This window comes from Papilio machaon, chromosome 18 (assembly GCF_912999745.1).
Source record: "Papilio machaon chromosome 18, ilPapMach1.1, whole genome shotgun sequence".
Taxonomy (NCBI): Eukaryota; Metazoa; Arthropoda; class Insecta; order Lepidoptera; family Papilionidae; genus Papilio; species Papilio machaon.
In genome coordinates this window covers 2,541,243-2,681,543 of record NC_060003.1, presented here as the reverse complement: position 1 = coordinate 2,681,543, position 140,301 = coordinate 2,541,243, and the positions used below count along the sequence as shown (strand labels likewise).

The following is a 140,301-nucleotide window of genomic DNA, read 5'->3' as shown; positions in this document are numbered from 1 at the left end:
CACCACCAACATTTAAAACTCCTATATCATTACTTGAGCCGTAAAAGTATTTATAATTTTAATAATAAGATTATTTATATTGGTATGTCATATCGTTACTTTTCATTGTGTTATCAAATAAACAATAATTAAACCTATTTACCATGTCGATTTTAATTTTACACTAGCCTCTTAATTTTAACATAAAAACGTTAACTTTATGATCTCTAGAAAATGTTATCTTTCTGATATCTTTTTAATGATCTCTAAAAGATGGCGCTAGGTGGCTCATAAGAGAGCTTTATGTTAACTTTATGTTAACTTTATGTTGATTTTTTGGTTATCATTTCTGATATCAGATCTTGAATAATGTTAACATTAAGAGAACTTTATGCTATCTTCTTGCCGAACGGGAAGGTAGGCAAAGCATCTGCAGATTGCGGATGTCTATGGGCGGTAGCTTCGTTATCTCGGTAAGTTCAGGTTGCCGGTTGCTCGTTTGCCACCGTTTGGTAAAAAAATGCTATATTGATTGGTTTAAATGCTAACCATGAGTTTCTACGACCAAAGTCCATTGACCAAAGAACAAGGATTTTGGTCTTAGAAACCAATGGTTAGTCATTTAGTCTTTTGTTGCCTAAAAAAATCTTTCAAGCATTCCGGCAGTTAAGTCCAAGGTTACAAAATCTCTAAAAGAAGGAGATAAGATATATTTTAAAGTTTGTTAGTAAATTAGTAACTTTCAAGCTGTCAACATAAAACAAAATGCAAGTTGTGATATCGCCGATGCTTTCTTCGAACACAAAGAACTGCTCTTTTACTACAAAAGGAATCCATTAAACAAACTTATGCAAAGAAACTTGAAATAGTATGCTTCATTTAGCATTTTCACAGAGTAATCTTGCGAAACAAAGAAATCCTTTTCAAAAACAAAAGCAGTCCTGTAAATAGCCTGTTTTATTATAAAGTAACTTTTCTAGCAGGTTGCAAATACTAACTATTAAGTAAAATACATTTTTGATAGTGTCGTGACGTCATCATTAAGACAATAAGGGCTTCCAGAATGTTCCATCAATGGAAAGAAACTTTGTTGAAAAATGTATGGGATTCGAATGTTCTAGAATCTACTGGAACAAAAACAAAAGAACGTCGAAAATAAGCCGTGGGAAAATAAGACAAAAGAAGATCGAATATCGTATCCTTATTACTGTAGGTCGCAATAAATCGAAGGAGAACTATTAAAGTGTTTTTAACTCTATCCCGTATCTCACGCTCGTAATAATAGGAAAGATATCTCTGTTTATTTTAAGTGGATATGAGTAATTATTATCTTACTTGAAATAACTTTCCCGATCAAGGAAATTCAATCGGTTTTTTTTATGCAAATAGAAAATTGTACTGATATGTTTTAATGGTGGACTATAACGTAAATAAAGAATATATATTTTTTCGTATTCATTAATTTCTTGCTTTATAATTTTCAATATTGTAAAGTGATGAAAATTTTTAGTCATTAAGCGAATGCACTTTCACAAGTTGATCATTATTCAGAGGCGGCCGCAACACGGCGTCGTTTGTCAACGTCAGCGTAGCTTTTATTATTTCAACAAGATACGAGAATATAAAAAGTTAGTTTTGTTATTGAAAATAATAACGATCGTTATAAATAATACATGAATTGAAACGTTATATGGCTTAATCCTAACGGTGTAGATAAAAATAACACAATACTCGTATACAATAAAATTGTTAATTTTTCTTTTTAATTTCAATCCTGATTCCCACAGTTGATGGCTCTTAAATCATACCTTTAGTTACTATTTAACGAACCCATACTAAACTATTTTTTTTATTTAAATATGTTCTATGTTGAAAATATCGAAAATAAATAATAAATAGAAAATATGTTGAATATTCGATATTCTTAACAAAGGTTGTATAAATGTTATAGTTATGGATTACCTGGATAGTTAATAACATCGCAATGCAGCTTCCGTTGGTAATTTGTTAACATGTCAATAAGTTTATACCTCAACGACGCATCCTGGGACTCATTCGTTAAATAAGCTGTGTGAAATATTGCACATATTGTACTTACAACCTTATAGCAGTCTTAAAACTATAGTAATAAGATTAGTGGAAAGATAACCCAGCCTATATACTTGTAATCTTATATGATTCACTATAGTAGTAAAAGAAAACGACTTAATTGACATCTCATTCTACAAAAAAGACGGCAGACGAGCGTGTGACCAAATCAATTCGTCGCAATAGTGGAGCGACCGCTGCCCACAGCCATCTGCGATTGCAGATGCGTTACGTAGCTTTAATCAGTGGAGGAGGGGACGCACAAAAACAGGGTATTTCCTCTTCCCATCCTGTCATCCGCCAAATTCACTTCCCTTTCCTGTCATTCCCTTATAAGAAAAGGGTGGGAAGGGAATGTGGACTAAAATTAGACCCCCGACATGCAAACTCATCAGACGGAACGTGGAATTGCGTGTTCAGTTAACGCTTGTGTGTGAAAAACATTACCCTTCTGTATGCCGGCAAGAAGAAAATAGTATTGCATCGTACCCACAAATTGGCAATCATGTGTACTTTCGTAACTTAATAACCCGCAGCGAGAGAAGAGCCGTCGATCTGTCTTGATTCGTGTGATTTGATTGAGGCAACCCTCGTTTTTCAATAAACTATTTACATCACCAATCTTCGAATGCAATTTATGACTTAATGTTCGAATTTGTCAAGAAGTTAGTACATTTTCGTGTCTTGTTTTACTTGAACCATAATACAACAAAAATTGAATTATAAAAATCATATTATTAAAAGTCAGTTGTTGTTAAGGATTTCGCCATTTAGAATGAGTGAGATTGTGATCAAGCGTTAACGAATTAGTAGAATTAATTGCGTGTAAATTTTAGCTTTTTAGCTTAAGTGTTAAAAATCGTTCAAATAGAATATAAGCATTTCCATTTATCTGTGCATATGGCAGCGTTTTTAAAACGCAACGCTTTTTTATCACACAATATTCCATTTTGTACGTTGGGCGAATGAAACAAGTGTGACTTTAAAGTATTCGTCGCTGGAGAGTCGCCAACCCTAATTTTAACGCGGCGTTAAAAAAGCGCCCGTGCTAATCAGGGCTTATGGTTAGTAAATATTGTCAATGTTGTGTTTAACTGTTATTTATAATTGTTAGTTATTTTGAATTAGATATTTTTAAAAGAGTGGTATCTAAAAATGTGTAAAACAAAATCACTGATGCGTAAAATACATTTCAAGCAACTGGCAGACCGTGAAAACGATTGCAAAAGCATAAAATACCTGAATAAATCTATTACACATGAATAAATAACACCTAAATAAAATACATTGAAAAAGCTTTTTCAAAAGTTGATCGAATCGCTATTCAGTCAGAATCAATTGAAACATTCGTTATAGACAAATTCAATTACCGTTCACGTGGGGACAAACAAGTCTACAAAAACAAATTTTGGTCAAAGCTATTATGGTTAATATAATCTGAGGGGATTACGTATTGGGTTGGTCAAGTGTGTCCCTTGTATGTATTATTACTGTTGATGCTACTCTGTGGCATGTGGTCGAACCATAGACGAAGGGGACGACGAATATCAGTTAAAACATTATGAAGTTGTTAGCCAATTTTAACAGCAACTGTCAGAAGAAAGTCTGTTATGTCCGCTACAGAAGTTAAAAGTTAAAAGTGTCAGTTAAAACTGAATTTATGTGGCGGGTATTACACACTTTCAGTTTTGACTAAATAAAGATCCTTTCTTTAATGCATACTTAAATTATTACAGCATCAGTATCGCCTTGATTCCTTAACTAGGTTCACCTGTATTTAAGAAGCCAATGACTTCCGTTTATATTGCGTAATACAAAATAGACAATGAGTATAACAAATGTAGCAATTAAAGTGGAAATTAAATTAATTTAAAGTCATTAATTAGAAGAAAGAAAAAAAAGAGGATGAAAAACAGGATGTGTAGGTATGTTCAGGCCCGCTTGTGTGAGCATGGTCTTATGTGTTGGGGGGTGGGGGTGTTTGTAAAATAGTCAAATTGTACCGTTAAATCGTAAATGTGGAAGATAAACTAAGATCTATTTTTTTTAATTTTTTACCACTGTATCGGTAATGGAAACGCACGTTTATAATAAATCCGTACATTTACAATCCTTGAATGTCAGTATTAGTAATAGTTTATTTTAAATATATTTGTATAGACTTTTAAAGAATATTCAGCGAAAGAAGAGTATCCATCCATCCAAACATTCGCGTTTATAATATTAGTAAGATGTAACAGAATTAATTTAACAATTTAAACAGTTTGCTAGCAATGTACAACTTTACTGTGTGTATTGGCAAAGCAAATATTAATTAAATCGTATGTAAGCTGTTGGCATCCATATTAATTATTTAAACAATGCCAAATAATTATCAAACACGATAACAAATTTATTTAAGGTAAATAGTCACGAAATAAAACATTTGTTTTGCCTGAACGAAAACGTTCTTAGCGGTTCTAACTGAAGTTTTATTTATGTACTAAATTTTACATAAATTGCTCTGATGTTTTAGATTAATAAAATGTTTGTTGGAGTAGTATAATCTGCTTAGACGCTGAGATGTGCACTGGCTGTTTTAGTTTTATAAGAGTGTAAGTCTGACATGTGTCAAGTATTTATATAGTCTTCCAAGAATAAATTTTCCCATGTAAACGTGTGTTCTTTATCAGGTTATGGGCCCAGAAACGCAATATTATCAGGTTATGGGCAAATAATATAAAACGTTTACATAATGACGGCTCAATCAGTGCGAATAGAGTTACTGAATAAAGAGAATTATGAAACGTGGAAAATACAAGTTCAAGCATTGTTAACGAAGACGGAAGGTTGGCAATACGTAAGTGGGAAAAATGTGAGACCGTGTTCAACACCAGGTAATGAAAAATTATTAGATGATTGGTTAGCTGCAGATGAAAAAGCGAAGGCAGATCTGATTTTGTCTATTAGTCCGAGTGAGTTAAAGCACGTAAGAGGGTGCATAACTGCACGAGAGGTGTGGTTGAAACTCGAGTCTATATATGCATCGAAAGGACCTGCACGTAAAGCAATTTTATTGAAACAGTTAACATTACATCGTATGCAAGAGGGCGAGGATGTGCGTGAACACATTTCTAAATTCATGGACGCTGTAGATAAACTGAATGATATTGGAATCGAAATACATCGAGATTTGTTATCAATATTATTGTTATATAGTTTACCAGCAAGTTATGATAACTTTAGATGCGCAATGGAATCCCGCGATGATTTACCTACGGTGGAAATATTAAAAATAAAAATTTTGGAAGAGGATAGCTCGAGGCGACAGAGTAATAATACTATGGAAATACAAGGAGGTATGTATGCTAAGAAAAATGGGACGAGAAATAAGTCATTCAAGAACGTCAATACTGCATCTAATTCCGGTGGTACATTCAAGTACAAATGTTACAAATGTCATAATTATGGTCACAAAGCTAGTGATTGCAAAATAAAGAAGAAAAGTCGTGAGATAGGATGTGTAACTGTAGAACAAAACAATTATGAAACGTTTAATTGTAATAGTTTACCAAATAATTTAATACGCAATTCTTTTATTTTAGATAGTGGGTGCACATCTCATCTCTGCAAAGATCCTGAAATTTTTGTTAAAGGGGTTTTTCCGTATACTGCAAAATTAAACTTAGCTAGTAATCTATCGACAGATGTCAAAGGTAAGGGTGATATTAATTTCGTAGCTTCAAATGATCGAGACAAACGTCAAATTCTGCTTCGCGATACTTTGTACGTTCCCAATTTGAGAAGTAATTTAATTTCAGTTGCCAAAATGACTGAAAATGGTCATAATGTTCTTTTTAAACGTGATGTTGCTTATGTCACTGACAACAAAGGCATTATTAAAATGACAGCTGATCGTGTGGGTAACTTATACAGAGTGAGAGAAGTGAAAAATAGAATGAATGACGCGTTAGTTGCTATGAATGTGGATGTACGTTTGTGGCATGAGCGTATGGGTCATTTAAATGCACGAGATCTTATGAAATTACTGAATACTTACGGATTTGATGTTAAGACAGAGGACATGAATGTATTATATGACTGTGAAACATGTACCAAGGGAAAAATGACTGCACTACCGTTCTTGAAGACGAGAGGCCCATGTAACACTAAATTAATGATTGTCCATTCGGACGTGGTTGGACCAATGAGAACCGAATCTCTAGGTGAAGCAAAGTACTTCGTTACTTTTATAGATGACAGTACACGTTGGTGTGAAGTGTACTTGCTCAGTAAGAAAAGTGAAGTATTGAACGCGTTTAAAACGTATAAAACTTTTATTGAAAAACAATCTGGTATGAAAATTAAAGCTCTTCAGTCTGACAACGGTGGCGAATACTGCAACAAAGAATTCGATGTTTTTCTAAGGACAGAAGGAATTCAACGTCGTTTGACGGTAGCACATACACCTCAAATGAATTCTGTAAGTGAGCGTATGAATCGTACTCTCACAGAGATGGCGAGATGCATGTTGTTATCTTCGGGACTGTCTAGTTGTTTTTGGGCTGAAGCTGTGGCAACTGCCTGCCATATTAGAAATCGCTGTCCGACGAATACTTTTAATGGTGACACGCCGTATAACAAGTGGTATGGAGAACCAGCTAATATTGAGTACATGCGATGTTTTGGTTCTCAATGTTTTGTTTTAGACAAGACGCCTAATAAAGATAAGTTTGTCGCACGTGCTCGAGAAGGCATAATGGTGGGATACCCACGAACTTCTAAAGGATATCGAATATGGATACCAGATGAACATAAAGTTGTTATTGCACGAGACGTGAAATTCCAAGAAAGTCATATTACTAGACTTAATGAAATTTGCGGAAGTAAAGAAAGCAATGTAGATGGAAATGAGATTATCGAAAAGGATAAGAAATCAGATAATGAATTGATTATTGACATGGTATTTGATAAAGATACGATATGTGATGATATTGAAATTGTTCATGAAAATAGTATAAATGATAACAATGATCATGGCGATGCAAGTGAAAATGCAACTGGTGGAACAAATGAGATTATATTGAAAAGAATGCCTGGAAGACCGAAAATACAAAGAGGTCAACGTGGAAGGCCTAAGAAGTTATATAATGTTAAAGAAACAGAAATCAGTAGCTACATCGTCGATGAAAGCTGAATGCATGAGGAAGCTGAATACGAGCCTGGCAGAATATATATGAAAGAGAGTATATATTTGAATAGCTTATTAGCTGAAGTAGGTTTGGATGAACTTGCTAAAGTGGTGATGCATGTTGACAATAGAGGTGCGATTTGTTTGGCTGAATTTCCTAAACGTAGTGTACGTCCTGTACGTAGTGTTATGAAGGAAAAATATATAACCTTAAGACATCTGTCAACGGATTTAATGATAGCCGACATCTTTACTAAAGCTTTGCTAATATTCAAACATTTACTTTGTGTAAAAGGTTTAGGGCTCGTAGATAATGCAGATTAAAGGGGGCGTGTTGGAGTAGTATAATCTGCTTAGACGCTGAGATGTGCACTGGCTGTTTTAGTTTTATAAGAGTGTACGTCTGACATGTGTCAAGTATTTATATAGTCTTCCAAGAATAAATTTTCCCATGTAAACGTGTGTTCTTCATCAATGTTAACATTAAATTTTTATTTTTCTAAATATAAAGTTTACTTCATTATAAAACTCTTCAAAGTAACATTTTAAATACAAGTTTCAGTAAATAAGTTAAAAACATTGAAGTGCTTTAATTGTAATCGTGAAAAAAGCTAGAAGCAAAAGTGTTTTCTTTAACTTTCTACCTCCAAAACATTTCTTTCCGATTTAAATAAAGAATCCAATTCAACTTATAGCAAAAACGGCAATATCACAACTTCTATTGGAAAATACTAAGAAAAACTTCTTGAGCTCTTCGGCGCCAATTATCGTTGTTTGTGTAGAAATATAACATATGTACATGGGGATATTGATTTTTCCCATCTACATGTGGAAATGCAGGGAATTTTAAGACGGTATGACATAAAATTTTTTGATTTTAATTAGATTTCGCGATGTACTGGCAGGAGACAGCACAGGAGAGGCGGCGTTGGCGATTTCTCATGGCCGAGGCCAAAACCTAAATTGGGTAGCAGGGTAGTAAGTAATTAGATTTTGAATCTTATAGTTCTACACTTACCAAAAGCACGCCGATTAAGAAATTTAATCCTAATAATAACTAACAGTCGTATCTTTACATTTTTCTTAATGGAAAAAGAAGCAAAACAAGAATAAAATTCATGCAACGCTAGTGTAGAATATTTTTACTTTGTTAAAGTGCTGCTTTTTGCAATTAGCTTAAATGTAGAACTTTAAAAGTAAGAACGCCGCGCTTGACAAACTAAGGTAGCGAAAATAATTCAGTTTCTCTTGGCTCTGCAGTTGCTTCAAATGTATTTAGTATTCGTTAACGTAGTTAAAAACATATTTTAATTTTTCGTTCACTAAAATCAACTTGCTTTAATTTATTTATTTTACAAAAAAATTGGAACTCGTTGAGAATTGTTGACAGAAGTAAAAACGTTTTTTGAGATACTCAGATAAATTGTACGTTAAAAATATAATACTGATCTTAAATTAAATAAGAACGGCTTAGCTCACGTGTGATCATCCGTGGACGATTTTCGTACTCGTCGGGGATCCATCTTCAGGGCGAGTGTTTATTTTACGGGTGCGAAACTAGTCGGTGCCGTCACCGGTCGATCACACGTGAGTTAAGCCGTTCTTAATTAATTTATTATTATGTCTCACAAAAGTTTAAACAATTTAAATACTGAACTTGTTCTTTGGAAGCTTCTTTTTGTGTTGTGTCGCATGTTTTGCGCTTCGTTGGGTTTCGCGATTGATTGGGTTCATATTAATGTCCCATTTCATTTATTTATATATTAACTGTTAATTATTGTTGAACGTAAAGCATTAAAGATTCAGGATAAAGACTATCAATATAAGTAATTTCTATAAGTTAACAAACACCAAGAAATATATTTATAGCTGCCATGTTATCGAACAATGGAAAAATATGTCAGGCATTCGCTAATAAAATACACAATATTATGCATGACATAATATTGATATTAAGTACATCTTTTCCGTGTATGGTAACATGGCAAGTGACATGGTATCGGGAAAATGTCTCCCGCGCTCCACTCTGAGGTATTGACAACATAAGTCTCTTCATCCGATACGCTTATCTCAAGACTAGTGGATATAGCAATTTGATATCAAAAAGGGTTTGCGCGAATAAAAAATGGAAGTAATTTCGATTTAAACAGAACTCGTAAAGGACTCAGTTTTTACTGTCGCCATTTCTTTTCGATTAAATTATGTACTTTCTCACCGTTAAAGTCGAATGCAATCTAATATATAAAATTCTCGTGTCACAGTTTTCGTCACCGTACTCCTCCGAAAAGGCTTGACCGAATCTCATGAAATTTTGTGAGCATATTCAGTAGGTCTGAGAATCGGCCAACATCTATTTTTCATTATTTTTTTTTTAAATGCGCGCGGACGGACTCGCGGGCGACAGCTAGTTATTAATAACAATCAAAATCACATGAGTCAAAGAGACAAAACTTTAAGTAAACAATTGCTGTTAAATTATACGCAGGCGCTTTCTTAAACATGACGTATATTTTATGGAGTATAGAAGATAAAGTAGAAATGTTAAGCCCTGACAATACTTATCAGAAGTTAGAAAATAATATTTGACTTTTATGGTCACGTAGTAAAACTATTGTTAAACTACACTTAGATAAAAGGCCTGTCAGGATGTGACGAAGGTTTGGAATACACTATGAATGATATATTTTATGGTATTTCATACAAATGATGTAATATAATGTTTGTTTCATTTCCGCTTACCATCCATCGCTTTTATTTGTTACAAAAGCCAAATTACATTGTGTGTATTAATTTTTTTTTGGATGAATTTTGAATATTACTTTTACAATATATATTATTGGAACGAAGTTCCTTATCGCGCGTTGTGAAAGGGGGCTAGACGGAAAAAAATCTTACGAAAAGTTGTCATGACACTTTTTGCTATAGACGAATGAGCGCTACTTCACCATGGCAACGACGTGACAATATATAACGAAAATTCATAGAAATAAAATGTACTTCTTGTGAAGACTTAAGTTGTTTATTCATAGAATAAACATTGATTCCTTCTCTAATTAATTGAAAAGAACTTCGTTCCATCCGGGCGTCCCTTGACACCTCTCAAGTTTTTTTTTGCTTATTACTTTGTGGGGTAAATAAGAGCTTATTAATTAATCATTTTAACTTCAAATCTAGAAATTTCTGTTCGCTTCTTAAACAGAAGCTTGGTATTGGAACTGGAAAACGAACCCATGAACATCCTTTTCAGAATCGGTCGTTGAGTTCGCTAAGCCATCAACGATACCTTCTTATAATAACGATATTATTCAGTACAAATATACAACGCCAGAGAGAACGGGTCTCGATTTTGCATCCTTCTGAATATTTATGAGCAGTAAGTCATGAATAAAATTTGCTCCTTGCATCTTTAATTATTCGCACTGCTTTTCTTGTATTTATAATTATAATAAGAATACTAAATAGACGGTTCAATGTTTTTGTTTTGAAGATAATAATTTGTTGTATATTTTTCCAGAGAAAGCAGCACTGCAGTTAGTTTTGTATTGACATATATTGTTGTCCCTTTTTTCAAAAAGAGCGTTAGGGATGACAATATGTGACAATTGCGTCACATTGTTTTAAAGAAGGGAATTAAAAATGATAGGAAATTGACACGAAAATGAAAGCGCCATCTGAGATTTAAATGTAGGACAAGTGAATTAGTCTTCAATCTAACTTAAAATTGAGTTTACAGTAAGTTTCCACTACAGAAACACTTGTATCCCTCTTATTCCCCTACAAGAATTTTATGCTATATATGTAATTGGTTGTAGAATTGTCCATTTATTATTGTAGTTTTTAATTAATCATAATGTTATTGTAAAAATTTAAAATTCTGTAAAATATGAAATTTCCTTTCAATTCGCATTGAAAATTCACTAACGTCGTTGAAAGCGTACGGCGGTCGCTATAAAACTTTCATCACAACTTTTTTCGTTTCCCTTTACCAACGTTTATTGCATTTTAACAGCCACAAGATTAAAAAGTCCAAACGGACCGCAGTTTCCATTAAATACCTTTTTATATTCTGAATCTCTGAATATCGCACACTTGTATCGTTTAGCACAAAGTTAAATACCGGAAAAATTAACTCTAACGACCTTTCTTAACATTATAAGCGATGTTTAACCTTTTAACACCTTAATTTCTCTTACACAAAGGCCTGCATCGCATTCTAACACCGCTTGCACTTTTTTCTAATTCTTTTATAAAATAGTTCGGAAATTATTTAGAAACCACTGAACTGATTTTAAAACTTGACTAATATTAGATTAACTGAGATTAGATTTATTTGCTTATTTATCTCCCCCGGACTGCTTTAAGTCTCAACAAGAAACAAGTAATTAAATCCAAATAAACAATTATAAGAAGCTTGTTATTAAACAAACATTAATATTATAAATAAAGTAACCACCATAATTTACATGAATTTCATGTAAATTATGCTGGATCAAAAGATATAGAACTTAGTGGGGAGTTAGATGGTCGGTCGTTACGATGGCGAAGAAACCTTGTTATCCCGCACCTGCGCCCTCTTACGGCGTGTTTGTCTTTCTTATGGACTTTGAATTGATTTGTTGAAGTTACAGGAAATGTTGATGGAAATTTTTATCGTCGTCTTGAAATATTATGCGGAATATATATAATCTTACTAATATTATATATGCGAAAGTTTAAAAGGAATGATGTATGGATGGATTGATGTTTGTTTGAACGTATCTCCGTAACGGCTGAACGGATCATGATGAAATTTTGCATTGATGTAGAATATAGTGGGGAAGAACATATAGTCTACTTATAATGTTTTTCTTTTAAATTCCGCGCGAAGAGAGTTGCGGGCAAAAGCTAGTAGAGTATAAAGAACAAAATTTAACGCCCTCTACGTTAAGTTTTTTTCTAATTTGGCAAAAATATAAACTTCGATTCAATGTAATCCTAGAACACCTATCTTCCACCTACGAATGAATACATTGGTTTTAGATAAGTTTTTTTTATCTTTTTAGAAAAATAAAACAAAAATCCGTCTGACCTCTATGACACTCAGGAGAAAAATACGGAAATCATTCACTAATCCAAATCGGTTCAAATATTTATGCTACTGGTGGTCACAATGGAACCTACATACATAAGACAAACATTCAAGTATAAATTATCTTACTAATATTATACGAGTAAATGCGAATGTTTAGATGGATAGATAGATGTTTGTTACAACGCCATGGCCGGCGACGCTTCTGCGGTTCCTCTGATATTGCAGATCCATGGGCGTGGATGAACACCTCCCTGTTCCCGTAAAATGGATTTCGATGAAATTTGTTATATATGTAGAACACAGTCTGCAAGAACACATAGACAACTAAGTTTTTTATTTTGATTAGTCCTAAATATTGCTACACTACATTATATTAGATGTAACCACAATTGAAGTACATTAAATATTGTCTAGTTCAGAGTATGTTTGAGGTAATCGATACTCGAGTCGACCTAGATTGCAGTGTTAATATTGAACTAAGTGCATTCATAACGTCGAGCCGAATTTGCAAGATGGAATAGCAAATTGACTCTTGCCTTATGAACCATCAGTGCCCTAGTACGTGTTTACACATAGTTTACTAGTTACAATACATATGTAAATTATATTAGTAGAAATTATTTATCTTTCTTATTTATTTTTATCTCTCTTTCTCATTTATCTTTATCTCAAATAATTTTGCTCTATAAAGCATCAAAAATATATCATTATCAGTACTTAGATAAATATAAAAGTTTTAATATAATTTATTTTAACAGAGTCAAGATTAAGAATTAATATTCAAGTTAAATAAAATATATACATTCTATTTTTTTGTTTTTACTTATAAAAAAAATATTTTAAACTAATTATCAATATTTTACGGGTAAAATTTAAATAAGTTATTGGATATGCATTCTTAACTTACATTTTATGAAGATTTTTTTTTGTTCAAGTTATAGAAAAATAATTCAAGTTAAATGAAAAATTGGCAAATTAATTAAATGTTTTAAAACCAATATTTTCTTTCGAAATCTATTTCCCAACTTCCTGTTTTCTGTTTTTGAAAGAAAGTTAAAATATTGAAACATTTTGTCATTTATAAATTCAGGGAACTTATTAAACAACGTTAAAGGTAAAAAATTCCCTAATGAATTTAACTAATAAGGAAAAAGAATAAAGTAATCTGAATTTTTTACGTAAACAAAGTAAAAATGTTGTTTCCTTTTTTGTATAATACTAATTAAAATCCCGTTTTGTTATTTTGTTTTTCTTTGAACTTTTCATAATTGTAATATCGCTTTTGTTTGATTTTTTCGTTGACTAAGCAAATAAAGAAGCCCCGTGTCGGATCCCTTTTAAGCTTTAAGAAAGATATTTGTATACATTAAAATTATTTTACTGGTTGAAAAACTACATCAACAATCGAGTATTATTTTATATTCAATTTTGTTTTCCCAGATATATATTTAAAATCTTTATATGTATATAGTTTTTTTTAAAACAGTTTTCTCTGTCCTTCGATCGTTCAGAGATTTTTTTATTAGACCGCTATTACGAACACCATAAAGCTTTTAACACGACATGTTTACTTCGGAACTTGACAGCTAGCGTTTTTTAATATTAGAAGGTGGAAAACGCTCTGAGTGTGGTGAGATTCAGAAATTCTCCTACCTATACGTTTATTTTTAAAAATCAAGTAGTATCAGGCACTATGATATTGATTTTTGCCATTAGTATAGTTTTTAGATTCTGACTTCCATATGATGGAATATCGATTAGGAACTTTTATTGTAATTTGTTTATTGTATCTAAAGGAATTTCGTATTCGATCGTGCTCGATTAAACTGACTTAAGTGACGACAAAAAATGACTATACACATTTTAAACTTCAATAAAAACATTAATTTAGCATAGTTATAAAGAACGAATCCCATCATTCGTATGTTTTGATAAAAATAATAACATTAAAAAAATGTTCGCAGATAACAAAAAACGTAAAATTAGTTATTACTCGTATTCTGAGTACTTTACATGGTTTAATAAATCTTTATATTTGTAAATCAATTATGTGTTAAAACGAGACATAGTCATACAGCCGCACTCAGACACGTTAAGTGTAAGATTAGGATTGCCCTAGTACCCAATTCATGGCCTTAAGTAGGATAGATAATGACGTAACGTGTATTACCAACATTTAAAACAAGGTTTATATTCAGCGCTGGTTGTAATTCCGTTCCGAAAAGTTGGTAGCAAACGCTCGCTTATCGAAATAATTAGTGTCCTAAAAGTTTCATGACTCCGCTTGACTTAGTTTATTTTTGATTCGTTGTGGAACATGTGTTGGAGTAGTTGAACTGAACTGCATTTAAATTTTTTATGTGTTTTAGATTGTCCATTAAGAATTAGTTGTAGTTTATGAGGTTATACGAAAGTAGACAAGTTCTTTTCAACTTTTGTTACTATTACTACATTACCTGTTAAATTGTTTAAACTTTCGTGAGATATAATATTTAATTAATTAAGAACAGCTTAACTCACGTATGATCGTCCAGTGACGGCACCGACTAGTTTCGGTGTAGTGTTTTACACTCGCTCTGAAGATGTCCAAAACTAGTCGGTGCCGTCACCGGACGATCACACGTGAGTTAAGCTGTTCTTAATTAATTACATTATCTGTGGGTAATATACAAGGATAAAATGATTGCACGTGAATTTATCTTACCGAAACTTTTCAAGGAAAATCTTTTTTCAAGGAAAATACTAAAAATGACGATTTCTTTTTATACGAATGTTTCAGCAGTGAAAACAGTAAAGTACAAATTGTGTAGAATTTGTACAACATCGTAGACAAGACAAATGTTTATTGAAAATCTATATTTTGAATCATAATAAAGCATAGCAGATCGTATGTACTTCAATCAAGCGTCGCGCCAACTGCAAGTTGCTTCAGGCTTTATTTGATTTGCTTCCCACGCCTCGAGTAATGACGACTTTCTTTATCGTACACATATCATTCTTAAAAGATAATATATATCTATACTTTATTTAAAGTAGATATATTGAAATATATCTGGTTACATTTCGACATTTTAGTACTGTTCTGCTACTGTGGTTTTCGCGCAAAATACGAGCTACTCTCAGAGGTGCGAAAACTATAGCCCCTAATACTTCTAATACTCTATGAATTATGAGATTATTTTTGATAATTAACATAGGCTAATCCTGGTGTCCAATTTTCCGGTGGCGGCGCCGTGCGAGACGCGACGAGACCGCGAAGAAAGCAAAATAAACACGCGCCCTGAAGATAGATATTTTACGGGTATGGAACAAGGTGGTGCGGCCACCGGAAAATTAGACGTAAGTTTTACTCATATATTAATTACTTCATAATAATTTCTCACAAAAGTTTAAACATTTTAAGAGATTATTTTTATGATTTAATAAAACATGACAGATCGAAAATAATAAAACTTAAAACACAAAAGATATCGAAGACTTAATCATTTACTCTTTGTTTACTTATATAAAAAATATCAAACATATCAACGCAACGAAATTATATTACATCCAATTACGGGCAACAGAAGAAAGGCAGGTTAAATAAAAGTGAAATATCAAATGTACTCGACTTAAATAAAAAACGAGCTCAAACAGGCAAAAGAGGTTTAATAAATGATGTAAAGGTGTGGCCCTCGTTTATTTGACTGCCCCTGTTTGTATACAAAGTTCGTTACCAACTTACAAACGCGTGTTTGTTTTTTGGGGGCCTGTTTACGAAACAAATGAATTTGGAATCTTATTTAAAAGTTTCATTTTTGGAACAATGAAAAGACTCGTATTTCATTATTTATTAAAAAAAATATAATTGGCTGTAACTTTTAATAAAGGAGACGGATTACACAGCTATTTTATACTAGTATGTCGGCAGTGGAATTCCACTCTAAATCAAGTGGCAACATTGCAAAATGTATCGTTGTAGACTGATCTCGGCGGTCACTGTTCATACGTTCTTAATATTTTACCGATGTTGTCTTTTAATATTTGTATTCTTGTGAAATCACATGTGTTCCTAATCCAGAAAAGAGGAAAAGAGTTCGAAAGTAAAGGGAAAACAAGTAAATGGAGCTTGAGTTTTTCTTCATAGCACCAATGGGAAGCTTAAAATGATTAAATAAGTAAAAATATATGAAGGGGCAGGAGGGCCTTCATCAGAAATTATATTGTGCGAGTATAAAAGCGGGTATGTCGGCAGGTGGGCGTGAACAGATTACGAGTCCTTGTTGCAATCGCAGTTGTTTAATAAGGGTTAAGTAACCAAAAATACACAGTGGAATGAACACTGTAGTGTCTAACCAACGCGACATCAACTTAATTAAGCGGTAGATTTAATTTGTTAATTAGATGCTAAGCGATTCGTCGCAAGCGTGGTGCGCGGGCGCCGTCTCGAACAACACTGTTCAATGACCGCCCTCACAACCATCGACAGTGACGCTTCGCTTGGCTGAAAAAGTCAACCAGTCATTTGACTTTGGCGGATACGCCGACACGGCCGGACTGACATTCGACCGTCCTCGGGCGATTCTCTGAAACAATGAACTGCAGTTGTACCTATTCCGTTCGGCATCCTGACGGACGACTCATTACAATCATCACAATGCGCTATGATACTTAAGACTGAAGGCGAGCGTCTCGCAACAATTAAGTCGGATGACACCGCCTTGTCACTAAACAGCATGTAGGTTAACTGTTCACAATCGGTACTATTGGACAGGTCAACCCTTTGGTGGATGTGACCCGGACGACAATATTCGTCTTAACACAATCTGCAAGGCATCCTGAACAAGTCGACCAACTTAAAGGGCTCTAACTCGGACGACAATAATCGTCTTACCACAATCCGCAAGGCATCCAGAACAAGTCGACCAACTTAAAGGGCTCTAACTCGGACGACAATAATCGTCTTACCACAATCCGCAAGGCATCCAGAACAAGTCGACCAACTTAAAGGGCTCTAACTCGGACGACAATATTCGTCTTACCACAATCTGCAAGGCATCCAGGACAAGTCATCCAACATAAATGGCTCTGACTCGGATAACGTTTTCGACTATGCACCGAAGATCGTTCACTAATCACTATCACTATCACTAGACGTAGACGTATTCCTATTACGACCGGCACAACGCCTCCTCATGCGAGACTCGTTTGTTCGCAGAGGTGGAGTACCTTTCGACCTGTTACGTGATCTAAACCGGTTACGCATCCCGAGCAAATTTTAATTAAAAACGCAAGAGATTTGATTAACAGCCGTTTGTTTTTTTCTTTTCACCCTCTTATAAAGTAATTTGGAAAGCAGATAGTGGGCTGAAAGGCCTATCCCACTTCTGATGAAGGGGCAGGAGGGCCTTCATCAGAAATTATATTGTGCGAGTATAAAAGCGGGTATGTCGGCAGGTGGGCGTGAACAGATTACGAGTCCTTGTTGCAATCGCAGTTGTTTAATAAGGGTTAAGTAACCAAAAATACACAGTGGAATGAACACTGTAGTGTCTAACCAACGCGACATCAACTTAATTAAGCGGTAGATTTAATTTGTTAATTAGATGCTAAGCGATTCGTCGCAAGCGTGGTGCGCGGGCGCCGTCTCGAACAACACTGTTCAATGGCCGCCCTCACAACCATCGACAGTGACGCTTCGCTTGGCTGAAAAAGTCAACCAGTCATTTGACTTTGGCGGATACGCCGACATATATTTTAAAATATTGTTAAACTTTTGCAATTATTGTGAAATATTTTCTGTTCATGTTATAAAATAATATCCACATTGCGGTTGCTTTGTCATAGTGTTAGCCTTGTAATGGAATTTCTGTACCGTCGTCGGTTTAAAATATTTTTTGAATAAGTACTTACTGAGATAAGCGAATGGTAAAGTAAGTTTCTTCACTAATATCTCATCGTTTTACAAGTTCGTTCATTTTTGGAGTAACAGTGATTTTATCATTAAAAGTAGGTTTAATATGCATATACTAAGTTAGCGCGGACTAACAAAAAAAATGTTTTTATTCTAGTGATTTACTAAATTAAAGAAAACTTTCACGAAAATTAAGAACAATAGAATGTTTGCTAGTCGTAATGTTTGCGAAGCGAATGTCGGAATCTCCATTATTGACGTAAATTTTTGTCGCAACTTAACGAAACAATGTTAAGCTTTAATATTTCATTTTAAAGTAGCTTTTTAAGTATGCTTATATTCTTTGCTAAAACATCGAGTGACTAAGAGTAAGATATATTAAAAACGTCAACATCGTTAATTAGTAACTCGAAAGTACTAGATCTGTGGGCCTAGCACCAATGTATGTAACAATCATCTTCGTACTATCAATGTCAAAATTAGTGTGAGATATACTTTACGCCCGGATAGGGAAGGATAGGGGGAGTCAAATTTTAATACAAATTTTAGCCTAAAGTGGGCCTACCACTGATAAGAAGAAAAAACCAATGATGTTATTTAATATTGCTAAATATTCCAAACAGCCTTGCTTAAACTTGATTAAACCGTTATTGGTGTTAACATCGTGTGAATTATTTAGTATAAACTTCATTTTCAAGTTATTGGCAAGCCCGCCGATCCGATATTTGGACACCAGATGGTTAATGCTTTGCACTGCGACCTCAATTTACTTAGACCCCTGTAACATATTGTTTATACTTTGATCCCTTACAGAGTTAATCTAGCAACTAATATTTAATTGAACAAATTTAATAACAATTTTTACATTACCCACTAAAGGTAAATCAGCACCTAAACATAAATGATAGTCTAAAAGTTGAACTGTAAATATAAAAAAGTTTGTTTCTCTAAAAATTAAATCACATAACTCTTACAACTTTGTCTTTGATTAAAAATAAATTTTAGTATGTAGTAAATATGTTCTTACGGTACAACCTGCAACCTGAAGTAATTCAATGATATGTGTGAAGTCAACAAACCCGCACTGGGCCAGCGTGGTTGACTATGGTCTAGTCACCCCTAAATTGGGGTAGCCGAACACCTCAATGAGGACGTATAGTAAGCTGATGATGATGTAGTTAATATGTAACGGAATATCGTTTTATTTGATTAAATATTTAACGGAATATGTAGTCGAAAATGTTTTGAAGCACCGTTGAAACTGTTAATTCGATGGAAAATGAAAAGTTAAACGTAAATCGCAAAAGCTTTTATTCCTTTGTTAAAATTATTTATTCGTTACTACACTGAGTAAATGATAAAGTCGAATACCGTGCAAAGGATTTCTTGATTGAACGTTACATTATTGTAGAATTTGCCTGTCATGATACTTGTCATTGTCACGGTTTGTTGTCAATGTTTTTTTCAAAGAGGACCATATGTGTCAAACCAAATATCACAGCAAACGAAACCCATAATAAGCTAATGATTTTAGTCATTGTTATCAATGTTCTTGCCGTGATTTACTTTCTCAAAAATTATTTATTTTTGAAATATACAGTAAGAAGATCTTTATTTTAAATGTCTAATAAGCCGTGTAAATTTTCCTCGTGTACTTGAACTTTTAAGGCGTCCTATTCGGAACGTTAATATTAAATTACCTGACATCAAAGGGTTCATCAAAGTTATGAAGGTAAATATTTATTTTTAGCTGCCGCACTCTGAATCTTCATATTATTTCCCTTGGTCTAGATTACTATGAGAAATATGACTATAAGAAAATTATTGTTGAAAATAAAATGAATTTGCGGGTAAAATGGTTACAAATAACATAAAGATCCTCGAAGAAATTGGTTAGTTTTTCTAAGGGAAGAAACTCTGAAGTCAGCCGTAGGAAATTTATCACCATTCCCTTTATGGCAACATAAGTGCCTTTCAATAGAACTGGACCGGGTTTGAATTCGATACGATTCGAGGATTTGATGGCACACGATTTCTACGAACCCTTCTTTTGGAACATTTCCTTATCCAAATGACTGTTCGGTTTCTCGTTACTAATATTTCTGGCTTTGTAAGTTGAATCAGCCTTGGTCATATACATACTTTTTTTATAACTAAAATATACACAATACAAAAAGAAGTATTTACTTTTTTGGAGATTACCGATAGAATTAGAACTACTCAACTCTTTCGAAAGTTATTTTACCAATAGAAGCTCAGCTGCTATCTTTTAACTAGATACACGTAAACAGTAGTTTATATTTTTATTCGTCGTTATTTCATTCTAAATTTTGACAAAATAACTAAAATTCAATCAAAAGTAGCTTAAGGTATTATTATTTTCTAGAAAATAAATTAATAACGATATTCGGTTCCAGATAAATTATGAAAAACGAGAACAATGAACGAGATTCAAAGCAACAATTTTAGAATAATACTACGAAAAAAAAAATGTTACGAAAGGTAAGCCTTTTTATATCAAACTTTTAAAAATAATTGTTCACTTGACCTTACTTGCGTCGAGCTTTTTCTTGTCTTAATTGTAACAAAAATCCGTGAAGAATTACAAAGAATCTTCAGACAAGTAACTTCGTTTTGAAGCCAACAGAAATAGAATAAGGCTTGTTATAAAAATAAATAAAAACTTGCAAATACGATGTCTTCTTTAGAGAAGGACACAGAATCTGGCATATTTATTTAATTATCGGATCTACTATCGGATAAATGAGAAAATAATATTAAACATGAAAATGCATCTTGGGGACAGATTTTTTTGTGACTGAATAGTCACTGTTTACCTTGAAGAGACATTTACAGCTTCACCGGGCTTGAGGTGGCCGGGCGCAGATGGCGCTTAGTCTAAACCTCGATGGGGATACAGAGCTAGATTTTCTTTTGTTTGTAATGCGAAGGAAAGGAATAGTGGTGAGCATAATAAAAAGAATAGGGAACTCAATGGAAGCTAAGCGGTTATAAAATGTGTTAGTTTTTTTTATAAGCTTTTATTTAGTTGCACCTGTCCTGATATTTGCCATCAAATTTTGCAAATTTAATATGATCCACTTTCCAGTAACTGATTGTGCTGATTTTGGAACGAAGTTCCTTATCGCGCGTTGTGAAAGGGAGCTAGACGGAAAAAATTCTTACGAAAAGTTGTCACACTTTTTGCTATAGTAAGTATGTTAACGACGAATGAGCGCTACTTCACCATGGCAACGACGTGACAATATATAACGAAAATTCATAGAAATAAAATGTACTTCTTGTGATGACTTAAGTTTTTTATTCATAGAATAAACATTGGTTCCTTCACTAATTAATCGAAAGGAACTTCGTTCCATCCGGGTGTCTCTTGACACCTCTCAAGTTTTTTTTTAAATATAATATCATAAGGTAGCAAAAGAGCAAGTGGCACGGTCATGGTATTGCACTGAACGAGTCGGCCCATTCGTGCAACTGATGATGCTGTTGCTGGCGTCTTCCTCTGTTGAATTGTATTCGTTTGCATACATGTGTAAATCGTGTGACAATGCAATATTATAATGACATGGTACTGATCTGATGATGGAGCTGGAAGATGGCCACACACACACAACCTCATGGAGTTTTTGCTCGTTTGAATTGTTTTAACGAATAGTGTGTCTTTTTATTTATACTTTTAACTAACAAGAACCTTATAAAAAATAGTTGTTATTAAAAAGTTTTTTTCTTATAATTTTTATAACACAATTTTTCCCAACAAGTAATAAAAATGTCGTAAACAACATTACAAGACTTGAAGCATAGATTGATAAATTATTCATCGAGTTAGCCGACGTAACAGCCGAGTCAAAACAAGTAAAAGAAGTTGAGTAATAAATGAGTTGCAGGTGGTGGCAATTCATTTCACTCTTGATATACCAAATAACTCCCCTGTTCCAAGTTTACAACTCTTATTTGTTAGTTTTGTGTTTTTACTGAGCATAGTATGTAGTTAGTAGTAAAAGAATTCTAGGAAACAAATTCAAGTTTATTATAGGAACAATATAAAGATGATCTAATGAAGTGTTTAAATCTGCTTTTGAAATTAAAAGCTAAAATTGTAACTGCAGTTTAGTAGATCTTTTTAGCATCTTTTAAGTATGAATAAATTTCTAAGAAATAAATGTTTTGAAATCTCCACTGGATTTGTTGTGGTAATACGAGTACTTCAATTGACGTCGAGTTAAATAAGTAAATTACATTTCAATAGATAGCAATGGACTGACACAGGTATTGTATTGTGGGTTATCGCAATCATTTTCACGGCCCGTCAATTCTTTGGAAAATATTTTTCACATCAGTGAATCAAATCACTATCGTGTCAGAAACGTATTTTTATCTATATTATCTGAGAGTAATATAAAAATTGTTTATTTGTAAGGAATAAATTCTATAAGCTTTATGTGGTAAATTTTTATACGCATTTGAAAATTTGTACAAACATTTTTTGTCATCCCCTTCCTTCGATTTGAAAGAACACAGATAATATGTTTTTGCACCGATGAAGAACCATGTTTGCACTGATTGATATCGGGGCAAATAAAGTATTTGCACTATATTTTTCATTTCAGGTGGCGAAGAAAAGTAATATTTACTTTTTTTAACTTTATTAATTTTCACCACTCCGTAGTATGTACGGAAAAAAGGAGACTTTATATTGTGGCAATACTATAAATGCAAAACTTAGATTTATGGATGCATGGATGTTTGTTAGAAGGTATGTCCAGAACGCCTCAACGGATCTCGATGAAATTTGGCACAGACGTAGAACACAGTGTTGAAGAACACCCATGCTACCAATTTTTTTTTTACGGCCGGACGGTGTTTAGATAGATGGATGGAAAACAGCTAAACAGAAATGTTTGGATGAAAATTAACACAGAGGTAGATAACTGTCTGGAATAGCGCGTAGGCTACCAAGTTTTTTGTAATTCCGAGCGGGTGAAGTCGCGGGCAAAAGGTATATAGGTGAAACTATTTTGTAGACATATTTCCAGTTCGTATATCAAAGTGGGTGATTGCAGAGAGGCAACATTAATATTGATATTGCTCACGGCCGCAGAAACTAGATTCAAACCGCAACAACATTTTATTTATATTTCGTTTTTTGATAGTAAAGCTAAAAACGAGAATAACCAAGGCATGTCTGTACTATATATTGTTGAAATTGTTGTGTTTGTGCACAAAATGGCACATTTTAAACATATTTAATTGCGGCATTTAAATTTTATTTTACTTATAGATTTCAATTAATCATGTTTATATAATAAACTATGTACAGAAATGGTTGAAGAGTATAAATATGATAATTGAAAAGAAGCATTTTAAGTACCTAGGTTTATCTATAAACATACTGTATACTTTTGCCAGTTAAAAACACCAAGTTTCTTTTATACTTACATTAAATTAAAATATTAGAAGTCTGTTTACATTATACAATGAATTTGTATAACAAATATTTGCAAAGCAATTAATTAAATTACTTTATGTCAAATGTATTTTACAATGAACGAGTTTATTGGATTGGAAATGTAAATTGATTTAATTATAAATAAAACTATTTTGCTTGATTTAAATATGTAAACACTACAAGTGATTTATTTCGGACGAGTAATCCTTTTACAATTATTTAAAAAAGAGATTTTTCGTAACAATTTTAAGGCAATAGAAATATTACTCAAAACGTTTTTTTATACTTTTTTATCATCCAAATATAATTCATAAGTATTTATGAACTCCATAATAAAATAATACAGTGAAAAAACATACATTTTTTTCCAATTTAAAATTCAACTAAAGTTTAAATTAACATAAAATGACGTAAACATAGATTAAAGTTTAAATATTACGAGTAGAATGTAATGGCGCATACTTCGTTTATGAGGAAATTACTTCGTTGATTTTGTACCACAAACCGCTCAGGGCGCTAACTCGGGATTACAATGTGAAACATTCAACACCAAGCCAATTAGGAGATTAATCTATTTTAATTTTAATTACCATCCTTTAATCATTACAAAGCATATTAAGGACAATAAATTGTTTATAACTTTAAAAGTATGTTAACATTTTGCACAGCTGTTTAAATTTTATGTGAACAGAAACTTTAAAATTCAGAGACACGTCATTAATCAAAAATGTATAATTCAGAATATCTATCACCAAAACATCTGCATAAAAATTTAACGGTTTGTTTTTTCAAATAAAATGAAAGGAGTGACGATATGATGCCGTGAATGTGTTTTGGTAGAAGTCTTAAAGAACTTTATAAAATGCAACATCGCCTCTGTTTTCTTATCCAATTCTTTGCAGGGTCGACGTATCTTTCTTTACATATATTATTCATTATTTCAGTCGTCACTTCCTAATCATTTCACCTTTTTTAAATGAAATGTAAAGTAATAAAGAATACCATCTAATTTAATTTTACGAATATTGAACCGTAAAAGCACTTAATCATAAATTCAAGTACAACCATGATCCCATCAAACATCCATCAGAGTGAAGCGCGTCTTCTTGCTACACTTAACTTTAAAGTGATCGATATCTGACCTCGATTTCGTTATGTTAATATTGAACTAGATGCAGTCACGAGATCTCGTTCAAAGATTTAGGCACGTGTTGGCTTATATGTCACGTGATACGGTTGAAATTATTAATTTTCGGTACTGATCATGGACAGCAGTCATAGTTAATCAGGTGATTTTATATTTAAAGGGGGAAATTAAATATGTATACTTAAAGTTTTGTTTGTGACTTTTTCCTAACAATCAAAGCTGTTATTTAAGTAATGAGAAGTGACGTTGAGCTGACCTTCGTCACGAAAACGAGGGAGGATCTTTGACGATAGAAAAACGGACTAGGAAAACAGCCGCCGTTGTACTAAATCAATTCTTCCACTTTTCGCGGGGGTCGACGTAAAGATGACAATCATATATGCTTACATATACATCTTCATAAACTTATTTTTATTAAAAAAATGCACAAAACGAGTACACAAGTAGAAACTTTAGAACATATTGATAAAATAAGTATATTTAAAGGAGGAGATGTGTGAGCTTGACAGTTCCTGTCATTTAAAAGTCAAATATGTTGCCCAACATTTACACGGGGAAATGTACCACTTCGAGTTTACTTACAAAAGCAATAATATATTCTCTCAGTAAAGAATGTCCGGAAAGGTTTCATTCAAATTGTCGACCTCCTAAAATATTTAATGGAAATAGTAGGTTTTCTTGTTAGGATATTTCGTAATATGCGTATTATCTTAGACTGTCGTTATTTTGAACAATATAACATTTGCAAGCTTTAAATCAAATAACATAAAGCTAAATAATAAACGCAAAAAACATTTGTCCGATGCTTCTTTATGTTATAAAGTGGCAAACGAGCAAGCGTCCTCCTGAATTCGCCGAAATAGCGAAGCGACCGCCGCCCACATCATGTCTATCAAAGTATCCTTCACAAACTTTCAGAGAACTTAGATTCAATTTTTAATACTTTTTAATAAAAGTTCCTTGCATTTTAAATTTCTGAATATATAAAATGTGAAATGAGACCAAGTCCACACTTGAAAGTTTTAAATCTTTGCTTTTAGACTTCTTTTCTGAAGTAGGTGAATTATTTTACATTTAATTCAAAGCTGCTCGAGTTTTTAAACATTTTTAAGATATGTAAGATGATTATACGATCCTTCTTTTCCATGGAATAAACATAAAATAAATAATAATGCGAAAACCGGTAAAATAATCATGTAATATATATTTTATCTGTTTTAATGTAAAAATACTTAATATTCAGTCTTTGACCACAGTAAAATAGAACGAACAAATGGTCTTATTTTTCTAAATCAAATAACGGAAGTACGTTTTAATAACTACTGAGAGCAAATCTTAAAAATAACAATTCAAATACCTATCACTCCATCTTAAAGTAAATTAAACTCAGTCAACTTTTTTTACACGTACAAACACAATGTCGTCATAGCACTAGAAATCCACATTAATAAGTCTCGAGCAGCTCTGGAATAATATCGTTAATTCCTCTTGCTAATTAATATTTAATTAGAGTATTCGTAAGGTAGCAATTAGTCTTGATAATAGACACTAACGATAGGTATAAATGTAGAGCACTCTCAATTCCCCGTTGCTGAACTTGCAAACTAAATAGTCTGAGAACACGAACAGTCAGACGGAGAGCTTTTACTATACTTAATGTTGCTAAACTTTAAATGATTCCAATCGTGTACTAACATTTGTGAATCTCTGTTGCTTAAGATTTAAAGTGCATTAAATAATTAATTCCACAAGTTTAGTCTCCGATTTCAAAAATTTACTTCGATGAATTAAATATGCACTTTCTGTCTTGTCTACAGTTTCTACTAACAGTCAGTAGATCCGAACAATCAATTCTCAATAAAACATAAGCACAAAACTAAATCAAAGAGATGTCCCGCGGACAATTTGATTAAATTCCCGAATCCAACTGAAGCGTATTAAGTAGGATTCCGATTTGATTGGAAATTATTTAAAGATTCAAAAGAGATAAGGCCAGAGATCAAACAGTTTTTATCAGAAATAAAATAAACTGTTTCTTCTGTTACAAAATATACGGGTAGTTATTAAAAAAATAACTGATTCGGGAGACGTTGTCCTATTTTAACTATGAATATTAAATTCAAATGTTCCCCAATTTTTAATGATTAACATTAAAAATTATTTATAAAACAACAACATTGATTTAAATTTTCGATGTTTTCTTTAAGTTAATAGAAGAAGTAAATTTTAAGAACCTCCTCCTTACATAATAAAGCCGACAAAAAATTAAGTAGCGAAATTGTTCTATCTGTTTACGCGATGATCCAGGGAAATAGAGATTCACTCTTACATATATAGATAAAAAAAGCTTCTTCGATATCCAAATCAACAAACTTATTGAACTAATCAAAGCGAGTTCAATATTACTGAAACTTTATAGAATCCATTATAATTGCAGAGAGTTTTAATGAACAAGGTTCAGTTGGTTTAAACTTGCACTGCTGTTACTTGGATAGTTCAAGAACAATTAAAACAACAACATTCAACTGTAAACAAGTTCTCGATACTAGAGTTAAACAACATCCACGATCAGGGGAATCTAAAACAGCACGGCGCTGGGAATTGAGCTTTTAGAATAATTTATTTAGATTTAATTAATAGCCCAATTTCTGAATTCATCCTTGTAATATATCTATTATTATGTATGTGTTATTTGTACATAGGTATATGTGTATATATATATATTTTATTGTACAATAACTAGGCAAGGTATCCTAAAATTACCTTTAAATCATTTAACACTTTACTTTTCCATCTTTCTAGTAAATAACCTACAATTTTGTTTTCATATTTCGCTGGCTAGGTATTATTTAAAAATCTTAGCATATGTTTAAAAGTCTTTTTAGACGTAAAACACCTATGATTTTGCTACGCCGCGTCCGTAGCAGTGACGCTACGAAGTATTTTCTATTTTTTTTTAAATTAATCGTCGTACATAACACACTTTGAACTTAAATTGAACCAATATTTAGATTGCTTTAGCGGTTAGTTTCCGATAATAGTTGGACTGGTGCCCGACCAAACGAATCATGTATAGCTTTCATAATAGAAATGTAGCTTGGAATCTATCCAAAAATACATTTCGTAATTTGTTACGGGTCACTTGGGACAAAGACAATTTCAATTATCGATAATTACAAAGAAAATTAAGATCAATCGTATAAAAAAATATATTTAGTGTTTATTGATACAAGCTGGTCAGATTTAATAAATATTTAGAATGAAATAATATAGTGACGGTAGAACTCCTTGTGAAGAAATCTTTTTTACTATTTGTTAATTATTTTAGAATTCCGTTCCAAATTCCTAATGATTGTTTTTTTATTTTATTTTACAGATGTTAGTTAAATATAAAATGTTACCAAAAATCTTTGATGTATAAAAATATTATAAAAGGCTTAATAAACCGGATGCAATGGCAATAACAAAATTACGTAGCCGGTAGAAAAGTCCCCTCTTTCCCGAACACAATTTAAAGTAGCAAACAAAAGTTAAAAACATTGTTAACTTTGTTTTTATTCAAGTTAAAGTAAGCATATTACATTCCGTTTCCATTGACGCCTTTAAAATAATTTAGTAATAACCAAATAAGAAGAAATAAATACGTGAACATGACTTGATATAAAAAAGGTGAATTGTATGCATTTTTTTAGGGTGCAATTTATTGAAACTCTTCAGTCAAGATAGATGATTCCAATTATCCCAACGTCCGGTTCCGTTGAAAAGATTGATCGCATCTGCATGTTGATAGATTGCAGTGGGACCCGCTACCGATCAAACTCGCTGCAAAATATAAGTTATACGAGAAGTCAAAGTTGATTCTAGGTAAAAAGGTTTAAAATCCGTTGAAGCATTTGTATTTTTATTAAACTATTAGAAACCGTTCTCTTGTTCGATCTTCCATTTGTTTCGAATATAATTAAGAACAAATATTATTTTTTCTGTAAATAATGCGTGTTACTAAGTTTTACTGTAAGTATTTTTATTTTTTCTATTTTTAATCACGGGGATAGCTAATGTTTAAATAAATAAAATGATATGAAAAAAAACAATATTTTTATTTATAAATTAAAGTAAGCTGAACTAATTTAATAAATGATAGATTCTAGTACATGAAAGTAGTCGAATGTTAGATTTGCTGTATGCTATATTTAAAAGTTGCTATTATTAACCTCACTTATAAATTATATACAATTATAAAGGGGAAAAATTTGATTGTTTGTTTGCACTGAATATACGTTGATTAGACAGGCAGGATTTTTTAAAATTCCACACTGATAACATAGGCTATTATTACTAGATTTTTCTTTATTTCCGAACGGACTAAGTCGCGGGTAACTGCTTGTTTTTAAATGTACAATCATGTTATTTTATATAAAATAAATTTTGTTAACGTTTGCGTATTTTTCATAATATTTATTTAGGTCATGTCCTCGCCTCTAGTAGATATGCTCCAAATAACATTGATTTTATTCATTGTTTAAGAAGGCGAACGTTTTAATATTCCTCCCGTATTAGTACGTCAAGTTGACGTCATTTAAAATACCAAAAATACTTCTCCCTAAAGTTCTACGCAACCATACACTATTTTATAGAAAAAATCGGAGAAATCAAATTTATGGTCGTATAATTTTGGTAATGAGAAAATCCTCCCCAGCCTAGGTTACAAATAACTTAAGTTAAAAATAAGTTAACAAAAATATAAACATAAATTGTAACAAAACAAATAAAAGTTGAGATTAATAAAGTTTGGCTAAAATAACGTTATAAACCGCAAATGTTTTGAAGTTTTTCTCACTCAACCAAGTTATGTCAAGGCTTTATTGAATTTTGTTTTAGTTTATGTTGTAAACGAAAAACTTGTAAAGAAATTACTAAACTTATAAATGTTGTAATATTTGTAGAGCGTAGAATGTTACCATAATCATAAAAGATAAGTCAAGTAAATTTAAAACAATACGAAATGCTTTCAAATATTTCTAAGGAATAGATATTCAATATGAATTCAAAGTAAAGGTCAAGAAAATGAAACTACGTTTAGACAAACTTTAACTTGGCTGTCATGTTAAGAACAGTTAAATAACTTTGAGTTCAAGGAATACGTTATAAATAGTTTAGTATTTGAGTTTAATGAAATTTACTTCTCATATCTAAAAGTAATTTATTAAAATATTATCAACAAAAAACTGGTATAGACTAGTTAATTTTATAATTTCCATTGATTACAAGTATTTATATTTTCTTAAAAATAAACTCTATAAATAATGTAGAGTTTAATAGTATCACACATTTCAATGCGCATCATGAACGGAACGGAAAAATAGGAAAATAAGTCATATTTACATTGAAAGCTCGTGCGTCTAGACGCCTAATGGTAGAAAGGGGAGAGCTAATACAATTATACGATCTCAATGCACGTCTATATTAATATTGTAAAATAATATAATTCGTTTGTTTGTCACGGTGCTAGTAGTCTAATGATCAAGGTTTGTGAAACATAAATGTTTCTGAACTATGTTCTTCGATAGTGAATACTTTATCTTAAGTTTTTTACGAAAGTGTTAAAAAAAAAGTGCCACACTCATAATCGTTTATTGGTCAATAAGTGTGTCATTTAGCGTAGCTTTACCGTGGATTTCTGAGATAAAATCGCAGTTTAAAACTTGTTTTTATGTTTGTATTTTCAAAGACATAAATTTTAGCCTCGGAAACCCACGGTTAGTGTGAGAAATTTACGATAAAGCCCTTAGTCATCATTTCATTCTTCTAGCATTACTCCGTCTATTCGATTTATTACATTGTTTCAAAAAATACAATTTACGAAGCTATTTAATGAGGTGAAGTTTCCTAAGAACAATGTTCTTACGAAGTGAAAATTTCGTAATTGTGTCAAGTTACACTCTAACCGCACAAGAGTTGCTGAAACAAGGCATCTTCGAAGCCTTTGTCTCGCGCCACCGACACTTTACAACCTTTAAAGTGGTTGTATAGAAGCAACTAAACATATTGCTAACAAATTAAATTTATGTCAAACTAAACAATTATCACACCACGTATACTTCCGAAACACCTGTACCTGCCATCCTTCTCATTTCCAATGAAAAATAAAGATAGTGATATATTATTATACAATTATTTGTGGATTACTTGTTAAACTTTAAGTCCAATAAGAATAAAAAATCGAATGTAATGCCACTGTTTTACCAGATAGTAAATAATACGATTAGACAGACGCTCGTAAATCAGTGCCTCAATACTCGATAACATCGGATAGAACCTCGATGCAAATTACGCAAGATTTGCGCAGTGAACAAATTCCATACCAATTCAACTAACAATGGGAACTAAGATATGTTTATTAGATAATTTACTCTAACTTTATTATATAAATGTAACGATCGCTAAAATATAACGAAAAAATTAAAACACAAATACCTAACCAAATAAACTTAAACAGTTTTTCAATTACATTTTAGCTTAAACATATGTTAACCCTTTTATCGCACGCTTATATTAGACATAACCAGAAATCATGATGATTGAAATATGATTATACGTAGGATTCTATAATGCGATCTTGACGTATAAATACTTATACCGAAAGCAGTTTTAGTGATATGTTACAACGACAACGTCCATAATCTCAATCGCCAGCGGGCAAAGGGTTAAAACACGCACGTTTAACAAAGCAGTGTCTAAATGTATTTTTGGAGTAATACAAAACCTTTACCCAAGATTAAAAATAAAGAACTTTTATCGCGTTACAAAATCGAGTTCATTCTAAATGTTCTCTTACGTCTGTTCGTTAAAAAGGGGGAAAAACCCAAATAAAATAAGCTAACAGCCAGCAGTAAAATGAAGCACTGCCGCGCAATAAAGATGAGCAATTTTACAGTTGTTATGTCCGTAAGCTTTTTCTTGACGATAAAATTCAAAATCGAAAGCAAAATAGAGACAAAATGAGTTTATGTCGCGTGTTTTATTCGCGGATACACATTGTAATAATCGTAGAATACGTTTTATGTGCTTTTTATGTACATAAATATGAACATAGTCTTCATTTATATAATGAAATATGCATAATAGCTTGTGCTAGTAAGAGTAGATATGTACTACTACAATAAATGCTACAGGCAAAAAAGTGATTTATACACTTCCAAATTCTGAGATATTTAATATGTTCATCAATATACGTGTACGTTATCCTTTAATGGTCAAGCCCTATAATCGATCTTGGATCATTTTTGCTTATCTTAGTTATTTTAACTACAATAATATTGAAACTCAGTACTTTAAATTAACGATCTATATGATCGCAAAAAGAAATGAAAATCAGATCTATTAATTAAATTTAACTTAGAACAAAGTAATAATCGTTGGATTCATCTTAAGGATCGCTTATTGGGATTGAAGGTAGAACGATCGAATTTAACAATATTTGCACATTTTATATAAAAAGCTAGTAAGTTCAAGTTACAAATAATACTTCTAAATAAACTTATAAATTATTTACTTATTCAAATTAAAAAAAATTCAAGGAAAATTAAACATCAAAGTTTTCTCTGAATATGAATAAATTTATTTCTATGTTTTTATAATACAGCTACGTTTTAAAAGAACAAGTAAAAATATTAAATGAAAATTATTTTTTGTTAAATTCGATTCGGCGATAAAGACTACGGTACGAGAATATTATGATCAATCGACGCGGGATAGCAACATTTTTGCTTTATTTTATCCTTTACTTCTTCTCTTTCTCTTGACATTTCATTCTCTGTTTATAAAGTGTGTCAAAGTTTTGAATAAAGAATAAAACCATACAATAAGACTTGCAGAATCAAAAAAATGTCTTCCTTATCATATTTTATTAATAAGTCTAGATAAATGTAACGAATATTTTCGTTTAATCAATGATCAAATTTATTTAATTATCTGTAGAAGTAGTGAGATAAATCTAAACAGGCTGTACGGTGCATGATCTACAAAAATGTTGTAGTTTTTAATTGATTAAAATGCCTAACTAAGTTCTTTATCATTTAATATTCATTAAATCGTTTTTACGAGTAGTCTATTAAATTTAAAGCGGTACAAAGAAATGCATTCATTTTGTTCCCATTTCTTTTTTTTTTACAAGGACACCTACAAATGGATATAAAATTTTATTAAATAAGAAATTATCCATTTTATAGTGAGAAAATGTTTCTAAATTTTTATTGTATTTACAATCTAGAGTAAAGTAAGTAGAGGTATAATAAATAATATGTTTTGAACTACTTTGGAAGCTTTGTTTTCTTCGGCTGGTAGAAAAGAACTTGGTGCGGCGGGAGCAGAGACTGTATTTTTGGGAGTTTTTGTATCATCATAGTTCCCACTTCCTTCTGTTTCATCTTCATCATCATCAGGGGGTACAGTCGCTTCGTGCTTCAATGGTTCAGCATGAGGAAGATCAATTTCATTTGACTGATTCGTATTTATAATCAACACATCATTTAATTTTGTAACAGTCGATATCGTTGTATAACTAGCCGTGGTCTTTACTTCTTCATTATTGGTTACCGCTTTGTAAGCATCAGTTGCATTCTCTAGTTTGAAATATTTGTAAAACGCTTTTGTTACATCACTACTGTTGCCTACAGTATTGGATTTTGCGAATTCCTGTAATCGGGTTTGAGTGGTTTTTGTGAAAGGTGCATTGCACAATACACCTGAACAAGCGCATGATAATTCGAGTATCGAATTCGATGTAAGTTTCATTGAGCACGAACTCTTGAATTTGGGCAAACATTTGAGCAACGAATCGAAACCTGTAATAATTTTTTTATTAATATAAAATTCCTTAGTTACATAGTCAACAAAGAAAAACTCTAAATTGAATTTTATTTTTTAATTAACTATGTTAATATACTATGTATTAGGGTGTTTCAATAATAAGACTTTTTTTTTTTTTTTAATGGTGTCGAAAAGTTGAAAGTACACATAAAAACAAAAATTTTAGCGCCTAGTAAAGCCCTTAATATTAATATTAAGGTTTGCCTCTATTCATTCGTAATTTTTCTATTTAAATAACACGGGAAAACCTTTTTTTTATTTTAAAATTTTAATTACTTTGGATTGGCTTGTTTGCGCTACATCTCAAAGCAAGGGTCTATAGGAAATTTCACGCTCTACAAAAAACGTCTGATGGTCAAAGTTCCTCAGATCAACCGTTTCAAAGATATCTGCGATCAAAAATAACACTAATCAAAAATTTCAAATATTTTCCAATAAAACTGCAAAAAAATATCATACCCTATATTTATCTTATTTTTTTCTGTAAAATCACTTGAATTTTGTTTGCTTGAGACGGTTAATTTTTTTTTTTTGCTTATTTACTCAATACGTAACTCACAAAAAGCACAAATACATATAAATATAAAGGTTAAAAATATCAAATAAATGATTTTTGGGTTTATTTTATGACAAATTTATTTAATTTTCCACCGAATACTAATAAATTTTATTGAACAATCAATTTTTTATAACAAAAAACAATATTCAACAACAAGTAATAAAATTTATATCTAATATATTTACGCAAATTAAATTAATAATATAACGGATTTAAAAAACAATCAGTATCAATGAAGAAAGACAATGACGAGAAGATATAATAAAGCGTTAAAAGCAGAGCAACAAAGTGAAGTTGGTACCGAACGGCCAGTCTTACCAACACAGAGCTTATTAGCTACACTACTCAGATCAAACGATTATACTACTTTTGTCGACAGAGCTAAATAAAGCTCTGTCGAATTTTTTGAATGGAAAAATTGATCAAATTTTATAGTTGATTCAATTGATTTAAAATATTTACATAAGTTTTTTATTATTTTGAATAAAATGCAATGATGAGTGCTTGGTTAGTTAATGTAATGAGGAACTTTACATTTTCTTCTTACAAAAATTTATGAAGTTTATGACACATAAAATAAATTTGCTATAAAATAAACACAAAAATCATTTATTTGATATTTTTAACCTTTATATTTATGTATTTGTGCTTTTTGTGAGTTACGTATTGAGTAAATGAGCAAAAAAAAAAATTACCATCTCAGGCAAACAAAATTCAAGTGATTTTACAGAAAAAAATAAGATAAATATAGGGTATGATATTTTTTTGCAGTTTTATTGGAAAATATTTGAAATTTTTGATTAGTGTTATTTTTGATCGCAGATATCTTTGAAACGATTGATCTGAGGAACTTTGACCATCAGACGTTTTTTGTAGAGCGTGAAATTTCCTATAGACCCTTGCTTTGAGATGTAGCGCAAACAAGCCAATCCAAAGTAATTAAAATTTTAAATTAAAAAAAAGGTTTTCCCGTGTTATTTAAATAGAAAAATTACGAATGAATAGAGGCAAACCTTAATATTAATATTAAGGGCTCTACTAGGAGCTAAAATTTTTGTTTTTATGTGTACTTTCAACTTTTCGACACCATTAAAAAAAAGAAAAAAAAGTTTTTTTATTGAAACACCCTACTATGTATATACAGCAATCGCTCATACCACAAATATCTGATAAACGAATTGTTTAGAAGGAAAAATCTAAGACAGGTAATAATAGTTTCTCTGAAAATAGTAGAACCTATTCTATATTGGCATTTATTATAATACAAATTAAAAACCAATACCGAACATTTCGGAGCAGTGAACTTACGAGGTCCAACAGCCACGGTGCCGCAGTATGGTTGTTCAGGAGGACACGAAACAGCGACTTTCTGTTGAAAGCACGCTGTAGTGTTTGCAATCGGACACTGATAGCATTGTCGGCCCTCGATTTCTATTGGACATAGATATTCATAAAATAAATTAAAATGTAAATAACAGTTAAAAAGTGTATTTTGTATTATCAGAAGTGTTAAACATATTACAACATGTGCGCTATATCAATACAATTGTAACAGTGGAATGGAACATATTGGACCACATATGGAACATGTGGGAACGCTGCCAGTATCTTCGGAACCTTGCCTAAAGGGACTCCCTTTAATGGTATGTTTTACTTTTAATATTATATTTTTTAAGGTTCTAGCGTAATTTATATTTGAGATTTCCAGATAATACTATTGTTGGAAATATATTTTAGTAAATATAGCGGAATTTTATGTTATTTGTTAAAACTTTAAAGCAAAAGATTCTGAAAGAATACAATTATATATTAGCAAGCATGTAATCCTCTTTTCTTAATAGTTTTACGAAGATTTTGCTACAAAATTAACATGAAATAGAATTTAACGTTGATTGTGTTAGCTTGCTCAATAAACGGAGAACCTTTGGAATATTTATTTTTAAATCATTATTTTTAGGTTTAAGATTAATTTAATGAGTAAATTATAATTTAAATTAATGAGTTACAAAAATACTTTACTGTTACGACTAAAAATGTAAGTAGGACATAATAATAATAAATATGGACTAAAAAATATGATGAAATGATTGAAATACTAGGTATAAAACATCTTGGAATGTTGTATGTTTTCCTATGTTTTTGCAATGGAAACCTACGGTTTACTTTTAATAATTATAGGTATATTAAAATTCAAAGAAAATAAGATCTTACCACAAACCGATCTAAATAATTTTAACTCTACAAGGCTATAATAATCACAGACTTATTAGACATAGACATTTTTATATCATCAAACACTTGAACGTTACGAAATAAATCTATAGACAATAAATTATATTATCAGCCAGTAAAATGAGTATATTTTTAATTTCTAATTTCCATTGAATTCGACTATACATTCGTGTATGTTGATTTATAAATAAACTATTACTTATTATCATTTTTACTCATAGAACACAAATAATAAGAAGAACATAAAAGTAGGAAAAAGCAAATACATTTATTATTAATCTAGGAACGTAATAAAAGATAGCAGCTTTCCATTTGTGTTTAGCTTGCTTCAGTAAACATTACGGGCACCCAATTACTGGTAACGACACACTGTATTAAGACAGTCTAAGTACTTCACGGATACAGCCTCTTGTTTTCTTATCGGGGATAAATATAGACACATAGACCCACCCAAGGATGTCTTTTCTGATAATGTAATTTACGTATTGACTTTACCTCTCTGCGTTGCCTTTAAATTTAGACTTAAAGTAATTAATAATAACGTATATTACTTAATAACTAAAAATAAATATAAGTTCTAATTGGTGAATGATAATTTTATTAGGTTTGATACCTCACCTTTGTTTTGAATAGCGCCAGTTCTTATATCAGCGACCAAGATTGCGAGGACACTGGTAAACCACATCGACGTCCACATCCTAAAAATAAATATTTCATTTAATTGTACAAGTTATTTCAAGTAAGTTGTTGTATTCATTGGTACAAGTTAATGGAATTATTTTTCAATGTAGACATTTTTCACGTGTACTGATTTGTCATATTTTGCATACATCAGAACGTTGAACTGCAGTATTCAACAAAGAACCTTATAAGAAACAAAATTAAACACTGAAGTAAGAGTACTTAAGCGTGGTGACTAAGCGCCCCCCTTCTATCCCTTCTCTTCTTCAGCATCCTAATAAACTCAATCGTTAATATCAATGAATACATTTTAAACTACTTCTAGTCGTTAAATCCCTACGTAACATATATGTATTGGTTTATTATTTGTTCAAAAACTTTACTAACAATCTTTAATGTACAAGCTTATATTAGTTATTTTTAATTTCTTTTTCTTAGAGAATAACTATTTACTATAGACACAATTTAATTTTTAAAAATAACTTTATAATATAGTCTATGGTTTACAATAATTATAATAAGTATAGAATAATCATTAAGTCTAACTAACACGCTTTAATAATATATTTTCAATGTACATACTAAACGAATATCATATAAGAAGATAATCTATAACTTTATAATACAATGTCACTGATATAAATATGCGTTAGAAGTTCAGTAATATTGGCCCTATCCAAACATAATGTCGGATTAAATATAAACAGTTCTTGTGATACGAGAGTTTGGAAGAGCCTTCTCCCCGGTCTGTTGTTATCGTTTTATTGCATTACTGAAACAATTTGTTACTTTAACACTGTCATTAGACGTGGTACTTTTAATACAGAACATTTCGGCGCTAAATAATTTAAAGTAAAAATTTATTAGTTCAAAAAATAGTAATTTAAAATTCTTAACGTCAATTGTCGTGTTCTTCTAAAGGAATTCTAAATTAAATTGTATTTAAGCAAAAATTATGATATAAAATATTTATATTTAGTATTTGCACTGTATTTTATAATTAAATTTTGATAATCACTTTGTATTCCGTAGTACACGTGCTTTTCTACGAGGACGAGCCGTAGCACGCGCGTAGCGACGCTGCTACGCTCCGTAGACGACTGCCGCAGCTCAGTGGATGCGGCCCTGTATCCCAGGCCACTTCACCATGTATCATTTGCTATTCAATGCCTACTAACTGACGAATATTGTTACGAGTACATTACTTCTTAAGTTAGATAATGGAAAGGTAAAAGTGGGTTAAAAGCAGCAATGGAAATTACACTCACCTAATATATCTATCTTTATTATAATATCTCGATAGTCTGAATTATGTATGTGTCCCAAAAGTACGTGCATGAACCGACTGTCACTTCGTGGATTACCTTTAAATTGAGTGGATTATTGTTTTATTGCATAAGTAAATGAATTATCAATTTAATGAATACAAATGATTTCTTTACATTAAATTCATTACATCCTCCGGAAACTTCTATTTACTTACCTTAATGTTTATTTTCCTTGCTTTACAGTATAGATTATTTTAATAAGGGCACTCAGGATCTAACTATAACAAAATTAACAGTGTTTAAATTACATTTTAGTTTAACATATGTCAACCATTTTATCGCACATTTTTAAATATGACTGCGTAAGCTTCTGTAATGCGATTTTGACAAATCTTTTGTTCTTCAGTTCAGTTTCAGTTTTGTAGTGGTAGTATATATTTAAGGGTAAAAATATTATTTAAAACCATGTTCACGTCCATAATATCAAAGGATCGGAAATCATCGGCTGTCAAAGGATTAAAAAACGTGTATAACTAAACAGTGTCTAGCTATATTTTTGGAGTAATACAGTTATAGTTTTCATCGCATTTTGTCAACTTAAAACGTTTGTATCAATGAAACAAATTATTATGATAGCTTAATCACATTCAGTTTATTACTTTCATTGAAAATAATATGTATACATTTTATTATTGCAAAAAAAAGTATGAAGCAATATAAAAGTAAATATTACTCCATCAATAACGAGGAAGAATTAATCTTCAAAGCGAGGCCATAGGAATATATTGAGGATAGATGAATTTTTATGGGAGTGAGGGAGATAGGGTATATGTATATTAATTGGCCATTTCCGGAAGTACCTCCCCCACACGGGAACGTTACTCAACTGTAAAGATATTTAGGGTTCATTAAAGTTATTTAGACTACATACAAAGGGATAATATTTTTTTATTATACACAATTGTATAGATATTCCGGGATTAAAAGTTACCTGCGCAATTTTTTTTCATTTAAAACAATGAAAAGTGATCGAAATTGTCTGCATATATGTAATATATAAATGCAATTAAATTATATCGATTATGATTCAAACGAGGGGTGTGCGAATAATTCGAACTTACTAATTATTAGTAAAGTCGAATTCAGAAGCTCCCGTGTAATTCAAAGAAAAAATCGAATAATTCGAAAAACTAGATTCGATTTTTGAATCCAATGTTATCATTATTCGAACAATATTCGCACACCCCTAATTAAAACGTTGTACATATTTATTTATGCTTAACTGGCATTTCGCAAACAATCACGCAGACCAGGTATTTGCTAATTTAAACTTGTTCAAAACTCGAGTCAACTCACCGCCACTCACCGTTGGGAAATAATTGCATGTGTCACTCCATAGACACTTTGTTTTGAAACAAATTAAAAAGCTAACGCCAAAATTTTTACCACTGGAAAATAATAAAGAAATCATATCAGTATTAACAAAATTTATGTTCGATTTTTTACAATCTATGTAATCTTTTGTTTAATATCAATTATGTAAATTCGTCGCCTGTAAATCGCGGATAATTATACGAGTAGTACAATTCGTATACATATACATTTTCGTAACAACAAATTTAATTATGATAGGTACACGTAACTCGGAACTTTCTCAGAAATGAAAAGGTAGATAATTGTGTTTATTAGAGCGATAATTTGATTCCATACTCTGTTTCCTAATTGTACCTTTGTTAATAATGTGTCGAATATATTATATTTCACGTCTTTTTGCACACAGTGGAAGGGATGTTGATACTCGTTTATTAAATTTTAATGTTTTCTCTACATAAATAAACACAGTTCTAATGTTAAGATCGATAAAGTATTAATGTTATGTTTATATGTAAACCTTTAACTAATATTACTGTATAATTTGTTTACGCTTAAACATACTTTTCAACGATAAATGTTCTCTCTTTCCCTAATTTGATTAAATGTGCACTTAGTGTAATTTTCTACGAAATAAATCACTATATTCGTTGATGCATTTAGTGAACGAGAGTTAAAAGGTTTATGGATAGAAAAATACAGAGTACGCTAGCAGTTTAACCGCGAACTTTGAAACAAAGGGCTTTGTGTTAAAGCTATAAATCGCACTTTATCACCTCTGACTTGAAACCGTTTTATGAAGCGCTAAAACAACACGTTACTATCAGCCATAAACAACTGTTTGCTATTTTTAAAGCGGGAAACGGATGAAAAACGTGAACTGGTTTTTAGATAACTTTTCATCATATGAGGTTGCAAATGGTTTTTAAGTTAGTCATAAAATAAATGAGATTCTTAGTCTACTCTATGTCTAATCTACTTCTTAGGTTGCCATTAATTGTCTTAGACTTCGATAGTAAAAGTAATTCATTAAAAGTGTGCCTTTGAAATATTGGTATGAAGATATTGGAATACAAAGGTAAATTGAAACAAATTTCTTGGAGCGTAAACTTCGGTCATCTTGTCACTTGGGATTGACTATCAGTAGCTTCGTTAGTATGGGAGTTTATTTACAGCATTACGTTGAATGCACGGTACATATAAAATAATAATATAGTATATAATAAAAATATATTCGTATATGAAAAGAACATTTCGACATTCTATTACTCATAAAATAGCGAGTGAAATGGAAAGAAGGACGATCGTACATATATGAGCATATATCTTCAAATATATGTTTGAGTGGAGTTGAGTATATAAATAGCCCCTTATCTTCTGGATTTCACGCTGCAATAAACCCGAAAAAAATGTGTTCGAAGGTTTCAAACGAGTGAATTCTCTTACATTACGATAGAACAAAAAGTGTAACGCCTGAGCACTTGTTAAAACTAGGTTTTATCACAAGTACTGTAAGAAAAACAATTGAAAGAACTTTTTAATTCTATTTTTACGTCAAACATTGAGTCTGTGTTAAATAGAGTATGAAATTTATTTAAACCAATACATTGAATTTATTTTTCTGACTGTCTACGGTTGAGTTTTTTAACATTTTCCGAAATACTGTAAAAACAAGAAAAAAGAACATACTTTTTTTTAAAAAAGAATGAAACAGATGAAAATAAATTTTTATATCAATATATCGTTAAAGAAAACAGTAATCAGAAATCAATCAATAAAAGACATTTTATGTAACTTGAATAATAAAGTTATATAAAACAAACATTTACTTTATCGAAAGAGCCAATCGACTGTTGCAGCTATAAACTGAAAAAGTGGCAATAATTTCCACTGCCTTATATTAACCCATTAACATACATTGCGAAGACTTTGTGCAAGCTTTTTCTTAATGAATACTTTCTACTGTATATCAAAGCTTTCAGACGATACCCTTTTTTCCTTCTCCATTCCCATTAACAGTATATATGTCAGCGTATGAAATAAAAATGTTTCCACTAATGATCATACTACGACGCGAGATGAATCCAAATAATAAATCATAACAACTTTGTCTATTTTTTTTTAAATAACATTAGTAATCTGATTTAAGAATATTTTTCGATTAACTTTAGCCTTGTTTGTAAAAAATCAACAGGAAAATTTGTATGTTGATATCAATTCATTTGAGAAACCCTGTAGGAACCGTATTCAGTTGTTGACAGCGCCATCTATGTATGTATAAAAAACTTTTTACTTGTGTCAATGAATAATAGCGATGAATATATAATTGTAATGTGGACTCTATACAGTTTACGTTGGCGCGGTGACATTTACATAAAAGCTTAAAAGAAGTGCAAACGCTCGTAAATATTTTATACTCACACAGAGCTCAACGAAATGTAGAAAGATAAAATGCGCATGAAAATTACAAAGTTACAAAAATACAAAGAGTTACACTTTTAAAACACCAATGGTTCAATGAATAAAGTGTATTGTACGCGACAAGTAAGATATTTTAATCGAATGTAATTTTTAAATTTATTACTTCTATATATATAAAAGAAAGTCGTGTTAGTTATACTATTTATACCTCAAGATCGGTCGATTGATTTAGCTGAAAATTGATGGGAAGGTAGCTTAGAACTAGGACACGGACATAGGAACTTTTTTATCTTGTGTGCATTTTTTTATTCCGCGCGGACGAAGTCGCGGGTAAAAGCTAGTTATTAGTAAAGGTGTGTGTTGTAAGTATAAATAGTTTACGTAATTTTTTAATAAAAAATTGTGTAAAAATCATTACAGAGTTAGCATCTTCTAAATACATAGTAAACAAGGTGTACAAAATTGAATTTGGAAATTGTAGCAAAAGGAAATTTTGAAATTGGTCCAGTTTTTTTGAGTTTATTCATTACAAACAATAATACTAATCTTTCCTGTTTATTTAATTGGCAAATAAAATACAATGTTATTAAAAATAAACACGTAAATCTTTCTTACATACATAGATATACATACACCAGTTTTAACCGTGGAAAGAGGTAAAATAACGAATGTATTTTAACGGAACAATATTATAAAATGTTCTGTTAAACAATAAATAATGCTAACCATTGCATTGTAAATCATTGAAATTCTCTAAAGCTTCCAAATGTATCGTATCCTTGCGTATTAATCACAGTACAAGATAACACGGTCATATATTTAAAAAAGATTTAGAAGCTTTGTATGAAATATATTGATAAAAAAGATTAACGATTCGAACTTTAAACGGCTTGAGCGTGGATTGTATCAAATTGAAAAACACGAATTGTGAATTTGTTTTGTAAAACCCGACTAGAAATATAAAAACCTTCGACATTTTGCATAAAAATTGGAACTAATTGCATTGCGCGCATAAAAATTAATGTATTGTAGTAGGTGATTGAAAGGCCCCCAGGACAGGATTTTTATATTCTTAATGAGGCTATTGTTATGTCTATCGCGTATTTTAACGTTAGAAATCCTTTAAAAACAATCACTAATTAACATAAAAGTAAAAAAGTCAACTTATTGTATCCATATGACATTCCATTTTTATTTCTGAAAGGAAACGAATACATTATTCCAAGAACTTTGTAAGTTATAATTGTAAAATTGTCTGTTAGATATAGTCCGGTAAACTCATCCCAGCGGAATGGAAACTCATCCCGGCTTTAATTAATACAATGGCTGTCCATTGTCGTTACTTATTCATGAAATTTCTACTACTGCTTGTACTTCTATATTTTGCACCTTTAATTATAGTTTATTTGAGTCATAACGAGCAGTCACTAAAAATAACATAATTTAAAGAATATTAAGTTAAAATGTACGGATCTATATTATATTAAATAAACATTTTATTTTCTTCACATCGCTAAGTAAAAAAAATTAAAAAACAATGCAACACCAACATTTTGAATTACTAAAAGTAACTAGTAGTTAATTTAACAAACCTAGTCTAGGTTTGATAAATTAAGTACTACTGATTTTGCACCAATAATACGAGTGTTCTTGGGAATAACATACAATAGGATCTAATGCTACCGCTTTGTCACAAAGGGAGGCTTTTTACAGTTCATATCTGTCCGACTACACATACATATATATAACTTTTAATACGGATATAAATTCGAAATTGCTGGCAACTGATTGATGAGATTAAAATGGATACCCAAGTTATTGCCAACCATAAAAGATTTAACGGCTACTAGTCCAGGAAATAAGAGAAATTGCAAGTCAGCCTTTTGATGAAATAGTGAAACTATTATACGTCCATTATACTGCGTTTATAAAAAAATTTACGATATTAAACCGACTATCTTAAGACCTTTACGGAATAAAGGAAAGAATAGAATGTTGTAATTTGGAAGGGATTAAATGTTTCTAGACATTGTGGTCCCACACTGTATGACGTATTGCAGTAAAATAGACAGATCTTAATAATTTCAGACAGTTTACTAATAAAAATTATGGGTAGGTATAGATCAAATCTTAATACTTTGATAGATTTGCTTAAAATTCAGTTATGAAAAATTTAGAGTTTAATTGTAGCAATGCCGAAATAAAAAAAAGATTTTTATTGTTCATAACCTACAATAATAAGATACATCTCAATAGTATGAGTAATAACTAACAGGATACACATGTTCAAACGGCTTTTCAATATATAATGCGAAATCCTTTCTAAGCCTACGTATAACCAGACCATGTTTAATAATCTACAGGTACCTACATATGTACAGATGTACATTCCACGTATAATGTGCCAGTAACCGTAACTTGTATATAGAATTTAACACGTAACCTACTTACATAATACATATTATGTGTAAATACACCTTGTTATATATATTTATATCGTTCATTTCTTCGAATAAATTTGTAGTAGATGAAAAACGCAATGTTTCACTTAAAATATTTAAGCACTAGCTTTCGCCCGCGACTCCGTCTGCGTGGAATAAAGAAAAACATAATAAATAGCCTATGTTTTCTTCCAGATTATGTTCTACATTGGTGCCAAATTTCATGCCGTTCCGGAGATACCTACTAACAAACATCCATCCATTCATCTAAACTTTTAAACATTTATAACATTAGTAAGATGGCAACTAACTATCTATCACATAAATTATACGTTATTAATTTTGCTTCTACAAGTCGTATACAAGCTTGTTGTATTAAATTATTCAAAAGTTCTCGTTAAGCTTTCTAAAGTTAAACCTACGATAGATGTCAGCTTCATACACGTTTGTAAATCAGTTTTGACACATCATTTCTCTCTAATCTCATAGCTTAGAGTGTTACAACATTCTGAAATAGATAAAATACATTAAGACTATATTGGGTTCAATAAAACAACGCCTGCCTTGAAACACAATATGCTATTGTTTACCTTTCGTATCCAACAATTCGCATAAGGTCCATCTAAATCTATATTCCACCGTTTATTCTTTCAAAACAGCTAGAAAAATATCTCAAATAAACATTTTATTAGTCATCATCATCTCCTTGACCTTGTCCCACCTACGTAGGGTCGGTGCGCCAGGTTTCCGTCCTCCAAATCAATCTGTCCCCCCCTTCTTAATCATATCACCTTTCACGCAATCGATCCATCTCTTCCTAGGCCTACCTCTACCGGTGTACCTCCACACTCATACTTAACGTTCTCTTTGCCACATGCGATTCTTCCCTCCTCATAACATGCCCATACCACGCTAACCTTTTACTTCTCAATTTTTCAACTACCGGTGCTACTTTCAGACTTCCTCTAATATACCTATACTCATTTCGTATCCTATCCACTCTTTTTACCACACATCCATCTTAAAGTTCGCATTTCCGCCTCATGTACTCTCTTTTCATCCATCCCTTTAACAGCCCAACATTCGGATCCATACATCATGACAGGTTGTTTTGTAAATTTTCCCCTTTATTTTGAGGAAAATTTGTTAGTGAACATTTTATTAATGTAAAATAAATATGAAAAAGAATACTAAAATCACGAATAATTTCACCAACCAACCGATATTGTGTTCGTAATAAAAACGACAATTATTAATGACTGTAATAAACTTGATCATTAATATATCTCAAAAATACTTTGTATTCGTTCAAATAACGTATCAATAAACAAGACGAATGATATATATTTCTACGAGCTTATACCGGCGTAGTAAGGGATAATAAATTCACATACATCAATCGTATTTAGTATTGACATTCCAGACACTCCATTTTGTATCAATTTGTTTTGTGTAATAACATATGCGGTCTCAATTTTTTCGGAACTAAGGAAAGGATGGCAATATGTTTTCTTAGTATTAATTATATTAGTGTTTAGCATAGATACAGAGTAATTTAAGGAAATTTTAAGGAAACCAAGGTTGCTGCAGAACTGATAGCAGCAGGGATAAGGGAAAAAAAATAAAAAATATATGTTTTCTTACGAATGGAAATCCATTTTATTGTTCTGTAACATAATTGGTGTAGATATGAAACTTTGTATTGTAAGGCAGTACAACATTTAGTATTTTTAAAACATTATAATAGTAAATAATTCTGAGTTAAAGGAAATCAAATATTAAGGTAATTATTGCAATAGATAACATATATAAAAATATTAGAAAAAAACTGAACATATTAAAAAAATCATGGCTTAGCGAGTAGCGGCCGACCTGTATGGCAGCGTTCCAACTCGGTCACATATCGGCAAATATTTTATAACCAACCATTTCTGAATTTAATTTTGATATGAATTGAACATAAATTGATATTTATATGTTTTCTTGAAATACATTTTAAATTTGCAGATCATTTGTTAAATTGCATCATTGTTTGGTGTCTTTTATTCGTCCACATTACGTTATGACTCCGCTATCTTGATTTCTTATTGAATGAAATTTGTTATTATTGTAGTCTTTTGATGAATAAAATATTCTCAAGTCAATAGTATTCAGGGATTTTTTTGATAGAGTTAACATCAATCTTAAATTTCAGCTATATGCAAATTTATCGATTCATTTACATTATCCGTTCGAACATGTAAAGCATGTAAGCCAATATTTACAATTTTACATTAATTACTGTAAGAGTTTAAAGGAGTAAAATTATATCTAGATATATTTGAATGCAGTAAAGATTATCTTACAAAGGCATACAAGCAGTTGGCAAACGAATATAAACGGCTTGCCAATTTTCTGTATTTGTAAAAACTTTTCAATGACGTAATTCGCTTCTTCATCTTGTTACCTTTTCGTCTGTAGAGTAGCCTACTTATATTTAGTTAGTTTCCCTTGCCGGAACCTTTGTTGAAAGGCATATTTTCATCTCTATCGTTGTGTATGAGAAAATAGAGACAACCATATGTTTATTCGTTAAGATACAGAAACTCAAGTTATAAATATATAGGAGGTTAACATGGTATCAAAGACGCAAGCCGACTGAAAGTGCCGCCTTGTTTTTTTCTTTATAACAATTCAAAGTACGGCAGATAGTAGAGTTAACATTTCACATGAATCTAATTATTTGGGAATTATATCCGGTGAAAAAAACATTTGTATGAGCTGTCAAAGCTCCAGATAACATATTCTATCCCTTATCGTGAAGCGACAAATAGGGGTCCGGGTTGTAGAGTGTTGCTATAAATCGTCCGAAACGATAACACGTATATTACAGAATGCTCAACACTGGCGTGCGAAAAGAACCATTTCGATAAACTTTATATACTAGTACTTAGGCCTTCTCATGAATTTTATACACCAACACTTACGAACAAGTACCTACGAGTATAAATCAACTTTATGATGTTTTAATAATAAAAATAAGTATATTTTAAACGAAAAACAATTTCATCTTTAATTTTTTTTTGTATCACTAACCTTCTCTGTGATGCTTTGAATATCAAAGTTTTATCAAATTATGAACAGTTGTTTAGAATTGGAACAACAAGAAACAAAAATAAAAACGTTCATTTTTAATTTAATTTCCTTGCATTCAAAAGGAAATTACTGCCAAAAACAAATATTAACTCGGAACTCGGTTAGTAAAGATTCAGTTTCGGTGTGCCAAACACGTGCCGAAACTAGTTATTTGTGCAAAAACAAATATTATTCCGAGTACATTTCCTGTATATGTAGTTGTGTAAACGGTAAACAAGCAATTCTAATTTGTGAACACTTTATATACAATACGACACATGTTAACGTTTAGACATATTTCAAATTTTCCTTTAATCTTATCACATCTAAGTATTTCCATTTTTTTTCTAAATAATAAGAACCACGGGGTATGTAAAAATGTGTATATCCGTTATATTGTGGCTTCTTCTAGGGTAATCGTTTTGACCGAGGGAGAGTTGTCATTTGTCAGGTACTATTACCCTTAATGTTATTAGGGTACATTCAATAGGATTTTTTAAAAATTTTGCTTGTCTTTTTGATTTTGATTTACTTTTTTAAGGTAGTTTTCTACAATTTTCAAATATTTTCAAACAATGCTACTCTCCACTACGACACGAATAAAAGGTATGGAAACGCATTCTATACGTAGTTAAGTAAACGGCGACGTGTAAAAATTACTACAATAAAATTACCAGAATAAAAAAATATATTGTATTAACCAATAAGGAATAATTTAATAGCAAAATATTTATTAGCGTGTACGTACATATAAAGTGACGTGGGTTTCCACATGGCAGACAAGTTTCCAACTCATTGGGCCATTGATAATTGCACATAAATAACATCTCATTCTGTTTGATAAAGGCCACGCCACACAATACAACGTATGTTTTCATCAAATTATTTTTAATTATCTAAAGGAAAATTAAAGGGAATTATTATAATTCACTGGAAATAATATCTCAAAAATTTAGGTATACAAATTGACAATTTTATAATGTGACATTTAAAAAATGTTTTTTATTATACATTTATAAATATTTATAAAATTTAGTACTTATATTAACACTTTAAAAATAATGAAGTTTAAAATTAAATTGGATTCCATTCGGAATGAAATTTAACACCGCCTATTACCAAAGTTGACGTCCAAAATGTAATTTTCTAGTCGCGAAAACAGATTATCGCGTTTCAAATCAGTTACTGAGTGGATTGCGACGCGGTTGGGGTTGTAAAGGGGGGGAGGAGGTTTGAAACCTAATGCAATTTCAAATACGTCAATATTAGATAACAAGGATTGACTGGGTACTTAAAAGCATCGATTTTGTGTCAAACAACACTGAACATGAATGATATAATCTTACAATGCTCTTGTTTCATAATTGAAGATATTTACAACAAGGCAACGGTACATATTCTATTCATAAATTATTTTCTTCTGTCTATGGCAGAAGAATCGTTAATTACTCTCAAAGGAAAACTTAACATAGAAACCTGTAAATACTTACTAATTGTAGAATTATGTAGCAGTTTGAGATCTTACTCAGTGCACTAATATTTTCATGAAAGGAATTCTAGCGAGCGAACCTAACGTGATGAATGTAATATGTTCAATTCCCTTGAGAACTAAGAGTACTTGCTTTGCGTAATTCAATATGTTAGTAATACATCTTTCCAGTAGCTAACACGTTTAAGTACAGAGCGAAAAATTGTTGGTAATTTTTCACACAAAACTAGAATATTTGTAGTTCATGTATAATGTAATTATTTTAAAAGGTATATCCTTTAGTTGTTGTAGATTTAATATAACGGAACTTTGTTGTTTTATAAAAAAAAAATCAAAAGCTGTCGTTTTCTCGCACAAAGGATGAAGCGACGTTTCAACTAAATTCTGCTTGTAACATGTAAATGAGCGAAGCACAATAGGGAAAGAATATTAGCACCAGCACGAAATTATGTATGCTAAAGACTGGCATACTATTCTTACATTCTATATTGGATACAAAAAGTATTATGGAAAGTTACGCAATCATAATGCATTTAAAATACAACATTCCTTCGAATTATAACAAACGCGATATTCGAGTTCAAGCTAGAAATATTAAAAAAATGTATAATCACAGAAATGTTGGCAATGGTACATGTTTTCTTTCTAAATGCTTTCATACCGTTCATTTTGATACTAGTATTCCAGTTGCTTCGCCATCTATGTTCAGTATAGTAAAAATAATATCATACATTTTCCATAAAAACACAAGTCTGTTAGTGTGTACTTAAATCTAGCTTACATGAAGTTAAAAAATTATTTAAATTTGGCTATGTAATTCTCTTTATCAAATAAATATATTTTCTTACGTTTATGTTATGTCTAACGAAAACGTATGAGCATATGTGACGTTATACACGACTGCTGGGTGCAGAACAACAGGAAGTTTGCATTATTTGTAATGGATGTGTAATTTCAAGAGAAAGGAAGTAAATCATACGAGCTTTCCTCGTACTAGCATAACGCTTCGCATTACTCACCATTAAGGACTATTATGGAGAAATCTCTTGTAACATTGCCGTAATGTTCAGTAAACTACCATATAGAAAAAAAAAAAAGGAAAATTATAGGCCGTTTAAAAAAAAGATTAAATGCTTAATATAAATATTATACGATGATTTATTAAAGGAAAAATCTACCGACAATGTTCGCCAAGAGCGATCATGTCGTCTAGGCAAAATAATGAAAGGACTTACATACATAAACACATAGACTTATTCCTCCGGCCTGAGGCCTTCTGAGGCCTTTTTCTTTTGTGTTCCGACCGCTCTGTCTAAAGGCATAAATCTATGACCTATGCATAACTGTATTCCTGTAAAACGTTATCTTCCTGTCATTCAGACAAAATATGTAACGATTGTCATTTTCAAATCATAATGAATAGTAGGAAAACAAATGTACACCTATTAAATTTAAACGAAACACCTTTTTATTGGATAGAAGGGTATAAAGCGTGCAATCCAATCTGCCGTGCTGCCTAATAGCCTGTCATTGTTAGTAATTAGGTGGTTGAATGAGCCCCGGTTGCCGTTCCGTCGCCTGATTAAACCTATTCCATTTTATTCCAACAAGAGTCATTACGATTTCATTTACAAAAAAAAACGAATTAAAACAAAAAAGATTATGTTGAAAACGAATTGTTGAAGAAAAAGGTTGAGGTTTTGTATTGTTCTTATCTACTTATTTATTTGTGAAAGATTACAAAATTCCATTGACAAGTGTCGGGAATAATAAACTGTGTGGAATTGTTTCTTTCATAGAACAGCTTACGTTTTTGCGCCAATGAAACAAGTATCATCCAACCTTTACCTTCTTTAAACAAACGCATGAGATAAAATAGTCCTAAGAGATGAATTGCTAGCCATTCTATATGACCTAAAGAAGTGATACAAGAAGGGGATTAAAACTATATTTCGCAGCAAGTCACTGATCAGATGAAACGAAGAAATTTAATATCTCTACATTTTTCTTGTGCATTATGACGTCATCGTATGTTGTCGGGGCAGCCTAGTACGTTTGTATAATTATCGCTGTTCATTATCAATGTTACATTAATCTTATTCCTTAATACATAATTTATATCTCATGTGCCGAACAACACAGGATCGGCGTCCGGTCAAAGTTGGTTGACAGTGCTGCAAAAGTTCACTTACCACTTGATGCTCCTTCTAGCTTTCACAGGATCGACAATTTTCAATATTTAAATAGATGTGATGGCAGATAAAATTCGTAATGACATTCACGATGTTACAACTCCGTATTATCACAAATTCTCACTACCAGCACTAACAAAGATAACAACACCAAAACTTTCCGAAAGTTATTATTTTTTATATTAAAATTGAACGTCGGAACTTAACCACGCAAACCTGAAATACACGGCTCTGTTTGATATTATTCGCTCATGCCCGCGCGACAGATTTGAAAAGATTTTAAAATACCCTCATATACGAAAAAATTAAAATTATTGTCACATATAAATCCAATGAATTAATCATACCGATGACAGTAAATCAATATTTACGTACATCCCATCACATAGTATTTTAGTACATTAATTTTATACTCGATTTTTTTTAATAAAATTATCAATACAGTTAAGATAATTGTCTATTCACAAAACAAATATAAGCAATCAGCAAATAGTTAAGCTGTATTCAAAATACTGTTACGAGCTAAAATAATGGCACGACGTATCTCGCGCAATTTACTTTCATTGTGAAACTCCCCAAAGACCCAATTTCAGCTCACAGATAAACAATAGTGTCGTTTTCGTTTTAACCTCTTTTAATATATTTTCGTCCACCTCATTGTCTTTGAAAAAATAGAGACAGTTAGTTTTCGTACAACTGTTTCGGCAGTAAAAAGTCAAGTAAATATGCATAATTAAATTAATTTCTCTAATTATTTCACGATTATTAACATTCGTTACTAAAATTTGTACTCTGATTCAAATCTGTGAAAAAAGGCAAGCGGTTCATTGTTAGGACGATCACTTTTAATTTTACTTATTTTATAGTGCTCTGACTTTCCGTACCTGGTACCGCTTTAAGGAGCTATTAAAATGGCAGAATTTACTCTTTTTACTGATTACAAAGACTCAAAGTAGTTAGCGAAGGAGTCTCATTATCGAATTATAGTCTTATGGAAAATATCATAATTGCTTTGTCTTACAATTAAAAAAAAATATTTAAGCAACTTACTGTTCATTCAGATAAGAATACGAAATATATACATTTATAATTAAAACAAACGTACATAGTCATTATTATAATAGTCGACAGTACACTCGGAAACGTAATAAACGTTAATGTTGGGTCCGAGGGTCGCCTATCGTTGGAATATATTACTGTTATCATCCAAACAACTTTAGTGTTTAGTATTACTATGGTGCTATGATAGAGCAACTTTAATATAAACTCTCTTGCCTAGCTTGTATCCCTTATTGTGTTGGGGTCTGGTATCCTAATTAGTCTCTTTCACTTAGCTCTGTCAACTATTTTTAACTAGCTTTTACCCGCGACTCCGTCCGCGCGGAATAAAAAATAGAAAACGGAGTAAAAATTATCCTATGGCCGTTTCCTGGTTCTAACCTGCCCACCAATTTTCAGTCAAATCGATTCAGCCGTTCTTGAGTTATAAATAGTGTAACTAACACGACATTCTTTTATATCTATATCTATCTATATATATAAAAGAAAGTCGTGTTAGTTACACTATTTATAACTCAAGAACGGCTGAATCGATTTGACTGAAAATTGGTGGGCAGGTAGCTTAGAACCAGGAAACGGACATAGGACCCCGTTTTCTATTTTTTATTCCGCGCGGACGGAGTCGCGGGTAAAAGCTAGTATATAGATAATATAGATTATGTTTATTTAGCAAAAGTCTGACAACTGATACTCATACTTTCGAAATTAGAAGCATATCAGTTATCATAAAAACTAGCTGTCGTCCGCGACTCCGTCTGCGCGGAATTAATAAAAAACATATTAGGTAGCATATGTGTTCTTCTAGACTATGTTCTACATCTGTGCCAAATTTCAACAGGATCCATTGAGCCGCTCCATACCTTCAAACAAACATCCATCCATCTAAACTTTCACAATTATAATGTTAGTAAGTTAAATAAAATATAAATACAAGGTAGAGATTACAAACCTACCCTAATATACCTGACCTGACAATTTTTTCCTCACAAATTATTTATGTGTAAATGTGGGTTGTATCTTTAATGTTACCTTCTTTAATTTATCATTTATTCCAGTGATACTATGTTTTGCAAAGCATGTGTTATGTAAACCTAAATATTTAGTAGGAAATTCAGACTTACTGAAGTTCAATAATTATATAGGGCATAAATGAGATAAAAAAAAAGACAAAAAAAAATAAAAATTATTTTATTAATAAATATCTTTAGGTGGTGGTCTACCAAATAATAGTTTCCAAGAAACAGGTTGTTTTAATTGTGAAGAGAAATCTTTGTCTTGACTAAACAATGGCAATATTTTATTTAAATGATAAACCATATCATATGCGTCTGGGCTATTATCACCTTCAGAACAAAACTTATAAAGTATGAAACATGGCAGTGATTTATTTTTGCATATTTCAAAAAACATTGATGCAAAACCACCACCAAAAATCTTCAGTCTACCTTCTTCTTGATCGTGTTTAGTCCATTTCAGTTCATTCACTTCATTGTCATAAGGAGTAGATTCTGTGCATATGTATCGAAATGGCGAAGTACTAATATGTTTTTTTTCATGGGCATAGCTACTTGTCAAAAGTACGACATTCTGTACATTTTTCTCTTTAAATATTTGCACTATATTCTCTAGAAATGACTGTGCGAATTTGTAAACCAAAGGTGCCCTTATCTGTAAGACAACAATTTTTCTTGAATCACAGATGTAGACTTCACAAGAACTTGACAAGCTCTTCGATTTTAAATCATATGGATCATATCCTAAAACTGGTATAAACGCCGGACTGTACACTGTAGCGATTTTCTTCATCTTCAAAGACGAAATAAGCAAATCACATGCAAGTTGGCCAACATTACCCACGGCCACGCTAGGGATTATTAAACTATATCCCGATAAGTCGCTTTCATCGATAAACTTCCAGTAGTGACTTGGACTCATTTTTGGATGATTTTGAACTTGGTTTATTTTATAATATTTACAACAAAAACAAACCACAATGAGATGCCGTTTTGATAATTACAATTGACATTGACAGATGACAGACAGATTGATAGGCATTTTTTAGTAGAAATTTAAGCCAACAGATAGACAAATGATGAAAGGGTTGACAGATTTACACAAGTATAGAAGGGATCGAAGTCGTTTCTCTTTATAAAATCAAGTGAATTCATTTTGTTTGTCTTAATTTTTCCGCCGTATATGAAAAATAAAAATCATTTTGATAAAAAAGTGTGTATTACGTCCGTGAAATTAATTAGGTGGTTTAATTTTTAATGTACATAGATGGCGCTCGATGATTGTCAAAGTCAAACTGTCTTTTCTTGTTCTTGTTGGCTTTTGTAATATGGTTTGGTGTTAATTTTTTGTAAAAAAAATCTGTGAAATTGTTAATTATACTTCGATAATAATACGAAGAAGTTACTTTATTGAAGTTCTTCTGATTATGACCGAAAAAGAAACTGTTGACCCACAACTTGAAGACTTCATTTTAGCTGAAACGCAGAAACAACGTTTCCAGGTTATTATCATTTATTAAGTTTTAAAAAAACATAAAGATTGATAAACTAGTGTTATTCTACCGCTTAGAACTTTCGAGTACAGCCATCGCTCGATAAATCTTTCTGTTAGTTCGTTTTGATACTCTTTGACCTTTGCCCATTTTGAAGCTTGTTAGTATGCTTTGCGTGTTAATAACCGACTTAAATAGCAATATAAATTTGTGTAATGGCTAATTATATAATTAGCATATGGTAATTTTTATAAAACTTCTCATGCTGCTTTTTTAAACAACATAAAACTAGCAGTGTTATTAAAATATACGTCCTAGACGGAATTTTACCGTTCAAATCGCCCCCGAAACCGGCCTGAATTTATACATAGATGTATTAAAGAAGAAGAAGCGAGAGAGGTATCATATCTCTTGTTTTGTGGTCTCTGTCTACCCCTCTGGGTTACTGGCTTGAGTTATAATATCAAAGTTGGTAAATTATTGTCATAGGTAATGTAAATTTGTACAATTTCTTTTAGTTTCCGAATTTTCAATTCACAATATTTACTTTGTACTGTAATGTGACGTGTATAGTTGACCTATAGTATTCCAGCCCCCCTTGTTATCCAACATTTCCATGCTTTAAAAATTGATAGATTCAATTTTAAGGGTATAATGGTTTAGTTTTAAAATTTAAGGGTTATTTGATATTTGAAATTTAAGGGACATTTGTTTGTACACAATTGTTTCCTAATGAAAAGTTACTATTTTTTGTAAGTATTTTTATAAGAAATAATAACATTAATTTTAGTAAAGTATGAATTGTACTTAAGAAAATAACATATTCTTATTGAATCTGTAGCTTGTCAGATATTGAGGTACTATTTGATAAAAAAAAAAAAAACAAACTGTAGTGGGGAGTAAGCAATGCTCTATAATCCAACTAATTAAATGGTTCATCACTGCCCTGCGAAAAGTTTGTCGGACTACCATGGGTCTACTGTAATAGTAACTCAGTATTAATGGAAGATGATTTCCTTAAATACAATAAATGAAAGAATGTGGAAATAAATTAATAAATGCTTCATCAATTTAAATTTTTAATCAAATTTAAAAAAGTAATGCTTTAAAAAAAGCCTAAATACAGTAGAATCCCTTTATTATGACTCCACCTATAAATACTCTCAATATGAATGTTGAAACTCATTTAAGTTAATAGAACAAGAGGAAAATATAAGACAAGATATATTTTCCTTGACATTATTACAACACTACAATGAAGTTTATAAAATTGTCTGAAATAATTTATAGTTTTTATAATTAATAAAAAACTCAACTTTATAAATGTAAAAAATATAATCAAGGTCATTTTTAACTTTCCAGGTGCTGGTGCATGGTTTGACAGACACTTGCTGGGAGACATGTATGGGACGGCCGTCCAACCGTCTCGATTCAAAAACTGAAACATGCATCATGAACTGTGTTGAACGGTTTATCGATGCAACTACTTTCATAACAAGACGTCTCATGAACACTACCAAGTATCGTTCTGAAGCACCTCTTGAATTCCAGTAATAAACAAATTAAAATTAATATAATACATAATGTTTTCTACTGTCAGAAACTTCTTGCACCGTCACAGACGGAAGTTCTTTGTAACAGGTGCTGTTTTTGGTACAGTGTACTTACTAATGAGCTATGCCCAAAAGAAGCTGAGAGAATGGCAGGAGAAAGAAGCCAAAAAATTCTTTGAAATGACACGGAAGAAACAACACTTTGAAAGTACTGAACGTACATGCAATCAGACTATTCTATCTCTATCAAAGATTGTGTCTGAAAGTATTTTGGGTATATTAAATACTGAAGAAATTGTACAAAAATTGAAGGATAATCCAGAAAATAAACTATTGTTATGGGAGCAGATGAAAGTTATGATATTCACAAGGATTTGTGTTTTGGTATACGCTTTATCTATACTTCAAGTCACTTTGAGAGTTCAATTGAACATTGTTGGTGGATATTTGTACCGTGATTCAGTAGATGAGCAAGGACCTCAAATTAGCAGTGAGTTACAAGCTAAGTACCTGTCTCTATGCCACCATTTCGTAGGGCAAGGAGTAGAAGACTTAGTGAAACAAATAGAAAAGGCTGTTAAAAGAGTTGTGGAGCCAATTTCATTGAAAAAGAAAATAACATTACAAGAAGTTGAGCAAATGTTCTGGTCGATACAAACTATATTATGTACGGATACAACCGACGGGGATCCTGTGAAAAAAATGGTTCACTATTTAGTTCAACATACGGAAATAACGGATGCCAAGTTGGACACGCTTGTGAAAGAAACGATGGACGTTTTAGAAAGTGATGAAGTGACATCGGTAACAATGTCTTCAGTTACGAGATGCTTTTCAACTGTTGTAGATGAAGTTGCCAATTTATTTGTAGAAAAATTTGTGCCAACGAATAAAAACCATTTAGAAGTGGCAGAGGATCATGTGATAACTAACGGAGCGTTGAAACTAGGTGCTGGGAGAGACTTTGTTGATGTTAACAAAGTTGAAATTCACTTTGTAAAATTACTACCAGCTATAAATGAGCTCATTACAAAGAACACGAGTAAGGGTCAATCTAACATTCCAGATATTTTAACCCAACAGTTGACCTTGAATGACAAGATGAAACTGTTAGGTGCCAACATATATGAAGTGTTTAGCAACGAATAAATATGTATGATTTATTTTTAAAAAAACTAGTTGGGTAACTTTAAAATTTTTTCAACAAAAACTCGGAGTGATACTGCGTCTCTAAAAAATCCAAAATTATTTATCTTCACAAATATTAAAAAACTTTTATACAATATTTATTTATGTACTTAGCGGTTGACCTCGACTTCCTCAGCACCGAATTAAAAAGACCAGATTAAACGCGGATTTGTGGACAGACTGATAGATAAATTAAAAAAACAGTTTTTCTTTATACGTAACTCAAATACCTCATGTCCGCAAAATACAATTTGTTTGTTTTTTGTCAACAAAACTCCAAATACATATGTATAGATATGTCAGTCAAAATACATAAAATACATATTAGAAGATGTATAAATCACAAAATTTGAAGAATTTTCATTTAAAGTTACCTAATATGACTGTATTTTCTAGAATATAATTTAAATTTGGGAACTATGGCTTAGTTTTAAGTTTATTACAAAAATATATCGGATGTAAATCATCATCAGATGGAGCTCCACTATGTTATATATTATGTTCACAATAATTGAATAAACACTTGCGAGTGTATATTTAATATGGTATATAAATTATTTTGTGTGTCTTATTTCAGGGAAAGAAATAAATAGCATTGGTTAATTATGTATTTATTTTATTTCAAATGTTACACAACAAACCTTGTTAAAAGATTAATAGAAGATAAGTCCGTTGATTAAGAAATAAGACTATCTAAGATTACAGAATTAAGAAATTTTGATAAATGCACATACCTTGCTACGTAATTCATAAAAACTAGCAGTCACCTTTTTTCAGCGTATAGTTTAAAAAAAAAAGTAGCCTAAAATATGTCTTCGTGCATCAGCTACCTTCCCGTCCCGTCCCGTTGGTCCAGCCGTTCCGGAGATTACCCGGAATAAACGGGGCCTTTCGGCCAGGCAAAGATTAAAGAAACTAGTTTTTCGTTAATGGTCAGTTAACAGTGGTAGACGCCAGCAACAACATCAGTTGCACGAATTGGTCGGCTCTCCCGGTGAAATTCCACGACCACACAGAAGACAGACGCAGTAATTCCGCATTTCGTCTTATGAGTGTGGTGCCGGAGGCCTAATTTTAGTCCTCTTTCCCTTCCCACCCTTTTCTTATAAGGAAAGGAAGGAGAGATGTATTTGATGAAGGAGGAGATGCATATGAAGGTTAAATATACTCTTTTTGAGCGTCTCCTCCTTCGTCGATTGAGGGTAGGCAACAAGGTTCTAGACCCGTATTATAGGAGCCAGGACTCTTTCGTCTTAGTGGTACAGTTTAAATAACAGAATAGTAACATTATAAAAAGTAGTTAAAAGCCTAATTGTATGCTTATCAAACTTAAGACTTAGAAAAAGAATAAAATTTAAATTATTTTTTTTTTTTTATATATGAGAAGGGGGCAAACGAGCGGCGCGAACACCGAAGTGATCATCGACACCCATGGACATCCGCAACACTACGAGAATTGCAGATGCGTTGCCGGCCTTTAAGAAAGAGATATGCTCGCTTCTTGAAGGACCCTAAGTCGTAGTGGTTTGGAAATACCGCCGAGGACAGACCATTCCACAACGCGGCCGTGCGCGGCAAGAAATTTATTATTATTTACAATTAAAAGGCATAATTATATGTATGTGCAAAGTGAATGTTATTTTTTATATTACAAGGTTGCAAGCGGCCACATGAATTCGCTGAAATAGCAAAGCTACCTCTGTCCATAGGCGTCTGCAGATGCGTTGTCTACCTTTAACTCGACAGAGGATTGGTAACACACAAAGAAGATTTTCAGACAGCACCAACCGCGACAGCAGCGCCTTTTTCACCTGCCCAGATAAGCTTGTCGCATTATAATTTTATAATTTGGGATTTGACTGTTTTCAATAAATTATTTAGTAGATATGTAAAATAGCTGCTAGTATTTTCGCAGGCGCTTCAAAGTTTTATAACAGGCTTATGACGAGTAAAAAAGACGGAACTGTATTGAAGATTAGTAGGAAAAGATGGAAGAAGGAAACGTGTTATACCAATCCCACTTTTACATAATATATATGGGGATAGGGCTGTTAGTATTAGTATACAGGAACTCTGCGCCGACAGGATATCTTTCATCATCATAAAGTCACCAAACATTTAAAGAAAAATACCACACAGGACATTATTTTAATTTACCGACTTACTGCAATTTCAGTTTCATTTTTAATATATTCTTTTTGATGTTATTAAAAATAAGATAATATTAAAGATAAGATAAGCTTCCGCGTAAATTCAGAAGCGTTCCTTACCAACAAATTAATCTCAGATTAAGATACTGCACCTACATACATGTGCTACCGAAAGTAATGCTTTGATAACATTTCACATTTTTTAAAATTACAATAATTATGATTTTACTTGAAATTTCCTACATAACTGCTATTACCCTTTTTTTCATTTTATCAGTGACTAGCTTATACCCGCGACTCCGTCCGCGCGGAATAAAAAATAAAAAACGGGGTAAGAATTATCCTATGTCCGTTTCCTGGTTCTAAGCTACCTGCCCACCAATTTTCAGTCAAATCGATTCAGCCGTTCTTGAGTTATAAATAGTGTAACTAACACGACTTTCTTTTATATATATATAGATTTTATGAATAGTGAGGACCAAAGTTATATATCATACTAATATAATAAATGTGTTTGAAAGGATGGATGTTTGTTACCTATCTCTAAAACTACTTAATAACTGTCGCTGAAATCTGGCACAGATTTAGAACATAGTCCGGAAGCTTACTTTCTAAGTTAATTTTTTAATTCAGCGCACACGAAGTCGCGGGCAAAAGGTTGTAGTATAATATTAGGTAAATTAAAAGCAGCTTTTGTATTATAAAGTTAGCAATCTACATATTATATTTGTACGTCGCAAAAAGGTCACGAGTTGCAAAACTGCATGCCTTGCGAACAAACCTTCAACATAATATCAAAGGTGATGCATTAAGACGGTCGAAATGGTTACAATGTGCCAGTACTGTACAAACTACTTTCGTTCATAAGCATATTTATAAAATAGAGTTGAAATAGACAGTTAATTGTCAATTGTAACAGTGCATTTCTCACGTACTTAATAGGAAGTACAATAATAACAATATAGGTAGATCATGTTTAACAATATGATCCGAAATATTACATTAAAAAAGTAGATTAACGTACGTCAAAGTCGAAGGAATTTTGCCTCAGCCAGCTAAGTCACTCTTTAAAAAGAAAACAATAATATGTATTTGCACAGGTGTTTGGTTAATGAAAACACATGTTTATGAAAAACATGTATTGGGATATAATATGTAAATAATGTTTATTTATAGGAAAGTTATTGTGCAAATTAACAATTGAAATATTTTGAATTTAATGAGACCTATGCTGTATTTAAAACTTAAAAAGTTCTTATAAATAACAAGTGTTATTTAAAAACAAGTGTTGTTTGTAAATAACAAGTGAACAAACCATCGCCGTCTTAGTAGTTTTGTCGACTTTATTTTTAACTTATAATAACGTTTTAAAATAACCATTGGTACGGGCCATCCTCTATAGATACTGTGAAATACGAATGAAGTCGGTGCCTTCCGCGTGCCATCTTTCGATTATGTCACTACATCATTTGTTCAGATTGTGGTCAAGCGCTGACTTATTCGTCATAAAAAAAAACATCAGATGCAGAGATATGAATTTTATTGGTTTTTAAATTCGCTAATTTTACTCATTTATATTATTTTCGTAATTATTATAAGCTCGAGAGGTAATAGAAGCGTTATCCAATTGTTACTATGAGTTGGAAAGTACGAATCGAATGTAAGCTTACTCAACAAAATCGCTATACATTTGGTCACAATGGTCCGACAGAATATTTAGATAATCTGGGAAAACGATACCTCCTGTGAATCGGAAAAAATGTTTTCTTTATTTATAACGTGTCTGCATTCGTTATACAGTGAAAAGGAAATTAAATACGTGTAGGTACATACGTGTGACTAGTTTTTGTTACAATACTATCGTAAGTCTAGAACAAAAGCGGTTTACGTCCGACATGATTCAGGAAGCGTGACCAGCTTGCATTTTAATACTGTTTTTCCATAACAAGTCGATCATTATCTACTCGGAAACTCATACTCTTTCGCTCGAATTGTTACAGGATAATATGTGACCGTAAATTAAATGGTATTATTTCAATTGTTATACTGTTTTAAATTCGAACGAATTTATTTTTGTATTTTGAATTTCGAATTTTAAAAATGTGACATACGTTTCGTAGTTGTATTAATTAAAACGTTTTAATTTAAAATGAAAACCTTGATCAACATAATTTTTATAAGTGGCTTTGTAATTTTCATGATAATTTATAGAACAAAAAACTAGCCTATCTGATGCAATCAATCTTAGGCTATTTACGAATATCCTCCAATATAGTCAAATAATCTCTCGGATTTGCAACGTCATAAATAAATATTTAAAAAATATATCAAAACATCATCTTTTTCTCATAGAATAAGCAAGTTATTCCTATATATGTTCTTTTATTTATAAAATAAATCCTATCGATTGATACTTCTCATCGGAACACCACACTTTATTTAAACGCACGTAAGTACAACCGTTTATTTTTGCAGTTAAATAATAATTCCGAACTAAAAAAATACCTACCTTTACTTATTTACAAATACCAAGGATCTTTTAACTAAATACGCTTAGGCGCTAACCATCAAGCGAAGATCCTGATTGGATTATAAGATTATTTCGGGAAAGAAACATTCTCGGGATCTTCATATCGTTCAGACACGCATAGCAGACAAACACAAATATTGGTTTTTATTTGTATAGGTAGAAGATAACGAATCGATATAAAGAATTTTATTTGACCAATAAGATTCTACGTTTATTAACTAGGAGGTTCGCAGGAGACGTAATCATAAAAATTAGAGGTTATCTTGTCAATTTCATATTTAGAGATCACTCAAAAGAGAAAACGATGAAGCGAAAAGTGCATCTCTGCAGCTTTTGCAAGTACTAGTATGTTTTGCGAAATACATTCTTATACATAAATATTACATCCATAAAACATTAGCTGTACATGATTCAGCTTGCTAGTGCATAGAGCCTTCGTCACGGCCACCATGCCATCAGACCGTCACGCAGTTACACCGTCAATGCAGTGCAGGCAAGGGGCATGCGCGAGCGGGCTGCGGGCAGGCGGCCGGTGCGCGCGCATCCGCGCCGCCAATACTCCGCGACCCGCCACCGCCGGCGAGCGCGCGCCTACACCGGCTATCGACGCGTCCGTCAAAACGTACATCGTGCACACCCGATCCCACGTCGTTCGCATATTATGACTTAAAAATCACCATACGTCCGTTTTAAGTGATATATATTTAAAAACTTTTTATTACATCAATCATTGATTCAATACAAAGAAATAAGTGCTGAAGAATTGGTTTTCATGTAAGTAAAAATCGCTGTTTATGTTAACATATGTTTCGTTTCCTTTGGGTGATGATTTATGTTTAATTTAATTCAGGCCGGATAGTCATTGTGATAATTTTTTGTGAAGAAAGTTCCTTTTTTCTATTTGCCCAACGAAACGATAGTCAACAACTTCATGTATGTTTATGTGAACGGTATCTTATTTGATTTAGTTAACGTTTTAACCAAAATGTTTAATAGATAAATGAGAGCAACCTTGTAAAGCATAATTTTATTATTTACTCAGAACTATTCTTGTTTACGTTATAAAGTTCGAAACAAATTAGTGTTGTTCAATTATTATTAAAAAGTAATGTCAGTAAAGAAAATCGTGTTTAAATGAAAAATGTACTACAACGAAATTGTTTAATATTTTCTTAATCTACTAATGAATCATTGTATATTGTCAAAGTAATTGTACTACACTGCACAATTTGATAATACATTTGAACGATATCCGAGCATTAGCCACATGTTTACAATCACCAAACGACATTACAGGTCCGGTCCAGTCCGCTGTTTATAATTTTCCAACAAAGCCGTCATCCACGGCTCGGTTTCATCGACAGTTAAAACAATTGTCGTCGAAATTGAAATTCCGACACGCTTTGTGAAATACGTTTCTTATTTTTATATTTTTCATCGTTTCTATTAGTCTGCACCAATAGTGAATCAGTTAAATGCTTTTTATTTCTTTTTATTGTTACAATCCGAGACGGAACTTCGTCGGGTCAAAGTAGTACAAAAGTTTAACTATTACCGCATTCTCAAAGGTATTTCTTGGCTGTAATATGGTTCGCCTTGTTGCTTAGTAATGTAAGAATCTCGGTTTTAATTCGAGAATTAAATATTTTGTATAATACAATATCAAGAACTGATGAAAATAGCCGATGTATTGGTGCAAGAATTATGAAAATTTTATTTTCAAGTAACATGAAAATATTCAAGCTAGTTATATTATGGCTTAGTGTAAGCCTTTATACAATACATCATAACAGACATTCTATTCTAAATACATTATCGCACGTCCGAAATACAAAAAAAACATCAATGATCGATCATGTAATCACTATAAAACATATTGCGCGAAAGCTTGAATTACGTTAAATGTTACATAACGTAATATAAGCTTTCTTCATAGTGTATTTCATAGACATTATAGAACATTAAATAATTCAAATGCATATATGCAAGACCGTATTAATAAAGAACAGTCGGGTTTAAAAACAATTTTAATAAACTGAACTAAAATTATAAAAGCTCATACATCTAATAGACACACTTGGTCGTGATGGACACTAACCGTGACCCTTAGTGTTAATTCAGTATGAGAAACCTAGACTAAGGGACTCTAACCTTTAAACGACTCGCAACGAAATGTGCGATTTGCAGATATTTGGATGCAGGTATAATATAGTTATAGAGCGGACATTACGAGCTCTTCCTTTCAAATATTTTGATCATAATCACTGAATACAATAAAAAACAGGTCATGTTTTGGTATGTCAAATATAATTGTACCATTGGTACATCTTTTTAAGCGAGTGATTTGTTTCGAGTTGTCCTGTCTATTGATATATGTATGTTTTAAATGTCTGGCGATTTGTAACTGCGCTTTTTTTAAGTGCTATAAATGATAATGCAAAATTATTCTTTTGAACCAGTACTGGTATTGTTTTGGGTTTCGAATCGTTTTTTACATAGGTACTAATCACTATTACATAGGTACTAAGTCCATAATGTTATTCAAACAATTTATTTTATTTTTCCTCTTATCTAATTATTTTTTTAGTCTGTGGAAATTATAGGTTTTGTCAGTCACGTTAAAAGTCAGTCGATATCGATAGTTGGTAACTAACTTTGTTTGGCAACTATATCTATATATATAAAAGAAAGTCGTGTTAGTTACACTATTTATAACTCAAGATCGGTCGAACTGATTTAGCTGAAAATTGATGGGGAGGTAGCTTAGAACTAGGAGACGGACATAGGATAATTTTTACCCGTTTTCTATTTTTTTTATTCCACGCGGACGGAGTCGCGGGTAAAAGCTAGTATTATGAATATTCTGGAAATTACATTATGTAAAAAAGATACATTTTTATTAACTCGTCTTTACTAGATAGGTTACGTAGCTAAAATGGAATAATTAAACGACAACGTATAGGTGCATTACTCAAGCCGGCACGGTACGTTACTCATACGGCAATAAGTTAAAATTTAAAATGATTGAATAATAAAGTAACAGAATAATAATTGAAAAGAGCTACAAATCTATACGACTGTGATTAAAAATAATACAAAAGCAGTTCACGAATTCGAATTACTGAAGTAATTTTAATTTCTACCTCAGTACTAAAAAAATCAGTTGAATAGTTAAGTTACGTTATGCAAAGTTTAATAACCCGAGTTGTTAAATGTGCTAAATTTTCAAATTGCTAACTGTCAATGGTTTTTCTTAGCGGTGTTTATTCAAAGCAAAAAGCATCATTCTATTAAGCGGTCTTTTTTTAAGTAGAGCAAAGAAAAGGAACAAAGGTATGTAACGTATGCGGTCTATTGCGAATAGAAGCAATCACTAATAAGTTTTTTATTGTAAACGTTTTACCGTCGGTTTCTGAGACTAAAATCCCAGTTTAAAACATATTGTTATATCTGTTTTGTACAAGATTTTGATTTTAGAAACCAAGGGTTAGTAAAGACTAATATACTTAGAGCAACTTTAATTAGAGTCTTGCTACCATTACGCAGTAGTCATTTTATTTGTTCTATTTGATTGAAATAAAACACGATATTAAAAATGATTATAAGACATGAAAACTAGTTACCAGTAACTGATTTAGTAAAGAAACCTTGTTGAACCATTGCACATTGGTAAATATCGATCGCAGAATCAACCAGCCAGTTTGTTTACGTAACATGCTCCAACTTTGTAAATATTTTACGTGTACGTCCTCTAAGCTATCTAAAGCATGCAACCAAATAGGCCCTAAGATACTCTGTTTAGTTTTACATCACGTTTTTTGTTTCTTTTTTTACTACAATATTTTTTCTTAATTCGCTAAATCTAAAGCAATTATTGGGGAAAAAATTATTAAACTACGGAAGCAAGAATATAGTTGACGCATCTGTAAAAGGATTTAAAGACAAATACGACTTTCAGTAATTAAGCACACAAGGATAGAAAAGCGATATTAAAAGAACCTTTAACCAACTAATATAAAATTATATTATTATCCATAGGGATAATAATAAATTATATTATTATCCATAGGGATAATAATATAATTTTATATTAGTTGGTTGTACGAGAAGAAAAATATACATATCGATGGGTACCGGGAATAAAGCCGCAATCGTAAAAATGAAAATGTTCAGGAAAAAATATTTAATGAAATTATGGAATAACTATAAAACCACTGTATATCTTAAAATAAATTATATGTCACCTTGTTCGTTATTTTTTGCCTAAAGTACTGTTGCAGTTACAAGATTGTATATTTTATCCAAATAGGAAAAAATCGGTAAAGATCATATTGCTACTATTTATGTCGAAAGGTTGTTCCCATAATAGTCACTTACAGCTTTGTTCCACGAAAATAAAAAATGAATGTTGATACAGTAATAATATGTTACAGCTTTTTTCAGTGTATTATAGGATACACGATGGATACAGTAACCATAGTTTGTGTTCTTATTCCTTGAACTTGATGAGCGTTTTGTGGACGGTATCCATATTTTACTGTATATTCATCGTTGTATGTTTTTTTTAAATCTTTTATCTTTGCGTGAATATCTTATTTTTATTGACAGTGCTTTTATTATTATTATTTTTTTACTAGAAATATAAGAATGGATCATTTAAAGTGGTAGAAAAAAGAGCATTATGTTATTATTAAACAATCTTTTATTGAATCAAAGTAGCATAATTAAAATGACAAATTCGTGACTTTATAAGACTTTTTTACTTATATTATCCATGAAAATTAAGAATTCCTAATAAAAAAGGTACTTATGCTTAACTTTAAAACTTGTGCTATTTAAATTAAATTATTTTATAAAATGTACCTACTCTAATTATAATAAACTAAGACTAGTTTATTAGGAACTGTAGGAAATAAACTCATCTAAACCAACATTCGTAGTATCTTAACATAATAAAAAAATTGGGTACCAAAATATTTAAAGCAAAATCACGTCTAAAGACTTGACTCCTGTAGCGGATCCTGTACATCACCAGCTTCGTCGGTTCCACATGCCAAAGATTTATAGAAATCGTGATAATATTGTGGAATATCATGACTGTTACAAAGACTCAGTAGATCAGAGTACAGAGCTTTCGACACAGGAACCGGTTCGTTGTAAGCTCCTTGTAATTCAGGAAGAGTTGCAGATTCAGCTGTAGAATACGTAGAAACAACGTCTAAACGTGTAAATTTCTCTAAAATGTCACCATTATGTTTTACTCGTATTTCGGTGTTAATAAATATATATTATCTGCGACATTTAAGTACATGTCATTTACTAAGAAAGCCATCGCAACTGCTAAGGCACAGGCACAAGATAAATTATATGAATCCCTGAACAGCCCGCCGGGACAAAAACGCCTGTTCCGTATAGCAAGAGAGAGAGAAAGGAATGCAAGAGATGTAAACCACATCAAGTGTATTAAAGACGATGAAGGAAATGTATTGGCGGATGATAATGATATTAAACAGCGTTGGAAGGATTATTTTGAGTGTTGGAAAAAGTGCCGGTTAATATTGGTATGGTGAAAGAGATTAGCGTGGATGAAGTAAAGAAAGCGGTGCAAGGTATGAAGAACGGAAAAGCAGTTGGGCCGGATGGAATACCAGTGTAGGTATGGAAGCTCCTAAAGGCGGACGGATTGGTGTGGCTGACTCTATTCTTCAACAAGTTGTTACAGGAAGAGGTGATTCCAGATGAGTGGTGTAGGAGTTCGCTGGTGCCAATTTTTAAAAACAAGGGTGATGTACAAATCTGTAACAACTATAGAGGAATAAAGCTCATGTCACACAGTATGAAAGCTTGGGAGAGAGTGGTGGACGGAAGAATAAGAGAGGAGAGTGAGGTAACTCGGAACCAATTTGGGTTTACACCAGGACGGGGGACTACGGATGCCATTTTTGCTATTCGCCAACTTTGCGAGAAATATAGGCGTGTGCATAAAAACCTGCACATGGTGTTTGTAGACCTCGAAAAAGCATACGATAGGGTTCCGAGGAAGGTTTTGTGGTGGGCTTTGAAAGTGAAAGGAGTGCCTGGGAAATACCTGCAACTTATTCGTTCTATGTATTGTCGAGCCAATACACACATCCAGTCCGCTGTTGGCGATAGTGACAGGTTTGGTGTCTCGGTAGGCCTACACCAGGGTTCGGCTTTAAGTCCGTATCTCTTCCTCCTGGTAATGGATGCGCTAACATCAGACATACAGGAGGAAGCACCCTGGTGTATGCTTTATGCTGATGACATCGTGCTTGTCGGGGAGGATGAATGCGAGGTGCAGAGCAGGTTGGAAAAATGGCGAGATAAATTGGAGAGAGCTGGTCTTAAAATCAGCAGAACCAAAACTGAACATTTGTTCTGCGATTTTGGTGGTCCGACCAGCTTTTCTCCAATCGCTTTAAATGGTGTTGACCTACCAACCTGCTCCGATTTTAAGTACCTCGGTTCACTCGTCCAATACGATGGTGGTGTTGACCGGGATGTGAAAAGCCGAATAAATGCAGGTTGGATGAAATGGCGACAGGTCACCGGTGTGACTTGTGATCCAGGAATGCCACCCAAGCTTAAGGGACAGATCTACAAGTCAATCGTAAGACCTGTCTTATTGTACGGATCTGAATGTTGGGCCACCAAGGTTTCGGATGAAAGAAGATTGCATGTAGCTGAGATGCGTATGCTAAGATGGATGTGTGGTGTGACAAGAAAAGATAAAGTTAAGAATGTGCATATCAGAGGAAGTTTGAAAGTAGCGCCAGTTATCGAGAAATTGAGGAGCAGAAGGTTAGCGTGGTTTGGACATGTTATGCGGAGGGATGATAATCATATAAACAAAAAAGTAATGAGATTGAATGTGGATGGCTATAAAGGTAGAGGACCAAAAAAAGTATGGATGGATTGTGTGAAAGAGGATATGCGTAAGAAGGGGGTAAATTCAGATATGACGGCTGATAGAGATGTATGGAGGAGTAGTACATACTGTGCCGACCCTCCATAGGGATAAGGGCAGGTTGATGATGATGATGATTTAAGTACATGTCATTTGTAAAATATCAGAAAACAAAAATTTTGACACAGGTACATTAATTCGAATCATGAACAGATGACTATAAAATTGTAAAATAATTATTGTAGATTATTATCTTCAGTAATACAAATAAAATAACTATAGTTTGGTAGTCTTGTGCGTGATTTAATATTTGCTGCCATTGAGTAACGACTCAACGATAGTTTAGTAGGTACAGCAATGTTTAGTGCGAATCTGTTAACATCAAAGTAGGTACAGTAATGTATAGTGCGTTTAATGTTTACATGTTTTATTCCCTGGAAGAAAGCCGTAATTACAACTGCTGGTCTAAAATTGAAACAAAAATTTCACTTTCAACATAACCGTATTGTTCCAGTAATATTTTTCTAAACGTTTACCAGGAACAAACAATTAATGTACAAAGTGATTTTTCTATTTTTGTCATTTTTCATCAGAATTAAGTAAAAAAAATATATAAGGTGTATTTAGGTCCGTAGATACCGAATCTGACTTAACCCGAAGACTGTCGCAATATCCATTGCGACATTATTCCAACTACCCATCGATATATATATACAATGACCGTGATAAATGAAAATTCGCAGGAATATTTACTTATTTTCTGTTATGTGTACGGTACTCGTTTTTATATGCATACAATGTATCTATACGTTGACACCTTCATCGATAAGTATTCACATTGCGAACATCCAATGACTTAACATTTCATTAAGTGACGTCATTAAACAACTTTTGTTTAATGACGTCACTTAATGACCTTGACCACTTACGAATGATTTATATTTCTGACCATGAACGACTACATAATAGTCGGTTTTTACCTTTCGAAGAAGGAGACCGTGAGCTAAAACGTGAGGTGAAATTTGCTGTACAAAAATCCGATAATTTCGCGATTGAATGTCCTACAATAAAGTGTACATATATCCAACTTGAAATGTAGTAATTCTCTCATTCACATTGAACTGACTCAAAAGCTTTATTCATTGTAACTTTCTATTTATCTATAGAGTTTGTACATCGTGTGAAATGTATGCCACATTACATGTCAGTTCACACCATTCTGATTAAGGGCCCTTCGATAAAATGTCACTCGCTAACTCACAAAGCAAAACATACAAAGCGTTACATTCATAAAACCAGGTCACCAGTCTTCCACTGAAAGTAGCAAGACACATTAACACTGCATTTACAACAGCATAAGAATGTTTGAACATAAAATGCTCCATCCGATAGTTTCAGAGTTATTTAAGTCATTAATTTTAGAATGTATGGTAATTCTGTGGTTATTTTTTTCAAACAATAATGATTGGAAAACAAACGAAATAATTGCCTTAATTTCTACACAAATCATTCAATCAGACAAAATGTTATTGGTTTGTTTCGTATGATATGAATTTAAATACCTACCAAATTCTTTTAGGCACAAATTTTGTAAGTTTTATGTCACAGTCTCAGTTTTAAGTACCGATAAAAACATCGTTACTTGACATACTCAAGAATTACTTATTTTGATCATAATATAATATAGAAGCTGTCGCCCGCGACTCCGTCCTCGCGGAATTAAAAAAACTTAAGAAGTAGCCCATGTGTTCTTCCAGACTATGTTCTACATCTGTGCCAAATTCCATCAAGATCCGTTCAGCCGTTCCGGAGATACCTACAAACAAACATCCATCCATCCATCCATCAAAACATTCGCATTTACATTAACATTCAATATAAGTAAGATTTAATCGTGTAAAATTAGTTAAACTGACAGTTTGTTGCTGTAATAGAAAAGTTCCTGAAATGTATACTTAATCTAACGCCTTAAAATAAACGTTTCGATGAAAATGTAGAATAAAGGTTATAAAAATAACCAGATATAAAATCTCCTGAGCCGCCGAGTCGAACGAACGACAAACTGCTTTAAAGTTGACCGCGATTGCTCCACTTTGATACTTTATTTTATAGATCGCGTAAAATGTTTTTCAATACTTTCAAAATTTTTTTGAACAATTTTTGAAATAAAAATTGATTAAAATATCAAATGATAAAAAGCCGGAAATCCATGAAATCCTTTCCTCGTTCATTGGTTTTTTAAAATTTTTTCATAGTACTCGAACTGAAAACTCTAAAATTCGTTTATTATATTAAGAAATTAATATAATCGACTTAGTCTATAAAGTTGTAGATCTTCTTAAACAGATGCAGTGTAGCGTGCCACTTTTACCACACATTACAGGTGACTCAGTATGTATTATATCTGAACGCAACAAACAAAAACATAAATATAGATCCACGTAAACACATTCCGAAGCGCTGATATGAGATTTAATGACAAATGAAGTTGGTGATCGCTTTTGCTTTTTACTGTACATCTACCAATGTAATCGTCTTAGCTTATTTGTATATGAAGGGGCAGGAGGGCCTTCATCAGAAATTATATTGTGCGAGTATAAAAGCAGGTATGTCGGCAGGTGGGCGTGAACAGATCACGAGTCCTTGTTGCAATCGCAGTTGTTTAATAAGGGTTAAGTAACCAAAAATACACAGTGGAATGAACACTGTAGTGTCTAACCAACGCGACATTAACTTAATTAAGCGGTAGATTTAATTTGTTAATTAGATGCTAAGCGATTCGTCGCAAGCGTGGTGCGCGGGCGCCGTCTCGAACAACACTGTTCAATGGCCGCCCTCACAACCATCGACAGTGACGCTTCGCTCGGCTGAAAAAGTCAACCAGTCATTTGACTTTGGCGGATACGCCGTCATATACATTTTCTTTAGTACTAGAAGTGTTTAATTTCAATCCAATTTCGTAATTAAGGAATGTCAGATTTAATACAATTGAATAGGTACATTTTATATATGTACGTATTTTGTTTGTTAAATCACATAATGAGACTCAATCAACATTTAGCGCCCACAATTTAAAACGTGTGTGTAATATGTTTTCCGTTTTAAAATTAGCTACATAATATGTATTATTTGCTTCTGACTGCAACTTAACCGCATTACTAATTACTTTGACGCGTTATTTGACAAATATGGCAGGCGTAATTCTAAATAATAGGCATAATTTAAAATAACGTTGTATGAATAATTAGGCGGTAACAGAAACTAAAATAAAAATAGACGGGGTGAGTAAAACTGGAAATCTAATTCTTCAATTGTTTAAACAATGCGAATAGCGTGAAAAAACTTTTGTTATCTATTTTCTATGATATTTAGTGTTTCACACTGTAGAGCTTATCAGTAAACAACTTGCATGTATTAGCATCTTTTCCTATTCCTTTGTTACATTTTAAACTATCATTATCGTAATTGTCGTTGTGTGAATATACACAGGTAAAAGCGGAAAATGCGATTATCATTGAGAGGTAAAAATATTGAGAAATCTGAGTATCGTACAAACACAAAGCCCAACTACAATTGAGCCTTGTGTTTATTGCTATGACAATCCAGAAATAATACAAGTTAAAAGATACCTCGATCTTCAACTTATTCTTTTTAAATGTATTAAATATTCTATCAAAAAAATAATTCGTACATAATTGTTTTCATATTATTTTAATACGTAGTTATATGAATTACAACAGCATTATTAAACAAACTGCAGTAATATTCATTAAGAGCCCATTGTTGTATTTTAATTCCAACCGTTGAGTCCTAGGCTACTTCATGTTGCTGAAATATATGAGACTGTGTATAGTACTTTGGGTTATATATGTGGCTTTTGATTTCACGTAAATGTATGCATTTTATTAAAGCTAACATTAAAATTGCAACTTTATTTTTTTTTATTTATTCATTAGGAATTATCATCATCATCGTCTTCCTGGCCTTATCCCACTAACGTGGAGTCGGTGCGTATTGTTTTGGTTGAATTTTTTACAACCGGCCGTCTGTCTTTCGCCAACCTTACTTAGGAGAGAAATTTAAATTACTCATATAATCATTTAAAATAAATATGTAACCTAACTATGTAACGTAACTAAGGAACCATGATTACTTCGAAATAACATATTTAAAATATCAACAGTTCTTACCTTTTTACTAAAGCCTGTTTAAATAAAGACAGCCACTTTAATGGACAGAATATTATATAACTAGAAATACAAACCATTGATTGTTTCGTTTCTATTGGCTACTATAGTTGTAAATCCTTGAAACTATTGTTAATGATCGTAGTAATGACTACCGCTGAGTTTATTAGCGTAATATTTACTACATAGTAAAGAGTTTGTATTATTTGTGTTACATTAACTAAAATAATAAAATACATTTAAATGTTACTTTAAGAATTTGTTCCGGAGATTTACTTAGCCTTTTATGATTTGTATAATATTCTTTCCCCAAGATGATTTCCCTCCTGTGTTCCCATTTCCTTAAATTAAACCTTTTATTTTTTTACACTAAGTACAACTATTTTATTAAATTCATTCTTAAATTGAAATAATATTATCTGTTTACTTAACTGCTAGTCATCAATTTATTTGTAGAAATATTTTATTCAAACTTTTTTTAACTTCAAAGCAGAAAAATTTGATTCTTGGAGTTTTGATAAATTGATAAGAAATAAATAGTCTTGTATGCAGCTACGTAGTAACGCTACCGTTTGTTTTATGATTGGGTTACGTGCGCCGGATCGCAGTTTAGTTAACAAGTCCGTCGTAACAAGGCGATAACATGCAATTCGTTTTCTTACCATTAAAATGGTATACATTGAACTAATTTAAGTAATCCCAGTAGTAGGTAAAAAACGCTTGTGTAGAGACGTATTTCCTTAAGGAAAATAATTGTTAAATAAATATTGTCATTTTGGCCTTTCCGAGCACGAATTTCAACCCTGACCGCTGTATATATTTTTTGATATAGACTGTGTTATGCATCTAGAATCTTAATTTTATTAAAACAAACCCATTTTCCTCTCTCGAAACTTGGTCTTTCTGCATCTGCTAAAGCTAGAAGATATATTTTACCATATGTTCAGAAATATGATACAAAATTACTGAAATTCCACGATTATTTTATAATAGAAAAGGGCAAACGAGCGGCATGAACACCAAATTAATCCTCCGCAACACCAGAGGAAATGCAGATGCGTTGTCGGCCTTTTAGAAAGAGATACGTTACTGATTTATCGATGATTTAATCGTTTTACTTCATAATTTACAGTTATCGTCATAATAATCAAAATTTGGTAATCAAGTATTAATTTCATGATAACAATGCCTACAATAATGCCTAATTTTTATTTCTACACTAATTGGATAAGTCTATACTTACTTTGAGGAAAATTTATATTTATTGCTACGTACATAAAAAGGAAAAAAAATAAATTATGCTAAAGCTAATTTATATAACTTATTAGAATTGTACTGTAAGGAGAAGTGTTAAGTCGCATTTTCATAAATCCTTAGCACGTATGCGGAGACTACCAGCATACGACCGAGTTAATAACTAATGAAAATGCGCCCTTAGACAGACATTAAGGAAGACGGCATTAGGAGTACTTTATTTTACCTTGTAGTACTAGACTAGTATAATGTATTGGTTAGTCAAGAAGCGTTGTCATATCATCTCTGTCTACCCGTCAATGCTTCGCACTTAAATGTTACAACATGCAGTTTAATAAATGTATAACACATGTTTTTGGTATGAATTTGTCTACCACGTTATTGTCATACGTTCTGGTGGCCTTTTGTTAAGTCTGCTTTGTATGCCATACTTATCAGAATTTAAATTAGTTCCGCACATATTTATGTGAACAAACCTTGAAACATTTCACCATAATAACCGTAGAATAAGCCATCGGTTACAGTTTAAACGCTAAAGGTATGTTTACACTTAGCTACTACTTATTTATATCTTAAATTTGACTTGGAAACGTTATTTCAGATTAAAATATAGTTCCAATAGTTAAGCGGTGATATTAATTTTAAAGAACCTACGTAACTTCAATATAAGTTGCAAAGTACTTATGTTTATTAATAGAATACCTTATTAAAAATAGTTAATCTGCTACCTAAAAGTAGTAGGTATGTATTTACCTATTGTTTTTATTTTGATTGTATGCTATTTCGTCTTTTCTGCTTCAGTGTAATACCAGCTTTATCCGTAAGTTCCTAATCACAATTGTAACACGTCCGAGGCTGTACATACATCAATATAAATATGGTGACAATTGACAAACGTTTATCACCGCCATATTGGCAGAATTTAAATTATGATTACAGTCAGTCTGATGATAAAAAAGTTTGGTTTCCGTGACATAAAACTTTGACAAATTTATTGTAAATTATTAATATTTGGTTAAAAAATAGTCATTTCAATTCTCGTGGTATTTCGAAACCTACTTATATTATGTATCATTTTTATTTTATACTAAATATAGCTGTCGCCCGCGACTCCGTCCGCGCGCAGTTAAAAAAAAATGAAAAATAGATGTTGGCCGATTCTCAGACCTACTGAATATGCTCACAAAATTTCATGAGAATCGGTCAAGCCGTTTCGGAGGAGTACGGTGACGAAAACAGTGACACGAGAATTTTATATATTAGATATCTTTCCTGTTATTATAAAATATATGTATGTATACGTATAAATAGGAACACATTTGAGACAGTTATCGATAAATAAACTTATGTTAAACGGATATGATTATCAATAGTAAATAAGTAGGGTTGCCTGTTTTCAATAACCGTAGATCCAAACACTAGAAGCAAAAAAAGCGACGACCAGTGACACTTGTCAACCCTTGATTCCTTGGTCGTCATCTAGAGTCTTGTATTGCATAACCTGAACAAAATTAATATCAAACCCGTAAACCTAAATATGTGGCAGCCCTATTTACAACGTGTATGGACGTGGTGTGGATGGATTACACATTTTATCGTGCGTAGAATGCGCCCGATCCTACTCTATATAGATAACGAGCGAGCAGGTATCTATGCACACGAACAACGAAAGCATTGTTTAATGCAAACAGAATACCTGAACCGTAACATTCGCATCACTTTTAGGTTTTGAAATTTATTACAAAAGCACAAAAAATTCTTTCGGATGCATAAACTGCAAGCAAATATTATAATTTGGGAGCGCTTAATTTTATTGCGAGAACTCTATTCCAACCAACGCAGGATGCTCTACAATCTCTCAAGAGATTATTCTTTACAGATCCTTGGGAGTTAGAACCTCGGGTTTATTTTAATACCTAACATAAACATAGTTTGATCCTTATCTATTTTAGTGTTTGTAACAATTGAAATGCGGAGGCTGTTTGTGGCGCGAATTTGCGATAGGCAAATTCGCGCATACAACGAAATTTGCATTTCACATGAACGAGTTTGATTAACAATGTTAATGTATTCTAAGTTATCTATGTTATTCTATAGATGTATCATGAATTAATTAAATATTTATTAATAAAAATTTTCACTCTGGTCTTTCCCGTTACAATTCAATAATCTAGAAATAGGATGGATTAACTATATTATTTAACATATCCCTCTACATATAGCAACATACTCATAATTTGGAATATTGGCCTCGAACCTAAATAATTCCTATAGATTACAGTAATTAAATACTTAGTGTCACTGTTTTCTTAGAGCTACTAGCTGTAGTTGTAAAACTTAAGGGAAAACGTAAAAGGAATACAGACTAACAATAGTAACAGTGGCCTAGAAACAATGTGGAAAATGATTTTTGTGCCTCGGGTGCTAACACTTCAGGAACACGAAGTCTCGACCTTCTTTATAAACACTGTCTTGTCACAGTATAACCTTGAACTGTCCTTGACTGTTTATTACAATGTTTGTACTTTTAAGAATATCTAATAATAGTAATAAGCATTATATACAAATAAATTGAATTATTAATTCAAACCTTAAGCCCAATACCACCTTCGTTTCCTAACGTTCAAAAGTCAAGCTCTAGGCTTTGTCAGTATTGTAACTGATGAATCTTCTTTTCCTTGTGTATAAAATTAGTGTTTTCACTGCGTTGCAACCTCGCACCAGTTACTTCGTGACTAATTATTACTTAGTAATTTATATGTAAATACTAGCTGTCGCCCGCGACTCCGTCCGCGCGCAATTAAAAAACTTTTAAAAGGGATATGAAAAATAGATAGTAGCCGATTCTCAGACCTACTGAATATGGATATAAAATTACATAAAAATCGGTCAAGCCGTTTAGAAGGAGTATGGTAACTAACATTGTGACACGAGAATTTTATATATAAGAAGAACCTGATATGAGGACTGCCAAAACTATTTGACGCAGTTTTTTGATCAGAAGCCCCAAAATTTCTATAGCAATGGAGTCATGTCCCTACCTATAAGATGGCAAAAAGTTAAAAATGTTTTGAATTTTCATATAAAATGCGAAAAAACTTTTTCCCCAACCTATTATAAGTTCTTTTTCGATTTTCAAATAAACCTAAACAGTGTATGATTAAATTGTAAATCAGAGGCGCTTGTCTAATACAATAAGTGCCAATCTGAGATCATCAATACCTTAAATTATTGTAATAGCACTTTTGAGTTTTATCTTTGACATCCCTATCTTTGATTTCAAAGATAGAACTCAAAAGTGATTTTATAATTTTAAAGGTATTAGGGAGGTCATAAGTACAATATTCATTTATCATTAAAAAAAATCCCTCAAAAATTTTTTTTTCTTTTGAAAACCTTAAAATGGTGTCGGTTTAGGGATTTCGCGCATTTCGCAACTATAATTCAAACTAGTGGCCGCAGCGACCACAAACTAGAGGCAGATCTTTGCTGCACAGTGCGAGACATTCCTATAAAAGTCTGATCGCTGCGGTCACTACGGCAAAGTCGTAGTAAACTAGTGCACGAAATCCCTTAATATTATTATACTCATAAAAACAATTAATAAACGTATTGTTATAGTAAGAGAGAGAGTTATGATATTGAATGTTAGTTTGACAGCTAAAAAAAATAAACATCCTATATATACTTTTGGCACATAGAACAAACAAGCACGCAAAAATGGAACAATAACTTTGGCCTATCTCTTATGTGATAATGTTCTAACTCCATATTCGTAATAACATTTGTGCATGTTTGTTCTATCTCCAAATATAAACTGTGAAATAAGGTATAATTCATAACCATCCCTACATGAGAATTATAAAAATCTATTGATTGGTAACTATTTTACTAAGAAAGACTTTCGAATCTAAAAACAAATGCTTTTTTTTTTAAATCAAGATAAAAACGTGTCTACTGGAAAAAGTAACCGTTGGTAGATAGAACAAATAAGCACTGAGGCGACGATTGGTCAAATAGCTAAGTGACAGCTGCCCATAGACAACTAAAAATATGATTTCTCAAATGTTTAAGATGCTTTGTACAAATTAATCTAAATCACGTATATTTAATATCAAGTGCAATAATCAGTGTACATTCACTCTGAATGAAATAATTATTACAGTAAAGTAGATATAAAAGCAATTATCGCTTGCGCGTTAAACGAAATGCGAAAAAAATGAGTACAGTTATATCGTGCGTCATTTAAACAGTGAGTTTCCACTGCTTTGACATTTGTATTGACACATATTGTTATCTCTGTCGTGTCGAAGAGATTGTGAAGGATGACAATATGTGTGTTACGGCAGTCAAAACTCACAGTAACAACGCCCGTATTCACTACAAAACGGTATACTGATTATCGCCCCCATGCCGACCGCAATGAACATACAAGTTCATTGAAAACACAAATAAGATAAAAATAAATCGCACGCTTTAAATATGTTTATCACTTTTTCAAACTGTCGGCCAAATTCTAGTCCTTTTATTCATATTTTCCTATGAAGGGGAAATTAACTCGTTAGAGGAAAAGAATTATCATTTTGTACCTTCTGAATCGTTGACACGGATACTTCAGAATATCAAGAGGGAATAAAGTACCATAATAGTTTAAATGAATAATAGTTTAAATAGTTGAAATAATAAAAGTATTGCGTTTAAAATTAAAATAAATATTGAATATTACTATTCTTACGAAATATATTTACAACATGTAATGCTTTTTAAAAGCATTATATTATACTTACAATGCATTTTAAAAACACACTTCCGACCACTTTCAAAGGCTATTATTTAGAACGACTCTTGTAGCATTTTTACGTTCTTAAAAAGCGGTATACAATGTATTTTAAAGCTCACACCTCGCTTTAATAACGAGCATTTCTTAAAACTCTTGTGACATAATTTTTGCTACGAACACTAGACTTATTTTGTTTTCTTTTTTCTTTAGAACAGTTATATACTGAAGTTGAAAAGGGTACCTACTTCAATCAGTTCCATTGTAGTAAAGTAAGGCAGCTGCTGTGATAGTCTGTCTCGACCAAAGAACACATTTTAAATTACACGTATGAAGTAACAACAGTCACCAAACGATTGTAAAATAACTTAACCCGTAATGAAATGTGTATTTATTTAATCTTATATTTGATTTTTTGTGAATTCACGTATATATACTAACTTTTTACTTCGTAAACTGCTTTAAGTCACTTTTAACCGTTAACTTCTATAATATATTTCCGAAAAAGTCGTATTTAGTCTGTAGAAATCTTTTCTAACTGAGATCCATTCATTCTTGGAAACCTTTGTTTCCACTTTTCATCAAGGCCCCGTTCACATTGACAGCTTTCTATTTCACAGATTGAAAATCTCGCATAGCTCGAGTGCTGAGCAAAACAAAAGGTGAAAACTTAGATGAAAGTTCTCTGCCAACTTCATCCTTTAACCTTTGAAGTCAGACGTATCGATATCAAAGAGGATATTTCTGTTAGCGAACGAACATAATGAAATTTAATATGTCTCAAAACGTTGTTATCTTAAACTTCGATTTATATCTAAATTGTTATAATATAACTGAAAATAATGATATGTAGTGAAGTGCTATTAATTTCATGGTGTACTCCACCATAGACTCACTGGCGATATTATAAAATATAGTAAAATCCACATCTGACTGCAGATTTTTCCGGTTACGTGAAGGCTTTGGGAATAAAACGGTCTCAACTAAGATTCCCTTGCGTCTATAAAATGAATTATTTTCTCTTTAATTAAATAGGTAATAAAAAATATTTTCGAATTTCCATTCAATTTCATTTAATGATTAAGTCGAGATCACCTAGTAAAACAAAGTAAGGAATTTAAAACTTAATTAGTATAGTCAGTAGAGGCTATTGAAAGTTATCGTAACTCATTAGGTGCGACTATCTCTGGCTTAAACAATGGTGGAAAGCTGGTCCTGATGAAAAGTTAGATTAAGTAGAAAAAGTCACCTCTATCTGTGATCCAATTAGAACTTAATGACGGCACCTAACTCAATGAAAAGCTCGCATTCATAATGTCTAATGAATCTTAGAAGCGCCAAATGAATATAAAAAGGAAATGAGACCTCATTAATGCTTTATTTCCACTTTATTGTATTTTTTGTAAAAAAAAATAATAATTTACTTACTCAAATTGTAAAGATTTAAAAGACAGGGATCTGTGTTGCGTTAATGTTGAACAAAAAGATTTTAAATGGTATGTAATGCCCATCGAGGTGTTCAAACAACACTAAATCTTAATATTTAAACAAATTAATAGAAAATATTATTAGCTCCAAAGCCAATTGTGGTTATGAGTTATGAGGTACTTTTTCTTAACCTCCTTGAACTCCTCTTAACGTCATGGCACTTTTTCTTAACGTTCTATAGATGTGATGGTTACCCCAGTGGCGTTTGTGTGATGGGCGGGTCACTGCGGTGAGGCGAGGTGTGCGGGGTGCGCGGGCATGTGGGCGCGCGGGGTGCGGGCGCTGCGGCGCGGCGTACTGCTGCTACCGCTGGCGCTTACAGCGCTAGCGCTGCTGCTCCTTCCACGCCCGCCGCCGCTGACCGCGCCGTCGCGGCTGCCCTCGCCTCCACCTACCAGGGATGAACCGCGACTACAGGTTACAATACACATCAAATTTTAAAGATTCGACCCACCAAGTAGAGCCTCGTAGCAGCAACGGCTTAGCGTCCACTTGAGCGTCAACGCTCGCCGTCGCCAAAGGGCTGCTAGATGGGTGTTGATAAACACTAACCTTCATCCACAGTGAGAAACGCACCTTACTATGGTTAAGGAACTCCAATTCACCCATTCATCTATCGTCTTCTGCTAAGCAATCAGAAAACTTTCCATCCCTTGCCGTCATAGAGTCATTAATATTGCAGACACAATTTGTACATAACTATAATACTAAATACTAATACAATACTAATGATTACACCAAACCCTTTGGGCTATTGTATTTTTAATCTTCCATATTATGGTCTCTTACAGCTAACTGAACCCGCAGAAGAAGTGGAGCGAGATGTCGGCGAGCCGTCGCAGCGTGAATGGTTCCTGCGCGGCGGTGAACGGCGGCCGCGCCGGCATGACCCCAAGGCAAAAGTCTTCCCAGAAGATGCACCCGGTGAAGATAGGTAAAAAAATACACATTTATTAGTAGCCGTAGGGATAAAAATTTACCAACAATAGGTACCTTCACACCTAAGGAAATGGACCCACCGTGTTTACAAGACATCTGGAAATATAGTTTCGTTACACCTCAAGTTCAGCTACATGGACAAGTAAAGCAACACATACCTTTATTCCTCTAGCTAAAGAAAAACAGTCCTCCTTTCTTTTTTTTTATACCAGTCATCCAAATGCATGGTAATGACGTTAATGTTCGATTAATAAAAAATAATCCTCTACTCTTTATACTACAGAATTTACGAGCAGCTAATGTACACATTGCCGACGGACGAAGATATACCGATGAAGAGGATCCTACTCGCCAACGGGCTGGGTACGTGGGGAGTATCTGGCGGCCGGACGGAGTTCATCCGGAACAAGTGTCCGGTGGACCGCTGCACGCTCACTGCGGACACCAGGGAGGCGGCAACCGCTGACGCCATCTTGTTCAAAGACCATCATACTCCTTTCAACGTTAATCGTCCTGCTAATCAGGTAATTATTTTTACCATCGTAGATAAAACAGTAGGCTCCAATACTAAGACTTCATTTCTTAGACATACATATAACGTGATTTCCTCTTTGTATTTCTCTTACATTTAATTTGAGCATAATATGAAGAGAGAGAAGGTAATTTTATGTCCCAAAATTGGGCATGCTTGTACGATGAAAGCGACTAGATTGGTGACATATATTAGTGTAATTGCAGATGTTAAAATGTATTTTAAAATTTACAATAATTGACTGTTCTCTAAAAGGCAAAGTATTTATTCATCAAGGTAAATACTATTTGCCAATGATAAGATAATTAACACTCAACGTATACCACTGTAGACTAATTCTTCATATCTTATCACATAGATTATTAACACCAATGTTAAAAAACATTTATTTTTAAATGTACCTAAATATCCTAAACCTTTATATGTTTAATTTATATGATTTCCTAATTTTTTTAAATATTTCTAGTAATCTTATCGTAAGACCTAATCTATTACTTAAGAAAACTATACCTAATATGTTTTGGCTATCAAAGTGAGGAGGAAAACGCCCTGTGAAACAAAATTGTCTAAGATTAAACATAATCTACTAAAATAAAAATTGTTTACAATAAAACATTTTTAATGATACCGACAGAAAACCTTCTTGTCATTTCGTTAATCTTCACGTAGTAATAAAATGTAAAAAAACAAACATCTTAGTTGACAAATTACGTCGTAGATCTGGATCCTGTACTATTTGGAATGTCCGTACCACACGGCGTCGTTGCGGCCGGCCTCGCTCGACGTCTTCAACTGGACGGCCACGTACAGGCGCGACTCGGACATTGTGGCGCCCTATGAGCGCTGGCACTACCACGACCCACGTGTCACTGACAACCAACTCGATAAGAACTACGCCGCTAATAAAACTAAAAAGGTATGAAGCAAAAAAACTAAAAATGTATAACTTTTCAGCTAATAAGACTAAAAATTATTCTATGTTTTTAGTAAGGTGGGAAATAAAAAAGGATAATTGGCTAGCATTCTGATGTTTTACAGGACAGGTATAAAAGTTTCAATTCTGGTACAGATTCTACTATCAGACTAGTCATTAATCTCGCGTTATGAAGTGATTTAAATCTCGAATTTCGATTTAATAAAGGAATTGAATCCGTTGCTAGAATTATTATTTCTATTCAACTATAACGTTTTATAATTAGATAAAGAGATAAAAACATTGTTGTCTCGGTAATTAAATTACTTTGAAACTTGTGTAGTTTAAGTTTGTCATAAAAAATTACGCAGACAGAACATTCTATGTGACCATTTAAGAATGCAGCAGTTGGCTTCTTATATTATATCTTTCCGTACATTTTGTTTTCACATATTATTACTTGTAGGTAGCGTGGTTTGTATCAAACTGTCACGCACGCAACCGTAGACTGCAATACGCGCGCCAACTCGCGAAGCACATATCAGTGGACATCTACGGCGCGTGCGGCTCGCGGCATTGCCCGCGCGCAGACCCCAACTGTTTAGAGATGCTGGATAATGACTACAAGTTCTATCTAGCATTCGAAAACTCTAACTGTCGGGATTATATCACAGAGAAGTTCTTCGTTAATGGATTACAGTGAGTTGTTGTTATATTAAGTCATAAAAATATGATAGCGCAGATTGGCCGCCCTATATGGCACATACCAAGTGTGAAAATTAAAAAAAAAACTAAATATAACCTCCTTGTGTCATAGACACAACGTACTCCCGATAGTGATGGGCGCGCGTCCGGCGGAGTACGCGGCGGTGGCGCCGCACAACTCCTACATACACGTCGAAGAGTTTGCCGGACCCGAGGAGCTCGCCGCCTACCTGCACCGGCTGGATGAAGACGATAACTTGTACAACTCCTACTTCAAATGGAAGGTAAATGAACTGCCACACTCAATGATCACTTACGCTACACACTACGCCCTACTACTACACTACGCCCATGGTGTTTAATATATATGTAATATTGAATTGCAGGGTACAGGTGAATTTATAAACACGTACTTCTTCTGTCGCGTTTGTGCGATGGTGCACGCGAGCGCGCGCCGGCAACGCAGCGCGCATTACGCGGACGTGCAGGCGTGGTGGCGCGCCGCCGCATGCACGCGCGGGGACTGGCGCGCACCCGCCAGAGACCTCGTCTAGTACACAATACACCGTCTGTAAGCTGACATTAACCTAGGCCATCGCCGTGTACACAGCTCGCTAACACACTGCTAACAGCTAAACTTGAACAGGCAAACAGTTTGATCTAGTTTGGTAAAACAATATTTCAGAGAAAAAAGCTGCAGAGTCGGACCTAACCCACACAAAAAAACCCGTCTATATACAAATGTATAAGAATTATATCCTACAAGACGTATCTTTTCACTACACTGCGACCTAGATATTGCATTTGGTCAAACCTGGGCAAGACAGAAACATGCGAAACGCACAATGTTTTGATTTTATTGTAACAACAAAACTGCACAAACTTTACATGTTTCATGAAAAAGTCTAGTTTTCTTGGCTGACACGAACTGCATCAAATTTTTAGTGACGTACTGACTTAATTGTTAGTGACGATACATAAACTGACAATTTAGCCAAGTATAAAAAAACTAAAATCTGGTCAAAACAGACAATTTGGCGTATTCTAATGAAACCTTACTGTTTGTATGTGTGTCCCACCAGGTTTAAGTAATAAAAGGCTTAAATTAAAATATAATCTAATAAAAGACAAGTATCGAAGAATAAATGTTGAAAAAATCTTTGGAATAAAACTAAATAACTATAAAAATATTAAATAAAGAAAATTATTAGTTTTGTAGTATGTGGATTTAAATAAAATTTTAATATTATTGTAAGGGCGATGTGTAACACCAAATATAGAGAGAAATACTTTAAAATTATCGTCGAAACCTAAAAATACGAGTAATTAACCAAAGAAAAATTGCATTGAAGAACATGGGGTAGGTGGATTAGTAGAAAAATGGCGTCCTAGTCAAGTCCACGCTTGAAAATATAAAGGTATTTTAGATAGTATAAAAGTTACAATTGAATATAATAGAGAAAACAAGCCAACCAGCCTTTTTTATGCACCTCGAAACCCTCTTTGGTTCAAATTCAAAATAATAAACATTGAATCAATAATTTTAAGAAAATATTAAATAAAAATTTTAAAGCGTCCTTAGCACAAGGGCTAAAAAAGAGAAATCTTAATGTTAAATTAGGAATAGATTTCATTTTGAAGCGTGGCCAATAAATGCTTGTAGGCTTCCGTTAGATTTTGGAAGCAATTGTTGTGAATGAACGATGTTTATTTGCATAAAAAAAACATTCCTTGTCGCTCAGAAATGTCGTTTTCGCGTCCATAAGTAAATGTTCATGATGATTGTGGTTGAATGTTGTTAATTTATTCTGATTAGCTAATAAAAATATTGCAAAATATATTTTAATATGTAAATAAAGACATTGTATGTTGCTCTTTGATTTGAAACATTGGTGAAAACGAAGTAATATAAAACGGAACTGTAAAAGCAAACAGTGCCATTGGACATTCAAGAAAAATAGAAATAAGAAGAAGAAAATAATGCTGTAATTTTTTTTTTGTTTATAACTTAATTTTAGCAGTTACCTTTTTAATTTTTTAAGTGTTATCTGTTTTGAGTGGCTTTTTTTGTCCATTTTTGTGTTTTTTTTGTAAATTATGATTATGTGTGGTTACTATAAAATATAAATTTATAGTCTGTGAGGCATTCCATAAGATTCTTGTAGGAGTTGAGCCAATCACTGGACATAAAAAAATCTGGGTAAAGAAAAATAAAATACGAAGGTAATAAAATTGTACTATGTCATATTTATATTTTCTTGTTTATTAATTTTACACGTAATTTTCTTTGCCAAAGCTCAACGTAATGTCTAGTCAAGGCTCTGTACTTTGAGTAATATTATTCGAAAGAATATTATCGTCTATAATACATTTCGCACAAAATAACTTTGCATTTTGTTATTAATTTATATTTGACTTCTACAAGAAGTATTTTCTTCTGTTAATCATGTACTTAGATATTTTCTACGTTTTGTTATTGTGTTTTTCTAACTCTGAATTATTTTGTAAATAGCTAGAGTTATAAATATAATTAAGTTACGTTGTATTTAAATAATTTTTAAATTGTTCCTGTTTAATTATTCTAGTAATAATATATTGATTGTACTTAATAGCACAAAATGATATTGTCGACCGATTATTTATACTACACTACACGTTTTATTAACATCGGACAGTTCGGCAAAAAATTTTTTACCTTACTAATATTATAAATGCAAAAGTTTAGATGGGTGGATGGATGGATATTTATTACTAAGTATCTCCAGAAAGGCTAAGATCCGTTGATCTCGCTGGGCTGTAGCATAGATGTGGAATTAAAAAGTTGGAACACATAGAATACTAATCAAGATTTTTTTTTATTCAACGCCGACGATGACGCGAGCGACAGCTAGATTATTTATAAAAAAGACAGTACGTAAAAAATCATCTTATATATATTTTTACATACAAATAATTTTGTTAACATTAACTCTTTCCTTTATACTAATATTTGAACATAATTAATTTTAGATACGATTTAGCTTTGTATGTTATTTATTTTTATATAAGATCATACTGCATTAGCCAGTTCTCAATGATCGGTATAAAATTAAAAACATACCATTGCTAACTATTCATTTTAGAATAAAAAAAAATGTTTTGATGGATGGATGTATGTTTGAATGTATCTCCAGTACGGCTCAACGGATCTCGATGAAATTTGGCATAAATGTAGATCATAGTCTGGAAGAACACATAGGCTACTTATTATGTTTTTTTTTAATACCGCGCGGACGGAGTCGTGGGCGACAGTTAGTATAACGTACATATGTGTACCTCGTATTTCGGGTTATGTTAAGAAAACGTGTAGTTCATCACTTAATATTTGCATCAATAAACTGTGATCATAAAACATGAAATTGACATAGCTTATCGAAGACAAGCATTCCTTTTTGTTCTCATAGGTAATATGTAAAAATAGTCTCGCCTGGTACAACCGCGTGCCTCAAAACGTAGCGCTATCAATGTAATAATTTGTTATAAATGTTTACATTAAGTATTAAATATATCAAAATTATACATAAATACCTACGTTTTTGTATTTATGTATGATAATGAAATAACAGCTTAAAATAATTTTGTAATTATCTCGATTCAATATTGGTGAATAAAAATAACAATTGAATCCATTCCATTCTATACAACATCTGCAATATTACAAGGATTGATTGTTTTAAAAATTTGTGTAAAATCAAGAATAGATTGTTGAAAAAGAAAAGTTTATTTTATTTATCCCTCTTCCTTAAATTACAACATATTCTGGTTGTTTAAAAATATTTTGAAACCATAAAAGTTTGAAAAAAAAGTAACAAATGTTATATTTAACATTTAATAAATATTGTAAAGTAATTAAATACACTAAATATTTAAAGTAAATCATTTGTCAACAGTTTTTTATATTGTCTTAAAGCTTCCATATTCTTGATATTCTCAAGTAAACGTATTTGCAAGTTTACACAGTCCACAACCACATCTACGGTCCTCCGGAAGACTTTCTTTGCCTCATGTAAGTTTTGTGGCACCAATATACCAAACCAGTGTAATGGATTTACTGTATTACTATCTTTATTTTCTACAACCTGAAGTTGCTTGTTATTATCTATCTCTGTTTCTTCACAAACAGTTGATGCAGAAAACTCAGGACTGGCTTCCATTGGCAGTCTAGCCATGCTGACTGAAGTATGGCCCATTATATATCTAGACTTGGCAAGATGTATGCTGCCGTGTTTGATGTTTGATTCCAAAATAAGTTCATATCTCATTTTCTCCTCCATCAAATGTAGTTGTTGAAGTAAAGTTTTATCCAACAATTCACAAACAGTGTCCATTTCAATTTTATCAGTGATACCTATAATATAAATGGGGTTTTTTATATACCTTATGGTAAGAATGTATCTAAGAATTTATTAAAAAATCATCACTGGAGACTACATTAGATACAGAAAAATAGAAAGTTTTCCTTATATAAAAGATAAACGTCCACACTCACAAAATATTAAGAACTCAACAATTACATGTTTATTACCTTCTGCTTTTGAATCCATCCTTGTCGCAATATATTATATATTATGTTTATAAAAATTGGACAAATAATAAATATATTTGATGAACCTGGTCCAAGTACATCACTTGATTTTGACAATCAAAGACAATTTAGATCTAGAGACAAATTATTTATAATGTTGCTAGTCAAGCCCGTGTCCCATTATTCTTTGAAGTTAAAAATATATCTATTACTTAAAATTTATACGATTACGTGTTATTCGTGCACAGTACAATAAATGCACGATATTACAATTAGAATTATGTACATTTCGTTCTTATCACTAATTATATGCTTCTTTACAATTCTAGGGGTCAATGGTTTTAAAACTTAAAAAAAATACCATAATGAAAAAAAAAATAGAACGAATGAAATGCTCGACAAAAAGTAAAAATTGTCTTTGTTTCATCTTGTTTTCCGATTTCCGCCATTTTGACCAATGGTGATTAATTTTCGTAAAACGCCTTGATATCGTCTGTGTATTTAAATGAGTTTTTAACTAGCACTGAAATTAATACCGAACTTTACAAGTTATTATTAGAATCCCAAAATAACAACAAGCTATGTCGGACCGAAAAAGACTACTAGAGGAGCTAAGGGTGATAGACTTACGCGTAGAATTGGAAAAGCGGAACCTGGATAAGACCGGTATTCGCAGTGTGCTTATTCAACGGCTAAGTAAGGTAACTATTTCATATAAACCATTCAACGAGATTGACAAGATGAAAATAAAATTGTAATCAATGTGTATTTAGTTAACCAAACTTTCGATGAAATATTTTTCATGGGTTGATGTTTCTGCCACCTGCAATTATAACCCTAAATAAAAAATAGTAGAAAATTTTTTGCAATATTTTTTTGTGTACAATACCAATACTATACTTAGAAACAAATCTAAAATTTGATTTTGTTTTCGTACAGCATTTGGAAGAGGAGGGACATGATCCAGCCACTTTTAAATTTGAGTTATCTTCGTCAGATGGTAAGACACCAGTAAAAAAAAGTAGACGCACTGAGAGTGCTAAAGAGCCAGATTCTGAAGAGACTCCTGTTATGGAAGATATGATTGTACAAGATACAGCCGGTGACGAAGACGACAACGAACAAACACCTGAAAGTAGCCAGAATACTAAGAGTGTGGAGAAAAAAGAGAAATCCGAAGAAAAAATGGATGTTGATGATACTAGCAAAACTAATAGAAAAAGAGAACTGAAGGATGATTCTGAAGCTACGCAAGCAAAGAAATCCTGTATGGACAAGGAAATTAAAACTGAAGATGATCATAAAATTGAGAACAACACAGATGCAGAAGACAGTATAAATCTAGATATTGGTGATGATGAATTATTGAATGAAGAGGTATGTTTTTATATCTTCAAAGTGAATGTTACGCTACCCCTAAAAGATCCCAAAATCTCCAATGGGTATATGATGGAAGTAGATTAGTACACAATATTTAAACTATTTTAATAAAGTATTTGCTTTAGACAATGTTCTATTCTTTTAATAGTCACTGAGCTAACTTAGATTGTTAAGTTGACTATCTAAAAGTGTAGTGTAGTATCTTTTAAAGTATTAAAGTGTAGTTTCATCTTAGAATCACCGGATTTGATTTCATATAAGCTAACACATCATGCTGACTAAAATTTTCCCTTTATTTCAGACTGACAATCCAGCAAAAATCAAAAAAGGTAAGTTTTTCATGTATTAATGCAAATTAGGTAACCTTTATTTTCAATAACAAAAATAAAGTAAAAGTTGATTAATGTAAAATCAATCACATACTTTATACAACATTAATGCAATGAACAATTTTGTGAAGCCTGGTATAGGAGCAGAGAAACGTTGAAATGAAGACAAACAAATTGAAAGGAGAATCAATGGTAAAACTTCACGACTCAAATGGGAATATTGACAGAAGATGAGAAAGCTGAAGAACCCCTGAGAGCATTTGTTAAAGAAAAAAACAAATGTACAATGAGAATTATTTAAAGCATTGTTAAGGTGGTTTTCTCCAATTAGTTGTAACACCAGACACTTCTTTTCCAATGTTTCATTTAAACATTTCAGCTGCCATGGAAGCCGTGGTTATCGCTTCATGCCTCCAGTAAAGGCTCCAGTGGTGCTAATATCAAATCAAGTTTTCAGGTCAAGATTTGTTATCCTCTCTGTGAAATATTTGAAGTGCAAAGTGCAAGTAGTTATAGAAGACAGAAGAACAGGGCGAGCCGCTCCCAGCGAGCGACTCGTGCTGGCTTGCTGCTCTCGCTGCCTGTGCTGACCATCGATACTGACTTAGATGAACCGGCGCATGAGGACGAGGTGGGGACGACGGGCGACGAGTCGACTGCGAACAGCTCCGCGGCCGCCATCGACACCGCGCCAGCTGAAAATCAACAGCAAGTAAACACAGAAGCCCCGGCCACTAGGTTGGTGAACGTCGAACGGCCGTCGCGACCACCGCGCGCATCTAAACCGATTATTATACGTACATTTTATATTCGTCTACAAAGTTACACTACAAAGTTTTGCACCACCAAAAGGGATAATTACACTGGAGATCAACAACACAGCATGGACAGTTCTTCATATGGCATCAGCTTCCTGTACGCAAAGACAACAAGCAAAAGTGACCATCCGAAGCTTCAATGGTGACTGCAAGATCTATCTACCAACATCGTGAGCAGCGTGCAACAGTCTTCGTGTATCAGCAGGGCAGAGCTGCTGCAGACATCGTGTTCCGTCGCCGTCTGTGGAAACATTGGTGCAAAACTTTGTAGTTGTGTGTGTTCTCCTATGAAAATAAATGTTTAGAATTTTAGAACTAATCGCACCTTAGATAATATGTTGTTTAAAAGATCGTGAATTTAATTGATTTATAATATTACTAAATTTGACAATTTTTTTTCCAGTAATGACAATGAAAGAAGTGAAAAGGATTCAAAAGGTAATAAAAGTTTGGTTATATAACTCTACAATAATAAACAATCTTCTTTATTATTAAATGCATCTATATATATAAAAGAAAGTCGTGTTAGTTACACTATTTATAACTCAAGAACGGCTGAATCGATTAAACTGAAAATTGGTGGGCAGGTAGCTTAGAACCAGGAAACGGACATAGGATAATTTTTACCTCGTTTTCTATTTTTTATTCCGCGCGGACGGAGTCGCGGGTAAAAGCTAGTTGTTCATAAAATTAAGCAGTAAGTATTTTTGTGTTTACACTCCTTATTTTATTAAATGAATTATGTTTGTTTACAGATGACAAAGTTAAAGACAGTGAGAGTGAGAAGAGCAACAAGAAGGATGATAGCAAGGAAGGGGGCGCCCGCAATCTGTGGGTCAGTGGACTATCCGGTGACACACGTGCTAAGGACTTGAAGCAGCTATGCAGCAAACATGGCAAGGTGAATTACAAATGTTTTCTACTACTGTCATTTCTCACTGCGGAAACATATACAAAAAATAAATTCAGGTGTTTTTCGTCACTAAACAAATAATCAAAATTTATTAATTAGAAGAAATTTTATTTATTTTCAAACTAATTAAAATGTATAATTTATCAGTCGCCGATGAAGAAGTGACGCTACATGTTTTCTGTAAATGTTTTGATAGTGTGAACGCACGGCAAGATATAAAAATAGTTTGTCATTATACAATTGATTAATTCTGGTTATTTTTTTTTTTAAACATTAAGGTGATTGGAGCGAAAGTAGTTACAAACGCAAGAACGCCCGGTTCCCGCTGTTATGGTTACGTTACAATGGCCAGTGCTCAAGATGCTGAAAATTGCATTAAAAATCTCCATAGAACTGGTAAGTTAATTACATACAGTAACTGAACACTGACACTGAATTGTTTGATGACGTCAGAACTTTCTCGGTATGTATGGATATTACAATACAAATACAAATATACTTTATTGTGCACTATCATGGAGTTAGTAAAGAAAGTACATCAGGATATTCAAAAAAGGTGGTCTTATCTCTAAGCAGTGAACTCTGCCAGACATCTTTTGGGTAGAAATTAAAGCTAAGTAAACCAAATCGGTATCCACAAGAACAGTGACAATAAATAAAAATAAAAACAATAGAAATATTAATAAAAATAGATTAAAATAATAAAATATTTCAGCAATTATATTCAATGAATAATATATAATACATTCATGAAAATGTTGATCATGTTATAACCAAATTAGAGCTGCAGGTAGTAATCTTTGACATGTTTTTTAAATGATTCAATACTTTCACTGCATCGAATAGAGAGATAAAGAGTTTCATTATTACATTAAAATGTTGTTAGTATAACATAATCAACTTTCAGAACTACATGGACGTATGATATCAGTGGAGAAGGCAAAGTCTGAATCGGAGTCAGCGTCGCGTCGGCAAACCGCCTCGCGCAGTGACCGCAGACCCAGTAAGGACCGTAAGGAAGATACTAAAGAAAAAGAGGTAATTCATTCAGAAATCTTACTAATATTATAAACGCAAAAGTCTAGATGGATGTTTGTTTGAAGGTATGTCCCGAATGGCTGAACAGATCTTGATGAAATTTGAAACATATGTAGAACATTTTTTTATTCCGCGCGGATGGAGTCGTGGGCAAAAGCTAGTATATATATATACATGTACAAATTGTATAAAAACTTTGATAAATTGAATAGATTTCTATGTTTTATATCTATACCAAATTTCATTAAGATCCATTAAGCCTTTCTGGAGATACCTTCAAATAAACTTCATTGTCCATCCAAATAAAGTGAATTCAGTCCAACCGTTCACGTGTGATGGCGTGACCAAGAGATATTGGGATTAATTTATATATATATATATATATATACATATATAGGACCTTATAATTTTTCTCCATCATCTTTTAGGAGAATAAAGAAGGTGGTGAGAAAACTGGTGATTCAAAGACTACGAAAGAAGGCGATGTGTCAGGTGCGGAGAGTAATAGGTCTACATCTCGCACTAGAGATAAGTCACACAGATCTGACAAGGTAAAGAACAAATTGTTTGAACTATCATGAGATACTAAAATCTTTATAAAAAAAGGGAAGTGCAAGAAAAGAAAAACGGAAGGCAAGAAATAATCTGTCCCACTTACCCTAAAGGGTACAACAAAACTAGTTTGTGCCGACACTGAATTAACTTTACCTGAGTGTAGTTTAATTTTTAAGTTAAAGATTTAAAGATCATTAGATAATTCATTGATAAAAGGTGTTTGATTGTAAATAAATATGTTTGTTCAAGGATCGTACTCGTCGCAGTACACGAAGCCGGGAGCGTAGGAGGTCGCCCAGAGAAGTGCTGTCGTTTTCTAAGATTTGGGTCAGTAAGAAACATAACTTCACCAGAAATAATATATATTTAAATATATATATATTGAATAGATGACAGCATATATCGATGTCTCCAACAATAAGGGCCAATGTGCAAATAGACAACTTTACAGGAGAGGCTCTCAAAGTTTCTACCATATATGAAAATAGGTCGCATAGGCTCTTTTACTTCAGCAAACAACACCTGTAAATGTGTATTTGTGTTTAATGCATGTTGTTAACTAAACTAAGACGTAGCTTTTAACATAAAAAAGTAAAAAGCATCAGTTACTTTAGCCCTTAAACATAGAACCTTTAGAAATTTACACCAAGGGAATCTTAAATGACGGAATGCAACAGTAAAAGAAAATTATTATTACAGAAAGAGCGTGATGTTGCGAGAGCGCGGGAAAGATCGCGCGCTGCACGTGAAGAAGAGCGCAGAAGACGTGCCGCAGAAGATGCGCTCAGGGAGAGGGAGAGACGACAGCGTCAGGAGAAGCACCGCCTCGCTTTAGAGAGGGAAAAGCTGCGCGCTGAAAGGTATTTACTTCCTTCTACCAACTTCTTTAAACTTACTTTTTTTTTTTATTGTACAAAAACAATTTAGATAAGTCAGCAGTACAAAAAGCTAAGGTTAAGTATACTCGCTGGTCTCTTACTTTATAAAATTACATATTAACAATATTACAGATGTATTTTACTCCATTTCAATAATTTTATTGACTTATTGTATTATATGTTTGTCAAATTTGTTTGATCAAAATATTAATCAATCATGTTATTATTTGGCAAATACGCAAAGTTTGTCATATAGTTTACATGTAAAAATTTAATTTCTACTGTTTGTCAAACCATTGGAAAGATATTGTGGTTAATATAAGTTGTCATGTTTTAAATTTTGGCTCATGACAATTTATATGAATGTAATTTTTTTTTCAGAGAAAAGATTGAACGAGAAAAGAATGAACTTTTGCGTTTAGAGCGAGAGAGACATAGATTGGAGAGAGAGAAGTTAGAATTGGAGAGATTAGAGCTGAAGAGAGCACAATTAAGGTCGGTTACTTTAAGTACTTCGTACAATAAATTATAAAATTTAACAATTAACTAGAATGAAATTGAGGCTATAATTATTTATCTCAGGTTAGAAGAGGAGCGTCGCAAGCGCGGCTATGAGGGTAGTGCGACATACCGCAAGCCGGCCGCCAGCCCGCCTCCAGAGCCCGCGTACGACCGCGAACGCGACCAGAGACACAAGCGCCCCCCACCACCTCCCATGGTAACACACCACTCCATACATACACACAGTTGTTAAGGACCTTGTGACTAACATAAAACTAAGATACATTTATAATAGTTACTACAAACTATTTACATATGTTATTAAGTTTTATGTAATGTGTAATGTTATGCAAATAACTGGATTTTTATCGGAGCTGAATGTTTTAATTTATATATCGATGTTAACAAATTACTAAAGGTGTATGTGACGTATTACTTGTTTTCAAATTGTATGAAAATTCACATGGTCCATAACAATATTTGACATACTTTGATAAAGTGACAATAACTTGGACATTCATAAGTCTTTATATTCACACAGCTTTTAGTATGAACCATACATTCCATTCAACCAATCATAAACAATCATACAAATATAAAAATTTTCCTCATTTATTATATATTTCCTTAATTAGAAATTAACACAGTAATATTAAATCAAAATTGGGATTAAAGTTGTATTTGCAAGATATAACAAAGTTCATCAAAACATAATATAGTCTGTCACTTTATTAGACGTCATGTCATACAATTCATTATCTGTGTAAAAGCTGACATTTGTCATTTTTCCCGCGCAGAACAACATCCCTCGCTCCAATAAACCTAAGCATGTAAGCATCAGTTTGGAAAGTCAAATTACCATTTTATAAGTACACTTAAAATTGGCAAGTATATACTCTTTATTTTATTTTAAAACAAGCTTTGTTTCAATATTGTTTTAGATATTTTTGATTATATTGCCAGTATTGTTACATAATTAAAGCCACATTGCTTAGGTCAACTTTCAACTGATGATAAGTGAAATCTTTATTAACAATTAAATTCAAATATCTTGATTGAATGTGGATGGCTATAAAGGTAGAGGAAGACCAAAAAAGTATGGATGGATTGTGTGAAAGAGTATATACGTAAGAAGGGGGTAAATTCAGATATGACGCTGATAGAGATGTATGGAGGAGTAGTACATACTGTGACGACCCTCCAAAAAGGATAAGGGCAGGTTGATGATGAATTAAGTTCAAATATCTTGGCGGCTCGAACTATAGTATAAGTCGGATTTGGGGAAGACTTTTTAGCTTACTGTGCAGCAGATGACCTCGATTGCCATAAAAATTGAAACAGCCTATACCTTAGTTTAAATTAATTAAATATTAACAGGTTATTAAACTATTGTGATGACAGTAAATAGAATATTATGGCTTATTTGATTATATGTATGGTGTAATGTATGTGAGAATGTATTGTATGGGTTGGACAGTTCGAGGCACCGCCGCCGCCGCGCTTCGAGCTGGCTCCGGCGTATGAACGCGCTGCGGACAAACGAGACCGCGACCGCGACTACAAGAGAGACTATCCCCGTCATGTCTCATGTGAGTATTAACAGTAACCATGGATAACTGCTGCACTACACTCTAAATTGTTGCTAAGGATAGACCTTAGTGTAGATTTAGTATCAACATTAACAGTATTTCTAATATATAAAATTCTTGTGTCACAGTTTTCGTTGCCGTACTCCTCCGAAACGACTTGACCGATTCTTATGAAATTTTGTGAGCATATTCAGTAGGTCTGAGAATCGGACAACATCTATTTTTCATAACCCCCCCCCCCCCCCATTTTTTAACTGCGCGCGGACGGAGTCGCGGGCGACAGCTAGTATTTTATAAAAATGTGTACAAGTGTGTATTTGAGCATTTATATTCTCTAACAGCTAGTAATATGAAGTATCCAAGTAATGGCAGCGCCAGTGATGACACCAGACAACCTATGCCACCCGGCACCAGACCTAAAGAGCCAAGGTGAGCTTTTTTTTTAACAAAATAAGCTGTCATTTGTGGCAATTAAACATTGTAAACTTTAAAGATTGTAAAAATATTAGAAGTATATATCAACAATATTGGATTTAGTAAAGTTTAAAACTTTTCTACTTGATTTTGACTTCTTTTTTCAAATATAAATATGTGTATTTTTATATCCAAATAATTATATTTATATTGAATGTCAGTCGTTCGTACGAGTCTCGCGAGAGTCGGTCGTACCGTCCTTCACCGCCAGGCAAGCCGGAGCCCCGCAACTGGAGCGCCTCCAGCCGCTACCCTGACACTGCACCACCCGCTAAAGGTGAGATATGTACCTTGGAATTTCTCCAATTTACTAACCTCTACATTTTCAATGATTAAATTTAAAATGATTGCAGTATTTTTTTTTTTCATTTGTAAATATGGTTTTTACTTGACCCCATTTAATTATTGTTTTTTATTATGGTATGTTTTAAAGTATATTTTTAAAAAAAAAGGTTTTATGTGGAAATCACTTGAAAGTTGATATTTGCAAATGTCCTTGTTATTGTTGATCTTGTACTGTGAGTTAAAAAGATAAGGTAATCTGAATGTTTTCCATATTTCACAATGACAAAGTATTTAATTTAGAGTTCAGGAAACTTGATAGCAAAAAAAAACAGTTTATTTACATTACTTGTATGTTTTGATGTTTTATTAATAGCATTTTATCAACATAATTATATAATTTTTGTCTAGAATCTAGATAGTTATCATGACACATTAATACACTGACACAGTTTTCTAATTTTTTTTAAACTTGCTATGAATTTGATATGAAAATGTACAAATTTAAATCTGTTTCCATTTAATTTTTTAACAGTGATGATATATAATACTTATTGTAATAAAATTCCAATCCTTGTATGAGAAAATGCTCTTAAATTGGTCAACTAGTTTTATATGAGCTAAAGTATATGTTAGCTATAACATGGTCAACATTCTCTTGAAGGTATTGTATTTATATATTTTCTTGCTGAAGTATTATTTTTATTTCTTGTCACTGTTTGTGTGGATATCGATTTGGTTTACTTATCTTAATTTCTACCCAAAGGTTGTCTGACAGAGATCGCTGCTTAGAGATAAGACAGATTTTTGTGAAAATCCTGATGTACTTTCTATTTTTTGTAACCATGATAGTGCACAGTAAAGTATATATGTATGTGTATATTTTAGGCAGTAGCAGCGGCGGGTCAAGTGAGCAGTGGTCGAGTGAGGCGCGGTATGGAGGTGCGTACGAGGCGCGCTACCCCGCCAGCTACCAGCCGCCGCCGCCCGGCGCCGCGTACCCCGACCGGTACGCGCCCGCAGCCCGGGACTTCGCCCGCAAGTACTAGCACCAACACCACCACCACCACACAACACGCAGGTCAGTACTTCATATACAGCAAAATGTTTAATCTAATTTAGTAGATTTTATTTAATCACAAAGTTTTTAATGTTGTTTAATTTTTTGTATGATTAGTTAATATAAATTACATACCTACCTTAAGTTATTATAGAAGCAGTAACATATAATCTTAGGCTAAGTTTGTTTTTATGTAATAAATAAAAAAAAAATTAACAATGACAACTTCAGTTTCTCTTTTCCATTGAATTCTACTGTACTTATTCTTTTTTGTTTTTGAGATTAATAGACATTTGGAACATTGTGTCCAGAAGATTTTTAATGCGTAGGTCTAAATAGCACCATAAATGAGCTATTTTATCTGAATAATTCACAATTTCATGTTTTAATATCAAGGTGTCATTTGATTTATATTCAGCTCTGGAGAATAACAGTCAGTCGGTTTTTATTTTATTAGTGTTTATATAGTTAGGCATATGTGTAATAATACAACCGAGGTGATGTTTGTGTCCAACGGCTCCTCTATCTTGTATTTTGTAACAAATTTCGTGCATTTGATAGCTAAAGGTAGCTCTATTTTTACAGGTCATACAGCATTTAAAAGAGGAGTTTGGAGACAGAGATGTATGGAGAACTGTGAGAATGCTGGGACTTGTATTTTTAGTTTAAATATTCCATTTTATTTTAACCTTTTTATTCATATATTATGACAAAAAAAACTTTTTTTCCATAGATTGTTCCCATTAATTTAGTCGTATGCATTTTTTTGCGAAATGTTAGTACTATTTTTTGGAAGAAATGTATAGAGATGTTTACCATTTAAATTATGGTACAAGTGAATGTTACAAGATTAAATTCTTGTATTTTTTATGTGTTAAGTTTTTAGCATAGTGAATATAAGTGACGAAAAAAAATGGATCTTGTAATATATAGCATTTTTTACATAAATTGGCAAAGAATAAACGTAATTTGAATTATTATTTGTTTTATTACGAAAAAAACAATACAGTTGATTTATAACAATTATTTGCAATATTGTTTATTTTATAATAAGTTTGATCATATGTTGAAGGAGATTATTGCACAATTGAAAGTTTAAATTTAAATAAAGGTCGTTTTTTTTTACCGTAGTTAAACTACAGATAATTTCGAGTTGCTTTGCTCAAATGTTAATTATTAAATTAACATTACTATAAAAAAAACCATAAGCGCTACAGTGGTCTGAAGTTGTTCTTTATTTTCATAGATGGCATTAGAATCTTAGTCTATCGGAATACAATTAGTATATCCAAAAATCACATATGCACATGAAACCAATCTTTTTGGTTTAATGTGCATCAAGTCAAATTTAATATAGTAAGTACAAACTAATAAAAACTTTTTAATGAAATTTGATTTCATTCTTACTAGAAAAAGAAAAAATCGCGATAGTAAAGAGAAAGCAAATAAACGTAAAAAAACATCCGAGTAATTAAATTTACATATTCGAAGTTAGAACTTTTAATGTACTCCATTTACATTCCAGTTAAACTAAAGATTGAAAAAAGGAGTCAGTAACTATAAAAGTTGATCTGTTTTACAGATTACCATTTTAACTATTAAATGTTTCAAATAAGAAGCAATAAAAAAAATGTTAGATTACTACAAATTCAATATTACAAATGCGAAACCAACACCTATACTACTATATTATCAATTAACAAACTAACACATTATAATTATGACTGGTGTTTTCTACAAAAAGCACTGAATGTGTCGGTGCAAAATGCTCATCAGGAGAATATAAGTTGTTTTCCCATTTATCAGTGTAAGGCTCGGGAGTGTCATCAAGACCGCTTAAGGCTTTAATGGCATCTTGCTGACCCTGCACGGCGGCCAGACGTAACAGTCGTTTAGCCGTGGCCGTGTCTCTGGTCAAACCACCTCGACCTTGACCATAGTAAATCCCGAGATTGTACAATGCACCGGGATGCTGCTGTGTAGCTGCCATGCGATATAACTCCATTGCCTGAAAGAAACAAGACATTAATCAAGATATTGATGGGTCCTATTTATAAGGGCCAAATGAACAAATTGATGGTTTTTACTATTTTTGTGATATAAGGTACCTCTTATGTTAATTAACAACAAGCACTAAACACATTTACAGGTGTAAATGATTTTTTTTTTGCTTAAGTAAAAGGGTGTATGCAGTCTATTTAACTATATAGTTGAAACTTTTAGAGCCTCTCCTGAAAAGTTGTGAATTTGGACATTGGCCCTTATTCATAGGAGCCATTGATATTAGGAAGTTATTTTTATCATAACCTACAATACCATTACATCATAGTTGTTAGACTAATAATTAACAGTTCATACAAACTTTGCTGAAGTAATTTAGTAGTAGATATTATTTATATGTTTTATAACAGCATAAAGTAATGAAAGGTACTCACCATTTTCTCATCAATGGCTACACCCATGCCCATCTCATAGCATAAGCCCAGATTGAACAGGGCTGGTGCATGATTACGGTTTGCTGCAGATCTGAAATATAATACAAAATCTTATAACAAATCTACCTAAAAATACTAATTATCATCTATAATGGTCTATTGTCTATAAATTGGCACCATGTCTATATTTATCTATGTTATTTACCTCAGCAAATTTAAACCATCTTGATGTTGTCCATTTTCAATGGCAGCCAAGCCCAGTCTGTTCTCTATAGAGTTCAATACCTCTCCGAGTTCATCACTAGAGCTTGTAGAACTGTTGCTACCACTGGTTGATGCTTTCTCTTCTGTTTTGTTTTCATTTGATAACAAATGTACATGTATTGGAACATTTGCTATTGCTTTCTCAATTTTTCGACTTGAATTCAATCCAACTGCACTCTTACTGATGTAATCAATGTAAGGGTGCAGTGATGACAGCAAACAGTTAACAGGATAACAATTCTTTTTATCATCTCTACATTTGTACTTGAGTTTGAGATGGATAAGCTGGCTAGTGTACCAACCTATGACCAAAGCACTGCTCTGTAAAAAATAAATAAAAAAAACCCTGAATACAAAACATTGAAATTCTGTGTGTGTAATAAGAATCTTATGGCATGTGGAGAAGAAAATAAACAGAATATCGTTTTTTATCTTATTGAAACTGAATTCTTACAATTATTAGTAAAAAATAAGGATATCTTTTCTATAAATACATGTTGCATTAAAGTTGTAATTTTCCACAATATAAAAATAATTATTGCCTCAATATAGCCAAAAGTAATATTTACCCATGTTATGGCACCTATCCAAGTGCGATTTAGATCATCAAAATTCCACCTTTTGCTTTTAGTATCGTTGTCGTTACAAAATGATTTCCAACATTTGCGTGGATTTTGCCAGCAAGATGGTGCTCCTATGCGTTTGTTTTGCTCCTCTGAAAGGGTGCTTCCAGCTGAATTTACGACGCCTGTAGAACTACGTTTATCAAAATGGTTTACACTCTTCTCTAAAGCATCTCGGATGCGACGCGTAACATACTTCCACATGGTGTTAATTGCAAATAAACATCACTCAATAATCAAGTTACAAGGCCATTGTTGAAGTACCATACGGGGTCTTCAACGAATTTGGGTAGACATTGTTTTGTAAGCCTCGTCTGCCTTCATCCAACCAACCAAACCACTTTTAACTTTTATCCAGTTTTATCAGTTCATTGACAACTCTATAAATTGTCAAACACTAGGTATCAAAACAAAGAGTATGCAACTACTCCGTAGTAGTACTCTTTGCTAGAGTTTTATCCATTTTACATCGATATATCGAATTTTTTGATTTGATGTTTTTGCAAATTTTATTATATTTGATAAATCGTTATATTTATTTACATTCATCATCAACTCACTATACATTCCCCCCAGCGGAATTTGGAATTGTACAATTTGTTTGCGATGTATTTATTCTGATTCTGACAGCAACAACCGCGATAGCAGCGCCTCTCTCACCCTGATATCCTTGTTTGTCAACTCGAACTCGCAGTTATGTCAAAAATGTCAAAGTCAAGCAAGTGTGGATTGGAATGATACAAGTTCAACATTATTGCCAAATAACCCGGGAAAACATACATTTAAAATTGTTGTATTTTAACTTTTATCAACATTAAAAATGTGTGGTCGCACTGGATTGTGTGTATATTTAATTAGAATAGGAATGTTCTTATCTTATACTGCTAATAGTAAATACACAGTAATTTTAAATATTTTTCTAGATCACTAAATAAAGAACAACTTCGTTGTGCTTGTAGTTACAAAAATAAGAAAGGAGATTCTTTTGATAAACCAGAATGGCTAAACGAGCATAATGACGGCAAAGAATATATACCTTCTTATAATATTGCACCAACTGATGTTACACCCGTTTTAATATCTTCTAGTAATTATAAAAACATTGCAAGCAGTCGGATTTTAAAGCCTATGATGTGGGGAATAATACCTCCATGGCATAAGGTACAATCATTCTGTTTTTTACTATATAAATTTGTAAATATGTTTTTAGTAGTAACATATGTTACTTCTAAAAACACAGCTACATCAGGTCATAAAACTAAGACTTTATTGTATTGTTGGTCTCTATCATTTCAGGCATAATTTATAGTGGATTTATTTGAACATGCCTCCAGTGAAAACAGACAAAAAGTTTATCAAATTGCTTTCTTATTTTCTCACACTTTTTATGTTTAAGGGTAATTATCGCACAAATAATTTGAGTACAAATAATTGTCGAATAGAGAACATAAAAACATCAAAACTTTACAATCCAATATTATTTAATGGCGGTAGATGTATAATAGTGGTAGAGGGCTACTATGAATGGCAAACTACTGTTAAAAATAAAGTGAAGCAACCTTTTTACATATATGCTCCACAAGAAAACATTAAGGTAAGACATTTCAACCTTTAAAAATGACACAATACTGTTAATCAATTTTAGTCCTACCCTTATTTTCTATTGTTTATTGAATCATTGGACAAGTTAAATATATTCATATTATTAAAAAAAAAAAGTTTTGATTCAGAATTTTTTATTTAAAACAGTTAACAACATGTTTAAAGAAAGTTACAATTTTTTCACAAATATTTCACAGTTAATTCTTATATTGATAGGCCATTTGTATAAAATTTGTGTTTCTTAAAATCTCAGATTGATGACTGTAGCACATGGCAAAACAGTTACGATGAAAAAAGTGGATGGAAAGGTGTTAAACTTTTATATATAGCTGGGCTATACAACATTTGGCAAGACAATGATGTCATTATTTATTCATACTCTATTATTACTATGGATTCCAGCAGTACATTAGAATGGTTACATCACAGAATGCCAGCCATTTTGGAAACGGATATACAAATAGAGGTATCAATCTATATATATAAAAGAAAGTCGTGTTAGTTACACTATTTATAACTCAAAAATGGCTGAATTGATTTGACTGAAAATTTGTGGGCAGGTAGCTTAGAACCAGGAAACGGACATAGGATAATTTTTACCCCGTTTTCTATTTTTTATTCCGCGCGGACGAAGTCGCGGGTAAAAGCTAGTATTTCATACATCTTCTCAATTCCACAAGATATTCACACCATATTTCGAATTAGCACCTTTAAGTTGCTTGCAGAGTATGTTATAAGGATTAAGAATTTCAAACAAAATGCCTTGAAAATCATTGGCCTTTGTAATACACAGATAAACAGCAACAAGTGTACAATGTATCAATAAGGCAAATAACTTAGTACAGTCAGGTGCATAAATATGTATACAGTTGCTTCAGAAACTTGTATATGTCTTTGGTTTAAGAAATATGTATTCACATATAAGTCCAGTATGCTTCGGACCATGACTACATGTTATTAACAGAAAAGTCCGTATATATTTTTGAAAAAGAAGGCCTTTATAGTTTTGTAAATCGATATATATAAAAGAAAGTTGTGTTAGTTACACTATTTATATCTCAATATCAGTCGAACTGATTTAGCTGAAAATTGATGGGGAGGTAGCTTAGAACTAGGAGACGGACATAGGGACTTTTTATCTTGTGTGCATTTTTTTTATTCCGCGCGGACGGAGTCGCGGGTAAAAGCTAGTGTATACATATTTATGCAGCTGACTGTACATTTCACCATAAGAATTCAACAGTCCCCTTGTGTATGAACAAATATCACACTTAGACAGGTGTGATAGGTAACAAATCAGTATTTTTTAGACTTCCATGACACAACTCCCTTAGTAAAGGAAATTATTTCCTTTCTAACCATGTAAGCAAAGATATGGAGAACCTAACTGATCAATCACCTCCGAGGTGGTTCGTTGGGTGTCGAAAAATGACGTTTAAAATTGCAATTGTGCAGTGTACATCAGTTCTTATTACATACAAAAATAATCATCAATCAAACAGTAATTACACTTAATAATGGAAGCCTGCTCCTATATTGTATTACAATCAAGTTACTCATCAAAAAACACACATTATTGCTTATATTTTAATTGTCATGGGAAGGAACACAACCTAGTATACAATATTTCTAAGATCCTAACCTTCAGTGAGAAAAAAGATACATCATATATTCTAAAAAAAAAAAATTATATGGAATTATAATTGAACTTAGGGAACCAATAATGCTGTTTACAAATAAAATAATTACAATTTCACAGGCATGGCTAGACATTGAAAATGTCAACCCAGATATGGCTCTTTCATATTTAAAACCAACTGTACTACTGTCATGGCATCAAGTTTCTACAGTAGTTAATAATTCAAGATATAAATCAAATGATTGTAATAAAAGAATATCAAAAGAAAACCAAAAATGTACTCAATCAACTATCACTTCTTGGTTTACTAAAGTAGACAAAAGAAAAAGCAATAATGAAGACAATATCCCAAACAAGAAAACTAAATGAACCAAAAAAAAATCAAAACAGTGGATTTAAATAATTAAATTATTATTTGATGTCTATTTTTTCAATGTTTGTGTAATTTCTCAGCTTAAATAATGTCATAGTGTGTCAAACTAAATGACTAACATTAAAAGATATCAGCTGTAAATTATTTTATTAGATTTAGTTACTCCTGAATCTTGTCAGTTAAACATTGACAGTATTAGTCAAAGAAATACAGTGAGACATGTGTTTTAACCCTTAAACCGCTGATGAATTTCGACATCAACACGGTTATAAAAGTGAATATTATACTCTTAATTATGTATTATTAAAATATTTAAATAATAACAATTAAAAGGTTGACATCATAAGCTAAAATGCAATTGAAACAATGTCTAGGTTTTTATAGTTAGGTCCTGAGATTATTATTTAATGGTGTTCAAGAATTTATTAATTAAAATAAAAGTTACATTTTAAAAATATATTTTTTTTAAATTCACTTACCAATGTTACCACTTATGGTAAAAATGTGAAGAAATATAATTAATTTTGACATTGATTGCTATGTGTCATGAGAAAAACTTCTTCAGTCAAATATTGTTAATTCTGAATTGTTTAAAATCAGCTTCACATCTAATGAGTTTGTGGCTCTCAATAAAATCGCTCACAAAACTTTTTACTTCATATTCATCTGAAATGGAAACATGCAATTTGTAAATACACACATAGCAGTAGTAATCTTATATATATAAAAGAAAGTCGTGTTAGTTACATTATTTATAACTCAAGAACGGCTGAATCGATTTGATTGAAAATTGGTGGGCAGGTAGCTTAGAACCAGGAAATGGACATAGGATAATTTTTACCCCGTTTTTTATTTTTTATTCCACGCGGACGGATTCGCGGGTAAAAGCTAGTAAACAATATTTAACATATTTACTGCTGGCAACATATCATTTGAAAAAAAATTTTACAAATATTTTCTCAGTATAAATCTTTTTTAAAGATACTTACTAGGATATTTACTACACTGGTAAATAAGCCTAATTAAATGTTTGGCGAGTGCCTTAAATAAAGCTTTTCCTTTTATACGGCCTTTAATATAGAATGGAGTGAGAACTTTAACCACCCAAGGAGCTATTCTCTCTTTACAACTCCTCACAAAGTCAGGTGTCTCTTCTAATGGTGACATAACACCTTCATCATCACTATCCTCTCCAAATATATCTTTTAATAAATCTTTTACCTGTAATTATAAGATTAAAGAACCTTTTACAGTTATGACTACGCTCAGTACTACTGACTTGCTTAGCATTTTCATTTTAATTTGGAATAATAGTGTTGTTACGGAAAGGGTTCAAAATTTGACTAAGCTTTGTTTAAAATACTTATTAGAAAATTATCTTATTTACCCTTGCAAGCTTTGCCCTATTACAATCTCTCAATTGATCCAATATTTCAAATAATTGTAACTTCATAAAATATTCTTCACACAACCATTTATTGGATGTTTGATTTGTTTTTTTACTGGCTGGTTTAGTACTATTGTCATTGTTCTCAACAAATTGCCCAGCTAAAGATGCTAATTTTTCATCTAAGGACTCCTTAATTTTTGCAGTTGATAAATTATTACTTTCTAACATGTTTTCTGTTTCATTATTATCTTTTTTATTGTCTTTGGTTATTTCTTCGTTAGCAGGATTTGGATCATTCCATAATGATTGTTCAAAAAGATCATCTTCATTATGGTCATCTTGAAATAATATCTCTAGTTGTCGTAGCAAATTATCAGAGTCTTGTGTTTCAACATTATGTGTATGAATAGGTGTTTCTGAGGGTAAATTTTTCATTGTCATATCACTAATTTCTGTTACCTTTGTTAATGTCTGTTCTGGACTGTTGTTACTGGTATCTAATAGTTTTTCACTGAGTGCAGATGATACATTATCAGATATGATTTCTTTTTGAATTGTGTTTTCTCTAGGTCGCTTTCTCCTCTGGTTACATGTACATTGACATGTACAATTATTAGTCTTACTTAATGTAGTTTGTACTCTTTTTTCATTCTTTGGAGTTGTATTCAAAAAATCATATAGTGTCTTGTACAGTTTACCCTTGTTGGTGTCCTGTTTTAATTCGTTGATCTGAAATATTATACTCATATAGGTTTTCACATCAAATGTTATAAAAGGCTAAGGTATTAAAACAATACATACCACTCCGACAATATTTTTCCGATAAATTTGTACTACCATGCAAGTCTGAGCTGCAGTCATTTCTATAATTTTCGCACACCTCCATATTGCGCTTGGTAAGCGAATATTTTTGTTGAATTGCTTTTGATGTTTTTCGTAATTAACTGATAAAAGTTTTATTATATATTCCATATAGTGCTTACGTACCTGAAATTATACTTTTCAATCACAGCTAAAACTAGGATTTAAAGCGAAGAATAATATATAAATAGATGCGTACTTTAGATATAAGTAAATGCGGCTCATTTTCTATATCTGGTATTGACATTATCGTTTTGTCGTATTCTAAAAGCATTTGGTCCACGAAATCATCGGAATTTTGTGCATCGGTATCTAATAATTGACTCATCTTGTTCAAAATAATAAGTAATACAAATTAAATAATTTTAGCGCCGCCACCCTCTTGTTAAAATTGTTTTGACAGCCAAAACCAGTATTGCCAATTGGGGCTTTGGTAATGTTTTTTAAGATTTAATGGCCTGGTTATACTTTAGTTTTATATAAATTACACAGAGAACTATAGAAGCGATTTTCCTATCCGTTTATTAAAATGTTCATAATTTTTTATAAAAATTTCACTATGCCCGTCAAAGGGTGGCAGTCTGTTTAAAAAATTGTCTATTTAAAAAAATCAATGTCAACACCACAACACGTCTACTATCAATCAATGTAAACATCGAATGTCAATGTCAGGCAAGGCAAGTGCGATTCGAACTTAAACTTACGAAATATTGTATTTTCTTCAAGACATTTTATTCGCCAATTCCATAAAAAATCTCTTATAATTTATGAAAAACAGTTTAAAAATATAAAACTTTTAGACGTCATGGCTACTGAAGAGCACAAAGAATTGGCTTACTATATAAAAGAAGTTCACGCTTCTTTGAGGAAGTCTTCTTCAAAAATAGGATTTCGTAGAGCATGGCTTGAACATTGTAAAAATGAAAGTATTTTAAAAAAGTATGCAAAATGTATGGAACGACTAGCAACTGTACATTGGGATAGCAATTGTTTGGATAAATCTAATGCTGTTGTGTCTCGAATACAATGGTCTGCTGATTACTGCTATAATTATTACATCAATGAGCACTATTTAAAGTTTCGTGATAGAGAAATAGACATATCAAAGAAAATAAATATTAATATTGATACTTCAGAACAATTTTCCCTACCTTTAAAATTACTTGATGTAGGCAGCTGTTATAATCCTTTTAAAATGTATACATTCTTGGATGTTCTGCCAATTGATCTGTGTCCAGCAAATAATTCTGTCTATCAATGTGATTTTCTAAATGTTGTCATTGGCAAAGAGACTATTATAGAAAGCCAGAATATAAAACAATTGGAACAAAACTCTTATGATATAGTTACATTCTGCTTCTTGCTTGAATACATTCCCAATTCAGAATTAAGAATAGAGGCATGTGTGAGAGCTTACAATCTTCTAAAATCTGGTGGAATATTGATAATAAACACTCCAGATTCTAAGCATGTCGGAGCCAATTCTAAATTGATGAAGTGTTGGAGATACACTTTAGCATGTTTAGGATTTTCAAGAATTAAATATGAGAAGTTTAAACATATGCATTGTTTAGTATTTAGGAAGTCTTTACATAAAGACATAGCTATAAGATGGACTACATTATGTAAAGAGCCCAATATGGAGTATGGTTTATTTATCCCGCAAGATTTTCTATGTGAAAAGGAAGAGGATGACCACACAAATCTTGATAAGACATCTGTAATATGTAATAATGACAGTGCAACAATTACTGAACACTTTGATGAACTACCATTTAGTTATTATGAATAAATATAATACATATATTTTGCATTTTTATTTCATTTTAAAATGTGTATTGATTGATGGGTGTGTCTGAAATGTAAACAAGTAATTCAAGAAGATCAAGAGCCAATACCCTAATGGTTAAGAGTACAGACATGTGATCATGAGGTGGAGGGTTTGAATTCCACCATTCCACAATAGTATTTTTTAACAAAAAAATGTTTTAGTCTCAATACATATGGAATAGAGTATTCGTAACTTATATCTAATTTATTGCAGTGTTATATTTAAACATAAATAATATACTGAAGGATGAACATCATTATTATTGAGAGATAAACACTTTATTAAGTTAATTACTTACAATGTCATACAAGGGTTTTATGCAGGAATTAGATAATTACAATTTTATGGACTAGCAACACTACTGCTTATGTTTTCACTTATTGTTTTTGTATTAGCAAAATGTCTGAACATTTACATCTTAATTATTACTATTTCATTAATTAAGACTTTAGTGTTATAAGATGAAATGTGATAAATTACCACATTTTAAAAAATGATTCATTGAACACTATTTTAATTACTAAAATTAGTAATATCCTTAACTTTAATTAATAATAAAAGTAACTTAAAATCTAAATTATTTTGCAACATTGAACTTTGCTTTACGTTTTTCTAACCTCTCTTTATTTTCAATGTCCGTCATAATAGAAGATACAGACTGTCCAAATCTTTCAGCTCTTTGCTTTAGTTTCTCCAGATTGTCCTGTAATGAGCCAGGAGTTGTAGAGCTGATGTTATTTTGTGCTGAAGCCTGGAACCGCTGTTTTCTAGCTTCTTTCCGCTCGGCTTCAGACACTTTAACAGGCAAGCCGAATCTTCTAGCTCTCATCTCCAACCTAGTCTTGGGATCTATATCTGTGACCAGTTTGACTTTGCTAACGTTGGATGGCGGCGTTTCCTCGGATTTTGTCTCTACATTTTCCTCAGTTTGTTTCGGTGTAATGGATATAGCTCTATTCAGTACAATTTTTTTTGTACCAGATTCCTTTGTATCTTGTGATTTTTCTTTGGCCGGTTCTGAAGTTGGAGCGTTTATTTTCCTTTTTAATGTTCTCTGAGGTTTTGACTCATTTGTCTGTTTCTCAGCATGTTCCTCAAGTGCCAATTCCTCGTTTAGTGTATCTACGGCAGAATCATCTAAGATGTCTGTTTGGCTTTTATCGTCTTCATCTTCAAGAACTCCGTCAGAATCTATTTCGTCTGAATCTAAGTTGATATCACCGTGGTCATCTTGCGCTATAGCGGCTTGCAGCCTAGCCACAAGCTCGGCTTTGTCGCCGACATAAGACAGTCCACGTGATTTTAACTCTTTTCTTAATTCAACCACTTTCATCTTGCTTACATCAGTTACCGTCGAATCCGCCATTGTATTTTCTTTTTGTTGTACTTTAAATGGAACTTATTTCCTTGAAAAATTTGTTTACTCAGGATTTCGCAAACACATTGACATGGGCAACGACAAACGAATGACATTGACAATCAAACATTTTAGAGAATCATGCAAAGAGCAAACTTATCAAAGATTAGGTAAATTTAACAAATAAGTAACATGATAAAAACTGATTTTTGATTTATTCAACTTTGTCTTGGCATGGCATGAACAACATTTTTTACAGTGGTAGATACCACAACAACAATATTTGATGGATGCAAGAATGGGCCGGATCAACCGGTGAGATATCACGACCACAAACAGAAGACAGGCGTGAAGTGGAAGCAATTCCGTTATTCATCTGATGAGTGTGTCTTACTGGAGTCTAATTTTAGACATTCCCTTCTCACCCTTTTCTTATAATGAAATAATGGGAAGGGGAAGTGGATTTGGCGGAGCTCGTTATCCGATTGAACAGTGTTTCTGTGGGAGTGGAGAACACCTCATTCCGTTGTCATCTCTGGGTACCTCTGATCTCTTTCGGGCGACTGCTAGACGGGGTCAGTTTGCCATTGCAATCATGGGGTTCAACTGCTGAGACACCTTTGTAAGTTAAATTGTTATCTCTGTTTTACAAAGTTTAATTCCTAATGTGATTCAGGCTTTGCAGCTTTAGTACTCGGCTACAGCAAAACTGATGAAATTACTTTTTTGATAGCTCTTCTATGCAATCGGTATTTAATCAGTGACAAAAGAGAGGAATTAATTTTTTCGCTAACTTCCACAAAGGAAGGAAGGAAAGGAAGTTGGGGGATTCAAAAGTAATACTGTGATAAAACTTTTATTATAAAGCTTTAAGTAAAAGCTTAGGTACATATAATTTATTGCTTCTTAAGATTACACTTTTCTTATAAGTACTTAATATAATTAGCATCATGAATACAGGGCCGTAGTTTTGTGATATTCTCTAACAGAAGTATACAAACGAAATAAAAATTGTACACTTTTAAAACATAACTAGTAAAGGTTAAAGGAACTTGAACACTAAACGACAAGAAATAAAAAAACGTTCAAATATTATAGAATTTAATTAGGGTACATACAAACATTTTGTAATGCTGGAGTATAATTACCATACTAAGAAGCACTTCCGTTGAGTAGCTAGTGACAATTTGAGTGTAAGTTAATCTTCATTATTTCAAACAATGAAATTTTAGAGGAGTGACTTTAATGATAAGGCATTACATCAAACACTTTATACATATGCATTATCTATAAATTATTGTACACATTTAACTTAATTTACAATATTAAATATTTTAAACTAAAACGCTAATGCATAAAACATTTTGAAAATTAATCGTGAAATATAAATTAAAAGTAACACCTCCGGCATCTAACAAACCAACAAAATATGTGTATTTTTTTCAAACTGTTTATTCGATGATCGTTTTGACCTTAGCAAGTCAATAAAAACATTCCATATCTATTTATTTTCTATATTAAAGGAAAATCACACTGATATTTCGAAAGCCAACAAAACAAACATAAGCATCCACTAATAAGTGTTAGCAAAAAACAATGAAAGTCCAGTTAGTGATGTATCACCGGTGTCTGACCCCCGACTGTCGCTTGCAGCGCCGCGTGCGCGGGCAGTGACGTCATCACATGCCCATACATCTTTCCAAAATGAAGTCACTGTATACTGTACTCAAGTAATTTTGATACTATGTGTCACATCTGACTGTTTTGGCTAATTTATTTTTAGATAATCTTGTGATTCAACGAATTTTAATAAAAGCCAAATATTGTGAATAATTTTAAAAATATCTTCATATTTTATTATTATGCTACGTAAGAATTTATAGGCATCTGACTTCGTTTCTGACTCACATATGACGGCTTCTAACACTGATCGCATCGGACCGCATCGACTACGGTGAAGACCACAAACAATTTAACTTCGAATGAAATATTCAGCAATTAATCTAAATGCTTTAATACCTACAATTTTGTTGCCGAATGTTTCTTCGTAGTCTGTATACGGCGTGATACGATATAGAACATATCGATCAGTTCTCGTCCGCGGGAACACTTCGAGACCTTTTCGCGACCCGTACACACTCTAGACTATATTAGTGTACCTTGGTACGGGTTTTTCGAGTTTCACTGCCAATGATTACTACACTTCGGTAAAGATCCATACACTTAATGAACACGGAGTAACCTTAAGATGTAGGAATTCGTAGTAGGGGCACGATGGACAAAGTACTGCATGTCATAGCTGTCCCATTAGCTGCTTAAGTCACACACGTCACAAAAACTTTTGGGAAACGCCTTACATTTCACATAATTTACGACCAGAATTTCAATGGAGAAAGAGTTATTAACATCTAAGCAATGTTTCCTAACATTCTTAATATTAGTATATTATCGTAAAACGCAAAATTTAAATATATTACAAACGAATTATCAATTTTTTTTACTAATTATTCTTACTATTAAATTATTCTTTGTTTTTAATTTAATTTTACTATGTTTTAGTTTTTTTTAAAACAGTACCAAGAATCGTCAATCCAGGTCGATATTCAATTTTATGTTGACGTATCATTATAGAGGTAATTTGTTAAAATCATGCCAACGTTCGATGGAAAATAAAGACTATGAAGATGTTACAAGCGCACATCTGCACAAGGGCAGTGAATCTCGCGCCTAACTTCACAGGTTACAAATTACATCAATTTAACGTTTAGTTGTGTCAATTAAACACGCAAAGCAAATACTTCACGTGTTAATGTGTTAAAAATAAAGCAATCGCGATGTTATCGTGGTAAAGGCAATGTGGCAACCCTATTCAATCGTTCATGATAATAGGTATCAATTGTGCCCCTTTTTAGTGGAGAGTTCATGATCTCTGTGTACCGTGGTGTAGTACTGCGCGACGGGTCTAGCTGGGCTGGCGGGGCCGCGTGGTGGCGGGGTGGGGGGCGCGGGGCGGGCGGGGGCTCGCCGCGCGGCGCTCCTACCTACCTTCGGGCAGCTGCCGCGCGCCGGGGTGTGCACGCGCCGCCGCCTCCTTGCAACAACAAATGTCAAACATACGAGTACAATACGGAAAACACCATACAATAACACAATATGAGAACATCTCGGATAAAAAAAACTTGTGAGCCGTCATGGGACGCCTGGCAGATGTGAAACATCGTGTGTGTACAAGTAATATGCATAAGATATTAAATATTATAATTAAATAAATAATGATAATGATAATATTAAGAAAAATGTATTAAATCAGAAAATTAATAAGTATGTGGAATAATAATAATTATAACAACATAAACACATAAAATATATATATGTATACCTTAGTATAGCGTGGCGACCCGTCGCCACGGCAAGCGTCGCCATGCCAACAATTCGGTTTACAAGTGATCCTATAGATGTTTCACATCAAAAATCTATTTATTTGCTCAAATCACAATATAGTTGTTACCAAGTTAATGTAGTTATTTAAAGTTACCTTGGTGCGGGGTTGCGGCTTGGTGCGCGGCGGCGGCTGCGCAGGCTGCGCGAGCTGAGTGGGCTGTGCGGGGGGCGCAGGCTGCGCGGGGGGCGCGGGCGTCACGGGGTGCGCTGGAGGCTCGGGCTGCGCGGGCGGAGGTGCGGGGGGCGCGCGTCCCAACGACGCCAGCATCAGCCCGCGGAGCAGCGCCGCGCGAGATACCGCTTCTTCGTTGCTCGCAGAGCTTGTCGCATCTACAATATCACACAACCGTACGCTTTGTTATATATTTTATTAAATTAAATTCGACACTTATTTTAAGCCACCATTATTTCACTTCTATTATGTTGCCATCCACACACCATAATCAACCTTACCATTATATTAGGGAAATGTTGCCATATACAACACGCTTCACATTCAATCCGAGTCTAGAGGAAGGTTTAACTTCTAAGAATAAAAGATTAGACTAACAGCTGTTGGATTGCATCTTCTTAACCGATGAAAATGTCAGGAACTTGCATAGTACTTGTAATAGAGATGATGTATACCTAGGAAGCCGGAGAGCAGGAAGGTGTACTCGGAGACGTCTGGCTGTGGCGGGGGAGCTGCGGGCTGTGCGGCAGGAGGTGGCGCGGCCGCACTGCTGGAGGAGGTCGCCGCGCGCCGCGGAAGTCGCTCCAACTGCTGTCGAGCCGCCTTCAATTATACACCCACCCAGTATTACATTAGCGTACATCATAGTGTATGAGGCAGATGAGCAGCTAGCCACTTAAAAATCTATGCCTTAACACAAAGATCTATAGATACGGCTGCTTTAATTACACTGACAACTTTTTTGTGGCTAAATTTATTTATAAAGCAGAAATATTGTGAAGGTCTACCCACCACTTCAGTTTGCATAAAACTAATTCAATCTATGTGTTTAAAAATGTCTTCAGTTCACAATGGTTGGTTTAAAATCACCAAACAGCACTATACAAGTGGGAATAAATAGTTAATAGGGCTTACAGTAGCTTGCTGTCGCTCCAGCTGTAGCTGCATCTGCAGCTGCTGCAGCTGGCTGGGTGTGCCAGGTTGTCCGGCGCCGCGGCGTACACCTGACAGTTGTGAGAGGAGCTCGGCTATCGGGTCCACGACCGCGTCGCGAGAGGAAGGCGACAATGAAGATATGCCTCCGCCGGTGCTGCGAACAACGTGCCAATCGCTGTTTAACAAACAAACACACAACATACCATATCACAATTTTGCATATATTGCATCACAGTCAATGTCATATGACCAGAGGGACTGAAGTCTACTTTAAATCGAAGGTGATTATAGGAAATATTACAAAATTATTTTATTAGTTGAGATGGAAGATGTTTTTTTTAATATAGATACAAATCGGGACAATATCGGGAGCTCAAACAGCCTAATCGTTGTAAGAATCCCGTTTCTTACGAACAGTATATTAGTTACAAATCACCTGCCTATCTAACTTTAAATTTCCACTAATACTAAAATGTCCTTGTTTTTTCCTTAACTCTTAAAATCCTATATAAGAACCCTTCACATAAGAGTTCTCTAAGATCTTACTATTTTATTAGATGCAGGATCTTAACTGTTAATCTTACTAATATTATAAATGCGAATGTTTGGATGGATGTAGATTGAAGTTATCTCCAGAACGGTTCAACGGATCACAATGAAATTTGGCATAGATGTACATCATAGACTGGAAGAACACACATACTTATTATTATTTTATAAATTCCGCGCGGACGGAGCCGCAGCGATAGCTAGTGTATATATATGTCATTGATTTACCTGAACTGCATATTGGTACGTCTGGCGCGACTGACACCGCGGCCGGAGGCAGGCATACGTCGTACACCGCCGTGCCTGATGCCGCTCGGCTCGTCGTACAATGCCGTTAAGTTATTATTGATACACCAAAAACTTTCACAATTATACAGTATTGACTTATAAAAAGTCTTATGCACATTACCGATTAGAACAGGTATCCCCAAACAATTTTAGACAAGTGACCCCTTTTCAGCCCCCCATGGCCAAATTATCTACTTTTAAGATCAATTATTATTCATTCTAACTTAGGGCAATAGAAGAGAGAGTGAGAATTAGCAATGCTTTAAGTTCGATATCGACCACTTTGGGAATCCCTGGATTAGACTAAGTCACTATACAGGGTTTAGTGTATACATTGAATATCCCTGTATGAATATGTGTCTCTGACTGCAAAATTTATTGCAACGCGATAATAAATGTCGTGTAAGCCGCTATGTAAAAATTTGTATGTTGCATGTTGATATTGTAAAATTTTACAATGCCATAATAATTTTATTTTTAAATACTATTGGCCTAATATCAGAATGTTGTAAAAAGTATTATTAAAATTATCACCATCATTAATATGAAAGAATAAAAATCATCATCAGCTCACTGTACATTCCCACTGAGGGTCTCGGAGCCTACCCCAAGTTAGGGGTGACAAGGTCATAGTCAACCACGCTGACCAAGTGCGGGTTGACTTCACAAATATCATTGAATCACGATGTTTTCCTTCACCGTAAGAACTTTGGCTTAAATAAAAATATAAGCTTCTTATTAAAAATAAAAATTTATAAACCTTAATTAATGAGAATTTTAAAACACTTTTGTACGGTTTTGTTGTTATATACAGCGAGACAGAACAATTAGGTGTTTGTATGGCTTCATGAGTTAAATCTATTATTGAGCTTATGTAATCATGTTCAATGTTCATGGATTTATACTATGTAGTAGAAATATATATAGATTTTAGTATAGTAAATTTAAATCAAAGAAAATCGGTTTTGATTTATCTTTTTTTTATATTACAAGATGGCAAACAAGCAAGCGGCCACACGAACTCGCCGTAATGGCGAAGCGAACGCTGCCCATAGACATTCGCAATTGCAGATGCGTTGCCTATCTGTCAGATATTGGTAAATATTAATTTTCGACTATTATGATATGCCTTTACGATTCAAAAAATCTAAAATAAAAGTTAAAAAAAAAATGTAACTAGAAGAGAAGTATAAAATAAACTATTAAATGATAAAGTTTACTAAAGGTACATCTATTAAAAAGGATATAAGAAAAGATATGAGATCTCTGGGTCCGGTCCGATGTTCGAGTGTGAGATGTCCAGCAAAGTCATCAGTCACAAAGTTTGGCTCGCCGCCCGACAGTGAGGCACAAACTGGGCAAACTACCTGAAATGTATAAATACCCTAATTATTACATCTTTTTTGAAAGAGTATACATATTTACAATTGTTCATTAACAACACATAAAGTGTTATAACACAACAAGACTAACATAGATAATGCAAAGCAGTTCAATACTATAATGCACTTTTAAATAATAAAATTCAAGTTAATAACTCAAGCTACTCAAAGTTTTTTGGCAACTAATTTCATAGTACCAATGAAACAACTCAAATTATATAAAAACCAGCAGTGGTCTACCAAAGATATTTAGTATTGCAGTCTTACTACACCCAAATTTGTTTACAGCCACTCAGTCTTTACTGAACATCTAATATTATAAATGCCAAAGTTTAGATGGATGGATGTTTGTATGAAAGTATCTCCAGAACGGCTGAATGGATCTTGCTGAAATTTGGCATAGATGTAGAACATAGTCTGGAAGAACTCATAGGATACCTTTTAAGTTTTTTTTCATTCCGCGCTGATGGAATCGCGGGCAAATGTTAGTTTATCATAAAAACTTCCACTAAGGACTCCTTTGACCATAAACAATTCGCAAATATAAGAGAAATAGACATCTCGAATACAAGACTTACAGCAAGTGTTGTATCTGCATGTTCGGCAGTCACGTGTTCCATAAGCGCAGTATCTGTGAAGCCCATTCGGTTGCAGAATGGGCATGTATATGCCTGCGGCTGTTCCAAAGCTTGTGACTCACCCGCATAGTATAAATCTGCAAATATAAACCAGCAGTAAGTACTTTCTACATACACGGTTTTTTTTTTTTACTTACCAGAAAGAAAATTCATATAATGTAGAATACATAAAAGATCTTAAATATATAGTTATGAATTATATATGACTCAGTGATGGTAAAGTTAATAACAAATCAAAAAAAATCTCTGAAAAAATGGACAGAACACCTTTTTTAAAACAACATTTTATTAATGAAAATGGCTAGTCTGTAGCAGGGGTGAACTGAGTGGGTGGGGAGTAGAGAAATATTGTAGTTTTTTATTAAATCAACCAATAGGTAAGTTTTTAGTGGCATAGTTTTATGATATCAATTTGTATATTTTTATTTTTTTAAATATGATTAGTATCAGCAACAGATAAAATAATATTTTTGCTTATAATTATGAAATAACCATATATAGTGTTAACAAAACTTATTAATTTTTTTTAATTAGTTTAATGTTACACATACAATTTATTTATACGTACAAGTTATTATTATTTAGTAGTCATGAAAATTCTGAAAATATTTTATCTTATAAGATGATTTTATTGCATTGGTTGATTACTACATATCATATAATTTTTATATAGTCTTTTCATATTCAAAAATTTATCTGAGTATGAACTAGAGTTATTTATACCACACTTGCTTTATAGAGATAAATTATATATAGTTGAAAAAATATTATAAAAATATCCATAAAACAATGTTATCAATGAATGTTTTGTCTCTATTTTAAACAAAACTGTTTTTGAAGAGAACAGTTAAAAACTAGGTCAGGTCACTGATGACAGAATGTTGATTTCACAAAGATCTCACCAAAATCACTTCTTGTAAGGATACATTGCATGGGATGCTCTGTTGTATGTTGATTCGTGACCGCGCCGGATTCATAACACACAGCGCACAAGTCATAGTCGATGCAAATCAAACATTTATATCGTCGTCCTCTGAAGTTATTTTTTAAACAAGAATCACAGCTGACTCCTGAAAAAAACGTAATTAATGAGTAGTAAATTCTTAGCAATATTTAATCGTCAACAATATGACAATCAAATTCAAAACAAATAATAAATAACAGTTCGAAATTATCGCAAAGAAATTTAGTGACAAAAGCATCTCACAAATTTTGATTATCATTACCCACCTTCATGGCGATTCATTTTCGCCACAAAACGTCGCCGAAACAAACGTTTCTTGGCACCAGAATTACTGCTGCTATTTGTGGTATTTATATTACTATACTAAAATAAGTAGCACAACATATAATATACTAAAATACAAGATTATTAACAAAAATTTCCAGCAAACCTAACCCAACCAGGCCATAATGACGTCACATAATGACTTATGTGTTGCCTAATTTTAAACTTTCACAGATTAAAAATTTTTATTTACAAATTATTGATGTACTACACAATTTCACTTCCAACATCTTCGAGATTATTATTTAATGAAATGGTTTAAATGAAAAGATTACTTTCTTAAAGCCGACGATAGCTAAAGCTTTTAATTTTGACATTTACTTTTCTTGACAATAGATTGCTTTATATTTACTTTTGTCTTGAATTTTAAAACCAAACATTCATTTCATTTAATATTAAAGTAAAAAAATAATTTTAATGTACTTTTGTAGACATTTTAATTATATTATGAAGTTAAAGGTTTTTTTAATTAAAATATTTTGATCTCCGCCATTGACTAAATTGCTTAAAATTTAAACTTACAAAAACGAAAAAATCAAGTTTTCTGAACGAAAAACGGATTAAATCAGTCATATACAATTTTGATTTTCCGTAAATTTAATTTTCATTCGTTCTCTTCTAAGTAATTGTATTTATCCGCTTTAACATTTACAATGAATGCTGTTTAGTTTTTAGTTGTTTTGAAATCATATGTTCAAAAAGTGTTGTAGTCGTATACAGAACAGTAGTTCGTAAAGTACTTGCTACTTATAACCACTAAATTTCAGTAAAGTAATAAAAATACCGTTGACAATTTTTTTTGCGCGGGAAGCTATATTGTAATGAAAACTTTTATTTGCAATATATTGCCCAGTGTAGTTATTAATTCACAGTAATTCAAAATGACCGACGCACTGAACCATTTAGTAGTTGATGGAAATGAAGTTTTGGAGTTGAAATTAGGTAAAAATTCTGTGGTATCACTTGCGTGCAATGTTTTGAATTTGATTTATAACCTTAATCGTATTTCAGTACGAACAGTAAAAGATATTGAAGACGATGAAGCGAGTTTTGGCCCTGAAATGTGTCACCAAGTATTTGGGGAGAATGAAAACATTTTCGGTTACACGGATTTGAATATAAAGCTCTATTACAGTGCAGGAAGTCTTCAGACTTATCTGGGGATCGATTATACAAACAAGGTATTACAGTAAAATATTTGACTACATAATGTTTGTCAATTTATATATTTGGTCAATACAAAACATGGATATTGTTGATAGTGTCAGTACAAAACAACTAGACAACCATATTTAGACTTGCATTGCTAGAGATACTCTAAATCTCGTTATAATGTTGTATCTTGATCAAATTAACAATTGAGTTCTAGAATTTTTTTAATGTTTTGTTAAAAAGCTTATTAGAAAGGAAAAGTAAAATATTTTATGCAAAAGATTTCTGTAACTTGTAATATTAAAATAATATAGCAAGGTTCTTGAATAGTTTTGGTCATATTCCAGAAATACTTTCACCTGCTTGCTTTCAATGCTTTGTATATTCTAGAAGACTAAAGAATAACCTCTAATCTAAGGTTAATTTGATAAATACTTAAAGTAACAGTCATCTGTTTGGCATAGAGGTCATGGATGTTGTCTATATATAATACTAGCTGTCGCCTGCGATTCTGTCAGCACGGAAATAAAAAAGCCGTAATAAAGCCTATGTGTTCTTTCAGACTATGTTCTACATCTGTGCTAAATTTCATCAAGATCTGTTGAGCCTTTTCAGAGATACCTTCAAAGAAACATCCATCCATCCATCTAAACATTTACATCTATATATATAAAAGAATGTTGTGTTAGTTACACTATTTATAACTCAAGAACGGCTGAATCGATTTGACTGAAAATTGGTGGGCAGGTAGCTTAGAACCAGGAAAAGGACATAGGATAATTTTTACACCGTTTTCTATTTTTTATTCCGTGCGGATGGAGTCGCGGCTAAAAGCTAGTTTATAATATTAGTAAGACAATATTTGCAGATTGAACCCAGTAAATCAGATGGAATGAAAGCGGACGATGTAGAGGGTGCATTAAGAAAAGTCTTAGCACCAGGCTATGTAACGAATTTAGATCGTTTTATATCTTTGTTGGGAAAGGATCGGAATTTTGTCCCTCATGGTCAGCTTGAGCATGCATTCCCTCTTGAATCTCGTAAGTATATATTTTATGTATGTTAGATAGTTCCTGATAAATTATCTGTTATCTGTTCTTGTGTCAACATTCTGCATGAAAAAAAACTTGAGAGGTGTCAAGGGACACCCGGATGGAATGAAGTTCCTTTCAATTAATTAGTGAAGGAACCAATGTTTATTCTATGAATAAGAAACTTAAGTCTTCACAAGAAGTACATTTTATTTCTATGAATTTTCGTTATATATTGTCACGTCGTTGCCATGGTGAAGTAGCACTCATTCGTCTATAGCAAAAAGTGTCGTGACAACTTTTCGTAAGAATTTTTTCCGTCTAGCCCCCTTTCATAACGCGCGATAAGGAACTTCGTTCCAAAATTGTATTAATAAATTTATATGATTTAAGTTATATGTATTTAATTTCCAGGTGATGGTGGTGAAAAAAGGCTATTTGAGGTATATTACAGTGAAACATCAACTCCTGGCTTCCTGGCTTATCATCAGCGCCTACAAACCTTCCTGCTGTGGTATGTTGATGCCGCTTCATTCATTGATGTGGATGATGACCAATGGACTTTCTTTACAGTGTAAGTATAAAATAATCTAGTTAATTACATAGATTATGATTAAGCTGCTGAAAAGAGTTCATCTTAATACAAGTATGAGATTTTATAAAAAAGCTACAACTATTTATTAGATGGACTGATACGAGCACCTGGCTATTTTTTTCATAAATATAATCGAATTATTCAAACTTTCGTGAGACATACATTTGTCGGTGTCTGTCATTTGTTAGTGAGCGTTGGGCTGCGTTCGCGAAATAATACCAGTCCCACTCATCCTGGTGAAGGGCCCCCGATGGGCTCGAAACTAGTCGGTGCCGACACAGTACAAATGTGTGAGACAAGAGTGTTTTAGCCGTTTCCAATATTAGTTAATAAATATAAACCTTAACATAGTGTTACATAATCTTTTAAATACATGAAAATGTGTTATATCATTTACTATTGAATAGTTTTAAGAAGACCAAAAATTTAAACAAAAAAATTATTCTTTGCATGATAAGTACCACAGACTATGCAAGTTCATACTTTAAAAATGTTATATGCAAAGTTTTTTTTTACCTTTCAGCTTTGAGAAATACTGGACTAGTGATGGAGAGGTGAGGTATGCTACCGCTGGATATGCGACCGTGTATCGCTACTACGCGTACCCGCGACACACGCGCCCCCGGGTCTCACAGGTGTTAACACTACCACCTTTCCGGAAGCTGGGACTCTGTGCAGCCTTATTACAGGCAAGTACAATGTTAAACATGTGTAAGGTGTATATATATTTTATAAACATATCGACGCTGGAAAGCGTAAACGCTGTAACCCCGAAAGTACGAACTTTACAGGAAAGCCAAAAAATGATAACTCGTGAGCTGATACGTCTACAAGCATGCGGTATTTAGCAATGTTGTGTAGTTTGTGCTAACCTATAATAAAATCATTATCGTTTGATAATGGTTGAAATTATTAACGTGTGAAAAACATATTCGCGATTTCAAGGGTTACAGCGTTTATGCTTTCCAGCGTCGATATGTATGTATTTCTATATCTATATATTTATCATACATACACACGCGCATACACATGAATGCATGAATGGCTGAACTCTCAACTGCCTCTGTACTAAATTATCTGCTTAACAAGGTTAGAGGAAGCTGAAAACCGGCCTTCAGTGACAAGCTGGAGGCAGCATCAGCTGAGCCTCTTCCCATTAGCCAAGAACTATTTTTTTTCTGTTTAATTGATATCTTTGGTTATAAACTGGATTTCATTTTATTTATTTAAGGTGCTTAGAATTTTTTGTGTGCGCACAACAAAGGCATGGAATAACTTTTCGTGTTTCTATTCAGTAATAATATGTACTGCCTCCAAGAGTAGGATGAATAGGCTTGTACTAAGATAGCAGCTGACATCTTTCTACCACAAAAAAATAAATCGAGTTATTTATAAATATTTGTATTGCGAAATCGTTTATTTTAATTTCTAAATGTGTGTATATAGAAGTGTTAATTTAGTCTATGGCAAAAAAATTAGCTACTAAACAATACCTGATGTAAAAGTCCTCAAGATGGACATTTCTTGTTCTCATACAATTTTTATAATGTTTATTTCAGTCAGTATATTCTCACTTCATATCACAACCTGAGGTAGTGGACATCACAGTGGAGGATCCTTCACCGGAGTTCCAGAGAATAAGAGACTATGTTGATGCAAAGAATTGTGAATCTCTGTCTGCATTTCAACCTGCTAAACTATTACAAGGGTATGTAATTCATTATTTTAGTAGTTTTGATGAAAAAGACCTGTTAATAATTTTTAGAGATACTAAGATTTTTACCTAATTAAAGTGTCACAGAGCTTAAATGTTATGCTAACTTTAAATATTGTCTTAATGTATGAAATATGGCTCGTGTAATGTGACTGTAAAGAAACTATTTAAACACTAGCTGTCGCCCGCGACTCCGTCCGCGCGCAGTTAAAAAATGGGGGGGGGGGGTATGAAAAATAGATGTCCGATTCTCAGACCTACTGAATATGCTCACAAAATTTCATGAGAATCGGTCAAGCCGTTTCGGAGGAGTACGGGAACGAAAACTGTGACACGAGAATTTTATATATTAGATACAGTTTTGTAAAACAAATCTCTTGATGTTGATTCATATTTTGTTTATAACTTAGTTTATATTGTTGTAACCCATGTATAACAACATTATAATCTTCCTGATAGTTTCTCTCCGGAAATGGAGAAGCAAGCCTGCAAAAAATTCAAAATAAACAAGAAGCAGGCGCGCCGCGTCTACGAGATATTACGACTGAAGAACACCAACACATCCGACAAGGCTGCATATCTTAGCTACAGGCTGGATGTTAAAAACAGACTCAACGCACCATTTCAGGTAATTATAACTTATCCTCCTGAGGTGATATGTGTTTATGTGAATGCTTCAGCAATGCAAACTCAGTGTCTATGAAATTCTACTGAAAATTGTATTAAAACATATTTTTGTATCAACTTTTTCAACGACAATGAAAACATGTTTTGATACAGTGTGTTTACGAAATAAGTTTTTAAACATTATTGCTATTTTAAATGATTCACAGAAAAAGAAGTTAGAAATGAAAAAGTTACAAAAAGTTCTGAAGTCCGAAGAGTATATGGCGACCATAACATCGACTGGTGCCAATGAAACACAAAGCCGTCTCTCCAGTCAGTATCTGGATTTAGAGGAAGAATACAGACGCGTCATACATAGAATGGACCACGATTAAATGCATAAATGCGACGAAAAAAGTAACATCTGTTAAGGGATTGCCAAGACATGTCACTTTTTTCGTCATATTGGCTGAATACACTTTCTTTTTTTGTTCAATGTTATTCCGTCTATACTGGTCTATAATTATTTGATAATTTTTTTCATTATGTAAGATTTAGATTTAATGTAACAACTTTTTAGTAAATAATAATTATAGAAAAATGTTCTCAGATGTTCCATTCAATACAAAGTTAACCTCTTCTCTTAAAAATTTAGAAGGTAATTGTTTCTTTTCGTGTTATTATCTGTCTACAATTTTTATTTGATTAGTTTGAAAACAATGAAACTAGTTATAAGAATTTCGAATTTGTATGGATTCTTAAAAAAAAAATGATCTCTTAATTTTGTCAAAGAAAGAAAACAGTATAAATTTAAATTAATTTTATGGCTCTGTGACTAATTGTTATCTTTTCGTCAATTATGAATTATCGTAACATATAGAAAAAAGTTAATCTGGCAACATTTGCTCAAATGTCAAGCAATGGTAACATTTGTTTTTCTCGATAGTAAATGTAATTTGATATTCAATGTGATTCATGTTTGTTATTAAAAATTTAAAACAATCGAAGAGTTTGTTTTCTTTTTTAAATTAAATTGAAACAGTTATTACTTAAGTAACTATTATTTAACTCACCTCCATTTTAAAATGTTCATATATTCCTTCACAGAAATAAGAAAATGTTTTTTTTTTTTGTTAAACAAAAATACATAACATATCGTCATCATCTCCCTGGCATTATGCCACAAGAATGAATTTTCGTCGAGCAATATTTTTTAAATCTCAGGTTATCAGTGAAAGGTAAAGGATTCATAGAAATTACTTTTTTTTTTGCTTATAGCATACAACAACATATATACAAAAAAAGGAGACAAATAAGTAACTTATTATGCCGTTGTGATGTCACTTATTATAGAGTTCGGATATCCATGTTGGATATCTAATACTTTTATAACTTATACACTATGATCACATCACTTCACTGTTGTACTTCAAGTTTGTTACTTTGCCAGAGTTTTTGATGGAATGTTCCTTCTTAGACTGATCTCTATATATATACACCGAACAATCTGCTCCTTGTGATCTATATTTTGTGTCGATTTGAAGCGACACTTGAAGATCCCAAGAACTAATTACGATGTAACTTGTCTAATACTTATCGAAATTTCCTGCAACTACTATGTCTTGTGTAGTACATCTATTTATTTTCCATGTCACATTATTCCAACGCCAAAATGGTGATAATGGAATAAACACAAACCACTACGGTCCACAGCCAGTCCAGTATATAGTCAGTAGGGTTCGTAGTTTCAGTTCACCGTGCGCGCATGTCGCGTGCGCATGCGCAGCGTGCGTGGGGGAAGTGGTGGGGATGAGCGAGACGTCACTCGCCGCTCTTTCGCCGTCAGTGCGAGTCCGACCGTCCGTCTGACATGTAGTGCATCTCTCCGAACCATTCACCGTGCTGATCCAAATATCTGTAAAAGTTTTTATTTAATAATTTGTATCAAGCACAATTAAACCTTTCATTATAAATTTGTATATATTTTGTTTTCTTTGTTGGAAGTACTCGTTATCGCCTCGTCACAGAAAAAAAAAACATCTACGACTGGAGGAAAAATGATAGTGAAACTTGTTTATTAATACAGAAAATATGTTTGTACTTACTGAATAAACATGTCAATGTTTTTCAATATAATCTTCAGTTTTGATTCCGCCATATTCGTAGCATTTAAAAATTCCGGTAGTTTTACTGTGAAAAAAACATTATGATAATGATTATAAATTGCTATATCCAAACCCTATACATAATCAATAGATTATTATTAGGTTTAAATGTTAAAGGTTATTACCAAAGAGCCTTGCGAGGTGTGTGGCGCCATATATTCTGCACGGCAGATGCTTTGTACTTTCGTCTCTTGGAATTACCCGCCATTTTGATACCTAATCAAAAAGTTATTAAATATTTAGGGCTAAAATAGTTAATTGTTCAAGTTTTCTGAAATTCTATATTACAAGGAACAGAGAAAATTACTGAAAGTGTAGCTAAAATATTTGAAGAAATAAAAAATGTGTGCGTACCTTTTCTAGTAACAGTGAGAGAGGCGTGCGTTTGAGTGTGGGCGGGGCGGGCGGCGGCGCGCGCGTCGCTCTCCCGCGCCACTCCTCACTCAGAGACGACATCGTGCTCTCCACACTAACCATAAACATATACAGTTGAGATTGGATCAAAATGTAGTAAATTTAGTACTAATTAATTTTTGGGATGGATGAAAATTACCTGGATGATTGCGTGTCGAAGGGCTTTTGTTCAGTGGAAGTCGACGGCGCCTGCTCCTCGTTCTCTGAGTGCGATTTATTGGATTTGTATGAACGTAGTCTGAAATGAAAATTATATTTTTAGTGAAAATTTTGTCGCTGACGACATAATGGCGATTGTCACAAATATTCGTGATAGGGTTTACACTTTGTTTTATGTACTGTATTACCTCCTGGTATAGTGTCCGCTGCGTGTGGCGCATCTACGCCCGCGCGGTGTAACGTCATCGCACTGCTCCGCCTCCTCACTGCTCGCCTCTATCTTTACACACTTCACGTCCACCTTCACGTCCTCGCCTTCACATTCGTTCTTAGGATCTATAATTGTTAACTAAATACTAAGATTATTTATGTTCAATTGCTTCTTTCTTGCGCTATATCTCACAATGTTTACAAAAATACAATATTGACGACGTTAATTTGATAAACAGTAATGGCCGACTTCATCAATGAGTGATGTATTTTTTAAACCTCAAGAAATATTAGTTTTGTTAAGTTTGTAGATCTTGAACTGCTACATCTAAAATTTGAAAAAACTATTTACCTGAACTTGAATTGGTGTATTTGTATAAATTTCTATCGGCGACTGATTCCATCACTTTTGATTTTGAGTCTTCTACAACAAAACATTAAAAAAAAATTACTCATTACTACTATATTGGCTCAAATAAACATTGCGAATAAACAGATTTTTTTAATTTGTTTAGTATTTTTATAACTTTTTTATTTAAAACTTCAAATCTTACCATCTTCGTCGTTTACTTGATCGTTCTCTCCGTCGTATTCGCCAGCTTTTTCACCTCCATTATCTTCATCATTTTCTGCCGCATTATCTACGTCCATTTCTTCATCGTCTTCTTCCTCATTTTGTGCATCGTGTTCATTGTTTTGCTGTACTTCATTTTGTCTGTTGACGTCATTCCCTCTGTTACCTGCGTCATTTTGTACAGCGACACCTTCATTTTCTGCATTGTTATGTTGGACGTTATCTTCTTCGTTTTCTTCTTCACTATTTTCGTCATCTTCGTCGTTTTCTGCATTATTTTCCCCATTTACGGCGTTATTGTGTGCAATATTACCATCGCCATTTTCTACGTTATTGTGTGCAGCACCACCTTCTTCATTTTCAGCGTCGTTATTTAAAGCATCATCTCTTTCGTTTTCTTCGTTGGAGTCTTCAGCATCATCCTTTTCGTTTTCTATGTTGTTGTTTACTGCATTATGGTCGACGTTTTCTACATTGTTGTGTAAAACATTATCTCCGTCGTTTTCTTCGTTACTGTCATCATCCTCTTCATTGTCTACGTTATTGTGCATACCATTATCCACTTCGTTCTCTACATTGTTGTGTAAAGTTTCATCTTCATCATTTTCTGCATTGTCACGTGCATCATCACTTTCATCGTGTTCTGCATCGTTTTCCATTTCATCTTCTTCGTCTTCTTCTGTTGCGCTCTCTTGTGAGTGGTTTTCGACGTTGTTGTGTACATTTTCTACTTCCTTATCCTCCTCGTTATCTTCGTCGTAATCTTCTTCATTATCTTCGTCATCCTCTTCATCATTCTCTGCTTCATTTTCTTCGGTTTCATCGTCGTTTTCCCTGTTGTTTTCTTTATTGTTCTGATTTCGAACAGGATCGGGTGGCAGATGTGAATATTCCGCCATCTTTGTACTATTCATTTCTTCGTCTGTCGCTGCAGTGTCTTCTTCTTGCGAATCTTCGCTCTCACTTTTTGGCTTACTGCTTTAATTAAGAAAGTAAGACATAAGAAAAGAAATTTATTGAATTTATTTCATATGGTGAATTACTAATAGTGACTTATTTTAAGATCACAAAAGTGTGTCAATATTTGGAATAAATTTAATAGAACTAACAACTTACTCTTGATTATACTGTCCACAGATCTGCCAATATTGGGTCTGCTCCTGTTTGTAAAGCAAATGGTCTCCGAGGATAAAGTCGATGTATATTCTGATGCCTTCTGCCACCTCTCTGACTAGATGCAATCTGAAAACCAGTTGACACGATGCGTCTTGTAGATGTAGTAAAGCAAAACTTATTTATGTTGGTTTGTTCTAACCAATAAAAAGTATTTAATTATTACAATAGAAACACAACGAGGAATCAAGGCTACATGTTTGCCTACTTATCCAAACTATGCTAGAGTAAGCTAGTTTACGTATATTTAAAAAATAAAATACAAGTTTTAAATAAATCCGAACTCTCTTATTTACCTGCAAGATACGTCGAGTATATCAGGACGTTGCGCGGGCGCATGTCTCGTCCTAGTGGTTTGCCACACGCCGGTGTGCGCGAACCACTTTACGTACGACTCCAGTATTTCTGCGGCGCAAGGAGACGCCGGCAGCCGCGCCAGCCGACCACGCTTCACCACCAAGTGGTAGTCGAATGTTAGACGATCCCTATAGAGAAGTCCGACATTTGAACCGGTAAGGTAATAAGGCCGAGATATTCCGTTCCGATGTTTTGATTTAGTAGCTCTTTACCACAAGTCGTATTTTCATATAAAATCATATTCTATATTAATTATAAGATTATGATTTTGGAAAAAAATATGAAAAAAACAGACTGTTGTCTTGATAATAAATAAATACTTCTGAACAACAGTCATGGTTAAAAAAGTATCCATTGAGCTTGTGTTGGGAAGTTAAGCAGTATCACTTAAAAGCTGATTACGTTTTAAACGGGACAAAATCCCTTCAATCCTCCAATGTGTTGGCCGAGTTACCTGAGGGCAGGTGGTATAGGTATGTCAGCTTTGAACCCCTGTGGCTTCCGCTGCAAGTGTTGCTGAGAGCCGGAGCTGCTGCTGGTACTACCCGAGTCTGAACTTGTTGCTGACCCACTTGATGAGTCAGTGTCCCCCGGCTCCACTTCTACATGATATAAGAAGAAATGACACTCTAAAATTTCAATAGCTTACAGTATTGCTCATTTTTACAAGTAGTAAGGGGAAAAATGGACATGTGTGAACATCTTGATTAGTTTTTGGTCTTGGTCTTAAAAGCTTTAAGTGGCAAGCTTTAGGTAGGGAGTAATTTGTACTGCAGTGTGGCGATAAAGGCTAATTAAAAATCAGAAACTATTGATTCATTCATTATATCCCATTACTAAATTATTTACTTTTTATGGATGGAGTGTGTGAAAGAGGATATGCGTAAGAAGGGGGTAAATTCAGATATGACGGCTGATAGAGATGTATGGAGGAGTAGTACATACTGTGCCGACCCTCCAAAAGGATTAGGGCAGGTGGATGATGATGACTAATTTACTTGTGATATCAAGATTTAAGGAAAATGTATAGAGATTGTATTGACCATCAGGTTGTGTACTGGTTGATGATCCCGCATCGCTGCGCCCATGTCGGGCGCGCTTAGCGGGGCCTGGATGCGCGGTCGTGTTGACTCTCTTCTTACGCTCCCTTCTATATAAGTATGCTCCCCTGTATTGAATGAAAGTAACATATCATTTTAGTAAAAATTATGAGAAAAAAGAAATATTTACTACAAGCATTATGTTTGATTCAAGTACAAAATTTACTTGTGGGATGGGAAGTTTATTATGAGCACAAGAGCATCGAAATGTAAAAAAGTATTATTCAACTGCTGACTTATAAGCTCCATCTGTCACCTCTTTAACAGAACTAAGATTGTGCGGTAAATACCTATTTTGTGAAATTTGAAAATTACAATTTACACTATAAAAGTTGGCAGAAATTACAAACAAATATTGAAAACAACTAAAAATATTACCAATCATAAGTAGCGTTAACATAGCCATTAAATTATGAAAATAATATTTTTTTAAAAGTGTCATGTTTTTCAGTTTAAATTATCGATAATTGCGTTGGTAATTTTAAAATTGGTTTCTATTCATGACCTGATATTATAAATGTGAAAGTTTTTCTGTGTGTTTGAGTGTTTGTATTAATATAAAAATGTTTTTATTATATCATCGTAACACAACATTTAAAAATATCTTATTTAAATTAAGTCAAAATTTAATTATTTATATGTCCCTCTAAATGAAACATATTTTTTACCCACTTCTATGGGAAATACTCAGGAAGTTTGTATCACTTAACATGTATGCAGAGACAAAAACAATAGTAAGTAGTGTTTGAAATGTGGTCTATTGTTTTCGTTGCAAATACAAGTGCCATCTAGACAATTATGTAATCAAAGTATCTTGCATTCCAATTCAAACACTTAACCATAGAAAAACTACACATTGCACTTAAACTCATAGATCCTGAAAAAATCTGATATAACATTTTTCTTACATAACTTTATAACATTGGATACTAAGTGTAAACAATATTACCTTATAAATCACATAATTTTACAAAATAACTAAAATTAAAATAAATTGTAATGGCTGCCACTTATGGATTTTACATTCCTCCATTTCCAAATTATCAGCTTTGGATTGAAACCAAAAATAGTCAAAGTATTAAAATTACAATTGGAGCTGTGACTTCTCAGCTAAGTCCCTCTGCAACTGTCTATTTTCTTGTGTGTCCTTAAGTACAAAGTCTTCACTAACACAACGGTCCCACGATGAATTCCAACCTTGGAAATGTATTAGATACTCTACGGTGCGACGTCCCCTTTTGTCTTTGCTCTCTATTACTTCTAAAACCTGTTGACAAAATGTTTTTATGCTATTTACACATTAACTTGAACAAAAATTCCACTTAAAAAGTTTAGGTAATAGCACGAAGTTCCATAATAAGTACTAAGAAATGGGTAATTTTTTTTAAATATTAATTAATAAATAAAGCGTTAAGTTATAATGAAAATTTATGGTAATATAACATAACAAACATTTTAATTATGGACAATAAATGACGCATTTGAGCTGACACACTAGCCGAAAGTAATAAATGAATTGCATTAAGTTTTACACAAAAATTTAGGTTTAAAAAAAACAGTTACAAACCTTAGAATCATACAATACTTTAGCCTTAGTAGGGTCAGGTTCATAGCAAAGGACACGCTCCCCTTCGCTAAACTTATAGCGTAAACCTCTCGTTGATACCATTCCTTTTTAATATAAACTTCAAGAAAACAACACGTTTTTAAAACTCGGAGTTGCAGTGTTATTTTTGTCGTAAATATTCAAACCGCCTTAGAATCATATTGAATATTACCATAATTCTAAATGAAAATTACAGCTAGTTATTTAACACTTTCAAATAAAACTTAAGTGAATACTTAAAACATTTAAATTAATCCATTCGAATTAAGAAATAAAATTTCGTAGAGACAAAGTAGAGACTGTTGGAGACGTATTTTATTTAAAAGAATAGAGAATAGCTTGCGGCTTGTTTGATTTGATAGCTCTTTGTTTGACATTGACAGTTGTCATTTTACATATAAACAAAGTAAGATTTTCCAATTCTACAGAAATTTTAAATCCAAAATTTCAAAAGATTTTTACAAAGTAGTGTTTGTTTACGAATAACTTAAAGCTTAACTTATTAGCTTCAAGTACTTACTTTAAAGTTAGCTTGTTTTACCACTACAATTTTTTACTGCAAGTATGTGCATCTTAAAGCTTACCATTTGCTGTCGCAGCTTACCTTTTATTGTAAACTGGCTGTCGCCCGCTACTCTACTCGCGCGGATTTAAAAATGCTTAATAAGTAGCCTGTGTGTTACGTTCCAGGCTACGTTCTACGTCTGTTCCAAATTTTGTCAAGATCCGTTGAGCCGTCCCGGAGAATGTTTCTTCTTACACACATCTATCCATTCATACATCCATCTAAACTTTCGCATTTATAATATTTACCATTCATTGTAAGATTTTACCATTTATTGTAGCAGCAAATAAAGTAAAAATTGTCACAGCTACACTGCACACATTGGAACACACAAACTGAAATTAAATGCTATTAAATTTTTAAAGGCGCCTGTCTTACGTATGGATAAGACGCAACGAGGCAAAAACTTGAAAGTTAATAACAACAAATCAGCAAGCAAGTGTCGATATCTATTTAAAAAACATTTAAAATGACCATATGAATATCTGAAATCATTTTCTTCTTACACATATCATCTTTTACTCAATACATAAAACATAATAAATTCTTTCTAGTATTAAATATTTTTTTAAAATTTATCCCAATTATGTGACTGTATCTAAATAAAATTTAAAATAATTTCTTTCCCAGGTCATTACTGATATGAAATGATCCACGAACTCTTCTAAGGGCGAAGGTGCTTGAATTCTCAATTACTTAACTTGTCCCAGCCCGGCGTTGGCGCCTTCGGTATTGTGAGTACGGCTAAATATCAAGGCTTCTTTTAATGGTTAATTCACTGAGTTGAGTGTATGTGTGTTTTCGTTACGGAATAATAACATTATCAATAACAACGTCTGGTCGAAACACCTTCATACAAAGGAGCATTGAAATAAGGATCGAAATTTCACTTAAAGATTACTGATTTATAGGTTATTATAACGTTATTGATTGCTTAGTTTTACAATTTTTTCAATTTAAATGTTTAGGTAAATAAAAAATATCATTTACAAGAATACAAAAAATAATTTATTAAGCCTATCGTATAGTTTAACAACAAAACGATTTATCACATAATTACATGACTATAACCGTAGTGCAGTATTTAGTTAGAGGGTTTTGGCATCAGTTCAGTTCAGTGGTGGTAGAGGGGAGCGGAGTAGTACGCGGGGGCGGCGTGCACTACTGGCGCGGAGTGCACCAGGGGAGCGGACGCGTATGTGTAGGGGGTGGCGATTTTGGCGACGGGAGCGGCGTACGCGACGGGCGCGGCGATTTTAGCAACGGGCGCAACAGCTGCCACCTTCACACCGAGAGCTTCCTTGCGGACGACGGCGTTGAAGCCGTTGTGGGGATCGGCGGTGTAGTCAACGGTACGTCTGGTGCCGTCAGGGTCGACCACAGAGTAGGATCCCTGGACGACATCACCGTCGCGGGTCTCATGCTGGGACTTGGAGTCGCCGGTGAGACTGTCCTGCACGTCGTAAGCGAAGTTGTACTGTGGGTGGGGGTCGTACTCCTCGACGGCTACTTTAGCGACCTTAGCGACAGGCGCGGCGTAGGCCAGGGGCGCGGCGTGGACTATGGGGGCTGAGTGGTAGACGGGGGCGGCGGAGTATGCGACGGGAGCAGCTGGGAGTAAGCCAGCGCTGGCGGCCGCCACCAGGCAGGCGAGGATCACGAACTGTAAATAATACAATTTTATAATATATTAATTATTTATAATAGAAAAGAGCAATTTTTTTATGGACGGAATTATTTTCATCTCTGGTACCTTGAATGCCATTGTATAAGCGTGTGTTGCTTGAGGATCTCGAATGATATCTGATGAGGACCGTAAGGAGCTTTTATACGAGACGCTGGGGCTCACCCTTTCACCGACTGGTCGTGTGACGTCACGTGACATTGGCTATGCGCCCCGGGCTGACTCGAATTTCCGGCGCACAGAATCCCTGGTATCAACTTATCAAGAAGCGGTTTAGTAGTTCCGGTGAAGCGATTATTATTTGAGCTTAATGTTAAACTCCTAAGTTGTATGTTATATGTTACATAATTGGTAGAACCTAGATAAAAACTATTTCTGTAAGATTTATCGCTCAAATTTAAGAATTAAAATAATCTGACGTTGCTAAAAAACGGAAGAAGTCAAAGTGAGTCTGGCTCAACATAAATTTTCTATTATTATTCATTAGTATCCTTATTTTAACCCTTTTACTTGGTACGAAACATGTATAGCGTCGGCAAGTGCATTTTATATAGACTTTGCTTGTATACTTTATCATATCATTGTTGTAAAAACTATGCAAGTTTTAAAAATAAAATTACGTTTAAATCAAGTATCAACAGTATTTAAACTAATATAAATTATAGTCTAACTGTTGCGCAAAGTTCGCGAATTTATCTACAGCTTTAAATCATGTTGTTGCGATATTGTGTGGCTGTGCGTAGGACGGATACATTAGCATTAGTAACACACATAAATTGTGTTAATAAGCCTAAAAAGTAATTACAAAATGTAATTACATCATAAGTACGGAGGTTGTATAGAACTTAAGAAGTGACAAAAATTCCTACGAGGCTCTGTTAAGTATGAAAGTTTTGCGACACTAAAGAAAATGTTCTATAGGTTAATGTATTTGCTATAACGTTTTATTTATGCGTCTGAAATTATTTGTTGTGGAATTTCATTGGTATCACTTGAAATGATATCACAAAGATCAAATGCTTGAAATTGGAAATTTGTGTGTTGTTATGACAAAGGTTACAATTTTTGCCACACTTAACTTGTTCCTTTTTAACCACGGCACTTTTCATATCTCTTTCAATCCGATTAACATTTTAAGGAAAACTGGATACTGTTATACAAAGTTTAAAATTTTAAAAAAATAATAATAATAGACATGTATTTTGTATGTCAACTTAATAATATAAATTTATCCTTCACATCAATGGACATTAAAGCGAACCAATGAAGCGAGAAGTAAAGCTCAATGAACTTATTTGTTAGTCAGTCATGGTTTACGGCACGTATTGTTACTACGCACATAATGTCTGCAATTATGACGGTCTGCAGAGACATGTAGACTAGAAAACTTCTATACATAACAATTGCAGGAGTACTTCTAGATTTTTTGCTAGTACCTACTTATGTGATAAAAGGGTGAATATAGCCGTGTTATGAAAAGAGTAGAAGAGTAGTAGAGTATAAGAAACAACAGGAGTCTAAGATGTCAATGTGGAAAGGAGTGACTTCTACTATATCAACTTAGAACAAATATACTAGAACAAATGAACCAATGATAGAGAGATGATGAAGCAAAGATAGATTTGGTCATAAACCTATTTGTTATTACTCAACAATATGACCACGTGAAAACCTATTAATGTTCGTATTCGCTGTCTTTTATAACCAGCGAATTGTAGTGACAACTTATACTTCTTCTTTTCAGCCACGTGACGCTCACTGCTAAGCATAGGGCTCTCCCAAAGACCGCCACGATATTGCGCATTGATATAGTCGCCATCATAAGAGAGGATTTTACATAATCTTATCCTTACTCTTACTTACTCGAATAGTATTGATTTCTGAACGTAGATTATGTTTTACTTTCGAAACATTTTTTAAACTGGTTCTTTATGAGCCGTTAGTTATTAATGAGTACGCATAGTGATATAACCCTAAGTCATTTTTTTGCTATCGCGGGAAAGACAGGATTATACGAGACTTTACTTACTAAAGCTCCCTCAGATGCCATCCTCGAGTGCGACTAACTTTAAAATTCGAAATAAGTACTGAGTCATAAGGTTGGTGTAATAGCTTCATTTTATGCGAGCACGTATGCTCTGGTTACATACTTAGTACTGCATTGTGCAACGACCACACCCCGCTGCGAGTCAAGGATCCTCGGCCACTAGTAGTACCACTTTTACGACTTCTACCCAGTTCTCACGACTTCTATCCCTATCGGGTTAGATTAAACATATATGTTAAAAGCGCTAAATGTGCCATATACCCCTTTCCCACTATACTGGCTAGCAGCACGACTTTAGTCGGAACTTCGGAACAATTCGTAATTCACATAAGTATTTAATGAATGTACAGATTGTCTTTCGTTAACCTAAGTATCCCAATGAAAAAGATTTCATTTTATTCAGGACGACGAAGGTAAACAGCCGCGAAGGCGATTTTTACCCGACTGACAAGAGGGTATGTGAATTTGTTTTTTTGTGTGTTGGTTTGTATATATGTAAATACCCCTTTGCAAAGACCCTAAAGGAGACCACTGGGAGTTTCATGGACAGTATTATATCGGTACAAAACGCATACAGTCGACGTAGAGATATGGAATAAAACAATAAATTAGTACAAAATGAATTCTAGTCCCACTAGTTGCGAAATATTTTACGTAAAATCACAGCTTATTTAGTTTAATATAATAAATAAATTCTTTGTTTTTAAATGTCCATAGATATGCTTAGTGATTTTTAAAACGAATTTTATGTTTGATATGTGTGTTGGTATACGTTCGAAAGATCGAAGTAAACTTGTAAAATGAAATCGTCTTGCAACAGTTTGCACTGAGATTTCGACTCCAGTACAACGTGTATAAAATACTTGTATAATGCGTATTAAATAACACATATAGCTGCATGCAGGGAATGTAGCGCAGGGTCACAATTTCATGAGTCTCGTCGCTAACCAGTATTGAATGTCGCGCGTGTGAAAATGTTAATCTTGTAACCACTTTATTACACTTTAGTGTTGTTGTCATGTGTCTTATTATTGGCTAATAAAATAAGACAATTTATTTATATAATTTACTATTTTTGGTACTTGAACAGGTGTTTTTTTATTGTTTACATTATACAAATATAATCATTACTTGTTTTCTGTTTATTTTTATTACCAATAATATTTGTATCTCGAATATCACCGAGATATAATTTTCATAAATTAATGTGATCTAGTTTCATTAACTTCTAAAGAAGTAGGACATTTATAACATAAAAGTTTAATAGTATAAAAATTAAACTATAATTTTTTTTTTCATAATTTCAATTACGTAAAGAAATATTGAAAAAATGACAAAACACTTAATAATTCAAGGATTCGAGTGTAAACAAACATACTAATTACACCATATAAGTAGCATTGAGAGGCCGTGATTGAATTTGGGACCGTATTTTGCTCATTGCTCATTGCCCGTGTAACAGTACCGTATGAAACAATAAGTGGCGTCACCTTGACATTATACGTGGGATTGACCACAGAGTATTGAACATGAAGACTGTTCGTAATTAACTAGTTAAAATAAAAAATTGTTTTAATAAAAAAAAAAATAGTAATATATAAATATAATTATTATAAAATGAGGCATTGGGCGCAATCTATTTCTGATATACTTACGTTTTAGCCTTTAAAGATAGATTATTATAAATTACTTTTAGATTGATAATATTATAAATGCGAAAGTTTAAAAGGATGGATGGATGGATGTTTGTTAAAAGGTATCTCTGGAACGGCTCAACGGATCTTTACGAAATTTGGCAGGTATGTAAAACATGGTCAGGAAGAATACATCCATATGCTACTTATTAAGTTTTTTTTTATTCCGCCCAGAAGGAATCGCGGGCGACACCTAGTAATTTATAATAATGATAATTTATTTAGATGACCATTTCTAAAATACTAACATATTTATATAATATTATATAATATTTTTTAAATTGTAATCACTGTAATTGTACGATCTGTGCGTACATTTAGAACTGTCTCCCACTAGCCGTCTATAGTACCCCTGCCCGCACAGATCAGGTAATGGCACTAGGTGATATTATCGCTGGCTTACGAAATAAATTAAAAATTACGTCCTTGTTGTAGACAGAATTTCATTGAAGTCGTTTCAAGTTTTTCTTTAATAATATATATGTAAGTATAAGTTGTAAATTGTTAAATACGTTTTCTGATATTTATGCAAAATTTTGAACTATATTTTGTTGAGGTAGTTATCTTTTTCTTCTTCTATTGCAGGCTTGCTCAGATTAATAGTTTTAGTTTACAAATCGGTTTAGAATATACTCAATATATTTTGAATATACCTTAATACCTTTGCCAGGAATATATCGTTAAAATTTATTAAAAAAAAGTATTTACATTAATAAAAAATAAATAGCAATTTTTTTATGACCTGGTCAATAGGTTGCGTGACTTTAGTGGTGAGTTTTGAAAGTCAATCATATATCGTGGGCACGGATCGGAAATACCTAGATGTGGAGCGCGAGGTCGGTACGCGCTACTTGTTCTAAATTAAAGGTGCTTTCACACTACACCAATGAGTGTAATTGGTCTCTACTCCCATACCCCCATAACTCAACTGCACTGACACTAGTACTGATACACTAGCGGTTGCCCGCAACTTGTTCTGCTCGAAATAAAAAAAAAGCCTAAATTACTTTAGCTACCTTCCAGTAAAAGTTCCGTCGAAATTGGTCGATTCGTTTCGGAAATTGCCCGGTTCAAACGCGATCTTTCGGACAGACAGTTTTTAGTCATACGAAATGTGACTTTTTTTTTTAAAAGACACTCCATTTTTATTAATTATCCAGATATTGTCATCCCTATCATTCACTTTGTCAAGAAAGATATTATTATACTATATGGTGTTAACTGTGACTTCGTACACTCGCAACAGCTCTATTTTCTTAAACGCTCTAAAGCTGGCAATATGATTGTTTTTATTTGTTTTCGTTATGGAGTGGCTGAGTAATTATGTAAAAAACCAACACAAATTATCTCTCGGGAGCTGTTTGTTTTGCGATATTAATATTATTGTAACGGCCCAAACGTTGTTCCAGACTAATTAATTAAGAAACGGCTTAACTCACGTTTGATCGTCCGGTGACGGCACCGACTAGTTTCGGACCCATCGGGGGTCCATCTTCAGGGCGAGTGTTTAATCCGAAGACTCCGCGGTCGCGTCGCGTCTCGCACTGAGTTAAGCCGTTTCTTAATTAATTAATTACGATGTCTCACGAAAGTTTAAACAATTTAGTTGTTCCAGACATTCACCCATTCAAACATTACATACTTATCCATTTATAATATTTGACTCAGATTAACTAGTAAGGAGATAGTAACAAGTAAGACACCGTTAACATAGATGTTGATTGGCTTTTGTAAAATATTTCAAACAGATAAAAAAATAAAAAATAACGTGTGTATAATGATGTGTAGCCACCTTAATTCGTATACAATAAATTCGCACAAGGCAGTGGCATTTACGTAACG

The 140,301-nt window shown here is 32.8% G+C and overlaps 15 protein-coding genes across 18 annotated transcripts; 6 read left to right on the top strand and 9 right to left on the bottom strand.

Moving 5' to 3' along the window:
* Nucleotides 1-33,051: 33,051 nt before the first annotated feature.
* LOC106715465 lies at nt 33,052-38,250 on the bottom strand. Its single transcript, XM_014508758.2, has 4 exons — nt 38,177-38,250; nt 37,096-37,175; nt 35,554-35,676; nt 33,052-33,661 (listed from the first exon to the last, which is right to left on the bottom strand). Exons 2-4 carry the CDS (start codon nt 37,172-37,174, stop codon nt 33,084-33,086), a joined length of 780 nt encoding a protein of 259 aa, XP_014364244.2. The 5' UTR covers nt 37,175; nt 38,177-38,250; the 3' UTR covers nt 33,052-33,083.
* A 15,454-nt stretch (nt 38,251-53,704) lies between these two features.
* Nucleotides 53,705-54,541, bottom strand: LOC106715444 (proteasome assembly chaperone 2). The gene has a single exon (XM_014508734.2). The coding sequence runs from the start codon at nt 54,446-54,448 to the stop codon at nt 53,705-53,707; it is 744 nt and encodes a 247-aa protein (XP_014364220.2). The 5' UTR covers nt 54,449-54,541.
* Nucleotides 54,542-54,803: 262 nt separating this feature from the next.
* LOC106715412 (peroxisomal biogenesis factor 3) lies at nt 54,804-58,030 on the top strand. The gene is made up of 2 exons (XM_014508697.2): nt 54,804-55,028; nt 56,382-58,030. Exon 2 carries the CDS (start codon nt 56,603-56,605, stop codon nt 57,719-57,721), a length of 1,119 nt encoding a protein of 372 aa, XP_014364183.2. The 5' UTR covers nt 54,804-55,028; nt 56,382-56,602; the 3' UTR covers nt 57,722-58,030.
* A 23,205-nt stretch (nt 58,031-81,235) lies between these two features.
* On the top strand, nt 81,236-85,323 carry LOC106715499 (glycoprotein 3-alpha-L-fucosyltransferase A). The gene is made up of 7 exons (XM_045682094.1): nt 81,236-81,491; nt 81,866-82,008; nt 82,297-82,537; nt 83,264-83,461; nt 83,925-84,157; nt 84,276-84,447; nt 84,550-85,323. Exons 1-7 carry the CDS (start codon nt 81,333-81,335, stop codon nt 84,715-84,717), a joined length of 1,314 nt encoding a protein of 437 aa, XP_045538050.1. The 5' UTR covers nt 81,236-81,332; the 3' UTR covers nt 84,718-85,323.
* Nucleotides 85,324-88,068: 2,745 nt separating this feature from the next.
* On the bottom strand, nt 88,069-88,841 carry LOC106715455 (coiled-coil domain-containing protein 115). The gene is made up of 2 exons (XM_014508747.2): nt 88,728-88,841; nt 88,069-88,550 (listed from the first exon to the last, which is right to left on the bottom strand). Exons 1-2 carry the CDS (start codon nt 88,744-88,746, stop codon nt 88,069-88,071), a joined length of 501 nt encoding a protein of 166 aa, XP_014364233.2. The 5' UTR covers nt 88,747-88,841.
* Nucleotides 88,842-89,125: 284 nt separating this feature from the next.
* On the top strand, nt 89,126-99,521 carry LOC106715407 (scaffold attachment factor B1). 3 transcript variants are annotated; one of them, XM_045682281.1, is made up of 19 exons: nt 89,126-89,428; nt 89,667-90,104; nt 90,409-90,436; nt 91,045-91,174; nt 91,658-91,692; nt 92,010-92,155; nt 92,446-92,563; nt 93,075-93,205; nt 93,634-93,756; nt 94,010-94,087; nt 94,460-94,620; nt 95,020-95,133; nt 95,221-95,356; nt 95,937-95,969; nt 96,617-96,728; nt 97,070-97,157; nt 97,364-97,479; nt 98,373-98,565; nt 99,130-99,521. In XM_045682281.1, exons 1-18 carry the CDS (start codon nt 89,309-89,311, stop codon nt 98,531-98,533), a joined length of 2,268 nt encoding a protein of 755 aa, XP_045538237.1. In that variant the 5' UTR covers nt 89,126-89,308; the 3' UTR covers nt 98,534-98,565; nt 99,130-99,521. The 3 variants fall into 3 exon arrangements, with proteins under 3 accessions (XP_045538237.1, XP_045538238.1, XP_045538239.1); XM_045682282.1 differs by lacking the exon at nt 95,937-95,969; XM_045682283.1 differs by lacking the exons at nt 97,070-97,157; nt 97,364-97,479; nt 98,373-98,565; nt 99,130-99,521 and having other exon boundaries at nt 95,937-96,023; nt 96,617-96,672.
* Nucleotides 99,522-100,225: 704 nt separating this feature from the next.
* LOC106715425 lies at nt 100,226-102,275 on the bottom strand. The gene is made up of 4 exons (XM_014508713.2): nt 101,813-102,275; nt 101,185-101,564; nt 100,980-101,070; nt 100,226-100,552 (listed from the first exon to the last, which is right to left on the bottom strand). The coding sequence occupies exons 1-4, from the start codon at nt 102,068-102,070 to the stop codon at nt 100,241-100,243; spliced, it is 1,041 nt and encodes a 346-aa protein (XP_014364199.2). The 5' UTR covers nt 102,071-102,275; the 3' UTR covers nt 100,226-100,240.
* A 220-nt stretch (nt 102,276-102,495) lies between these two features.
* Nucleotides 102,496-105,476, top strand: LOC106715437 (abasic site processing protein HMCES). The gene is made up of 5 exons (XM_014508727.2): nt 102,496-102,706; nt 102,790-103,027; nt 103,263-103,460; nt 103,722-103,934; nt 105,228-105,476. Exons 1-5 carry the CDS (start codon nt 102,687-102,689, stop codon nt 105,474-105,476), a joined length of 918 nt encoding a protein of 305 aa, XP_014364213.2. The 5' UTR covers nt 102,496-102,686.
* A 544-nt stretch (nt 105,477-106,020) lies between these two features.
* Nucleotides 106,021-108,122, bottom strand: LOC106715416. The gene is made up of 5 exons (XM_014508701.2): nt 107,931-108,122; nt 107,672-107,857; nt 106,868-107,599; nt 106,470-106,701; nt 106,021-106,146 (listed from the first exon to the last, which is right to left on the bottom strand). The coding sequence occupies exons 1-5, from the start codon at nt 108,057-108,059 to the stop codon at nt 106,046-106,048; spliced, it is 1,380 nt and encodes a 459-aa protein (XP_014364187.2). The 5' UTR covers nt 108,060-108,122; the 3' UTR covers nt 106,021-106,045.
* A 218-nt stretch (nt 108,123-108,340) lies between these two features.
* On the top strand, nt 108,341-109,523 carry LOC106715415 (S-adenosylmethionine sensor upstream of mTORC1). Its single transcript, XM_014508700.2, has one exon. The coding sequence runs from the start codon at nt 108,537-108,539 to the stop codon at nt 109,521-109,523; it is 987 nt and encodes a 328-aa protein (XP_014364186.2). The 5' UTR covers nt 108,341-108,536.
* A 582-nt stretch (nt 109,524-110,105) lies between these two features.
* On the bottom strand, nt 110,106-111,014 carry LOC106715438 (SAP domain-containing ribonucleoprotein). Its single transcript, XM_014508728.2, has one exon. It carries the CDS (start codon nt 110,926-110,928, stop codon nt 110,140-110,142), a length of 789 nt encoding a protein of 262 aa, XP_014364214.2. The 5' UTR covers nt 110,929-111,014; the 3' UTR covers nt 110,106-110,139.
* Nucleotides 111,015-113,956: 2,942 nt separating this feature from the next.
* LOC106715406 (E3 ubiquitin-protein ligase KCMF1) lies at nt 113,957-119,762 on the bottom strand. The gene is made up of 9 exons (XM_045682311.1): nt 119,556-119,762; nt 119,228-119,395; nt 118,266-118,402; nt 117,553-117,672; nt 116,246-116,340; nt 115,448-115,643; nt 114,988-115,135; nt 114,455-114,690; nt 113,957-114,010 (listed from the first exon to the last, which is right to left on the bottom strand). The coding sequence occupies exons 1-9, from the start codon at nt 119,569-119,571 to the stop codon at nt 113,957-113,959; spliced, it is 1,170 nt and encodes a 389-aa protein (XP_045538267.1). The 5' UTR covers nt 119,572-119,762.
* Nucleotides 119,763-120,251: 489 nt separating this feature from the next.
* LOC106715405 (histone acetyltransferase type B catalytic subunit) lies at nt 120,252-125,302 on the top strand. Its single transcript, XM_045682203.1, has 8 exons — nt 120,252-120,555; nt 120,625-120,794; nt 121,634-121,805; nt 122,211-122,370; nt 122,915-123,080; nt 123,951-124,099; nt 124,565-124,733; nt 124,939-125,302. The coding sequence occupies exons 1-8, from the start codon at nt 120,495-120,497 to the stop codon at nt 125,104-125,106; spliced, it is 1,215 nt and encodes a 404-aa protein (XP_045538159.1). The 5' UTR covers nt 120,252-120,494; the 3' UTR covers nt 125,107-125,302.
* A 1,064-nt stretch (nt 125,303-126,366) lies between these two features.
* LOC106715404 (male-specific lethal 3 homolog) lies at nt 126,367-132,663 on the bottom strand. Of its 2 annotated transcripts, none has more exons than XM_014508689.2 (14): nt 132,431-132,663; nt 131,952-132,130; nt 130,807-130,931; nt 130,218-130,365; nt 129,703-129,891; nt 129,350-129,475; nt 128,214-129,211; nt 128,012-128,083; nt 127,638-127,785; nt 127,430-127,528; nt 127,231-127,345; nt 127,002-127,092; nt 126,817-126,901; nt 126,367-126,626 (listed from the first exon to the last, which is right to left on the bottom strand). In XM_014508689.2, the coding sequence occupies exons 1-14, from the start codon at nt 132,530-132,532 to the stop codon at nt 126,554-126,556; spliced, it is 2,550 nt and encodes an 849-aa protein (XP_014364175.2). In that variant the 5' UTR covers nt 132,533-132,663; the 3' UTR covers nt 126,367-126,553. The 2 variants fall into 2 exon arrangements, with proteins under 2 accessions (XP_014364175.2, XP_045538094.1); XM_045682138.1 differs by having other exon boundaries at nt 128,214-129,208.
* A 1,483-nt stretch (nt 132,664-134,146) lies between these two features.
* Nucleotides 134,147-134,882, bottom strand: LOC106715421 (larval cuticle protein A3A). The gene is made up of 2 exons (XM_014508707.2): nt 134,788-134,882; nt 134,147-134,697 (listed from the first exon to the last, which is right to left on the bottom strand). Exons 1-2 carry the CDS (start codon nt 134,797-134,799, stop codon nt 134,149-134,151), a joined length of 561 nt encoding a protein of 186 aa, XP_014364193.1. The 5' UTR covers nt 134,800-134,882; the 3' UTR covers nt 134,147-134,148.
* Nucleotides 134,883-140,301: the final 5,419 nt, after the last annotated feature.

Bases quoted from the DNA above. Each gene is read 5' to 3' on its own strand.
- LOC106715465 (XM_014508758.2), bottom strand. From the start codon at position 37,174: ATGTGGACGTCGATGTGGTTTACCAGTGTCCTCGCAATCTTGGTCGCT. The intron at 35,677-37,095 runs GTGAGGTATCAA...TATGTCCAATAG, and splicing joins TGGCGCTATTCAAAACAAAG to AAATCGAGGGCCGACAATGC. The intron at 33,662-35,553 runs GTAAGTTCACTG...AAATTATTACAG, and splicing joins CACCGTGGCTGTTGGACCTC to GTTTCGATTCGTTGCTCAAA.
- LOC106715444 (XM_014508734.2), bottom strand. From the start codon at position 54,448: ATGAGTCCAAGTCACTACTGGAAGTTTATCGATGAAAGCGACTTATCG.
- LOC106715412 (XM_014508697.2), top strand. From the start codon at position 56,603: ATGTTTTCTACTGTCAGAAACTTCTTGCACCGTCACAGACGGAAGTTC.
- LOC106715499 (XM_045682094.1), top strand. From the start codon at position 81,333: ATGTGGGCGCGCGGGGTGCGGGCGCTGCGGCGCGGCGTACTGCTGCTA. The intron at 83,462-83,924 runs GTATGAAGCAAA...TATTACTTGTAG, and splicing joins CCGCTAATAAAACTAAAAAG to GTAGCGTGGTTTGTATCAAA. The intron at 84,158-84,275 runs GTGAGTTGTTGT...CTTGTGTCATAG, and splicing joins TTCTTCGTTAATGGATTACA to ACACAACGTACTCCCGATAG.
- LOC106715407 (XM_045682281.1), top strand. From the start codon at position 89,309: ATGTCGGACCGAAAAAGACTACTAGAGGAGCTAAGGGTGATAGACTTA. The intron at 90,105-90,408 runs GTATGTTTTTAT...CCTTTATTTCAG, and splicing joins ATGAATTATTGAATGAAGAG to ACTGACAATCCAGCAAAAAT. The intron at 92,564-93,074 runs GTAAGTTAATTA...ATCAACTTTCAG, and splicing joins TAAAAATCTCCATAGAACTG to AACTACATGGACGTATGATA.
- LOC106715425 (XM_014508713.2), bottom strand. From the start codon at position 102,070: ATGTGGAAGTATGTTACGCGTCGCATCCGAGATGCTTTAGAGAAGAGT. The intron at 101,565-101,812 runs GTAAATATTACT...TATTTTTTACAG, and splicing joins GGATAGGTGCCATAACATGG to AGCAGTGCTTTGGTCATAGG. The intron at 101,071-101,184 runs GTAAATAACATA...ATTATATTTCAG, and splicing joins GATGGTTTAAATTTGCTGAG to ATCTGCAGCAAACCGTAATC.
- LOC106715437 (XM_014508727.2), top strand. From the start codon at position 102,687: ATGTGTGGTCGCACTGGATT. The intron at 103,028-103,262 runs GTACAATCATTC...TTTATGTTTAAG, and splicing joins TAATACCTCCATGGCATAAG to GGTAATTATCGCACAAATAA. The intron at 103,935-105,227 runs GTATCAATCTAT...ACAATTTCACAG, and splicing joins AAACGGATATACAAATAGAG to GCATGGCTAGACATTGAAAA.
- LOC106715416 (XM_014508701.2), bottom strand. From the start codon at position 108,059: ATGAGTCAATTATTAGATACCGATGCACAAAATTCCGATGATTTCGTG. The intron at 107,858-107,930 runs GTACGCATCTAT...GTATAATTTCAG, and splicing joins CGCATTTACTTATATCTAAA to GTACGTAAGCACTATATGGA. The intron at 106,147-106,469 runs GTAAGTATCTTT...TTTCCATTTCAG, and splicing joins CCAGTGTAGTAAATATCCTA to ATGAATATGAAGTAAAAAGT.
- LOC106715415 (XM_014508700.2), top strand. From the start codon at position 108,537: ATGGCTACTGAAGAGCACAAAGAATTGGCTTACTATATAAAAGAAGTT.
- LOC106715438 (XM_014508728.2), bottom strand. From the start codon at position 110,928: ATGGCGGATTCGACGGTAACTGATGTAAGCAAGATGAAAGTGGTTGAA.
- LOC106715406 (XM_045682311.1), bottom strand. The intron at 118,403-119,227 runs GTGAGATCTTTG...TTATATTTGCAG, and splicing joins CCTTACAAGAAGTGATTTTG to ATTTATACTATGCGGGTGAG. The intron at 114,691-114,987 runs GTATACATCATC...GTGATATTGTAG, and splicing joins CCTGCTCTCCGGCTTCCTAG to ATGCGACAAGCTCTGCGAGC.
- LOC106715405 (XM_045682203.1), top strand. From the start codon at position 120,495: ATGACCGACGCACTGAACCATTTAGTAGTTGATGGAAATGAAGTTTTG. The intron at 124,100-124,564 runs GTATGTAATTCA...TCTTCCTGATAG, and splicing joins CCTGCTAAACTATTACAAGG to TTTCTCTCCGGAAATGGAGA. The intron at 124,734-124,938 runs GTAATTATAACT...AATGATTCACAG, and splicing joins GACTCAACGCACCATTTCAG to AAAAAGAAGTTAGAAATGAA.
- LOC106715404 (XM_014508689.2), bottom strand. From the start codon at position 132,532: ATGGTATCAACGAGAGGTTTACGCTATAAGTTTAGCGAAGGGGAGCGT. The intron at 129,892-130,217 runs GTAACTCGGCCA...ACTTCTCTATAG, and splicing joins CCTATACCACCTGCCCTCAG to GGATCGTCTAACATTCGACT. The intron at 126,902-127,001 runs GTAATAACCTTT...TTTTTTTCACAG, and splicing joins ACACCTCGCAAGGCTCTTTG to TAAAACTACCGGAATTTTTA.